The 143791-nt window shown below is 45.8% G+C and overlaps 5 protein-coding genes and 1 long non-coding RNA gene across 7 annotated transcripts; 3 read left to right on the top strand and 3 right to left on the bottom strand.

Moving 5' to 3' along the window:
* Positions 1 to 12740: 12740 nt before the first annotated feature.
* On the bottom strand, positions 12741 to 25216 carry LOC119393656 (leucine-rich repeat-containing protein 58). Its single transcript, XM_037660765.2, has 2 exons — positions 24696 to 25216; positions 12741 to 14761 (listed from the first exon to the last, which is right to left on the bottom strand). The coding sequence occupies exons 1-2, from the start codon at positions 25169 to 25171 to the stop codon at positions 14149 to 14151; spliced, it is 1089 nt and encodes a 362-aa protein (XP_037516693.1). The 5' UTR covers positions 25172 to 25216; the 3' UTR covers positions 12741 to 14148.
* Positions 25217 to 28370: 3154 nt separating this feature from the next.
* On the bottom strand, positions 28371 to 50925 carry LOC119393655 (protein TAPT1 homolog). Its single transcript, XM_037660764.2, has 9 exons — positions 50720 to 50925; positions 48568 to 48959; positions 47787 to 47925; positions 46218 to 46315; positions 42130 to 42280; positions 41946 to 42055; positions 31631 to 31690; positions 30879 to 31009; positions 28371 to 28616 (listed from the first exon to the last, which is right to left on the bottom strand). Exons 1-9 carry the CDS (start codon positions 50880 to 50882, stop codon positions 28484 to 28486), a joined length of 1377 nt encoding a protein of 458 aa, XP_037516692.1. The 5' UTR covers positions 50883 to 50925; the 3' UTR covers positions 28371 to 28483.
* Positions 50926 to 51394: 469 nt separating this feature from the next.
* LOC119393654 (deoxyuridine 5'-triphosphate nucleotidohydrolase) lies at positions 51395 to 66871 on the top strand. The gene is made up of 6 exons (XM_037660762.2): positions 51395 to 51676; positions 52627 to 52763; positions 54977 to 55051; positions 58748 to 58818; positions 65517 to 65608; positions 66669 to 66871. Exons 1-5 carry the CDS (start codon positions 51402 to 51404, stop codon positions 65574 to 65576), a joined length of 618 nt encoding a protein of 205 aa, XP_037516690.1. The 5' UTR covers positions 51395 to 51401; the 3' UTR covers positions 65577 to 65608; positions 66669 to 66871.
* Positions 66872 to 73718: 6847 nt separating this feature from the next.
* On the bottom strand, positions 73719 to 99718 carry LOC119393653 (glycogen synthase kinase-3 beta). Of its 2 annotated transcripts, XM_037660760.2 has the most exons (6): positions 99326 to 99718; positions 99090 to 99143; positions 98624 to 99009; positions 98426 to 98556; positions 89272 to 89759; positions 73719 to 73984 (listed from the first exon to the last, which is right to left on the bottom strand). In XM_037660760.2, the coding sequence occupies exons 1-6, from the start codon at positions 99411 to 99413 to the stop codon at positions 73845 to 73847; spliced, it is 1287 nt and encodes a 428-aa protein (XP_037516688.1). In that variant the 5' UTR covers positions 99414 to 99718; the 3' UTR covers positions 73719 to 73844. The 2 variants fall into 2 exon arrangements, with proteins under 2 accessions (XP_037516688.1, XP_037516689.1); XM_037660761.2 differs by lacking the exon at positions 99090 to 99143 and having other exon boundaries at positions 99326 to 99717.
* Positions 99719 to 112415: 12697 nt separating this feature from the next.
* Positions 112416 to 117456, top strand: LOC119393649 (uncharacterized). The gene is made up of 3 exons (XR_007416204.1): positions 112416 to 112565; positions 115960 to 116006; positions 117116 to 117456. It is a non-coding gene; the product is annotated as an uncharacterized LOC119393649 (long non-coding RNA).
* Positions 117457 to 136527: 19071 nt separating this feature from the next.
* LOC119392844 (uncharacterized) lies at positions 136528 to 140966 on the top strand. Its single transcript, XM_037659786.2, has 3 exons — positions 136528 to 136854; positions 138554 to 138685; positions 139924 to 140966. Exons 1-3 carry the CDS (start codon positions 136711 to 136713, stop codon positions 140428 to 140430), a joined length of 783 nt encoding a protein of 260 aa, XP_037515714.1. The 5' UTR covers positions 136528 to 136710; the 3' UTR covers positions 140431 to 140966.
* Positions 140967 to 143791: the final 2825 nt, after the last annotated feature.

Below are 143791 nucleotides of genomic sequence, written 5' to 3'. Positions count from 1 at the left end.
CCATGCAAACGCTTTCCGGTGCGCGTCTGCAATATGCTAGAAACGCCGACTGTTGTCATTGATGTGACAGCATCGCTGCGGAATTCATCAGTCACGCCATCGGCGCACTTAGGCTGTACTGGCCGGTCTCTTGTACCAGCAGCTTGGATCTTACTCAGGGCAAGGTGACCATATGCGCACTCGGCCAATGACTGCGATGAACTTTGCGTACTGAGCTCCGGTGGGTCTGAGAGCACATTAATATCGATTGCTGGCATGGGCTCGTCCAGCTTGGGAACGGTTAGCGTGTTGGAAAACGGAGGAGCCGGCTTGTCCACGTGCCAAGGTGAAGATAAGCCTGGCGCTCGCGTGATCGACTTCTGTGGCTTGGAGGCAGGCTTGGTCACGAGAAAGGAAGGTCGTGAGGTGGGTCGCGACAATGAGTTTGAGTTCTCGACAACCAAGTGCAGCTGGCGGCCTGTGTCGGTGTCTGGCGCGGAGCGTTCCGCGAAGCTTCCTGTGAAGGAGCTGCAGGACACAGCTGTACCATCGGGCCGGGATTCAGGAGCGGAGATGTTGGTGCAGGGCACATCTACACCATCGTGATGGAGCTCTTGATCTCGGTCACCGAGGAAGGGCAGGTTAGTAGGGGCCCGAGATGCACCATCGAGGTTGTGCGTCTCACAGCTGCCATGAGTGGTATACAGTGAGTCGGTAGGGGAGGGGCTACAGGTATGTGAAAGCGGGCGAAATACGTAAGTCAACCTGGCGCACCATTCAGTCCAGGATTGTTGTTTGACGCCTTCGTAGCCATGCCATGCCTTGGCAGCATCGCGAAGGCGGTCGATGGCCACCAGCCATTTCCGATGATCCGGCCAGGCATGGCGGGCGGCGAGGTCGTTTACTGCTTTGATCCACAGAACGGCATTATCCTGGAATCCTCGGAACTCCGGTAGTTCCGATGCAACCGCTGATGGTAATGTGGACTTCAACGATCTGGAGGCTCTGGCGGCGAAACGGTCTAGTTTCTGGGCAAGCAAGGATGTCGCCCGCATGACGTCCGTGGGAAGGTTGAGCGAGGATCCCGAGGAGCCAGGGGAGATGGCCATGGAGAATACGGGACCTCCGGTACTCACGGCGGCGGTTGAGAACCCACAGTTTGAAGGCGCCAAGCTGTGAAGCTGTTCGGACAAGCGCGTGGCTGCGCGGATGATCCTCGTAGCATCGTCGGGTGAGCCGCCTGGATAACCATTGGCTGCGGCCGCGGAATATGTTTTTGTCGCAGCAATCAGCGTGGCGATGTCCTCAATCAGGGAAGTGTGGTAAACACGATGAATGCAATCACCGGTACAATACCGTCGTGTCGCCGAGGAGGCCTGGACGCCTTCCCCGGACGGTGCTTGTAGCGCCGGCGTAAGCGGGTGTCGAGGAGGCTTGGACGCCGTCCCCGCCGTACTGTGCTTCCTGCGGCGGCAGGCTTGCGGTTTCCATGCCCTAGAAAGCGTCGACGGCGTTCCTTGTTAAGGCAGGTAGCGCAAAGAGACACGGACACAAGCGAAGAATAAGTGCACAGGACAAGCGTTATCCGTTCTCGTAAGCATCATTTCTTGTACACAGGGCTCTTTTTTATGTTCAAATGCTATTTTCTCGAATCCCGCCACTCTTTCGTCACTCATCGCAATCTACATTTGCCGAGCAAGAACGACATCGTGGTACGCGAAGGCGGCGTTATGTTGGCGCTTGTCCTGTGCACTTATTCTTCGCTTGTGTCCGTGTCTCTTTGCGCTACCTGCCTTAACATGAGTTCCCACAAACTAGCCCAGTTATCCGTTCTCGTAAGCATCATTTCTTGTACACAGGGCTCTTTTTTATGTTCAAATGCTATTTTCTCGAATCCCGCCACTCTTTCGTCACTCATCGCAATCTACATTTGCCGAGCAAGAACGACATCGTGGTACGCGAAGGCGGCGTTATGTTGGCGCTTGTCCTGTGCACTTATTCTTCGCTTGTGTCCGTGTCTCTTTGCGCTACCTGCCTTAACATGCGTTCCCACAAACTAGCCCAGTTATCCGTTCTCGTAGGCGTTCCTTGACTGGCGGATCCGCAAAGCGGAAAACAGACGAGCAGAGGAAGCTTCTGCCTTAAGGCTCCGTGTTCGACGGCTGCGCCATTGTAATGCAGAGAAACAAGAGACATAGACACAACGCCTGTTCAATAGGCCGGCTGTTCTATTCTGCCTCGTCTTTCTCTTCCTCGTGCTGGTCAAGCACGAGGGCCCAAGCTACGATTCCGCTCATGCTCCTCACAATATATATATATATATATATATATATATATATATATATATATATATATATATATATATATATATATATATATAATGTGGTTCGCTCCAGTGTGTTCGGTGCAAATTTTCTGCAGTTCTGAACTTATTGTTGTATATCGATTGTATATATATATATATATATATATATATATATATATATATAAATATATAGTGGCACGAGCGTATCAACCTAGAAATGCTCAGTAATTCAACCAGAAACTGTAATAAATATATGTCCCCCCCCTTATTTTTTTATCGAGAAGGAGCAGCGTCCCATAGGGAGTAACAGTTCGTCCCTTCGCAGTTACCACCCAAAGAGAGGAATAGTTGTCGCAGATCAGTTACTCCCTTAAGGGAGTAACCTTTACACCACATTTTGTATCCTCGACACTACCGAGTACAGTTCGTGCCCTGTCAGTTACTAATCACACGAGAGAGAAATTCGCGGTGGAGACGGGCGGATTGCGGTTCACGTGACAGCGACGTCACGGATTTCATGAGCATTTTGACGTTGCGAGTTTTCTTGAGCCCGTTTAAACCGACGTCGCCGGTTTTCTTGAAATAACGACTTAACGAGAAAAAAAAACGTGGCTTGCACGTGACGTCACCATTGCTGCGGTCCCACTGCGGCGGCCATATTTGTGAACCGCCGCACAGTACGTACCAATGTTTTTAGATGTACGTACCAGCCGTACGACCACAGTGTTCAGTACGACGGAGCTGACGAAACGGAGCCACATTGCACGGTCACTACTTTTTCGCGAGCCGTTTATTGTTTATCATGCCTCCGGTTGGCACAAGGCAACCCTTAAATGCGGCCTACTATTTAGTACTGATAGGTCAAGCGAGTTCTCGCTATGTGAGGAAAAGGTGCGGTTGTGCGACGGAGTGGATCCCTATACGCTTCGACCCGGAACGGACACGACTTCGAACATCTCCGCCTTCCCAGAAGTGTCGCACGGCGACACCGTGCACTATTTGGTTTTCAGCACTAACCTTGTTACTCTGGGCGAAATAATTAAAGGCGCACAAGTCAATGGGATCGCACAACTACTTTACCAGCGGCTGAGTAAAGAGCCTGTCTGCAAAGGAGCTTCGCGACCGTCAATTTGATCGTGCTTGCAGAGGTAAGTTGAATGGTTCATCAAATTGACCCATTCGCCAGCCCCGAGTTATCAAATAGCGATTTGTCATAAACAATAGCGTTTTGTCACGGCATGCGTACATTGAGAGCGAGCCGCATTCGGTTTCATCAACACGCATCGGCCTCCGCTTGCCGCTTTTCGTGACGCCGTTTTCCGCGTGCTCATGTCACGCAGCGCCTGCATGATTGAAGCTGTAGGTAGAGACAGCGCCCAGTCTGGCTTCGTCTCGTCGAACAACGCGGACGGCTTTCCTACCAAGAGCGTCCGCGTTAATAAGTGTCTTCATATCTCCTCTCTTTTTCGCTTTCCTACTACGAAGTGCACTACACACACAAGAACATTGTGGTTTTCTTCGTCGAAATTTGCGCGCCTTATGTGCGCCAGCCAGGTCCTCCGACGGTTGGCGCTGAGCATTTTCGTACGCTCGCCCTGGCCTTCAGTGACTTTTGGTATTCGAAAGAACCTCATACTTGTGGGCTGCTTCTTTATTTCGCAGCTTTGCTACGATTATATCAGCCTACAACTGCGCATATAACCATAGTGGAGGGAGAAACTCGCCGGTGCGGCGAGGCAGCACTGAACAAGGTCTAACCGCGGTTCACAAATATGGCCGACTCGCTCCGAGCAGTGACGTCAAGTGACAACGAACTTTCTAGGTGTTTGATGGAGCGTCGCTTGCTCTCGCACATTACATAGTTCTCATGCAGAAGGCTCCGGCTGATTATACGTAGTTTTAGAGATATCTGTGAAGCATCAAGAGTCGACATCTCTACCGTTCTCGAGAAAAAAAAAAAAAACTATTATAGCCAACCAACATGGAAAGACGCTTCATTTCAATTCCTATTGCTCGTCTACATGACCAAAGCCTCACAGATTACAACCAAAGTTGACTGATCCGAAAGGCTGTGCACCATTTCTTCAGCAGAGGAAAAAAAAAAAAGCCGCCGTCAATGACCTTGTGAAGAATGGCACTTTCTTCCAGTCCGGGCTTGCGACAATAAAAGCACGTGAAATACTGAGCGTCGTTATTTTTTACGCGCATTCAGCGAAAGGCAGCAGCGCACGTCTCAATAGCCTTGTGCAAGCCACCAAAGTATCCTGGTCTCCCTCTCTGTTCGCCTCGTCCGTGTGAGCGGGGGACTTTTGAGTCAGCTGACGTCACTAAACTTCGCCTTTGTGCCCCGCAGATTTCTCCCTCGTGCGAGTACGAATCGTTCATCCATTGGGGAGTAATGGTTATGGCAATGCAATTACCCCCGAAAACAGGGGCGTAGCCAAGGGGGGGGGGGGGGTTGAACCCCCCCCCCCCCGAAATTTTTCAATTTTGCTTGCTTGCGTATATAGGCACGCACACATACAAACACACGCACGAACATACATAAAGTATGGTTGAACCCCCCCCCCCCCCGCCGAAAAAAATTTCTGGCTACGCCCCTGCCCGAAAAGGATGAACCCCACTAACCTATTTCGTCCTTTGAGGCTTGGAGTTAGGGGCCTAACCAGAAATTTATTACAGCCGGGGGGGGGGGGGGGGTTCAGCACCCCTTTATGCATGTTTGTGCGTGTGTATGTGTGCGTGCACATATATATACACATGCACAACTGACAAATTTCGGGGGGGGGGGGGAGGGGGTTTGAAGGTTTCTCCTCCCTGGCTACGCGTATGCGACGGGGTAAAATAGAATGAGCTCGCGCCAGGAGCGTAGGCAGAACATTTTTTCCGGGAGTGGGGGGAGGGGGCACGGGACCGGTGTGCCACACCCTGTCTCGCGTAGATAGGGTGAATTGGAGATCATTAGGAGACGCCTTCTTCCTGCAGAGGACATAGAACAGGCTGAGGATGATGATCAGGGGCGTAGGCAGAAATTTTTTTTCCGGGAGTGGGGGATTTAACCATACCTTATGTATGTTCTTGCGTGCGTTTGTATGTGTGCATGTATGCACGCAAAGAAAAGTGAAAATTTTCGGAAGAGGGGGGGTTCAACCCCCACCCCTCCCCTGGCTACGCCCCTGATGATGATAACGTGCGCAGCGTGCCTTCATACTTGTGACTTCATTAAATGGCACTGTTGTTTTCATACTTGAAAGTGTAGCAATTGTGGACACAGACGGAAGCGCTTTCAGTTGCTACGAAGCTCGAACGGAACGTTGTTTTGCACACTTCAGTTAGCAGATTGAGCGGCAGCTGCCAAGACAAGCGCAGTCGACATATATAATTAACTGTTTTGATTTCATTTCTTTGATTCCGCAGAGGTTTTCCGGATTGGGTGTGATGGTATACTTTAATTATACTGACCATCGCGCGATAGCCGCTGCGGAGTGCCTATGTCACTGTCACAGACACGGGCCCCTACAGCTGCGGGGAATTCAAGCACAGCGCCTGTATGGTCGGCTCATTTCATGCCTAGCGCACACTCTTAAAAAAATGTTAGTAAAAAGGTTGTAACTGCAAGCAAATAGGTAGTAACTGCATAGGTTACTAACTGTCTTGGACCGTTACTTATAACCTTTTGCTATCTGTTTACTACCTACTTTAGTAAACAGTTACTACCTGCAACCGTTGCTAAATTTTTCTACCTGTTTACTACCTACGTTAGTAACTGCAAGCAAATAGGTAGTAACTGCAGCCGTTACTAACTTTCATGGACCGTTACTGCCTTTTTCCTACCTGGTACTGTGTTAAGTACTTAATCTAAAATTGTAGTTAATACCTACTGTACGGTACGAAGAACTTTAACTACTGTGTTAATTTATAACTGGAATCGTCTCGATACATCATTTTTAATCGAAAATGGTGAAGAAAATGTCCATGGATCAAGAAAAAAATACAAGTTCTCTTTTTAAAATTACGCAACCGCGATTTCTAAGCATCGTCCTGCTATTATGAAAACGGAGGAGCAAAAGCTAATGAACTGTAAGCAAGTGCTATACGCATTTCAGTACACAATATCAATTCCAACAAACTAGCATGACAGGCGGATGTGAAAGAACCGCAGGTGGTCAAAATTAATCGGGAGTCTATACGGCGCGTCTCATAATCATATTGTGGTTGTGGCACGTAAAATACCAGAAATGATAATTATTAGCTTTTTACTGTCTATGCACTAGCACAGGAATTCATTGAAATGCACTGAGGGTATGTTAGTGGACTTAGTACATTGTCTCGGCCGCTGTCCATAATGCTTCTTTGCGGCAGTTTTATAGCAAATAGGCAGGACATATTGTTTCTTTTAATACGGTTGATTAAAAGTCTTGTGCTACGTCCCCAAGCACACATAATCCGGTAGTAGGGTATGGTACTTTAGTGTCACATTTTTTGGTAATTCATCGTGAAACACAGGTGCTCACCGGTGCCAATCGTGCATCTCGAATGTAAGGGCTATAAATACCCCGGGAGTCGCTTAGTAAGCACTGTCGCGTGGTTAATGCGCACGTGTATTCTTCTAGCTCATGACACTCCACGGAAGATCACCTGAAGTTGTATTGTAGTGCGGCATTATGAATGTCATCACTGTTAATAATGTGGCAAAGTGAACACGTTAGTATCGGTTACTACCTTTTTTACAACCTTTATTTTACTACCTATGGTTAGTAACGGCTAGGGTAGTAACAGTTACTAATTGCTGTTAGTAATGGCAAACATAGTAACAGTTACCACCCTTGCCGTTACTAACTGCACTTACTAACAGGGTAGTAACATAAGTGACAAATGCATAACGTTAAGCGCAATACTGAATCGACGAGGACGGGACAGGGAGTGACACACACACAAGCGCTAACTTTCAACAATGCTTTATTGTGAGCCGGATCACTGCATAAATACATGAAAATTGCGGACATCAGGCATGCGCAAATGTGAAGGATCTAGAAATGACAATTCTTTTCTGGACAATGATAATGAAGGTGCGCTGACACAATCTTGGCCTAACTCGTGTATGGTGGCTGATTCAACTATCAACCGCGTGGTCTCATCTTTGTGCGTGCGTACGACAGAGCACTCATGAAAAGCAGGCGAACACCCACACGTGCTGCAATGCGCGGTTAACAAACCATCGCCACCCTTCTTTACATTGTTTTTGTGTTCTCTAAGCCTGTCGTTAAGGCAGCGCCCTGTCTGCCCCACGTAGAATTTCCCACACGAAAGGGGGAGCTTGTACACGACCCCTTCTTTGCATTCCACGTGGCGAACTCTGTGATTTTTTACGCAGCCGCGCGCTTTGTGAGCAGTTGGGTTGCTGAGCCTGCACAGCTTTCCCAGCTTGTTTGGAGCTGTAAAAGCGACGCCAATGTTTGCTCGAGCGCCCACTTTTTTTAAGTTGTGGGAAATCTTGTGAAGGTATGGCATGACAGCGAACTTCTTGCGGGAATTCTCACCTGCGGCGGCGTTCTGTTGGCGACTTGAAGGCTTTTTGAGCAGGGATTCTGCCACTGACACCAGAAGGTGGTCAGGGTAGCCTGCTTGTGCGAGGCGAGCCTTTTGGCGATCAAGACTGGTTGTCATTAAATGGCGGCATGATTTGTCTATAGCGTTGTCAAGGCAGTGCCTGACGACGCTCCTCTTGACTAATTTCGAGTGGGATGACGAAAACGGCAGCAAAGGTTTGTTTCCCCTTGGATCATACAACCAGCACGTGTGTGTGTCGTGAAAATACAATCGAACATCTAAAAACTTAAGGGAACCGTTCTCTCCCGGGACTTCGTGAGTAAGCTGCAATGGCTCTAGGCAGTCACGGACAAGTGTGAGTAGGTTAGAAACTTCCGATTCAAATGAACCTTTGTCACAATTCATTAAAAACAGGTAGTCGTCAACGTATCTAAAACATTTAAAAACACTAGTCCCAGTGAGATGCGTCTGCAGGGTTCTGTTGAGGCTACCTAAAAACAAGTCGCTTAATATGGGCGCGATACAGGACCCTATACAGATGCCTTGCTTCTGGATAAAAGGCTTTCCGTCCCAAAGGATGTAAGTGGAATCCAGGTAAGTAGCTAAAAGGTCTAAGAAGTTTCTAGACGAAATGCCAGAAGCGTCCTTAAAATCTATCCAGCCGAAATGAACTAGAGCCCTCTTGATACATTCGAGCAAGGCAGTGCGGGGCAACGAGTAGTAGAGATCTTTGATATCAATAGATATGGCACACAGCCCTTCGTTAGTCCGGGGGGCAATAGCGTCCAAGACGTCTTGCGACTTTTTTATGAGGAACGGGTCATTTACTTCTAGTAACTTCAGCTTTTCTTGAAGGAACATTGCTAAGGCCTTCTGCCACGTGCCTATCTCGGAGACTATTACTCGTAGGGGTGTTTCTGGCTTATGTGTCTTTGCGCTAAAAAATATCTCGAGATGGTCCTTCTTGCATTTACCGAACTTTGTCAGCACACTATCTAATCTAAGCTTTTCACACAAGTCTTTTGCCCTTTTCTTGACAGCGGAAAGGCGTACATCCTCGCGGCAAACAAGTACGTCAGATATGGCTTTATTAGCCTTGGAAAGGTACAGGTCGTGGGACATTAACGCGAATCCTCCCTCCTTATCCGCGGTTAAAAGGCATAACGAATTGTCCTTGAGAAAGGAAATGACGCGTTGTACAGGAATTTTTGAAGATGTCTGCTTACATCGGGTTAACACGTCGACTCCTTCCGAGATGCATCGCGGTTCCTCTGATTCGGTTGCCTGGCGGGCGACCCGACGCACATGCGACAACAGTTCAGGTGCGGAGAGCTTCGGTTCCACGGCGAACTTTGGTCCCAAAGAGAGAACGTGCCGGACGGTGGGAGGGATGACCAAAGGCTCTTGCAAGTGGATGGCACCAGTGGCTCTCGGCGACTTGAGGGGAACTTGTGCGCGCAGGACACACAACAGGCGGATCCAAGTAGCCTCGGTGATTTCACCGGCAATGCGGAGAGACTTTCGAAGTTGCTGCTTCGCCGCTTCTTCGTCCAAGTTGTCGAAGAATATCGAACTAAGCAGTTGTCGATAAATTCGTACTTGCCGGTAGCATTCAGATTTCAAAATCTTCGTGATTCTTTTACCGTGCCCTGTCGAAGGACGGAAACCACAGAAGAGTAGCTTGACGTCTTCTGGAAGCAAACCCTTGCGGATGCAAAAGGAATAGGAACGGGCCCTACACGTTGCAGCGGCGATGAGTGAAATGATGGTTTGAGGATCCGGAGACACATGTAAAAAGGGGCCATTTGTACTAGAAATGAACTTAGCAAGGGTGGATCTTTGGCCTTGTTGGTGCGACATATGCATAACGTTAAGCGCAATACCGAATCGACGAGGACGGGACAGGGAGTGACACACACACAAGCGCTAACTTTCAACAATGCTTTATTGTGAGCCGGATCACTGCATAAATACATGAAAATTGCGGACATCAGGCATGCGCAAATGTGAAGGATCTAGAAATGACAATTCTTTTCTGGACAATGATAATGAAGGTGCGCTGACACAATCTTGGCCTAACTCGTGTATGGTGGCTGATTCAACTATCAACCGCGTGGTCTCATCTTTGTGCGTGCGTACGACAGAGCACTCATGAAAAGCAGGCGAACACCTGTGCAGGCTCAGCAACCCAACTGCTCACAAAGCGCGCGGCTGCGTAAAAAATCACAGAGTTCGCCACGTGGAATGCAAAGAAGGGGTCGTGTACAAGCTCCCCCTTTCGTGTGGGAAATTCTACGTGGGGCAGACAGGGCGCTGCCTTAACGACAGGCTTAGAGAACACAAAAACAATGTAAAGAAGGGTGGCGATGGTTTGTTAACCGCGCATTGCAGCACGTGTGGGTGTTCGCCTGCTTTTCATGAGTGCTCTGTCGTACGCACGCACAAAGATGAGACCACGCGGTTGATAGTTGAATCAGCCACCATACACGAGTTAGGCCAAGATTGTGTCAGCGCACCTTCATTATCATTGTCCAGAAAAGAATTGTCATTTCTAGATCCTTCACATTTGCGCATGCCTGATGTCCGCAATTTTCATGTATTTATGCAGTGATCCGGCTCACAATAAAGCATTGTTGAAAGTTAGCGCTTGTGTGTGTGTCACTCCCTGTCCCGTCCTCGTCGATTCAGTATTGCGCTTAACGTTATGCATATGTCGCACCAACAAGGCCAAAGATCCACCCTTGATAAGTGACAAGCCGTTACAACCCCAAAGTTAGCAAGTACTACTACCTTTTTTTTAAGTGTTCGTTTTCATATACTAATCGGTGCTCACGTATAAGGTGTATGTACGTAAGTATCATTCGCCGGCCGAAGTGTCGAAAAAAACTACACGCCGAATAACGCGATCCGTCGCACGAAGGCCCTCGTTGCAGGTATGCCACAAACGAGCATTTCCCGGCTTCCGATGCTCACGCGTGTGAGTAACATTCCCGAAGAATCTAGTAAGGGCCGTATCCGTGCACCTCGCCGCTGAGTCTACCGTCACACGCTTATGTAGGGGCTTCAGAATGTATATTTGACAAAAGGCAGTTTTAGAATATAGGGCGCCCTTGTATAGGGTACGCAGAGATAGCTTTCGTTGGGTATACGATACGCTATTTTCGTAACTTAAGGGGGATAACCGAAAGGATAGCGTATGACGCACGCGCAGTGGCAACAAACGCTAACGCAATTTCTAAAACTCTCTAAAGACTGCGCCTCGTGAGTGTTGAATGGTAACAGCAGTTGCCTTTCAGAGAGCAGAATAGCGTGCTCTGAGCTGACTTTCGGTGTGAGTGTACAGAAGGAAGCACCGCGTGATGCTCTGGATGCGAAGACCACTCTCGTCCTGGTAAATATGGCGTCACCGGAGAAGAAGCTCCACTTTCCCAGCGCGAAAACAACCCCTGTCATCGCACGAGAGGCGTTTCCGAGAGGCACTTTCTAAAGCAGGCGACGCATCGGAATACAAGAGCCACGGCCTCGAAGTGTCCATGAGGAAATTCCTGGCGGGCGCCTACTCAGCCGACATGCTCGTCCAGTGCCTGGGCGATGGCTCTCCTCGGGCCGTCGAGCGCGCGCTGCGCGCAGCTGCGCGCGCTCCGCGTCCGCTCGCCGCTGCCGCGTGGTGGCGCTGGGCAAGTAGACTGCGGGAAGCTGGCGCTGAACGGCCGCGCGTATCACGAAGCTCACGAATTCGTGTATGCATCCGAGTTTAATTGCATTTGTGCTTCTTGCAGGCTTTCACAGGTACAGGGGGATGGAAAGAAACGCGAACATAGCGGCGCGCTGTTTTCATCACGCTCTAACCGTGGTGGCAATAAAAAGATGCTAGATCGTCTTTTATTGTGCCATGGATGACGTCGTGTTCTCATCAATTATCGAGGCTATAACCACTTCAAAATAGATGCGAAACAGCAAAGAATGCAGATGCCGCATGTTCGCGTGTCTTTCCATCCCCGCTGTACGTATTCCGCAGGCAGACAGTCGGACCGTGCTGCCGGTTCGATACTTGCACTATTCTATTTCAGACTATTGCAACCGCCCCAATGCCTTAGTGTGTCATACTGTTGTGTTCCATTCTGCAAATGGAACTGAAAGAAATCACGATTGTCTTTTTTTTATTTCCCTTTATTGATAAAGAAAAAAAAAATCTCACAGGGTTCCTTATGGATTCATCTAAGACGACTGAAAGGCGACAGCCACCTTCTTTTTCTTCCAGTCAATATATTGAACATTCCCTGCCTCCCTCAGAGATATTTCTGAGCCTAACGTGGTTTTCTTACAGCCTCAAGGATCGGAGGCAGTGCAAGCTTTCTGCACATCAGCAGAGGCATGCACTGCATGATTGGCCCATTTTGACCGAGTGGAGCTCAAACACCCTTCCCTTACTGAAACCGGGCATGTAGCGGAGAATAATAATAAGAAGAAGAACCTTAGAGTAAGCTGCATTACAACAAAATTTTTCGACAATGTTAGTGGAGGTGAAACACCCTCCCCTACATGGCCGGTTTCAGGCTTGGCATCACTAGAGCCTCATCAAAGAAATCACTCTTAAAACAACGTGGCGAATTACCTTGGAGAGGCCCTTCTTCCATCTCTCATTGCCCATTAGCAGCGATTTTGCTGTGGGAAACACCGGCACACAGTGCATGCTTTGCCACTTCCCAGGTTTCAGGTTAGTGGAGCTGAAACACCCTTCCGTATATGCTTCGCCCCTCCCTAGTTCTTTTTTTTTTCTTCTGGACCATTTAAGCTCTCAATTACATTCAGCAGGCTTGGGCAGGCCCATACTGGCTTCAATTGCGAGAGAGGTGCGTTTTGTTACGACCAGTTACAAAGCGCAGTAGAAACCAGACATGATACATTTTAGTTACAGTCCAATTTAATTTTTTTGTGCAAAATTCTTTCTCCTTAGCTTTAGATGAAGTGTTTACAGTCCACAACAGACTAACTGGGTAGAACACTGTGACTAGCAATATTTGTGAAGTAAACCTTCTGCGATTGCCTCTACACAAAAAGGGAAGTCATCACATTCTAAGCAATTCATACAAGGGCACTCACCTGTCAGTCTGCAGTATTTTTATAACTAAGAATACATCCGACAGAATAAAATAATCAGGTGTACGTGATACCAGTAAGTCCATCATCACATTCAAATAAACATGTAATTTGTTCCATCATGAAAGGCTCTGGTGGAAGTATCAATAAATTGCAAGGGCAATGCAGATATGCTGTAGACAATGTTCGAATTGCGAAAGTTTCCAAATATGTACAAATGTCATCTGCTGATTGTTATCTTAAAAACGCCTCCTCAGTTGTGACACAATTCAAATGTAGCGACATCTTTATATAAACTTTACTCGGCTGAAATTAGGCACATTAAACTATTAAGACACATCTTGATCATTTCCGGAAAATGCATATTTTGGTGCAAGTACAGATGTCATGCATAGTATTAACTAATGTAGGCCTATAAGTGTGCCAAAACTTTCAAGCGGCCCTTATTTGGAAGCTGGAGCTCAAAGTATGCAAAATGGTAACAGTACTTAGTGAAATTAGAACCTTCCGGCAGAACTGTGCACCACATTTGTGCCCATTACCTCTTGGGTTTAAATTTCAAAGAAACCTTTTTCGACTGTGCACTGAAGTAAACAAACAGAGAGCAGTGAACGTAATGAAATTGGGCCCATAATCTATAGTGATGGGCATGTGTAGTAACGTAGCCTCCCATTTTTGGCAGAAAAAAAAATTGACAGAAATTAATACCCATGGTCACTGTAGCTCGAGAACTGAGTGACTTACATAGCTTGATCAAGCATTTTGTTTTATTTTGCTGCTACCTATCTCAAGCTATACACAGTTTTGCCAACAAGGTCACTGAAAAACCTGCAGCACAAGTTTTTTTTCTGCCATTCTATGAAGAGTCGCCTGCGTCTGTAAACTGTGTAAGGAGTTTTAAAACACCACCTCTTTGTGAACAAGCAGGCGTATTCTTAAAAACTTCAAATAAAATCGGGAGTCTTATTGTGACACATAACCATTCTCTCCAGGGCGTCTAAAATCTCACGGCAATAAGGTAAGGGACAAAGGCGTGCCTGCCTCAAGATGCCACTGGTTCTTTCTGTAGCGTGCGTTTATGTCTGTACATTATCACGTCTGCAGCATAGCGATGGCATGCAAGCTCCGTATGTGCAGAAGTCCATGACACTACGCAGTCCCTTTAATATTAAACTGCGCCCACACTGCACCCAACATCCTCGAGGGCCACAACCTCAGCCAAGCAGCACACGTCGCAAGCGATCGGGGTCCTCTTCTAGCTGTTCTTGGACTGACGATGACGAGGCAGAAGAGTCGGCCTGCAGTTGTGAGCTGCAATGCGCCGAGCACAAGTATTGCAGCAGCGGCAGTCGGTACTTGCCGCAGAAGTCCACGAACTGGATCCGCTCCACATGACTGTCGAAATAGACGCCGCCGCAGCGTGGATTGACGCAGTGCTGCGCCGAGGCTAGGTACTCGCGCACGCTGGCTGGCAGGTAGACGCGCGCCTCGTACGACTTGTGCAGGCCTGCGCGGATCACACAACGGGCAGCAAGCTCGCGCAGGCTGGGGGCCCGGTACGTGAGGTCATGCACGAAGCGGCCCACCAGCGGGTTGCCGCGCAAGCTCAGCTCGACGAGCTGGCCCAGCTGCACCAGCCCAGGAGGCAGTGTGCGCAGCCGGTTGTCGTGCAGCGCCAGTGAGCACAGGCTGCGCAGGTCGGCCAGCGAGGCCGGCACGCTGGCTAGACGGTTGCCATTGAGACCCAGGCTATGGAGCCGCCACAGTCGGCCCAGCGATGCTGGAAGTTCTTCGAGTTGGTTGCCGCCCAGGTAGAGAGCCTCCAGGCTGCGCGTGCAAAGAGCAGACATGCATGTGCAGACCTTTAGTCAAAAGCCCTCACAACATCGACCTGCAGATAAACTGCAGCATGTGAGCACATAAAAATCGGGGTAAGACAAAGGCATGGACAGGAAAAGTTAGTGAGGGGGGAGTAGTCATATCACTCAATTTTGAAAGCATCACTATTACCTGCATGGAAAACATCTGCAAGACTAAAGCGCTGGCAGACACTGCCGACAGAAGGGGAACAAACAGGGTGCATCCACTCCCTGCCCTTTGCCAGTACGCGCACATTTTCGGCGTCAAATCATAAGTAAAAATTTGTAACACACACAGATAATATTCCATGATGATGCACCACAGTGCAACTATCAAGATGAGGATAATAGGAGGAGGACGAACAAGGCGCAATCGTCTCTGTAGTTGTGCTGTAGTTCATCATGCATCAAGTTACCCAAGTTTTCACATTACTAAGGAGCATTTCATATGGAGCTTTGGCTGTCGCAGTAAAGTCTTTCACGTGAATCGTGCATTTCTGTTTGACCGGCTAGGAGCAAATGCCAAGGAATATTATTCAGCAACCTTGCCTTCGAAAGGCCAGACAGAACCAGCTTCCTGGCGAAATCTTGATTTACTTCGATATTTCTCAAGAGTGATGTCACCCTCACCCATGAAAGTAATCTGTCTACCGGTGCCATAGTATAACAGGGAGGGTGTGTCATGCCATGTAAATGCAAAGTTACTGTACATGGTTTCCAAAAGCCATGTACAGTAAATCAATGTAAACACCTTCACGATAACTGGCGTAACTGCTTCTACATACTCGCAAAAGGAGGTTCTCTTCCAGAGATGCCACCACCAAAGAAACATGCTGAGTGTTTCAGGTCACATTAGGCACAATTGTATACTCTCAAACAATACCAAACAAACACCTGCAATGTGCCATTATTTTTCCATTTTCGATAAACGCGTCATAATATTCACACTAGAAAATATTCCATTCATTGCCTGTATGACATAGCGATATTCCAATTTTCAACTGCGTTACAAAAAAGGGGGAGAAAGCAGCAGCATTTAACTTCGTAAATAATACATCTAGAGGTCAAGTGTTCATATAACCATACATACAGTGTCAACAATTTCCAAAAGTATGTTCAAAATGTAAACTTTAAATTCTAAAAGTTTGATCAGCTAATTGTGATCACGAAGCTATTTACGTACCATGAAAACTCAAAACAAAACGCAGTTCCATGCTTACGACCGAGTGACGACACTCAATGTGGAGACTATAAACGCTGTCATTTATCGCAGTGGGTAACTGATAAGCTGTTAACACACACAGGCAGACAAAATGCAGTGTGCCAAGACTTCATTATCATATCACTGCCTCCGACCATGGCGTGCATGCTTGCAACAGGAAGGAGGCAGACTGAAGCCTTTTCGACGCAGTAGCCTTGGATATAGAGACTTGACTCTGGATGGGACTATACTTATATTGCAAAGCATAATCACGCTCACTGGGCTTAAGAAATGAGTAAACATTGTAATTTACTTCATTGCCAATGAAATTACTCTGCATTGACCCTAAGGTAGAAAAAGAAGAGAGAAAATGAAAACAAACAAAAAAATTCACCAATGATTACGATATTGCCTAATGCAAATTCTGAGCGCAGTTTCGTGTTGGGGCAACACCAACTGCGTTTTAAGTTTCGGCTTTCCACAGTCTTAGCAATGTAACATTCATTACATATTGCCACAGAAACTACCAGCGCTCAAGTGCTATGCACACCACTGAGCGTTGCAGGCGTCGTGAAGCAAGCAAAATGCCGACAGCCCTGTTACGACAAGCGAAGCCAGCCTCAGTGCACATGCCAGCCCCGCATGTGCACAAGCTCCGACCTTTCTAGAGCCCACTCTAAACTCTCTTGTGGCAACTAATACAAGTAAAGACGCAAGGTATCCACTACGCCATAACTAATAATTTTTGTGAAGTAGGGAAGCATCCACTACTCCATTATTCATCTTTCTGTGGATAAGTGAGGTACCTGCTACACATCTGTAAGGTATTATGTGCACTTTGTTGATGCGGCATGTGGCTGATGAAGAATTATGGCTGAGCACTTTGCAGTGGGTGGGAAGCTTTAAACAACACACTAGTCATGCAATTAGCATGGTGTGATGCCTGGTTGTTATTTTACTCTTCTGCCATGCTATATTACATAGGTTAATGCAATTCCTTGGCCGACATGACGCCTGTTAGGGTCTTTTTGCAAACAGGTAGGGTACACTCTGTGGTACACTACTCTACTGCCACGCAGAGAGCCTGAGCTCAAACCCCGTTCGATCCGGGATATTTTTTTTCTTATTTTATTTTTTCATGTCTCTCGGTTATGCTGACGGTGACGCCACGCCACGCAGGAACGGGCACCAAAGAGCTGTGCTCCAAAACACTCCGTGCATTCTACACTGGTCATATTACACACAACATGACATACAGGGAGTCAGTTAAGATTGTAAACTGGGCTGTTAATTATTATTGCTTTCAGATTTAACAGACAAAACCATAAGCCAACACTCAATAATGCTTAACAAGACAATGGTCGATGGCTAGTCCTTATAAAGTCGTACTACGTCATGCCAGCCATTTATGGATATACCAAGCACATCGACTGGTTAGGTATAAGCTAGAATATTGTATATTGTCTGTGTTTACTAGACATAAGCAAATATGCCATTGCCCAATGTGGAACATCTGAAACATCATACTTGTCATGCTGAGGCAGTGGTTCAGCTCCCACCAGCAGCAAGTATGTATGTTCATCCACTACCACCTAGCTTATTTTTTGTTGAAGCACTTGAAGTTCATAACAAATCGAACACCGATTTTTAAATGTCTGCTGGCTTCTTATAAGTTATGCCAAAAAGTGCACTCACAGCCCAGCCCATTCAACACCAAATAAACATTCTCGCATGTCATCGGCCATGAAATAGTACAGCACAAGGGAACAGAGAACGAAAATGCATTCGTGAAAACCAGAATATGCAGTCTTTGCGGTAGATTTGCTTTTTAAACATCCTGAATGTCTGATTGCTAATCTGATGACATTCACTGGCAATTGGATACACTGACAACAGTATTCCTAGAAATGTTTTGTACTGCAAAACACAAAGGTAATGAAAGCGATGCTATTTACGAACATGCTGCTCATCTCAGATTTTCTTCTCACATGACACCAAATAGTGAGCCTGCACCCCATAGCGTCTTCTGTACACTGTAAGCATTTTGAAAGCACGTGCCCAATACCATCGATGCACCTGCTACGCTATCTGGCTCTTTATTTTCTGTGCTGAAGCTCAACAGACCTGCGTAACGGGTCTCCAAACAAGCGGCAAGCACCCACTTTAAAGCAGCCAGCGTGAGCCTTTGGTAATCTTTCTAGTGGAAGTGGAGGGCTAAAGTGTTCCGAACCAAAGTCAGACTATAAAGCAAGCCTGGCAAGGGCCCAACTGAAAGTCAGCAGGGCTCTACCCCAGCCCGTGCACATCTCTGGTGCGTCGTATTCGTTGAAGTAGGTCGCAACACTTGTTAAACATTGGTACATTGTTCGTGCCGATGCTTTGTAGCCTCACGCAGCCTCACGTTGATTACTGTTTAATTTGCAGAAAATACAGGGGCTATTCAAAAGGTAAGGGCCGTTTGCTAATATTGAAGTATTAACACATTAGAATGAAGATTTAATTGTGCAGTGCCATCAGTTAACTATTTGCGAAGGTACTGCAGTTACTGTTCTGACTCAGTAGTCTGCTTGTTGGGGAACGGAAACGACAATGTGTGCGAAAATTGTTGCTCGCGCCTGTTGTGAAGTGCGAGCTGTAATTCAATTTTTGCTTGCAAAAGGATCATCAGCTTCTCAAATTTATGTGGAATTGTGCCTAGTTTATGAACATGAAGTGATGAGTCAAGGAAAAGTAATAAAATCGTGTAAAGACCTCACAAATAGCCGCATAAATGTGCCCGACTAAAAGCGGAGTGGAAAGGCCAGAATTCAGACCAATGAAACTGTTCAAAGTGGACCGGGCACTGCGATTAGATCGGCGACTGACAGTTGTCTGTCAGGTGAATTTCCTCTTGTCAGCCGCACTACAATTTGCACGATTGCAACTGAAAAGCGCAGATATCACAGTGTGTGCAAGGTGGGTACTAAAAATGCTTGCCGACCAACTCAAACAGCAATGAATTCCCAGGCGGAGAACTTCTATGCAGAGGGACTAAAGAAACTGGCGCAGCGGTATGAAAAGTGCTTAGAATTTAACCGTGATTATGTAGAAAAGTGAAGTAGTCTTGTGCTAAACTAAACCAGCCAATAAAAGCTTTTACTAATGAATATTTATTTTGTGGGGACCAAACAGTCCTTACTTTTTGAACAACCCTCGTATTATACTTATTTATTCCTGTCACCCTTTAAGAACCGAGATGCACAAAAATGGTAATGCCACAAATGATACATATCAGGGGTGTAGCCAGAAATTTTTAAGGGGGGGAAGGGATGGGTGGGGGTCCGAAAGCCTCTATCACCTTTATGTACATTTGTGTGCCCTATATATACACATACAAAATATAAATGTTTCGCGGGGGGAGGGGGGGGGGGTGCAATCAAACCCCCCAAACCACCCCCCTGGCTATGCGGCTGATACATTTGTTCAATCTGCGCACACTGGATGAAGAAACACCAAAGCTTTCTATCCAATGCTCTTGTGCACGTGCGAGGGCGCACGCAAGACTGAACAAGTCCAAACAGAGGGCAGCGTTATCAGGTCTTCCGCTCTTGTCATAATGTCAACAGAACGTGAGAAATGCGCTGGATACGGGAGACTATGTGCAACCATGGCAGGGCTGTGAGTGATGATTGCCTCACGCTGTGGCCGAGTTTCCATGACCCTGACTCTCGACAAAGACGCATGTCACATCACGTGCGCAGCGGTGGCCATATATGCAGGTTAAAAAAAGGCACGACGTAGCGGCCAAGTCAGTCCTTGTAGAGGGGAGGCTGATCTCTCCTTTTATCAAAATGCACGTGGAGTGAAAGCTGCGGTCAGCAGGTGTGATTCCCTACCAGCCAGGTTCGGTCCAGGAAGGTCGCAGGTTCGGTCCCTGCCCGCGGCAAGCTATCTTTTCGTCCACTTTTCTTTCTTCACAATTACCTTACATTTATTACTAAAAACATCCCCTATACTTTCCTTGGCATTATTGTCTGTTAGTTCTCATTAATATTGTGTATAACAAAGAAAACGAGCCCTTGAAATTAACACTTCTTTCCTCCTACCAGCCAGGGACACACAGCCAGGATTAGCAGGGGCCAAGCCAGAACTTCATTATTATTTATTTGGAGGGGGAGAGGGGTAGTCCGACCACCATAGGTGTGTACCAACTTTCCCAACCCTGGCTATGTCTCTACTACCGGTTTCATTTCTGGCACGCGGCCAAGAACAGTCTACAAAGTGCTAAATTTTAATCCGTAAATTTGTTTTGTCAATATGATCAGTGTTTCTTTAATCATAACAGGATCATTTTTTCCCCTCCAGAAATAGACTATGGCTGATAGCATCAACATTCTCAATCAGCCAGATTGCTCCAGGATGTTGACATTGCTCAATTTCATGAGATGTCAAAACTGTGCCAACTGGCTAATTAACAAATTACCAATCAACATTCAGATTGTTTTACAGCGTATTCTCACGAATTGGAGCTTGCAAGGTACATTCGCTAGCTATGATTGAGCTCCAAGGGTGACACCAATGCACTGGTGCTCAATCTAGTTATGCTTGTTTTGCACTACCTATGGAGGCATTTAGTTTTTTAGAAGTTTAATGGAGCAACAGTACATCATGTTGCAAGTCAACTGCCACTTGTTCTAAGTGGCATGAAGCAACAGGGTTGAAAGATGGGCTAGTAGGCGCTCGATCATCACACCGTATAGGTGAAGCCGTGAACTTTTGACGAGGACAAATGGGACAAGAAGCGAGTGTCATGCCTTTCTTGTCCCCTTTGGCCTCATCAAAAGTGCACTACTTCAACTATATGGGTCAAGGCAATTGCAAACACACTTCAAAAAGACAATTTAAGTATTTAAGTGCATGTTTGAAGTGAGGCCTTAAGAGCCCACAGGCTTCAATCTCCAAATGTGCCTTAGCAAAAGCTTTTTATATTGCAAGTTCCCAATTTAACTGGTTAAACAGCAAACTACATGGGGTTCAGGAGTCTGCACTAAATTAAACCACGTTTTCATTCACTTCCATAGTGAATCTGCAATTTCTAGACGCTAAGGCAAGCATGATATTCTCAGAATTCACAGAAACAAAAATGCAGCAAATGATGGCCAAACAGCACAAACGACCGGACCTCTGAATAAACAAACAAGACAAAGCCCTTTATACTGTTCGTTCTTTCATTTGCTCGGACATTTATGTCATCTAGCCATGATGTACATAAACCAAATCCTTGTGCAGCAAATGATGTTGTGATGTGCACATTTAGGTGGTAGTTTATCAATATATAAGCGTCACGAAGAGGCACAGCCTACCGTTTCATCTTTATGCAGATGCTTCTTCCGAACGTTTGTAATTACGATGCTGCTGCAGTAAGGGCAGTAGTAAGTAGGCATCGATAATTAGACGTGAGTGAGAAAATGAAGTGATTAATTGTAATCATTTACCTTTAGTTCATTATGATGCCAGATGTACAACAGTGTTAAGAAGATAAAGGTATAAGCAACAATCAAAAGATAACTTTGTGTCACTGTTAAAATGTTGAAGTAGTTAAGAGCTCTTATGAAGCAGATCATGTGCTGTTGTATTTTGCCATACTGAAGTAGCACAGTCTCTCTAACGTTTTAAATTCGGCAACACAGCTTGATACATTGAGCCATGCATGGGTTGTACTCGCATTGAACTGAGCAGTACTGCTAATAATATGAACAGATTATTTGCTAAGCAATAATCATTAGAAATAAATGCGCTTTAAAGCATTTACAGTGGCAAATATTGGCTTTCACATAAGTGAATGTGGGTTCATGCATTGCGACAAAATTAAAGAAAAGCAGATATGCAAGACTTGCTTATACCTGTGCCACACGGGCACAAAAAATGACATTCAGTAGCTAAGGCAATAAGTTCTCGAATGACATTTTTTTAGGCGGAGCTGCCACACATTGAAATTTCATGGCATTTGACCAATTGGTGTTGATAACAGCGACTTTTGAAATGAACAATTTTAGGGTAATAATGAAATATAAACACGCATTTTAACAACTCTATTCTGCATTCGGGATAGTGAAATGTAGAAGTAAGCATGCTAAGGTGCTACTAGCTTGAGTTCCTGTATTTTACAACACTGCAACTGATCACAGAGACTTCGGTCATTGCATATTGAATCCAAAGCCCGGAATCCCACATGGCGCCTGTCCTGTCGAAGCCTTGCAATTCTGAAGTGAATTTCACTAGAGAGTGACTTAAAAATAACATGCGATTTGTTAAAAGTGATGTATAAAATATTTTTTGACCTGGTAGATGCTATTCCAAATATTTTACAGCAAAAGCTGTTATGAGATCATTTCAACGGCCGTTTTTGGCGCCGTAGTTGTCCGCCGCCGCCGGTGTCCGTAACCACTATCGCTCGAAATAAGAAAAAAAAAAAAAAACGAAATAAGAAAAAATTTCCTGGATGGAACGGGGTTCGAACCTGGGCCCTCTGCGTGGGAGCCCAGTGTTCTACTTCTGAGTCATGCCGGTGCTTGAAACTGCCTTGCAAAAAGACGCTATACAGGCTTCATCTCCGGAAGGAACCACATTAACATATGTAATGTAGCGTGGAAGAAGAGCAAAATAACAACCAAGTGCCACACAACGCAAATTCTGTAACCAGGCGTCACACAATGCGAATTGCGCAACGAGTGGCCTGTTGGATGCTTCCAACCCATTACAAGAGCTCTGCAATAATTCTTCATCGTCATCAGGCACAACACCAACATAGTGCGTATAATGCATTACATGTTCTTAGCGATTACTATGGCTCTCCGTTGAATGACGAAAAATGGCATAGTGGCTGCTTCCCTACTTCACAGAAATTATGATGATTTATAGCGTAGTGGGTTCCTCGCAAGTGCACTTGCATTGGTTGCCAAGGAAGCCCATAATCCATTTCCTCAGGGTCTCAATAAAGTTCTTCCCCCCTCTCTCTGTCTCTCTTTCTCACGTCAACCTATGTTATATTGCATGGTGGGAAAGTGAAATAGCGATCGGGCGTCACACAATGTGAATTACGTAGCTGGTCAGTCGTTCAAAGCTTCCAACCCATTACAAAGGGCTGAGCCACAATTCTTCATCGTCATCAGTCATCACATAAACAAAGTGCACATAATGCCTTACAGATGTGTAGCTGGAACCTCGCTTCTGTGCAGAATGACGAATAATGGCGTTGTAGGTGCTTCTAAACTTCACAAATATTGTGATTTATGGCGTAGTGGGTACCTTGCTAGTGTACTTGTATTAGTCTCCCCAAGAGAGTTTTCAACGGGCGCTAGAAATGCCGCTCTTCCAGCTTTCACTGTGACTGTGCTGTGCTTTCCGCGCAGGCCTGGCGTTTTTTATGTGTACTGCAGTGTGTAAAGCTTTGGTGTCGAGAGTATGCGTTGCTCTGTCGAATGGGTTCTGGCGAATGCATTAGGTGACGAATGCCATTTGATATGCCTGTGCAGCACAGTGCAAATGGCATTAAATCCTGAGGCATAGAAAGTCAATGCCAAAAGTGAATATCATCGTAGGTATTACAAAAGCTACGAGGATATTACAAGATTCAGTCCTTTCAAGCACCAAGTTAAACGTGCTTGCATAACGTTTGTGTCTAGCATGCAGCAATGTCAACAGAGGTAAACTTACAATGAAAAAGTTTCCTTAACCTGATGTGCAGAAAAAAAAAAAAGGCTTGCTATTACATTTTGTTTAGGCATTTTAAGAAAATACGATAGCCCCTGTGGTTCTTAGGAACAGTGCAAAAACAACGAATGACCAGGCCCAGCTACTGCAAGCCCATTTAACGAATGGATTTTGAACATTAAGTCTATCAAACACTTGTTTTATGTGAAAAGTATAACAGTGCATGCATTATTTGATGCAGCATGCATTTACAAGACAATCCATTTGCTCATATCCAATGCTGGATCACTTGTTTAACATTCCACAGGGGAACCTGACGAAATGCACAAATTGTTCTATCAAAGGCAGAAAAATATACAAATAAATAATCCTTTTGCGGCATGTCTGCAGGCCAGCTTTGTAAACAAATGTTACCACACCTTCTTCGAATTAGAGCTGAGCTGACGAAATGTTAAGTGAGAAAGGTAGCACGTGCAAACAAAATGCTGCGTTAGGCCGCTGTTTGTGGAGACCTTCACATGAAACCATGAATTGCATAGTACACGCATGGTCACCCCGTAGAAGCCTTGTCAGTTTATGGAGTCTCAAAATGTGCGTCATATCTCGCTGGAGTCACGCTGCACACTGGCTTTTCAGAGCTGATAGAACGAGACAGTCGATCAAAGCTACTGCGCACGGAGCCTGCCAAGGCAAACACGTGCAGCTGCTGTCATATCGCAAAAAAAAAAAAAAAAAATCGGCTTCCGAGTCGAGAGGGCGCCATGCGCCATCGCCACTTACTCATCACCACTTGCGTCATCGCACTGTTAGTATTACAATGACAGCTACCTCCCGGCCGCGGCGGCTGCATTTTCGATGGAGGCGAAAATGTTTGAGGCTCGAAATTTCCGGAGCCCTCCACTACGGCGTCTCTCATAATCATGTCGTGGTTTTGGGACGTTAAACCCCAGATATTATTATTACTATTATTAATGACAGCTACCGCATGACGCTGCGAAACGGCAGTTACCTGAGCATGTTTCCGACGCAGTCCGGTAGCTCGGTCAGCAAGTTGCCTCCCATGTAGAGGTGGCGAAGTTCGGTAAGCTGCGTCAGCTGATCGGGCAGTGTGGTGAACTGGTTGCCCGACAAGTTGAGCACCTGTAGTGGCGACGGCAAGTGCTTGGGCAGCTCATTCAGTCGATTGCCTCGCGCCAACAACACGCGCAGGGAAGGGCACGGTAGCTGTTCGCCCAAACTGGTCAATCCGTTGTTGCTCACGTCTAGCGTGTGCAACCGCAGTCCCAGGGGCGCCAGGGCGGCCGATGGCAGCCGGTCCAGCCTGTTGCGTTCAAGCCGCAGTGACCGGGGGGGCGCCTGGCCATCACCCTCTTGAGATGAAGCTGCCTCTAGGAGCCGTGATTCCAGGCTTTCCGCGTTCAGTTCCTGTCCAGAAAAGTCCACCACAGGTGTTGGCAATTCGTCGCCGCCCCAGTCGACGTCCATTTCTTCGTGCGGCTGACGATGTTCTGTGAAGCCAGCGCGGAAAGCGCTGTCGAAGTCAGCGCAGTCAGCGTGGGGATAAGGCTAAGGCGCGGAAGCAGATTGGCGGAGAGCGGAGTGACGTTTGCTGACCTCAAGATTGCGTCACTTGTGTCCTCCCGTCACATTCCGTTTGAGCGCGCGTTTTAAAGTGGAATCTCGTGTCCATATTAAACACGTGCGCATTGCAGCTCATCACTGACATTTTATTTAATCTTTCCAGGATCCTTTCAGTATATCGAGGATTGTTTACTTCTGCTCGGAAAGCATAAGCAACCAAAAGGTTGCACACAAGGGGAAACGCATTATTGGATATCAACACCAAACGATGTCGATAACCCTTCTCCATTGGCGTAGCTGGGGATTGAGGGGGTGGGGAACCCCCCTCCCCTAAATTCTTCAATTATGCATATATATATATATATATATATATATATATATATATATATATATATATATATATATATATACCCACACACACACACAGACGCACGCACGAACATGAAGTATGGCACCCTCGAAAAAATTTCTAACAGTCAGAGTTTTTTTTTTTTTTTTGCCTCTCACCAATATATTTTCTCGTTACTCTGCAAGGCATTTTATTCAAACTGACTCAATGAAAGCACGTTTCCAAATTTATACTCCACGGGCATACTCGTCGCGAGCTGAAGTTTTACTAAATAAATCTGTTCGTCATGTAGCTTCCTGAGGAAGCCAGAGTTGCGCATCACTTTTCCACGCGCCGCTCGATCCACTGCGCAGTCACACTTAAAGCCCCTCCATGCGTTTTCCGGCAGTAGACGCGATGGAGGGGCTTTAGTCACACTAAACTGCAAGTTGCTGCAGAGAAGCCACCCTGTAAAATGGTAAAATGCCGAGCAAGCGCCCCCTCTACGGTGGAGGATAATCCGACCAGATTTGGAGGGGGGGGGGGGGGCGCTTGCTCGGTCCCGGACCGAAATTCAAGATGACGGCGGGAGAGCTGCTAAAAAAAAAAAAAAAAAAATGCCCATCCGTGTTTCTAATGAAATGCTTTATTTACTTCCTGTTTTTCTTCCCCCATCGTCGCTGTCAAACCATTGAAGCAGCGACCGGTTTGACCAATATACGACCGGCCACATGACAACGGAATTTCACAAACAACATGAGACACGCATTTAGTGTACTCATTCTGGTGGTTCTTTTTACACAAACGATGCTCGTATTGAAAAAAAAAGTGGCCGCAGGGGAGGAGGGGGGGGGGGGGCGCTTGCTCCGTCACTGGCGCCTATTTCAGATCTCCTGAAAGTGGGAGGGGGGGCGCTTGCTCGGGTGGGGGCGCTTTCTCGGCATTTTACGTAGGGACCCTAATTTTACGGTATGCATTTCGTGCAACTGAACACGTGTTTGCTGCATCCCACGCATACAAGTTCATGTCATCATTCATGTAATGCATGAAAGTGATGAATCTTAAATTGCAATACAAATTCACGTCATGTGGTGTCACTGATATTTGTTATTACATATTTCAGGTAATTAGTGTGAGAGATAGAAAACATGTTCATTTGAGCAAAAGGATCTTGTAGGAGTCGTTCTCTTGTCATGGGAATCCATGAGCAGGCTGTGGCCACCCTCTCTATCAATGCAATTAGATCCGAGTGGCGGGAGATGGACATTCGTAATTGCATACGATTTCCGCTGCTCCATAGTAGGATTTTTCTTTCTCTCTATGACAATGTTCAAGCATATTCCTGGCTTTTCACAGGTGTGGTGTTGTTTAGCATTCTCTGTTGGGAGCAGGAGGTGTAGCCTCGTTGGGTGTGGAAACATGGTGTGGTGCAACAGTCCAAAAGCTGTTTTTTGCATCTCTGTGAACTGTGCATCACCTTCATGTCCTGCATGCATGTCATACATATCTCACCACATTATCCATGTCATGTTGAGGTCATGAAATGTCAATGAATGAAACTTCATGTCAATGAGACCGCTGTGCAAATGAAAGCCGGCTTTAACGCACTATACTCAATTACGAGACAGTAGACCTTTGAGGAACTCTGGCTCTCTTTCAAAGCCACGCACTGCAGGGGCGCAGCCAGGGGGGGGGGGGTTCGACCCCCCCCTGAAAAATTTCAATTTTGCTTGCGTATATATACACGCACACATACAAACGCATGCACGAACATACACAACGCATAGTTGGAACCCCCCCCCCCCACGAAAAAAATTTCTGGCTACAACTCTGACGCACTGTAACTCGAAGACAGACGAGTGCACGGCTTGCACAACCATTCCTTCTGGTGTGAAGTGCATTATGTTGAAAGTGCACAAATCAAGACGCATGGATATAACACTTAATTTATAACAACAAAATTTCAACTTAGAGGCAATTATCAGCAGCCTGATATTCGTGTTAAATTTATATGGATTCCGCCATTCCAGTGCACAGATAATTTTGTGAATCCACGAATAATGCTACTTATCTCTAGCAGTTGTCACTACTTTGCTTTGCAAGTCTTTCTATGAAACATACCCCATGAACAGAACTATACTCGCCGACAACTTTTCTTGGCATTGAAGCGAAGGCTACAGAGCCACAATGCACGTATCCTACCGCTAATGAATGTAGTCCCACAATTGCGTCCGTATTTTCTGTGTGAGATATATAAAATACTCCTTCATTTTCTACATGTAGCTTTTTGTGACGGAACGCAGCGCACACAAGCGAGATATCTGCATTTCTTTTACTTTACACGTTGTCACTTCGCGTTTTTGTGTGCGTGAAAAAGTTGCACCTTTTACCCGTACCTTAGACGCTAAGCAGCGTTTGCGTCGAAGTGCAACGCTAGCCATCACACTCCACGGAGTTATGAGATGCGCGCCAAACCGGGCTACTTCGCGTAGCAGTACATGTGCAGACGCTCCGCCCCCGTAGCTTTCCCTTCAGTGCCAAGAAAAGTTGTCGGCGAGTATATGCAATACCATTTCAATAAAAACAATCTGGTTGAGACATAGAAGAGCAGTAAATGACAAAAACCACAAACACGGGTGCTTATATGGTTTTCATTATATTTTGTCTACGTCTCAGCAAGGGTGCCGCCATTAAAATATTAATGAGCAAAGCAACTGCTAGATCATGAATACCTCCTAAACAGTATTAATAAATTTTTCACATGAACCTCTTACGTTCAGAAGGTGTAACAATACTCTCTTTAATGGGTACTCATCGACCAACTTGAAATTGCCTCGGCACTGCATGATGACATAAAAATGCCGCGCTCAATGTGTGATGATGGATGTTTATTCTGAAGACTGGGGCCTTCGTGGCTGTTTCACCGGGGAGTCTTCTTGCAAAGTCTGCCTGTGCTTCTTGACAATGCAGCAGGCGAGGCCTAGGATCACCAGGTTCAGCAGCACCTTCATGCTGCACAGACTGCAATACCATTCATCATTTGCAAGTGGCGATGTGACATAATATGTGAGAGTCATAAAGGAAAATTCTGAGCGCTCAACTGTTCACTCGGTTGTTGTGTTATTAAGTACTGCTGAGCTGCTGACAACAATTACTGCAAGTTATTTAATGGTACACTAACGTGAAACAATGAATCGATTTCGATTGATAAATTGTATTCTGAGAACTTGGCAGGTGATGAACCAAAAACTCTGCGGATGATGTCACGGATTTCAAAGTGCATTTTTCGTATTTTGGCAACATTGGTTCAATGAAAATTCCTTAAACTTTGTATGTTAAGTCTATGGCCCCCTTAGAAGACAACATACTTCATTTTTACTGATTAAGAGCAACGCAGGATGTGGTAGTAAAAAGCGTCAAAATCTATGATGTCACGATGACTGGTGCGTGAAGTTCAAGGTGGTACCGTCACCCGCCTTTTCTTTTTGCGCGTTTCCTCCTTTACCAAGCATCTTCTCATGGTAAGTATGGAGATTTTGGAATTGTGAAAGAGCAATTTACTAATATTAGAAAAAACATTTCTCTCTTTAGTGTCCGCTTTAATTAAGCTAATCAAGACATTTACATGTGGCCTGAAGACTACCATGTTGCCAGCTCATGACTGGGTGACCTCGTTTTCTGTTACCTTTCACTTTGGCTAGCATTAATCCATGAGCTACACTACTCCTAACAGTGCCTCTGTGAAAAAAGCACACGCGAAATAATAATGTTTGTTTAATGACCTTTTGCATCGAAATAACATTCGCGACTATTCTCACTTATGCCTGAAAGATCATTTCTTTGGCAGCCCGTGGGATTCTCAAAACTATGCCAGCACCACAGAAAAAAAAAAAAAAAAAAAGAATCGTATCTTTCTTTCTCTCATGTTTCCGTAGAGTACATGACTCACAACCATACATCACTACAGGAAAAAAAAGAGTGTGTTACCCAGACACATGTTAGTTTTGAGGCTAGCACATTTGCCTTCTAAAATTTTACTGCCACTTAAATGGATTCCACGCCACTCTAAACATCAAATATCTTGGTGTGACCGGGCCTCAGGGCAGGGTAATAAAACGATGCTTGATAAAAGTTCACAGACATAATAGTCATCCCTGAGAAACAGGGCTGTAGATATTGCTCATAGATCTGGAGAATCAATTACAAAATGGCACTATACCTGGCGACAACTTTCTCTGGCAGCACAGCCAAAGCTACGTGGGCGGAGCTTTGGCTGCACATGTGTTACTACGCCAAGTAGTCCGTTTGCAGGTGGTTGTTTACAGGCACATGAAATCGACATCAGAAAGCCAGAAAACTAGAAACAGCAAAAAACCAAAATCCTTTGCAGGATAAGCTTTCTTACTTACAATGCAAAAAGTCTTGAAGATAATGCCTATTTCATTTCTTTTTATTTTTTCTTGTATGCTACGTAGTCTACAAAAGTTAGCGTTCTCGGAGTACATGCAGCAGCGTAGTAAAAAAGCGTGTCCTTTGGTTCCATAGCCTTGGCTGTGTTGCCACAGAAGGTTGTCGCCAGGTATACAGTCAGTTACAACCTAACAAAAAATACAAGTACTGCCCACAGAACTGCAGTGCATTTGCCATTCCCCTATGTAAGAGGGTCATGCTAGCTGGTTTCAGTTCGAACCGTAAGTATTTTATTGCTGCTAATGTAAATACTACTCAAAATGGGAATGAAAAGTTTAACCCGCCGCAATGGTCTCGTGGTTATGGTGCTAGATTGCTGATCCGAAAATCGCAGGATCAAAACCCGGCCGCTGCGGCCGCATTTTCGGTGGAGGCAAAAATGCTCGAGGCCCGTGTACTTCGATTTAGGTGCACATTAATTAAAGAACCCCAAGTGGTTGAAATTTCTGGCATCCCTCATAATCATATAGTGGTTTTGGGATGTTAAACCGCAACAAATAAAATGAATGAAAAGTTTGTCGTTCCAGCATATTACGCTTGGTTGAGCAGTGATGTCAGGATTTCTATGAAATTTACCAGGGCGCTAAACTTTTCAACCTAAAACTAGTGACACAAATGTGTGTTTTTTCGGGGAAATCAACTATATGACAGATGCATAAAATGCTTGAGGTTACGAAAACGAGTGAACACAAGTGGTTCGAGCATCTATGCAAATTCTCTCATGCAAGGACAGTGATGGCTGTGGGTGGAGTTTACTTGTTTTTAGGTTGCAATCCACTGTGTAGAATAGAACGTGTTGAAGGTGTCACTAACCACAGATATGCGAGAATGGCTAGTCTCAATGAGCTAGGGGGACACGCCATCACTCGCAACACCAGGGCTGCCAAAGGCAAAGGTGTGAAGCCGAGCCGGCGCGACACCAGATCCCCGTGGTCCGAGGGTGCCTGCAAGGAGCGTCTTGTTAAGACCTTGTGCTGCAGCTACATACAGGGTCTGTCCGTAAAATAATGTAGCTAGGTCTCGTAAAAAGCATTTATTGATCCTATCGATACATATTATTCAAATTCATAAAGGTCGATACACGTCGATACACCGAGTATACAACGTGATTCTCGCGCTGAAAGTCAGCTGTCGTGAGTCATGACCTCTCTCAGAGACTCGGTGACAGCCCGTTGGATGGCTGGAACATCGTTGAAATGGTGACCTTTCACTCTTCTCCTGAGCTTTGGGAACAGGAGGAAACTTACCGGGCTTGCATCAGGGCTGATGCAGTCCTGGTACAGCCCCGATATGAGCCCGGCAAACTTCTTCCCGTTCCCAAAGCTCAAGAGAAGCCTGAAAGGTCACCGTTCCAACAGGCTGTCACAGTGTGTTTGAGAGATTTAACGACAGCCGACTTTCAAGGAGCCTTTGCAGTGTGAGGATTGTGTTGCACTCGATGTATCGACACCCAAGGAAACTATATTGAAGAATTTAGATAATAAGCACCGACTGGATCAATAGACACTTTTCAGAAGACCCAGTCTCATTACTTCACAGCTCCCTGTACTTCAATACTGACTCACCGTGTGTAGTTTGCTACTGGCCAGGTCATAAGCCAGGCTGGCCAGATACTCTTGGTAGACCTGCATGCATCAGTAGCTGAATGTAACCACTCGCAATACATTTTAAGTAATGAAAGAAACCGTGGCTTGCATCATAAAGCAGACACTTTATTAAATAATAGTTTTCGGTTGTACAAGGTGAAAACCAAAGGAGGCCTTCACTGAACAACTTTTGCCAGCACACTCCATAGCATGCCACGTCGTTACTTTTTCGTTACTGTATAAAATAAGTCACAAAACAAATGATGGAATTTGATAAAAACACACGAAGGCATGTGGGTAGTAAAAATTGCACGTGGTAAAACCCTAGACTGAGGAAACCTAAAAGGGGGGCCAACAAAACCAATTGTTGTGTACGCCTTATTTTGTCGCATCAATAAACATCCTAGGATACTGTAACTGGAAAACGTGGTTGATGCACTGGAATGACAGCAGTATCCTAGGACGCTTATTAACGATACCCAGAAATGCATGAGAAGAGGAACAGGGAGTGCGTCACGAGTGGAGACAACGTCCATTGTATGTTCAAGGTGTATCAAACCCTGTTCGGAGAGCTCTGCGTCCGCTGGGCATACAAACCGTTTTTAAGCCCCGTTATACATTGGGACATACGTTAGCGAAACCCCAACCACACACTTGCAGACGATCAGAACGGGGTTATATACATGTACTACAATGCGGGGATTGCGACACTACTTACATTGGTGAAACAGGTAGGAAAAACGGGATGTTGCTAAAGCAACCCATGTAACGCGTTCTAAGACGGGGCTTCTTGAACACTGCTGGGCAACAGTGCACAGCTTTGACCTCAACAATGGCACGCGCTGGCTTGTGAACGAAGGCGGGAGGAAGAAATCTCATGGAATTGTGGTTCATTCGACACAACGCATCGGCTTGCAACAATCTGAAGATGCCACCTGCATAGTAGGCAAAACGTCTATGTCATTTTATTAATAATTGTTGTGTCAAGTCAGAGCAAACCTTTCACATTCAGATCCAAAGAGGCTTTAACAAATTACTTTGCTAGTTCACGGTATTGCTGGCTCTCAGCCGTTTCGTGCGTTGCTGCTTTCTAGCCGACTGTCAAACACGATTAGCTCGGAATCACGGACGAAGGAGACTATGCATCCTAACGCTCGACAGGTACACCAAGAACAGAGCTAGAAGCTCAAGTGACAAAAAGGATATATATATATATATATATATGCCGAAAAAAAAAAAAGGACGTGAACTTAGCAAGCTGTTCAATTGCAGCATCATTGATTTACTATATGTAGCTCACAAGTAAACTTGAACTTGCGTTAAAGACCAACCTCCGACCTCAGTCTTCGGCAGTAAAGATAAGCCAACTAGCGACCTCCTCTCCTAAACTGCGAGGAGAGCCCTATTGTGGAAAGTTGAATGGTGGAGAGGATATGGTAAAGAAGGAAGTTCTAAAAAGTGGAAAGCGTTTAACGTCGGCCTTTAATGAGTGCTGCTGTTGGATAATTTTTTTATAAAAACAGAAGTAACTGTAATGGTATTTCCCGTTACAGTTACTGTGTAAAAAAGTAACACTGTTACTGTTACAAGTTCCTCTAACTTAAAAGTAACTAGTTACCGGTAACGCATTACTAGTAACTAGTTACTGCTCAAGACTGGTTACTTGTTCTGCCCATGTTAATTTTCAGAAAACATGTATGCTAAAAAGAAAGATATGTTGATTTGTCTAAATTGCCCTCATGCTTTACCGAATGTCACTCTTGCTGCAAGAGAACGCTTGATTAGCAAGAAAAGGCGGACTTTTCATAACAGGAGCGGCAAACTGGGTGAAACTGGTAGTTGTCCACAGTCTAAGCTAATGCCCAAATTGACACAGGATGAAAGAAAGACACAAAACGACAGACTGGGCATTGACTTTCGGGTGTAACAATTTTTATTAAAAAAATATATATATTGTAATGAATGAGACAGAGAAATAGACACGACGCCTGTTCACTAGGCCGGCTGTTCCATTCTCCAGCTTCATCGTTGTTCTTTTCGCACCAGCCAATCTCGCGCCCGTGCCCGAGCGCTGCTCTGTCTTCCTTACACTCAGCCATGCTGCAAAATTACATGGGGAGCTGCCGAAATGTTCTCGGGCGGACGACACTAGCTGTGCCGCGTTGGTGATTGCAGGCCCACAGGCCCTAGACCCTGAAGCGCCGTTGTTAGCGAAGACGTCTCTGACGGGTTGTACTGGCTGTGCCTGGGTGGTCTCTCTTGTGCACGTCACGATGTGTCTTGCTGAAGTGTCGAGGACTCAGGTGGCCAACATTGGCTGCCTTGCTGCGGCCGCAGGTCTCGGCCACGATGCGACTCAACGCACTCAGCACAAAGCTGACAGCAGTGAATATTCGGTGCAGGGCGAAGATGCCTCCGACGATCATGCCGTCGCAGTTCTCAACGTGCTGCTGGAAGTCTTTTGCACCGTAAGGTGGGCGGCCATGAAATTTCAAGTTGAGGGAAGATGAGCTCAGCAACCACAATGAGCTGATTGGCAGGCTTTGGCTGCAAGGTCGGGTTTATGTCAGCCCGAATGTCAAGTGTTGCAGAGCTGCCCAGGTCATGGAAGCTTAGGTCATCCTTCGAACCAGGGGTAGATGTGGGTTCAAGTGGCCAGACTTTGACGACAACTTTGACAGGCGTCTCGGCTTCACTTAGAGACACGTCACTTCGGAAGTGGCGGACATCCGACAGCTCTGGAGGTGGTTTGGGTGGGGCATCAGGTGCCATGGCTGGTGGTTCCAGCGCAGGCTTCTTCAGGGCAGATGATAGTACAGCAACAGGCTCTGGAATTGTCAGCAGCTCCGGTGGGTCTGTGAATACAGTGATGGATGCCATGGGCTCTTCCGGTCCTTCATGAAAGGTGTACGTGCCAGGTACAAGAAGAGCTGGTAACTGCGTGTTCGCACGCGCTGCTGGTCTTGAAGGGTGCGTCACCGGCCATTGTTGCTTGAAGGTGGTCGTGGCCTCTGTTGATGGTACTGCCAATTGTAACATCATGGAATAGGAGCTCTGTGGCGGGGAACCCTGCTTTCGGCCGGTGTTGGTGTCTCCCGCGTGGCCTTCTGTGATGCTCTCTATGCAGGGGCTGCAGGGCACAAGTGTACCATCGAAATGGTTTGCATCGCAGCTCCCATCCACGGTAGAGAGCGGGTTGGAGATGAGAGGGTCGAAGGCATTCAAAAGAGGACAAGAAAGACTAGTCAGTTTGGCACGCTATTCAGGCCAGGTTTGATGCCAGATGCCTCCATTTGCGTGCCATGCCTTGGCGGCATCATGAAGGCGGTCAATGGCCACCCACTATTTCTGCTGGTCCAACCAGGCCTTGTGAGCTCCGAGGACTTTGATAGTCGCCACCTAATTTTCGGCAGCGTCCTGAAAGTTGCGGAACACCGGTAGTTTGCAGGCAGCCGGCGATGGTGGGACAGCAGGCGAAAATTGTGTGTGTACCTACGCCAAGCATCCCAGTTGCTTCGAGAGCTGTGTGAGGGCACACTGGAGCTCTCGGCAGTTCTCGGGCAAGCTGGCCTCGAGATTTTGTGAGCTGGCCACAGCCAACACGGCATCAATGGCGCACAATGCTGGCAAGGCGGCAGTAGACAGCTCGGAACTCGACGCTGTCAAGGCGTTAGCCGTGACACGAAGTTGCGTGATGCTATGCAGCAGCTCCACAGTGCTGTCGGGTGATCCGGATGAAGAGGCTGGGCCGGCATCTGCGGAGGATACAGTGGCTCCGGTACTCACGGTGGCACAATCCATGGCCAAGGACGCATGGACAGCGTCCGTTGGAGGCTGATGTGATGACAGAGTCCAAACTGTGCTTGGTGCTGTGACAGGTAGGCGGGTTTCATGTCGGAGGAAGCGTGGACTGCTTCCCTTGAATGGTGGGTCCGGAATGCCGAAGACGCACGAACACAAGCAGTGTCTGCCTTAAAGGGGACCTCCAGCACTGACCTCCACTAGGAGGAGCTGGATGGCACATCCATCACGCGGGCGTGAAGCCACCGGAAGGTGCCGTTTTTGTCCCGGAAGCCACTGCCATCACCAGTCCATTGCTGCCGGCGCGAGAGCTTTTCTCTTCTTTCTAAAAGAAACGCCTGCCTGTAGCGCAGTAAACTGTACGAATCGACCGGAAAAGTAGCCAGGGAAGACATCTCACGCGTAAGTACCTCAAAGTTGCATTACTTTTTACGCGTTTTGTATGTTGCAGCACTCCGCCGTATTCGGATGGTGTCGGCATGGCGTCTGTCATCTTTTGTGTAGCATTCGTCGGCGTCTAAAGTGAGGCGTAAGCGCAGAGTTTGAAAAAAAAAAAAGAAAAACGATCATAACAACAGCTGCCACCCGAGAATATTTGAATTGCGTGACTAAGACGAACAGAAGACGGCAGCTTCCGGCACAAACAGGGGACCTCCCGGTGGCTTCACAAGCGCCCGCCTCGCAGAGCAAGGATGCGCCGTCCAGCCTTTTTAATGCGGGGGTCATTGACCTCCAGCACTCTTCAAAGCCACATTTTTTAACTCATGGGTTACGTAGACTAGAGCACTGCACGGGCCGGAATTCTTGGCCCGGGCCCGGCCCGTGCCCGGAGGTCGTTAAAGTTTACCCGCCCGAACCCGGCCTGGTGACTCAAAGCCAGACCCGGGCTCGGACCGAACCCGAGAAAAAATTTCACCTACCCGGCCCGGCCCGGCCCGACCGCAGATCGGGCCCGACAGGGGGCCGAGCCAATAATCTAGGTGGTGTTACTCGAACATGGAATCGACAGCGAGGCGTTTTAAGTATGAAATATCTACGCTTTGTTGGCGCATGCTTCGCTAACAATTACAGTAGAACCCCGCTGATACGTTTTCGAAGGGACCGTAGGAAATAAACGTAAGAGACGGGAAACGTAAGAGCCGAAAAACAGGAAAAACGGCAAAATATTTAGTGGTACAGAATTTTATTTCAATTCTTACGAGCAGTACGAAAATTGGCGCGCTCAGCCGCGATCTAGTCGATGGATAGAAACGCGGAGCTTAGGATGGCCTCATCCACAGAAATGTAATCAACGTATGTGATTTTTTAAACACCAACAGCAGTAGGCATGAAAGAACTAAGCACACGCAATCGCGATCGGCGCGGCGAGTCCGACTGCGAACCGCACGCACGACCACGCGAGCTCCAACCAGCTCGAACTCCTCCCGTTCTCCGACAAATAACGATGATGATGAGTCTACGCCAACGCGATGGCAGAAGTGAATGCCAATCTCGAAGGTCTTGCTTTCGCAAGCAATTACGTCATACACTCCATGTTTGTGCAATACAAATCTCAGAGGCTATGCTTTTGTCAATAGTAAATGCCAATCTCGAAGTCCTTGCTTTCGCGAGCAGTTACGTCATAGACGCCATCTTTGCAATTTGAATCTCGAAGGCCATGCTTTTGTTTGCATCAATTGAAAGATTCTGTTGCTTGCGCCTCTCATGCGGCTAATATTACGGTCAAACGAGGCCAAACTGCGTGAAAATGCACCATGGCCGCTCTCTTTGGTAGTCACTCGGTCGGCTCCGAGCGCACTTCGCGACGTATCATACGGGAACGGTCCGACAGTTACGACGTAACAGCGGGGTTCCCAATACATTGTATCCTATGGGAGCTATGCCGGGACCGGCGGAAAACGACGTAACAGCCGGGAAAACGCAGCAGTGAGGAACGTAACAGCGGGGTTCTACTGTATACCTTAACCTACGGTAATTTCTTGTAAAAAGGTGCTCACCGTGGAAACAGTTGAGCGGAGATATTGGGTACGATGAACGTTCGTTCGGCAGAGGTATAATGTACCTATTTTTTTTCTGCACATACAATGGGGATCACCAAGAGCGTTTTGTACCAGATATTGTAGCAAGGAAAGTGATTTGCAGCATGCTTTCAGTTTCGATAGGGAGCGCAATAAAAACAGAGGAGACAGGGAACAGTACGCTCTCTTCTCTTTGTTTTTATTGCACACTCTATTGAAATTTAAAGCATGCCCTAACGACAAAGCCGATCGTGCACCCTTCTGGATATGTAGCACCTGTCTTCAACATAGTAGCACCTTGCCACAGAAAGAGAAATAGAGCAAAAAAAGCCAAATTTATTACCTTTGTTTCAAGTACACTAACCTAGATAAAAATTATAACGATCCGTGTGCGCCACGTGTAGTTCATATACGTATAAGCAGCCGAAAGGAAGAAAAAACAATTTGTCATATCATCGTTATGATATATCGCATCGCTGCTAATACATACAGTCTATAAGGTTTTGTGGCATAGTTTATAGTTTATTTCTTCACATGTTCTTGTGCAAAATATCCAATTATCAGGGGATTCTGCCTTTTAGCATGTCATGCACTGTTGCACCACATATCCTGGCGCGCTAAAATTTGTTGCACTGCTTTCGCTAGCCGCAGGGGCGCACATCTGCCTTACGAATACTGAAGGCGTGGGCAGTCGTTGTTCTTAGCTTCCACCATTGGAGCTAGTTTAGAATGTCATTGTGGACCTCTGCAGAATGAACACAGCTGTCCAGCTCATCCCTTCATTTCTCTCGTTCCCGAATGTCGTGCCACTCTTCAATAGCATCTATAAAACTCCTCTTTGAGGGCTTCTACTTGCAGTTTTCAGCAGTTCATGTTATGCATGGTTTGCACCGTGCTCTTTTCTTTTCTATATTACAATGGTGTATGCCTTCCTAACGATGCTGTACCGATAGAAGGTGGCCATTGGAACACGCGGGTAGGATTGGTAGGAGGTGGATGAAGTGATTTCGTTCCAGTTTGATAAGGCGTGAATAAGCTTCACGACGATTACTCATTGAATTCATATGGTTCGAGCTAAGGGGACATCATCCGGCACGGAATTCGTAATCGTTTTTTTTTTTCAAGCCAGATACTTCGTCACGTCACCTATGCTGTTCCTGCATATTCCAGAGCTGTTGCGGCAGCATCATGTAGCTCTCGCACTATATATTGCAGGGGTCTCAAACACGCGGCCTGCGCACCTCTCGCTAGTGGCCCGCGGCCCCCACATGAGTGTTTCCTCTATTTGTTTTTAATTTTATTTATACGTACCTTCTTGAGCTACACAGGCATGACAGGTCTAAAACAATTTTTTTTTTTCGTGAGGCACCCCCTGCGGTCACCATGCGTTGATACATAACCGTGAAACAACTCTCTATGTCAGAATCGGCGTACAGGTTTTAGTGATTTTGAAGATAGCTATCGATATGCTGTAGGAATCCTGCCGCCAAATCCCCTTCAGAAATAACCCATACATGAGCTGTGGGAAAGGTCCTTCCTCAAATGACAACCTTAGCTGACATTTTATACAACCTATGCCCCCGCGCGCCTACCTTCGGCACATTGTCCTGGCCGTCGTGGGAGTAAATTTTCGTCAATGCGGCCCAACGGAGGTGACTTTGAGACCCCTGATATAGTGGAGCAAGACGAAAGCTAAGACATTACCAATGTGGGCACACAAAGCAGGCTGTGCATGTCATATCGCGTCACATGACCACTGGGAGCTGTGGCAGAGCGATGGAAAAAGAATGTGTCTTTATAGGGATTCTATTGTAACGAGATCTCGCGCAGTACTTTCGCTTTAGTGGAGGGCTGGAACTTTCAAGAACGTTTCCCCGCTTTGGAACTCTGTGATCGCGCTTGTGATGATAAGTTAAAGGCATAAATTTATTATATTACATTTATTACTGCGATTAAAAAATAACATTTGAAATATAAAATCACAACAAATGCAAATGAAGCACAGACTAGCGAGATGTTATAAGCACCTTATCTATCAAATTTTAGCTCGCCCGTTTCAGCTAATTCAAGTAGCCCCATGTGCAAGAAGCAAACGAAGTTCAGTACTTGTACTTCATAAACTTCCCCAAATACCCTGCACCACATATATAAAACGTTTTTTCGGGACATAATTTGGAACATGTATGTAGGCACTACGTATGTGGATGAAGCTTGAAAGGACACTAAAGAGAAAAACGCTTTTTCTATTATCAGTAAATTACTCTTTTAAAATTCCAAAATAACCACGCTCGCCGCGACAAGACTCTTCGTAAGCGTGAAAACGCGCAAGAGGGAAATGTGAGTAGCGAAGCCACCTGAAATTTCGCGCAGCAAACACCGTGACGTCAGAGATTTTGATGGCGTCTACTGGGGCCTACGTAGTTCCTAATCGGTAAAAAATGTAGTACATTGACATCTGAGGAAGTCATAGACTTAACAGGCCAAGTTTCAGAAAATATCATTGAGCTAATGTCCTTAAAATACAACAAAAATTAAGTTTGAAATCAATGACGTCGGGGCAACATTAAAAAATAGAACTTTGACCTTGATTTTCTCCTGAATAAACTTATGATGGTGAAATTAACGACATTCGAGTTCTCAGAGTATACTTTATCAGTCTAAACTGATTCATTGTTTCCATTTAGTGCCCCTTTAAGAACTGAGCAAGGTCCAAGCCCGGCCCGACCCGAGCCCGCCACCTCAAACCCGGGCCCGGCCCTAAGCCCGGAGCTTCAGACCCGAGCCCGACCCGGGTCCGCCGTGAAAACTACTTTACCCGGCCCGGCCCGGCCCACGGGCCGGGCTCGGGTTTTCGGGTAGGCCCGAGCCCGTGCAGTGCTCTAGCGTAGACTGAAGTACGGACATATTAGTGCAGCAAGAACGGCAGCAATAGCGGCACGCAGTCCGAAGTTATTCGATCTAGGAAATTCATAATACAAGAAAAAAAAAAGATACCTACCCTCAATTCGATTTTCGCTGGGTCACATGACCGCATTTCACTCGCCCTGTAACGTTTCAGAGAGCCCCAATGAAATGAGCTGAAAGCTCCTACGTAGGGGAAGCTTGCACACCATTGTTGCTTGTCCTTCCCAACGTATTGTTGACATCGTTGCCATAGTAACAAATGTGGTGCCTGACGCCTGACTTGTCAGAACATGAGTGGGCACTACTGCTTCGAAGCGAGGCTGGCGAGGCTTTGTCTGCTGTTCCTTACAATGACATTCCATGTCATTCCCTACTCTCATTCTGAGAAGGGAATTTGTGGAGCGGCAAGGGCGGTGAAACACAGTCGCACCACGCGGGTTGTTCGGTGAGCAGCCTGATAAATTACAATGTCATTCAACGAGGAGGATTATTTGCACCGCTTCAACAGCAATCAAGAGCCTACCGCATGTGCAGAAAGAGGCAGCTCACAAATGTACAGATGCAAAAAGAGGGAAGAGGGAGAAGCGTTTTGTATGGACATCCGACCGGCGCAGGCAAAAAGGACCAGAGGCGAAATGGCAGCCAGCGCCACAGAAAAGAAAAACGAAACCCAACAGTAATCTCAACTTTGATGCCACGCCACGATCACCTCCAACATTACATTTATCCAATCATAGGCTGGCGCGAATCGTCATTTCTGCCCGCAATAGTTTTGGTGCGCGCCACTATGCGCTGATGCAGTCAGCAGCGATGTAGGCATGTAGCGACTTTATTGCGTGATTAAAATACTAAATCATTTGATGTCAGTGCTCAGACCTATGCTAAAATTATCCCCAGCCATCAGTCTACGCAACCCGCAAGTAAAAAATGGGGGGTTGAATAGTGTTGGAGGGCCCCTTTAGGGCTTCGTTTCCGACAACTGTGCCATTGTAATGAACGAGACAGAGAAATAGACACAACGGCTGTTAACTAGGCTGGCTGTTCTATTCTCCAGCTTCGTTGTCATCCTCTTCACGCCAGTCGATCTAGCGCCTGTGCCCAGGTGCCGCTCTGTCTTCCTTACAGTATTATACTCCAAGCACGCGTAGGTCATCATAAATTTAAGGCAACAAGTTAAAAAACATAATTAAAAAAAAGATAGCGATGGTTCGCACTTCGATTGACACAAAAGCCATACAAGCAGCAGCTGCCAAGTTGTCACAAGATCTAAAATAGCTACTGCTTATAAGAAAAGGTACAAGAACAAAAAAGAACAGGTTACATTGCCCCAAAGCTCCTACACAAGTTCGCTATGCTGACATCATGCGTTTTGACAGCATTTCCTTGAAGTGATTATCAGTGTAAGGCGCCAAAGGATGAATTTAGCAAGCTTAGAGAACTTTTACTGGACTACAATGGCTCAGATACGAATACTTTGGAATTTGTGATCTTACACAGGGTTGGGGATTTTAGGCCTAACGAACCTCCTAATGCAAAGTTAATGAAGAAACAGCGTAAACTTAAGTACTCACCTGCCAGGATATCGCATTGAAGCGCGTGACAAAGGCATGCTTGACCCAATCGACCAGAACTTCAGCAGCCAGCACTTTCACGCAGTCTCCCAGCAGGTTCAGGAGCTGCTCTGCGGGGACACACGTCTCGCGTTTCAGAATGACCGACCGGCTAGCCCACAATTTTTACCCAGCCACTACTCACCCTGTCGCCAGCTGTACTCCCGCATTGTCTGCACAATCACCATCAACAGGAGCACCACGTAGTGGAACCGCTCGCGGACATCACTGCAAGCCATCTGGAACAGGTTGTTCTTGGCGAACTTCTTGAATACCATGCCTTTGAGCTCCACAAACTGCAATCGGAACACACGATTGTTCTCGCATCATCACCTGCCCAAGGCATGCAAGTGGCCATTTTTGAGTGCAGTCAAAACTCTACATAACAAATGTTAGTGTCACAAATCATTGTCTTAAGTGATGTGAAACTAATTTATGTTGTTGATTAATTAGTGCTCCATTGCTACACCAAAATATAAGCTCTAAAACACTATCAGTCATTGTAAACAAGACACTTCTTCCCTCAGGATTTTGAATGCTTATTCCAGTATTAAAGGGACACTAAAGGAACGTATTAAGCCGACATGTGCTCCTAAAATGCCATTCCAGAAACCTTGCAGCACTTGGTTCGTACCAAGAAAACACTTGCATTTCAAATGCATTTCAAAGGTCTGCAGACTACCAGTTCAAACCATGTTGCACACCCCCAAGTAGGTATATGTCACATTCCATATGCTATACTCGACGACAACTTATCTTGACATTGGAGTGAAGGCTACGGAGGCGGGGCTTCCGCACATTCGTGTTGCTCCGCAAGTAGTACGGCAGCTTGCGGCTGATTTCGGTTTTGCTCGCTCGCATCGTTAACGCGTTTAGAAAACATATTCACGAAAAATGTGAATGGGAGAGACATTTCGATTGTTCAGAGTACAGTTTAGTGTCATATTACGAGTACATTTTTCTTGGAGAACTAAACGGTGCGTTTGCGGCCGCACACTGACCCACTACGTCACGGACGCCATGTTTACTTTGGAGAACGGGCATGCTGAAAAGGTGGTGCTGTCTAAGAAATGGAAAGAAAAGGAAGGCATTCTTGCGAGGTGAACAATAACTGTATTTTACCTACGACTTCCCGCAACTGTTTCAGTCTCATAATAAATAAAGCAACATTTATTTCAGCAAGAAAAACGAGAAAATTATCAGTAAACGTAAGTACTATTTCTTGGCGCGGTAGCAGGCATGCACTTCGGTTCTGTAGCTTCCACAGTGCTGTCAAGGAAAGTTGTCGCCGAGTATACCACTGCGCTTTGCAGAGCAACAGTTTCTTGCCTAAAATGCAAACGCGCAGCCAGAAAGCGAGTCCACAACACACCACGGGCACCACACTTTCTCTTATCTGCAGTTAGTGTGAGTTGTGCAATGGAGTAGAGCTAGCGAAGCGCTACACGTTCACGAAAGTACTGAAACAAGAGCGTGCAGGGGGCAGAGGTCTTTCTTTACCACTTGTGCCATTGTCAAAAGACTGGCGTCTCTAACATGGTGGCCACGACATGTTTCCGGCTTCCGCTATTGAATCTGGCACTTGCATTCCCAAAAGCATAGCCTTTGAGATTGGTGGCTGTTAATAAGAGGAAATATGAACACTTGCAGGCGAGCTTGTGCGACGTCTAGGCTAACATCAAAAAGTCATTTTCTCCAAGAACCACATAGAAGTCAAGAGATAGCATTTTATTCCATCTAACCATGCAATGTAGTGATCTTATTATGAGTGGTTGCTAACAAGTGACAGAACTACACTGAGCAGGTGCTATGTCATCAGTCAGTTACTATATAACGACCTGCTAGAGTTGCAAGTCATGTCCTACATTTACATTAATATCTCGATTAAAGGGACACTAAAGAGAAACAATGAATTGGTTTAGATTGATAAATTGTGCTCTGAGAACTCCAACGTCTTTAATTTCGCCATCATAGGTTTATTAATAGAAAAGAAAATTAAGTGCAAAATTTCATTTTTAAATATCGCGATGAAATCTCCCCGCGTGACGTCATGGATTTCAAAGTGTATTTGTCATATTTTGGTGCCACTGGCTCAACAAAATTACCCCAAACTTGGTATGTTAAATCTATGGCCCCCTAAGATGACAATGTACTTCATTTTTACTGACTAGGAGCTACATAGTCCCTAGTAGACGCCGTCAAAACGTGTGACGTCACGGCGAATGGTGCGGAAACTTCAAGGTGGCATCGCCACCCACATTTTGTTCTTGCGCGTTTTCTCGCTTACTAAGCGTCTTCCCGCAGCAAGCGTGGTGTTTTTGGTATCGTGAAAGAGTACCTTACTAATATGAGAAAAATCGCTTTGCTCTTAAGTGTCCCTTTAATAAGGTGCTGTTGGCAATAATATTGAAGTTTTAGACATTCCCAAGTGTTAATCTATCAGTGTGACCTAAACTGATACTTGCCTTTTAGAGTTGTTTTAAGAATGGCAATTAGAGCACTTGTGCGTGTGTTCTTTATGTGTGCATGAACATGTCTTTTGTGCAACTGTTCATCAATATTACGACTCACTACCTAGCCTATCAGTATATATTAAGCAATTGGCAGAACCAACTTGGAATGATGCATCCTATATTAGCAAACACAATTAGGCCAGTGTCTTGTCGTAGTTGGCCCAAAATAGTAAGCTGGCACGTTGATACTACGTGACCACAACCAGGGGCGTAGCCAAGGGGGGGTTGGGGGGGTTCAACCCCCCCCCCTGAAAATTTTCAGTTTTGCTTGCGTATATAGGCACGCACACATACAAACACACGCACGAACATACATAAAGTATGGTTGAACCCCCCCCCCCCCCCCCGAAAAAAATTTCTGGCTACGCCCCTGACCACAACAATTGAAGTTACATTTTATGACAGAAAACACTTTGCTGGAATAGAGGTGACATCATGCTTGCATTTACTTCGCAGAAACCAAACTGCATTTTAACAGCAAAGCTGTTCGTGGTTGAGGTTTTCCCGGGACCATCAGCGTAATGTGGCTCGCAGCTCCTAGCGGCTATGTGCCAGAGATATTGGGCAAGCCCCACTACTCACCTCCAGTACAATAAAAAATTTGGGGGACGCTTAAACTTCGTCTTTAAGAGTAGAACGCGATAGGGATATCCTGCCCCTAGTGCGCACTTCGAACACTACGAGTGTTTAACAGAATGCGCGCACTAAGGTGCGTGCCTTATGTAATGGGTAGCATGCTTTAAACTAGGGGCAATTATGCGCGAGAAACTTTTTCGAAGTTGCGTTGCACCCACTACGTGGTCTTAAGGGAATACGCGCAGTAATGTGTGTGCCTTCTGTAATGGGTGGCTGTCTGTAAACCACAAAGTCGTTATGACAATGACATGGTGTGACGTCCGATGGCAATGTACGCTTGTACCACGCAATATTACTGCGATATTGCATCTCGTACTGTGACACCTGTATACAGGACGCGTATTTTTGGGAAGCATGAATGTTGCTTTCAGTGCAGCTCCAAGCAGAGTCGTGGCTGTGTGGTAGAACACCTGCTTGCCACGCAGACGGCCTGGGTTCGATTCTCACTCGGACCCAACATTTTTATTATTTATTTTATTTCCAGCTTTTTCGATTTTGCGATCACGGACAAGATGATGATTTTTCGCTCACAACCAACGGTGCTGACGCCGACGGCGGAATTTCTGCGATACGAGCTCTTTAACGCTATCGCGTTAAAATGAAGACGCCGTCTATAATTAGCCTGAACGTCCCGCGGACCGCACACAATGCAATAAGAGCTAAACCGGCATTCGTTTGCCGGCAGGAATCAAACGTATCTGGTCCAGAAGCCTAGTGGTCTTTCTCGAATGTTCGGCGATGGACAAAGTTATGTGCTCTCAGAAAGAAGCTGCCTGTCGGGAGCATCACCGGGAATTGATGAGTGAACGGCAATGACTTCGTTCTGATCCAGAGCTTCAAGTGAGAGAACCTGAGGTTAGACATGAACTGCTTGCATCGGACCCTGAGTTTAAAACAAGCCAAGACGAAGAGACGGAGAACGCTTCGTTATTTCATGAGCCTTAACGACGTTAATTCGCTGGGCAAATCTTTTTTCTGTTCATGTCAGTGTTTAAGGTCGCAATGAAGGTTACATATAAATGCATGCACTTTCACTTCAAATACAACTCAGCTAAGAGGAGGTCTGGTGGCGGTTGCAACGTACATTGTTTGACATCATGATGGTCAGTAGGGCCTTGTTTTGCGAATTAATTGCGACACTCAGAGTTGTTGCCTGAAGCATCACCAGCACACAGTGAAGCACTGTGGAAGTCCAGTCAAGGAATTGCAACTTTTGATCAAAGAACAGAATGTTTACAAAATAAAGATATTCTATTGGACAAAATGCTTGTCAATACACCTCCATGTTTCTTTAAAATGTTGGTCATCAACTCGGTTCTGAGTGAGGCTCCTCATCAAATTATTTATACAGGGTGTTTCAGCTAACAGACACCTAATATTAAAAAAAAGAAGAAAAAGCTACACGTGTTGAATTGGCCCAGTAATGTACTGAGCCCTATGCAGCACATTTCCAATCTGGTAAGCAAGGTAATTAACAAAGATTGCTCAATTAGCTTTTAATTAGTAACTCTAGCAAAAAAGCTTTAATGCAAAAGTTGCAGCACTTGTTCTGAAACGTCTGAACATTTCATCCATGCTAAAATAGCTGCCAATATGATAAGCTGGGTAATTAACAAAGATCACTTAATTAACCTTCAAAATAGTAGCTCTAATGAACAATATTCAATAGAAAAGTTGCAACGTTTGTTCAGCAACGAGGATTATTTCATTTATGCTGAGATAGCTGCCCTGTTTAATTTTTTTTTTTCAGCTTTTCTTTAGAGTGCACGAAACTAAACAGTATACTTCGTGCAAGTTAGCTTAAACACCCTGTATATATGTTGTACATAACATTTTCGACAAAATCGCTCCACTTAATCACTTGTTCCGTTTAGAATTTCTATGGCTGTTATTATAAAGCTCAATAATGCTCTTTTGTCCCTTTTTTGCCACATGTTACATATATTACAATAAAACACAAGTACGCCATCATGAACACTTATGCTCCTGAAAAGGTCACTTTCAGCAAGTGTATTTGCTCAATGAGTTGCACTAGTCAATTCATCTCTGTGCAAACTTCTGCCAACACTGTCATTCTAACTGTGAAAGAACACATATCCGAATGCATTCAATGCCACAATCACAGGATTTGTGCTTTAGCAAGGTCTTACCCTAGCTAGGCTGTCTGTGCTGTGAGCACCCATTTAATTAAGTGTGGCTGCACCTAAAATCTAAAAACGAGCACATGTTTGTTTTCTGCTCATATTGGAATGGGGCATTCAGCTGCGTTACAAATAAGCAGCCAAATACCACAGCCACTAAAACAGGAGCTTAAATTCAGAGGTTTTATGTGCCAGAACTATGATGTGATTATGAGACACGGTACGGTGGGTGTCTCTGAATTAATTTTGACCACTTGGGCTTCTTAAACGTGCACCTAAGTTTAAGAACCCGTATTCTTGCATTTCGCTCCCATTGAAATGTGGCTGCCATAGCAGGGAATTGAAACTACATCCTCTAGCTTAGCAGCGCAACACCTTAGCCTACTAAGCTACCACTGTAGGTGGACATAACCACTAACTTAAACAATTACTTTGTTATTATGTAGTATATGTCAATGAGTGTGTCTGAAACAAACTCTGTACCAAAAATGAGTTTACGCCTGAAAGGATACAAACATAGGCCAGGGCCACGGCCAATTGTGCCAACAGCACCAAGCGGCGGCGTGCCCGTGGCTGCTCTGGTTCTGCTGCCGTCCACAGCAGGGCGTCCAGAATGTCCTGACCAAAGGATGAGAACAGCTTGTCTGCCACCTGCAAACAAGGGTTGCAATCACGCTAAAATGAAACACGGTGCTTGAGATCCCAAAGCAACTCAATGAGCTGGGAGAGATATCTAGCAGGAAGGACCTGAGCAACTTTGACTACCCAGGGTGCCTAAAAAATAAAGAAAGGCTACGCTGAGTAAATACAGCATTATCCATGCTTGAGTCTTGAAGCACCACAGCTGCAGTCATTGCCATTGGCGCGAAATCCCGTCACAGAGCAAGATTAACTGATAACACAATGCCACTTATGACGATGCAACATGGCACAAGAGTCCCCTATGAAAATATAAAAGGAAGACAGCTGCAAGCATTGCTCTTGGCTGTACTTCAAAGCAAGGAGTGTGTTTCCACAGTGTACTACTTGAATGGGTTAGTTGCAAGTGTGTAAAATCAGTTGCCGAAGCTTATACTTCAAGTCCTGAAATTCTGCCATCATCAAGGGTTCCAGTGTGCAGCCAGAGAGGGGCCAGTGAAGGGGAGGGGCGCAGCTGCCCCGTGAAATTTTAGCCTGTGATATACTGTGGAGGCAGGGGTGCAGAGGCCACCGCCTTTGAGTCACAGGAATGGCATGGCTTAAAGTTCACTGTTCTAGGTTCCCAAGGCTGAGCAATGTAACTTCAACACGTGCCTCGAGCATGTTGAAGAAGATGTACAGCTTGATGACGGACTGGCTCTTGACGATGTGGTACAGCATGGACATGTCCACCTGGGACACCAGCAGCCATGTGCCCAGAAGTACAAGACCCTTGAGCAGGTCACATGACTCGGCTGGCTGCAGTCGTCGCCGGCCCACCAGCCGCGCTCCGAACAGGCCCACGGCCAGCGTGAAGCGCACGGGCAGTAGCGTCAGCACTGACAAGAAAGCATCTGCACACTGTAGAAACCCATAGCCCACAAAGATCTCCAGTGCTCGAGGGATTCGGAAGAAGGCGTAGAACTTCTCTCGGCGCTTCTCGTAACGCTGCTCTTCCAGCTGGTAGCCCCGTCGGACCTCCCCATGAAGGTATGACCACAGTGACCCTGCAGGGAGTTCCTGTACTGTCAGACGAACGTGGCTTTACCACATGTGCCCGGAAGAAAGATTAGCACGAGCAGAAAAAGTAAAGGTTGAGTTCTGGTCTCTTATGTGCCATAAACACTATATGGGTTTTGGCACATAAAACCCAGGAAATGCCAAAGTCCTTGTGTCATCGCCTCTGCTCTTTACTTAAGTGCCATGAATTTTCTACAGTTAAAAATGACCATGATTATGTGATATGCTTCTATCGATATCATAACAGCTAATTATGTCAGTGTTTGCTACTGAGAATGTAAAATAACTTGTAAATTCTGGGGTTCTAACGTTCCAAAATGACATTTTGAATATGGGGCATGCTGTAGTAGGCCTCCTCAATTTGTTTTTGACACGCTTAGATTCTCTAGTGCTGCAGGCCCCTCGCATATGAACAGTTCTGCAAGAGTTGGGGGTGCCCTCAATTTTCCAAGCAGGCTCCTTATAGAATATTCAACTGGCCGTGTTGGAGCGATTTCGAGCGCTCCAAAGAGCCACTGCACATTTGGCTGGTCGACATCGGGCGCTCCGTCTACGTTCGGCCAGTCGCTTGCGAGTGCCTGGCTCTAAATTCGCCAATGGTCTGACACTGCCATGGCCCTTTCCAGAACTGAATGTGAAACAGATAAAGCACACTTTATAGTGATGCAGCAATGCTGTTAATAATATCTGAACTTGAGAAAGTACTTAACCTCATACTGTATAAGTGACTATAGTTGTGAATGAGTAGCAGCCCATTCTATGATGCACACATGACAACTAACACAAACTACATATTACTGCAAAACATACACTCATTTACTTTAGCAACCATTATTCAGACCTCAAATTTCATTTACCATTCCGATTACAAGCTTCTATCACCCTGCTTCTGGTGAAAAATGTCCTTGCTGAGGTCCTTGAAAAACGAGCTAAGTAGGTTATTTTAACAAACTTTGCGAAACTGCTGTGTAGTGTCTCGAGAAATCTCATCACTCGGACACATGTAAGGTTTCGTCCCAAAGTGGGCATGTGAGGGGGCACTATGTAGAACGAGTCACTGCAAACAACAATAATTTGAAGTCTGTATATAAGGAGATCGCAAAACCCAAAGCTCATATTCCCTCCTACTCTGGCATAACCGTTTATGCGTCGATAATTACACGTTTTTGGAGTTCCTTCGATGCACACATATGTGCATGGCTTGATAGCAGAGATTACCATGGGTTAAATAAGAAACGGTTTCGGTCCAAAGCTTTTATGCTGTGGTTCGTGGAAGAAACCGCATGCACGCACATGCTATGCTTGTAAGCAGCTTGTAGTGTACAGCATTCTTACGTTAGTTCAAACCGTTCTTAGCGTTGTTTAGTTTCGTTTTGGATAGTGTAGTTCCAAGAATGGCACGACACCACAGTAAAAACGGCGAGCGAGCAGACAGCTCATTCCGTTGCACGGGTCAGCTGATCATAAATGTGTGAAAGTGCAACTAATCCGTTGTCATGGCAAATTTTCCGGTAGAGTTTGAATGAATACGGTAAAATGAGGCTCTGCAACAGCTAGCAAAATCGCTAATGTGCACGCTAGTATTCTGGAAGAGCCGTAAGGATAATCCGAATATAGCACTCATACTTCCTACATTTACTCTCTAAGCAATGCTTGCATGCTCAGTTTTTCCTTGTACAAACGACCATCCATTCAATAGCTGCCGCCCACTTGCAAACCTTGCATGCATTGGAGAAGATAAACTCACGCTTATTTGTTTTGCGTGGTACATTTTTGCTCGGCCTTGTTTCAGGACCGGGCTTCACATCTTCTAGCTGAATGTCAGCGGTGACATCGGCGTCTCCACCACTTTGGTGCGGCTGCTGTGGTGCATTGATATCTTCGCTGAATGCGTGCGCCACATCCACCATAGTGACATTTTTCTCTCGCTCCTCGTAATAGTTTGGAAAAGAAACAAGTGAGCGAAACGTCATCTACCATATGAAAGTGCGGTCGAAAAGAGCGAACGCCACTTGGGGACAGAGCGAGCGTCAGCTCAGCATGTGTGCAAGTGGTTTGCGCAGTTTGCGCTTGATCTTGAGACTTGAGTGTATTTTTGTGCACATCGTTCGCCAGTCATCGTGCTCCCGGTATGCTCCCGGTGCACGAATGAAAGCAAAGAAATGTATGGCTGCATGGTTTAAACCCACGATAATATTGCAAGCTCGTTTTTTTTTTCTATGGTCATTCACACTTGCACTGCCGCTGTGTCGGCTCTACCGCCTGAATACAAGAAGCGTTGATTTGCTGTGGAAGGGAACTATAATGGCGCGTTTAATAAAAAATTCTGACAAAATGGTGCTCGAATGCTTTTTACCAGTTACAGCCATTACAGCTGTCGAAGCACCATCGGCATCAGACCCGTAATTTGGCGGGAAAAGCTTCACAGTATGCAATTTACCCGCGCCTTTGCTCAGTGCAGGTGGTGCAGGCGAATCCAGATACGTTGCTGCGGTGTTGAACACATTTTCCCGGCCTACTGTGAGAGCCTCAAGCTTGGGCGCCACCAAACCGGTGCTTTGTTAAAGCGGTCGATTCAGTGCGGAAGCAACGCATATTTCGCGATGCCTGAGAAATGCCCGACGCTGAAGTTCGTCAAGCTTACAGAGCATGCTCGTGCGCCGACGAGAGGCTCGACCGCTGCTGCCGGCTTCGATTTGTACAGGTGACTGACTCAGGGCTTCACCAACTCCTCCCATAGCTACCTTCCGGGTCTTTAACAACACAATTAACTGTGTTTGTATAGCGGTGTGTGTTGCGGCAGAATGCCAAACCTGCTTGGTTGGCAGCAGCTTCACGCTGCGATTTAGCGCAGCTCTTGTTCTACGCTGGAATACTGATAACCGCTATCAGCCCTTGCACGTCCGCTAATGTCTCTCGATGGCACTTGATGGTAACATGCAAACAAAGGGTTCCTTTTTATCGGATCCATTTCTGATTTTCTCGATTCTTCCTTCCTAGATCGCCGATTATTGTGCCCAATCCGTTTTCTTAACAAGCAATGATCGTTCGATCATAGATTGTAAACCTCTGCGTGAGAAACGCATAAACCGAAAGCGAATTTCAACCAACGATTTTCACAATATGCTGGCTTCAACAACTTCAAATATGCCCCTGCAGACAGACGCAAATAACAGAACTTGTTGCCTGGCTCGTTGGTGCAGGTTACGGAAGAAATGAAGCGCCAATTTGACGAACACAAGATGTGTTTGTCCGTGTCACTTGTGTGTTGACTCGCTCAATCGTAGCATGATGACTGGCAGGGGCGTAGCCAGAAATTTTTTTCCGGGGGGGGGGGGGGGGGGTTCAACCATACATTATGTATGTTCGTGCGTGCGTTTGTATGTGTGCGTTTGAAAAATTTCGGGGGGGGGGGGGTTGAACCCCCCCCCCCTTGGCTACGCCCCTGATGACTGGAGTAACTTGTAGTCTTGTCTGAAACAAATCGGGCCCACACCTCATATTTCGAACCATGTTCTAACGGTGTACACGAATACCCATTCCTTTTCACTCTCTGATGACACGATAGAAACATTTTTTGGAGGCTGCAGGGAGTCACCCTTAATTCGTGTAAGTGTCCCAAGTACTCACTAGTGCTTTGGATCGATTTTGCAGTGCATACGATTACCAGGTACCTGCCGGTGGCCGCTGCGTTTGCCTTACTGACCTACAAGTTGCGGTTCCAGAAGGTTGCTATGGGCGTGTCGCACCACGCTCGGGCCTGGCTTCCAAGCATGGAATTGATGTGGGCGGTCAGTTGGTTCCCTCTTTTCTGTTTACTCGTCGACAGTGCTCTCTTGTTTATGGTCATGTCTGATCTAAGCATAACTAACAGTATATCGCAAAAGATGTGTAAGCTGGTTGCGTTACTTTTTTGGCAATGACTGTGCTGAAAGAAAAAGGAGGGGTGCATGTCAGCCCTACAATGCCCCCGCCCGCCACTCAACCCTTTGTTTCTGCCTTCGGTGCCTGTCGGAAAAACAAATAGCCCAGTTGTGCAAACTGCATGATTTATTTTCAGTGAAACAGACTTCAGTGTATATATTTTACTGCAGTTGCAAGGTGGTACACAGCAGGAACTGCTGGCAACAGTATTCCTTAGTGTATGAGCTTCCATGTGTTCGCAAAATAATAAAAGTTACAAGACTAAATTTGATGTTTTGTGATCTAGAGTACACCACCACAGTGCGCCATGAAACAAAGTTCCCATTTTGACACCTAAAATTCGTCAAGTTTCCGTATTTTGGCCGGTCATTGATTATTAAGGAACTAATTACGTTACATTTCAACTGTAAATGAAATTAAGTTTGGCGAATTTCATTGACTTCGCTTGGAAGACTGACCCCTCACACTCTGCAGTTGCTGTTTACTGGAGTGTAGCATCTTTTATGTGCAAGTACAGTAGAACACCGTTTATACGTTCCTCACGTGTATGTTTTTATGTGGATAATGTTTCTGGCATCCAGTCCCAGCAAATGATCTACAGACACCTATGTATTATAATCCCCTTTTCACATGTCGCTCACATGACGTTCCTGCCTGATACGTTATGAACTGTCGTTGCACTGGATGTGCTGAGGAGGTTTGGCTATGTGGACTGCCACAAGGCCATCCCAGTGCTCAAAAAAGGGTCTGGTTCTGGCAGATGCATGAAAGAAATGCTAGACTTTTATCAAGGACTTCTTTAAGCAGAGGTGGAAGTGCTGCGCCATTCTGTGCTAATCTGGCCTGCTGTGCACAAACAGCAATTTCCGCAGATTGACCATTGGAAGTGCAAAGCACCAAATCTCGTCGAGTCTTATCGCGACAATAACTGTATTTTACCTACAACTTCCTGCAACTCATAATACATAAAGCAGCATTTATTTCTGCAAGGCAAATGACAAAATCATTGGTAAACTTAAGTACTATTTTTGGGCACGGTAGAAGGCCTGCGCTTCGGTTCTGTGGCTTCCACATGGCTCTCAACGAAAGTTGTCGCCGAGTATACAAGCCTGTTACCGCCTGCGATTCTTCTTGCAGTGGTGTTCTGTCTTATACACTGCCATAGCATTCTGTGTCAACATTAAAAAAATTCCCTGAAATGTAGTCAGGTTTAGCTATGCAGTGCAGTGCTTATCTCTATTTTCCTCTCAGTTCTCAATGACAGGAGTATAAGCTTTTTAAATTCATTTTTATAGTGTCATTAGGTTTAGAATGAAGGTAACTTTTATTATCTAGTCTTCAGTTGTTCATGTCAGCTACATTCTTTTATTAACATGAACATTCTTCATTTGTCAGGTCTAGTCAATCGTAGCAATCCAAAGCATTGCTTATCCCTTGTTTTCTCCAAGCTATTACTCTTTCAGCTGTCATGTTTTAGTGATAGAATCATACATACATGTATATTATTAATTTGTGGTAAGTTTGGTCGGCTCATCAGTATTGGATGTTTAGTAAAAACTACTGGAATTTGTGTTAACCAGAAATGAAAGATTTCAATTAACGATCATGTTTGACCCTAGAAGTCTGCTCCGAAACTAACTTGCATCGCTCCAAAACACACATTTTCATGCTCTGAAGGTGCTCCAAAACAGCATTATTCCTGCTCCCTGAGCTGCTCCAAAAGGCTGAAGCCTACGTCCACCCCTGTTTAAACCATAAACTGATGAATAAATTCTTCTGAGGTATAGCTGTGTGCAATGCATCCGTTTTATTATTTAGCAGTGCTCTTTCCCGATTTTAATTGCATGTTTGTGCTGTATGTTTCCTGGCTACTGCACTGTATTTTGCGATCCTGTAAAATATGCATTAGTGGGGTTCTAATGCATTTTATTTACTGCAGGACCATTGTGCACATTCTAGCATAATCCCCATTGCATGTTAAGATTCCAAGGAAGTCCTAATGTTGCAATGGTCAGGAAGCATACCTGATATTGTAGAACATGTGTTAATTGATTGGATGTATTTGTTGGCTTTGGCGCAGCTGGCGTAGTGGATGCAGACTACCGGGGCAATCTTGGCGTGCTGCTTTTCAACTTTGGCAGTACCGACTTCACAGGTAAGCAAACAGGCTGTTGATAGCCGTATTAATGGGAGACTACCGTGGAACACTAATCGAATGGTTCAAGGCTGATAAATTATCCTTTGAGAACTCTGTTGTCCTTAATTTTGCCATCATAGGTCTTTTAATAGAAGAGGAAATGAAGTCAGAAGGCCAAAATTATGTTCTCTAATTTCACACCAAAACTCAAGCGCCGGAGCTTCAGTGCAATGTCTGAACTTCAGTCGTTCTTTCCTTCTTTTTTACCTCATATTTCGGCCACTTTGGCTGTATAAAAATTTCCCGAAAATTTCCACGTTATGTCTCTGGCTCCTAAAGAACACGGTGTCATTAATTCTTAACAATAAAGGATTATGTAGGCCTGGGCAGATGTGGTCTAAATCTGTGACATTGCAGCGATTACGTGAAGGAATTTCAATGCAGCGATGTCACCTGTGTTTTCTCTTGGGGCATCTTTTGAGATGGTGCAATCCTCTTGGCAATGAAAATCATTGCTGAGCCCATTTAGCTTTTTTGTCAAAGCACTTGTGCTTGAAAGTAGCTTTAACACATGTGTCAATGCCTAAGCCTTGCAACTGGCTGTAGGAAGGTCACTATGTATTAAGTAATGTGTGTTCATTGTTAAAGGGGCCCTGCAACACCTTTCTTAGTTATATTGGAATAGTCTCATTATTGACGTATGACTCTTCACGAGTCATATGCCGCAAAAATTTTTCGAATCCGTCAAGTCTAAGTGGTGTTACCAAATTATAGAGATCACGTTCCGCAGCTTTCTCCCTCAACTCAACGCCGCGAGCGCGCGGAAAGCTAGGCAGCGAGTCGAGGGAGGCAGCGCAGGGGAGCGAGGCTCCGCCCAAGAGCGCCGGCGGAGTTTTTTTTCTTCATTTTTTTCTCTCTGACATCTGGGCGCAACCACGTGGTCTGTGCCGCCACTTCCGGTCGGCTTGCGTCGTTCTCGTCGAGCGGAGCCGATCGCACTGTGTATCGCGCGTGCTTGAAAACTGCGCGTCGGTTTGGTAATGTTGGGTGTGCACCTCGAACGCCGTAGCGTTTTCTTCGCTCTGCCAACCGTGGAAGCAAACCTTCGCGCTCGTTTGGAACGAATGACAGCTGAGATCGGTTTCGGCCCATACTCCGATACACCGCCTCGTAAGACGGCACTGGCAGACGACCCCGAAGCGCCGCCATTACCGGACGCCAGCATTGTTATCGGAGACACGCTGCGCCCGTGCCTCGGTCGGTCGTGAGAACGTGCCGACGATGCAGTTCTCAGCTGACGAGGCAACACTCGAACGGCTGCCACTCTCAACGGCAACCGGCGATGGTCAAAAGCAGAGAAATATTCACGTTTTCGGCACTGCGCATGGCGAAGAAAACGGAACCACGCAACTATGAGCAGACGAGCTGTCGGTGAGACCGGAAGTGCTAATATTAATGTTTGTTCGGTGTTTTTAACGCGATAACAGAATTTAAACATACATATTATCTACTTATTGAACTCAAAATGTAATAATGAGGGTGTTATCGTGATTATAACATCAGCCAATGGTGGAACTGCCGACAATCGTGTCATATTTTGTGGACTAATACAGTCAAATCTCGTTACAACGAACACCACATTAACGAACATTTCAAATTAACGAACTTTTAAGAAATCCCATGCCGACTGCTTATAGTTTCAATGTAAAAATATTTCACTACTACGAACTTCAGAATAACGAACATTTCAGAATAACGATCGTTATTTAATTCCCGTGTAATCTTAACAACACCTCAGTACTACGAACTTATATCCCGAAATGCGAGGATTCTTAGATTTCAGTGTATCGGTCATGGCAGTCGGAGCTGTAAGGTAGCAGACGACGCAGCGCGAAGAGCGGACGCCCTCCTGCTAAAACCTGAGATGGCACGGGAGGAGAAAGACGCGGGCGGGGAACTTTTTTTTTTTTTCCCTTCGTTGCGGAGGCGACAACGCATCAGGTTTTGTAAAGACCCAACCGCACGCATAGCACGCGACTTTCGAGCGAAGGCGACTGCGACAAACGGGCTCCGTCGCGCTGCTCGATTGAAAACGATTGCGCGCACGCAGGCAAATTACAAAAAAGAATTACAGAGTAGACGAATGACATGCCAAATTTATTACTGTCTTGTTTGAGATAAAGATGCCATAAAAGCGTTTCGGGACTTCCTTTTTTCGCAATCTTATGTTTAACCGCGGCAGTAGTATCTGCTGTGATCCCATGGGGCGCCCGGAAGCGTACGCTGCCTACGCTACGTCGCACTTTTTTGTAAACAGCGTTATGTCGGGGTTAGTCCACGAGGCGCATCTTGACAACGTTTCCTCTTGCTGTCATAGAACGTTTAAGAAAAGCCGCAGCGCCTCACATCGTTGCTTCGCAGGGAGAAGGGCTACCTCACACGACGACGATGTTGACATTGCAGCAAGCTACCACCAATGCAGCAAGCTACCACCGAAACATCAAAACGAACCGTCGATCATAAATAACGACAAAATACGGCCGCTGCCTCGCTCTCCGCGTGAGATGGGGCTGTAAATAAGGTAGTCTATAACTTGCATTCCTTGAAGTACGCGCCGATTGGAAGCATCACGAGCAAATTGCAACCGAAGCAAGGGTCAGAGATGCTGCCATGTTGTTGGATATCGCTCACTTCCGGGCGACAAGCGATGTTTTCTGGCTTTCCAGAAACCTGGGATGCTATCGCGGAACGATTCGATTTCAGATTCCAATGCCTTTCGTGCTTTTCGCGCTTGGCTAGTGGTCAGAACGACGGTCCGTCCGCGTTATCAGCGCGATCAGCCAGCCGTGTGGAATCGGAAATAGCATCGTTTCGCGATTGCACCCCTGCGACAAGCGACGGCGATGGATGGCCCTCCGCGACAGCAAATCCTGTCGGCCGTAGCTCGAAACTCGCGTGCATGCAGTTGGGCCTTAAAGGATTGCAGCGATGACATGGACGACGATGTCACGGTAGCACCCGAAGATCGCGACGAGTCCGTGTCGGCCACAGATGCGTTGGACTACTTGAGGAAACTCCGCATATTCATAGAAAAAAGCGGAACAGCGACCGAAGCGGCGGATAAAAATGCGGACGGTCTAGAATCGTTCGTGACGCAGAGTTTGTGCTGCACCCGTCAAAAAAACGATCACGGACTATTTCAAATAAACGTGCCTTGTCTGACGTTCACGTGTGCATTGTTGTGAGAAACGAGTTCAAGGACGTACCGTTGCAAAGGTAGGACGTTTGCGTTACTGAAATTCTATTGTTATGGTAAATTTTTGGGCTTTCACTATAACGACCTTTCAGAATAACGGACATTTTTCCGCGGTCCCCTGAAGTTCGTTATACCGAGATTTCACTGTACATCATTTGTCGAGAGAAGAGGGAGCGATTTTCAGCTGACTTTGAGAATTTATTGTAAATTCCAGGCCGTGCGCATCGCTGTAATATTTGGCTCGCATGTCTCGGGAGCCTTGACTACCGATCGGCAGCGCTTTTTGAGCATGCTTGAAAAGTGTTGCAGGGCCCCTTTAAGGCAAAGTTGGTGTAACGTCTTACTTGCAACCATGAGCAGACATTTTGAATTGTTGCTTTCTCTCGCAATTATGCCAGATGGCCACTGGACAATGAAAGATGTTTTGGTTTGGCATGGTTTTCTCTCTCTTTTTGTAGTGTCCCGAGGGGATCGCATTGCGCAATTCATTTGCGAGCGCATCACATACCCTGAGCTTGTCGAGTGCAAGGTGAGTTGACTTTCTGTATCCTTAGCTGTGAAAAGGGCGGGGGAGGGGAGTGGGGGGTATTCTCACATCTCCAGCAGTGGCCAGCACAGTGACCAATCCTACGTATAGAAATGCAAGAAGTTGTGTAGAAAAGTATTATTAATGTGTATGTTTCCTGAATTCTCAGTGGAACCTCTTATGATATACGTCACCAGATGTGCACCCTTGCGAGTAGGAGCAACAGGTTTTTTCTTGGTGGTATAAGTAAGTTTTTGTCATGGTGTTGTGTAGCATAGGGTAATTTTGCCAGTAGCATGCTACATGCGCTTTCTTGCAACCCTATCTGCAGGGGTGGAAATGCTGCGCCATCCTGCTCCAAAACGTATTAGTATTGCGCATAAACTGCTCCCAAGGAGTGCTGCCGAGTGTGAGGCAATAATGAGACGTTCAGTGCCAGTCGCATTGTACAGGTAGCAGGAGAGATGCATTCATTCAGCTGTTATCGATGACGTGTTACATAAAGCAAAGATAAACTGAGCGGTTACCGAAATAAGCCGGCGACTGCATGCACCTGGCGCAACCGTGGCAATGTGAGAAACACTGGGTGCAAGTGCTTATGTGCACGACTGAATCTGGCTGCTCTCCGATGCGAAAGGAAGGAGGCGCGCAAGTGTGGATTGCCATTTCTATGCTTCTGTGTATCAAGTGTGCTTGTTAAAGCGTATACGTGACGAGCCAGAATTACTGTCTTTAGTCGATGGCTGCAGATGTTTCGTTGGAGAATGAAACAGAAATATGGAATGTCATGGATTGATAAGACGAATGAGGTAACACGAAAACAGGACCACTGGTAAAAATTGTGCCCGGCGTCATCTTGTACTCTCGTGCCTAAAGTACCGTACTTTCGCGTGGTAACCGGCACCACTAATTGACAAAACTTAGCAGTGAAATTGGGGTGTGGGTAGCGCCAGAATATTGCCCCGAAATGCAGCTTCACTGCACCGCGTGCTGCGCCGTGATACATGCATTATCAGCTGTCATTGAAATGGTTCCGGCTCGTCAAAAGAAGAAATAAGTTCTACTCTTCAGTTGAACCACTTTGTTCTCTCTTATCACTAGTGCACTTGCGGATGTGCACTGTTGAAGAGGGTGAGATAACAAGTGCCGCCCAGGCTCAAGTGAGAGGGGAGCTTTTGGCTTTTGACAACCTGTACATATCTGCAAGTAAATCAGCTCGGTAGGTGTGGATTGCCCTTCACAAAATGTTTTTCTTTTGTTGCTGCGTTCCCCATTCCGTCAGCTTGGCTCGGAGTTCTGTATGTGGTGTGATGCATGGCCCCATGCATGCTTAGCACGTGTGCACTTAAGTGATCTTGGGCACGACGTTCGACACCTTCCAAGTTATGCATGTGTATTCAGCCTAATGCAGGTTTTCAATCAACTACTTAAAATTTCTTCTTCGCTTGCAGACCACAATTTTTATTGTCACTCTCTCTTTTAGAGCAGTGCACCAAATTTCTCTCAGTTGTTTCTCAAGTCGGTTATAGTGCTTCAATAGCGTGATTTGTTTTTCATTTGTCTGAAGTCTAGTCAGGTGTAGCCATTCAAAACCTTCTTTTCTGCTTCTGGGCAACCTTTCAGTTGAAAGTCGGCACTTGTGTTGTCTAATTCTGGTCTCCTGTGTCTGTGTCTGCACACTCACCCTCTTTTGTGATGAATACTTACCAACTCGCTCAACTACTTAAATCATGGCTTATCTCTAGTTTTATTTTAGTTCTGTCAGCTGTGATGTTTCAGTAATGCTGTTTTTTTTTTAAGTAGGTGTGATCAGTTTAGCATTGAACTTTAAGTAAAAGTAAAAATTTTTGCTTATTTTCAGTCTTCTCAGTGTTGTTGCTCATGTTAATTATCATGTTTTGTAAACGCTAACATATATTTTTCATTTTTTTCTGAAGTCTAGTCACATTTAGCTATTCAAAGCATCGCTTATCTCTAGTTTTCTGTTGTATTGCTCTGTCAGCTGTGATGTTTTAATGATGGGAACATATATATTTTTTTAAATTTGTCAAAAGTTTGGTCAGTTCAGTAAAAGTTGAGTAAAACCACATGAACTTTTTTTTTTACCAAAAATTTAAACAATTGCAATTAGCAATGATGTTTGACTGACGAAATCTGTTTTTTATTGCTGCAATGCTGCTCCAATAGGCTCAAGCCCACTTCCACCTCTGTTTCTGGCACGTTCGGTGTAAACCATTTCTGGCTGGTTGGTTTATGGGGTTTCATGTCCTCAAGCAGCTAAGGCTATAACAGATGCTGTAGTGGAGGGCTCTGGATGGTTTCGGCCACCGGGTGTTCTTTAATGTGCACTGAAATTGCACACCTACAAGGGCCTCTAGCATTTCACCTCCATTTCAAATGCAGCCGGTGTTGAAATCGCAGCTTTCGGATCAGCTGCCAAGCACTGTAACTGCAGCGGGTGGTGTGAGGTTCCTTTTATGGACACGTAAACTGCTACACCGTTCCCCGTCCATCTCCCACCAGTTCAGTTTTATTGCTAAGGATCCTATTGCTTCTGCTCTTGGTTGAGCGGATGATAATTCAGTAGCGAACCGGTGCTCTTGCTTCGCACCGCACTGATCTTTTCCACTTGCCATCACCACGCTGAAAGATTTACTGCGGCATCTTGCCATGCTGCATGATACTGCTGAGAATGAACTTCAGCTATACTGTTGGTAGTTGTTTGCTGTCCACGGCATGAAGCTACTTCCAGAGGTTGTGCAGAGCTTGTCAAATTGTCTTTCTTGTTGCCTGGCCACCACAAAGGAACACCAACTATGTATATTTAGCAGAGTTGTTATACGCTAGTTTCCAGGGGATCGCTGTGCATGTAAACAAAACAAACCCCACCGCCACCTAGGGAGAAGTGGTATTTTGAAGCATTCAAATGGAAAAACTCGCATCTCCTATGGAGTGGCGTAAGAAACTAGCACATTAGAAAACAATGAATAAGTGAATAAAACAAAAGAAATTAGCGCAACTTGTGCTAAGTTGTGCAAGGCTGGGTCACCGCAGAGCTGGTGGCCACCTAGCTGGTCCTGGCTTAGCTAGGCTTTTGTCCTCTCACCAGTCTCATTCCCAGCCCTTGCTGTGCTATACTTATGCTATGCTATACTTGCTCTCTTTTTTCTTTCTCTATTTCTTTCTTCCCTTTCTCTATTTCTTGCTTGCTTTCTATCTCCTCTCTCTTTCTTTCTTTGATCCTCTTTTTGTCTTTCTTCCCTTTCTCTCTATTTCCCTCTTTCTATGCCATGCTTTCCTCTCCTCCCTCCTCACCTCAATTACCCTTTCCACACCCTTTATACTGTGCAAGGTTAGTATAGGGAGGGTATGCACGTTCGAGTCTCACTTAACCAAGAATTTCTCTTTTCTTTCTCTGCCTCTCACCCATCAGAGTTATTGCATCCGATGCCAAACAAATTAGTGCACGTATTCTGGTAGCGAAGCAGAAGAGGACGAAGAGAGTGCATGCCAGTTCATGATGATGATAATTTTCTATCTGACACACTGCAAACGTCAAACATAACCGCTGTGCTGTAATAAATTTTCTTGGAGGGGCTCAGTTTGAACCTAGGCCCCCATGCTATGAAAGCAAGGGTCTTACGCACTGGGCTAGTCACACATGCTTGCATAAAGTAAATATACTTAAATGATTTGAATGGGTTGTACCGGCAGTGCAAGACAAATGTAAACAGAGAACACTTTCTATGAAGGCTTCTTTCTCTTTCGTGGTGGTGGAATAAAAGCCCTCTGCAGTATAACATATAAATCCAACATGGTTAATTTTTAAGCAACACAAAAATTGCTCCTTTGCAAAAATTTGATACCAAACGTGTTTTGCCATGCGCCTTTTAGGAGGCTGCTCAAACTGCTTAAAGGCCAACTCCGGCGATTTTTTGGCCATGTCAAAGTAATGGTGCTTTTATGTTCCTGAGACGCTCCTGTTACGGGCCCGATAGCAGAAATACTCGGCAAATTGGAGAATAATTTTAAATGAGCAAAAAAGCGCAACACCGAAACCGAAACCCAACCAAGTGTACTGTCTACGTATGACGTAGACATTGTTAAGAACGAACTGGAAGTCGTGCAAGGCATGCCGGTCACGCCGGCGCGGAGTATGAAAACTGTGACAGTCGGGACGACCAGCGAAGCGCCAGCCAAACCAACGCTGTCTGTCGCCTTGTGCACAGCAGACGCTCGCTGTAGCAGCCGAAGCGCCGAAGTTAGCGGTGTCCTCGGCTGCGTCACTTCCGCCGCCTTCCCAATACTGACTTCACAGGCGCAACGTTGCCAATAATTGTGGGAAGCCAGGAGGGTGTTTGCAGACAATCTTTAAAATTCATTTGCAAACAATCTGCGCATGTCTCAAGCCTGTAATTTGGCATAAATGACGGAAACGTGCAAAGGAACGTACCCAGCGAATTTCATTGAGATCCATCGACCTCGAAAAATCGCTGGAGTTGGCCTTTAAGGGGCCATGACACTCGGTTTTTGCTCATAATTTGTGTTATGTGGGTTAAATCTTGAGTTTTCACAAACAAGCTGGTGAAATTACAGCGCATTTGGTCGTGCACTTACACTCAAACCTCGATATAACGAATTATCAGTTATAACGAAGTAAGTTAATAGATACAGTCTTGTCATAGATACAGTGTTCAAAATAAACGTTTGTAATGAATTTTCTGATATAATAAAGTTATCTTCGTGGCAGATGTGATTTTGTTGTAATGAGGTTTGAATGTAATTGAAATGTATGTTTTTTAAACACGCAAGCGGCCCGAGAGTCGGGCAACACTTGTGCGCTTGCGAACTGTGCCGTAACAAGCTGCTTGCTTTGCAAGCGTCTGTATTCCAGCCAACAGTTATGTTTCGCACTCAGCTGCGCGTACAATGGAGCTGTTCCAGCATTATTCAGCTTGACATTGAAATTGAACGATTTGCAGTGGCTGAAACTTTGGTAGAAGACGACGGCTCCGCTTCGTGCAGCACATGAAATCACACACATCATGGCAAAATGGCGGTAGCCAGCAGTGGGCGGGGTTTATAGCAACTTCTAGGGCTCAATTAGCAGTGAAATTTTCTTTTACAGTCCATTTTTCATATACGTACAGGCACAATAGACCCTCTACTTCTATTTTGCACTGAAAACTGCAATTTCTTGGGCGACTGCATCATGGCCCGTGTCAAGAAAAATGCTAGGGCTGCCCAAAAACAGCTCTCTTAGGAATGCTGCAACCTACCATAAAACTATACGTGCGCATCTGTTAGACACTTCCCAAAGGAAATTTTGTGCCTGTCAGCTCTGCTGGTGAAATGACACAAAGTTTTACAGCGAAAGCTGTTATGAGATCATTTCACCGGCCGTTTTTGGTGCCGTAGTTGTCCGCCGCCGCCGCCGGTGTCCGTAACCAGTATCGCTCGAAATAAGAAAAAAAGCTAAATAAGAAAAAAATTCCAGGATGGAACGAGGTTCGAAGCTGGGCCCTCTGCGTGGGAGCCCAGTATTCAACCTCTGAGCCATGCCGGTGCTTGAAACTGCTTTGCAAAAAGGTCCTATACAGGCTTCATGTCGGGAAGGAACCACATTAGCATATGCAATATAGCGTGGTAAAAGAGTAGAATAAGCACCAAGCGTCGCACAACGCGAATTCTGTAACCAGGCGTCACACAATGCGAATTGCGCAGCGAGTAGGTTGTTGAATGCTTCCAACCCATTACAAAGAGCTCTGCCATAATTCTTCATCGTCATCATGCACAGCATCAACAAAGTGCGCATAATGCCTTACATGCGTTTAGCAGGTACCACGGCTGTCTGTAGAATGACGAAAAATGGCACAGTGCCTACTGCTCTACTTCTAAAAAATTACAATGACTTGTACGTAGTGGGTTACTCGCAAGTGCACTTCTGTTGGTTGCCAAGGAAGCCCATAAGGCTCCCATGATCCATTTCCTCAGGGTCTCAATAAAGCCAATTCTCTCTCTCTCTACGTTTCTCCGGTTAAAGTGTGTTATAAAGCGTGGTGGGACAGTTAAATAACGACCGGGCGTCACACAATATGCATTACGTAACTAGTGGGTCGTTTAAAGCTTCCAACCCATTACAAAGGGCGCAACCATAATTATTCATCGTCATCAACCACCGCATCAACAAACTGCACATAATAGCTTACATATGGTACCTCGCTTCTCCGCAGAACAACGAATAATGTCGTGCTGGCTGCTTCCCAACTTCCCAAAAATTACGCTTTGTGGCGTAGTGGGTACGTTGCTAATGTACCTGTCAGGGACGTAGCCGGGGGGTGGGTTGGGGGGTTCAAACCCCCCCCCCCCGAAATTTTTCAGTTTTGCTTGCGTATATATACACGCGCACATACAAACGCACGCATGAACATACATAAAGTATGGTTGAACCCCCCCCCCCGAAAAAATTTCTGGCTACGGCCCTGGTACCTGTATTAGTAGCCACAGGAGAGTTTATAACGGGCTCTAGAAATGCCGCTCTTCCAGCTTTCGCTGTGACTGTGCTGCGCTTTCCGCGCAGGCCTGGCGTTTTTTTTTCTTTTTGTTTCATATGTTTTTTATTTTCTTTTTTTCTATCTTGCTGCATTCAAATGCAACGCCATATCAAAATTGTTGCACATTATTTTGCTTATTTCTTCCAGAGCCTGGACGAGACTGAGCGAGGAGAAGGTGGCTTTGGCTCAACGGGCCTGCGAGGCTGATTTTTCGAAAATCATTGAGGCACCAAAGAATGGTAGTACCTCTTTGGAGCATACAAGCAGAAACAAGGTTTTGAGGGAAAGCCATACGTTGCATTTGCAGGCGGCAAGCTTGTTGCAACGTGAGCAATTGTAGTTGAGCTACACTACCCCTTCCACACACTTTCTCATGAACCAAGGAGCACTTTATTATAAACTGGTGCATGGGTAGCGATAGTCGTTCGATTTCTAAAGAAATAGAAAGATACCATGGTGTGTGCCAACATGTTGCCTAACACTGGATCTTTCATTGTGCACGGCCTAGTAGTGCCATCTTTCGAAGAGCACGCGAACCATCAGCCTCAGAGGAGTTCAAGGTACGGAGAAAAAAAGGTGTTCATCAATTGATGTTCTTCTCTACAGAGAGAAAAACTAGTAGAGCTAATTTAGGAAGCAGTAGTCTTGGGCATTGGTTATTGAATAAAGTGTTAAACTGTGGCATCACCACTATCAAAAACTTTATTTCTCAGTTGCTGAGAAAAGGGCAAGAATAAAGAATTATTTGTGGCAAATTTCCCTGCCAGGTGTTGTCGTAGTGTGCCAAGAATATGACGGTGCGAGGCAGAAGCATGCATAGTTACAAATGTGCATTACATATTGTTTTAAGAGCAGATTGCCAACATTCAATATAAGTTTGGTACATTTTGAAGGATTTAATTAATGTTCTGGTGCATGTTTCATTTTTGTTAGTTTTATATGATACTTTCTGTCTGATTACATCTTTTTTTTTTTTTTCTCCCAACTTTAGCTCAGTATAGGCATATTTTTTTGATGACTTAAAGTGGTCCAGAAATATGCCAGTTGACATCCTATAAAATGGTTAGAATTAAATAAAAGCTCTACACAATGTACTTTTTTTTTTTGCAGACTTTTGCTTGGAACGTATATAGAAGGTTTAACATTTGCTGTCCATAGCCATCTATAATCCCAATTTGTTTAATGCACTTACATATGAAATACATTGCGATGTATAGAGACTTGATGGCTGTGTTCATACTGTACCTTTTTAAGAGATCACACATCATATTTATTGAACCAACGCTTATTTCTCTGCAGATTTGGCTGTGCACTGCTGCGGCTGTTTCAAGGAATCTCCTCGACTAAGTGTTCCCGAATGGTATTTGTGACCATTCGATTCAGCATTTGATGATGCCTCTAGAAATCAAGCAGTATTTCTTGTTGCATTTGGAAAGCTAGGAAGAATACCACGCCGTCCAGTGCTGTGTGATAAAATAAATGAATGTTGTACAAATTGTGTTGAGCTTGGCCATTGCGAGAAAGTGATTCTCACTGGCGTGGGGCCTTTTCAATTTAAAGGGGCCCTGCAACACTTTTCCAAGTAGCCATAGAATGGCTTCATTAAAGGAGCCTATTTCCTCACGAATCGACCACCGCAAAAGTTTTTAGAATCCGTCCAGTACAAGCGGAGTAACAAAGATTTTTGCACACTGTAATTGCTCTCTCTCTTCTCTCATCCTGACGGAAGCGCTGGAAGCTAAGCAGGAAGGGGTGGCACGGGGGAAGGTACATCACGTGCGCCTCGTGACCTTGAGCACTTTTTCTTTTTTTTTTTCTGAACGCGCGACATACTTTCAGTGCGATCGCACGTGCGGGCAAGTGATGGCCTACCGCGGCGGCCGCACTAACTACTGAGTGCACCATGTTCAAATCAGCCAGTGGCAATGACGCCGCAAGCATCATTTTTGTCAAGAGAGGAAGTGCTTTTTAGCTGACTGAGAATTTATTGTAAATCCCAGGCTGTACTGCACTATAAGGTTTGGCTTGTGTGTTCTCGGGAGCCTCGACTACCAATCTGCAGTGTTTTCTGACCATGCTGAAAAAGTGTTGCAGGGCCCCTTTAAGGTTTATATATGGACAGATCTTGAAGTGCACCGGCACGCAGATGAAAGGACTAGAAAAGCAAACAGGACAACACTTCAACTGGAAAAGTTTCATTGAAGACGATACGTATGGGTGGGTGTGTCTTCTTTTTTGTCCATGTTGTTTTGTAGCTCAGTCGTTCTGAAGTATGGAGTCTTGAAAGCTATACTGCTTTCAAAGAGATCCAAGACATACCATCGACATTACGACTTCCATCAATGGTGCACGAGACCAATGGAAAACCCACCCTTACTTTTCGGTGGCTATTGCAATACACAGCTCGATGTTTATTGCCCATTCTGCTCAGACAAGGTGTTTGCACAGACCCGCTTAGCAAGAATGCCAACGCATATACGCAGTGTTCTGCCACAAAGCCAATTGGCCAGATGAAGATGGTGCTTCCACTTGGGTCTCATTTTTGCAGCTCAATGCTGTGTGCATCGTGCCTCAGGAAATCCCATGATAGACTGTTGTTAAAGAGAACTTCAAGAAAACAGAAAATGCATTCCCAATTAAAAGGGGTTCCAATTACCGAGAAGGACGTGCAGAGATGCAGCATTATAGAACATATGCCCTCTCACCATTGCTTGGTACTTAAATGTAAAGCAAGTGCAACTGCTAGTTTGTCCTGTGGTACGAGGCACAGCCGACGGCTATTCAATGGAGTAGGCCGCTTGTTTGCTTTCCAGGATGTGCTGGTGATGTATTAAAACTGCCCGTACTGCTCAGATTGGTGTCCGTATAACATGCAGTTCATGGAAGTCTTCTACACAGCCCAGGAGAGGTGGCTTTATGAATAAAAGACGAGTGTAGCAGTAATGCATTTTAGACTGGCCCTCATACTTTGGGAAAAATACTCTCGAGCTCACTTATGTGGTTCCATTTAGACAGCGGTGAGAACTTTCTCAAATGAAAGATTTCTTTGCATTAGCCAAATACACCGCCACCGAACTAAAGACCGTTCTACTGAAGTGCATCTCTGTTAACAGAGATTCTACAGTACTCCATCTCTTGTCAGCCAAGCCATGTCCTCATGTCAACATCATGATCCTGAACACATTTCAAGCATCCATATGATTGCTGTAAAATGACTGGCCATGCGATATGCAACATTATACCGGCTGTCCCAGCCAACTTTGACCAAGATTTAAAATAAAAACTATGCGCTCTAGGAAAGTTCTACCCGTTGTTTTTAGGGGTAGTCGTGTGTACACACAACCTGAAAATTTTCATGACTGAGTGCTAATTAACTAATTAGCCGTAATTAGCCAACTGTTTTGTTCTTGCTCAAATCAGTAAAATATTAACCTTATGTTGTATGTCGCCTCAAATATCGCAAGAATCACACATTTATTTTTTGCTGTAATCTGCCTGGTTGCTTTTTCCTCAAGGAAAAACAAAAGCGCGCGAAACATCAAATATGGAATAGACACGCACTTGCGCGCCGCTACTCCAGCACTTCCAAGCGTTCTTTGGCTGATACACAGCCGCGTTCGTTCATCACCGCATTGTACACGGCTTCACGCTAGATGATAGACGCTTCAGCAGTGTTTTGATGCACGTCTATCAAATAGCGTGAAGCCCTGTACAATGAGCGAACATAGCCGTGTATCAGTATCAATCAAAGAATGCTAATTGATTAATTAATTAGCGCTTAGTCAAGAAAAAAATACAGGTTGTATGTACACACGTCTACTACTAATATACAACAGGTAGAACTTCCCTAGAGCGCATGGTTTCTAGGGGCGAAGCTCCTTAAGACCTAGCCTTGTCCGCCGTCCTTCACGGTACACGAACCAGAAACTGAAAAAAGAAAAGAATATCTGCGAAAAAAAATAAATACATGAGAGGGCGCATCGAAAAATAAAAATGCATGAGAGGGTGCTCTGAAAACCGAACAAAAATCAAAACTGAATAAAAATAAAATAAGACATATGTCAAAAAAAAAAAAAAAATACACGAGAGCGCGCTGCAGTGCACGGCCTCTCAGAACGGAGAGCACGCTGCAATAAAACTATCTAACGGAGCCGTCGTCATGACAGTATACGTGGTTTCGAATCTCTCCCGAGGCAACGTAGAAAAGTACATCGATCTAGCAATGAGCGATTATGAAACAAAGTACACGAATGCCTTCGTGCTAGTCGGTGACTTTAACGTTGACATCACCGACGACTGGCTTGAGCAGTATATGACGTCTCGATACGCTCTGCAATCCATTTCGTATGACTAAACAGCCAGCAACCATCAGGGGGCCGTGCATGGACCTTATCTTTGCCAACTTCAGGTTAGATCCGATCGAAGAACCATTGGCTCTAGATTTCACGGTTCATAAAGCGGTGTAAAGGAAAATGGGATCCAGAACTGAACACGACATACGAATTATGACCAATAAAATGTGTATACTCTACATCCATATTGTCACTCATTTACATGATGATGAGTGGGCAATGTCACGGGAGATTTACGGTTACCAAACAATCCGAGCTTCGCCCCACTCTTGATTATTCGCCTCGTGGATATGCGTGGATTTAAAAAAAAGATCTTGGTCCAAGTTAGCTGGGAGAGCCAGTACATGAATTCAGCATATCAAAAAAACAGAGTGCAAGTTTTCTTGAATATGTATGTGTAAAGAAAGAATGGTCCCACACGAGTCCATAGCTCAGTCACTTTAGTGAGAAAGTTGGCAAAGAACCTTAAGCAGCAGGGGGAGGTTCAATCTCCTGTGCATTGACGCCTGTTGACCAAGCAATAGAACGGGTAAGCATTCAGGTACGTAAACTCTTGGAAGTGGTGGCCGCTGTGAACCCCATCATATTTGTGATCTTAATCTACAAGCAAGACGTACACAAAATAAAGGAGCTACCTCACAAGGCATCTTGTGTCACAAGTTCCAACGTCGACTACAGTGCCGACTTTCAGCAAAAGCATTTTTCTTTTTGCATGTGTAGAGATATATTTTGGACCAGAAAATGCCCCTGGGCTCCACACTGAATAGGTAACAGGGATGGCTCGTCTTGAAAGACTGGCAGCAGCCCTTTTCAAGACCGCGTCCTACAGGGGCCCATGTTCCAGATTTTTCTTTTACAACTCTGGAACTACTAGAATGGGTTGTCAGACAATTTATACTGACCAGAGTTTTAGAGCAGTGACGAACAGCAGCATGTACTTCATAACCAATTCAATTAAGGAACTCTGCTTAATGACTACTCTGCATGTTAAGATGAGTAATGGGCGACTATGCAAAGGGAGAAAGTGCGAACTGGCTTTGTTCAACATATGCCTTGGCAGGATTATCCATATAGCCGGGTCTGCCTGCTATGTGTCACACGAAAGCATTTGGATGTTAGAATGTTTAGATGTGTTCACGTAATTGGCAAGGGGAACCGCATATCAATGCCGAATTGAAGTCTGCCAGTTCTGAAAGCAAAACCTTTTGCCAGAAACATTGTACCTTGCACTAGTTGCAAAGAAATACTTCAGATACTCAGTATTTGTTGTAACTGGTACTAGACAGGCTTAAAACTACAAGCTCTTAGTGATTTAAACATAAGCAGGATGTAAATAATACCCATGCACTCGTATTTAGGTGCATGCTAGGAGGGGAGTTCGATTCGGAGCTTTTTATTAAATCTACTCCAGCGGTCATAATGTTGGTTTGGGATGTTAAACACAATGAACCTGTAACCTCACCTCTTCAACTAATTTTAGACCAACTTGCCACCGAAAAAAATGCAAGATATATTTGTCTGTGCATCAAGTTGCTTGTAACAAGAGAAACTGCAAAACAACTGCATGTACAGTAGCATGTGCATTTTAAATTGTGGAGCGAAAGGGCTGCACTTCGAGAGCTAGTGCAGAAAAACGAAGTCAAAACAAGGCAACTTGCAAAGTTGTACAGCGAGAAAATTCACCCAGGCAACCTCCGCAGGCTTTTACTGTGCATAAAGATGATCCAAATGTGTACAAAAAGTTTTAATACTGGGGAGACTCCAGACTATTATCAGCACTACAGCAAGTGCAAAAAAAAAAAAAGTTTCGCTTTTATGTAAAATTCCTTTCACAGTACAAGTGCTAGATAGTGAGACAGTGATTGAGCCTTTCCTTGGCAACCAGCTGGGCAAAGCCTGAGTTACAAATGCTTTAGCCTTTTACGGACAAGTGTAGCCTACAAGCAAAAAGACTGCATAATTCTGAAGAACATGAGCACAGAACAGGCTCTTTGTGGGTGTTCTTAGCTTGCATCAATGTAGAAACATTGATTTGCAGCAAATGTGCATGATCAATCAAATGCCATAATGCATTGTAGAAATGTAGGAAGCACATAGGCCTGTTTGTGTGAGCTTGCTAAATGTACACTCTTGCATTTCATTTAAGTGTAGACACTGCCAATGTAGTCGGTAGACTAAGACAAATGCTAGAAAAGACCGGTACCAGCGTCTTTGGAAGCAGCCATGGTAGTAGGTCTACAAATAGTGGAACAGTGTCAGGCAAAGCTTTATGTGAAACAATTGATGCCACATCTCTTACGTCCAGAGTTCTGGAACATCACCTGCCGTGGGCCCGGCGAAACTTTTAAATTGTTTCGACAAACTTGAAAGGACATTTATTTTCACTTTCTTAGACCTCAAGTGCCACGCTTGGATTGTTTTTAAATGCCACTGAGCCGCCTAATACCATGCGTGCAAGTCATGCGATCAGCAGCAGCAGCATCGTTACAGAGTCCCTACGCTCCATGCGCATCTGCCGCTGCCGATACAAAGACAAAATGCGTCCGCTGCCAGGAGCAAACATTCAAAGAATGAATGTTTTTAATAAATACACACATTTAAATAAACCTGAACAAAAAAAAAACAAACATTTACAACAGGGTGCTAAGTTCAAGCGACAACTTCTTCAAAGTCAGCTTGGCAAAGTCATTACACGAGTCCATAATTAATGACTCGCGAATTGCACATACTTGCTTTGCCAGTAAGGCATTATGTAGTAAAGGTTGAAAAATTGGCAAAGTTTTTCTTTTAAGATATTCCTAGTGTGACCGCCTGCCGAGCGTAATACAATGTACGTCGTTCATCACCTGAAACATGAACGTACTCTTCAGGCAGGCACATTAAAGGACTTCAGTTAAAAAAATGGGTGCTTTGCTTGAATAGAAAAAGACGCAGGCAAGAGTGTCTAAATACACAAAAACACACAGCAGGCAGTCACTTAACAAAAATGGGACAGTGCACAGGGTTCCCACTTAGCCAACAATTTTTTCCTTTCGTAGTAATGGGCAAGCAGTAATGCAATACATGGAATATCGAGCGAATGAATCAAAATCTTTGCACTTTTGTTACACTGAATTTTGTTGCAACCCTGCCACAAATGCAGAGCAAAAGGCTGCATCACGTGGGAGTCTCGGCAAAGTGGCATGTGCAAATCCCATCAGCGAAATCCCTGATAACCACTAACACAGACTTCTTGGCAAGTTCCTAGATCCAGTTCACACGTACACACACATACACACCCTTACGGTGACTACAGCCTCTGCCAGATGGCCGCACACAAGAACTAGATTAGAAGCCAAGGAGTTTGAACAGCTCAGCAAACACCTCTGCACGTGCGAGTTGGGAACAACTGAGAGAAGCGTGAATGTGGAATGATCTCTGATCCCTAGATTAAGTGAAACATGTTTCCTTGACCAGATCACTGCAAGCTGCGGTGACGTGCTTGCAAGTTGGAAACCGGGCAGGCTGCCACTCGTCCGCGCTAATCCACAGTGTGCAAAGTGCCAGAGTTATCACACGTGCTATAAAGTTTTACACTCTCGCCCGACACGGCTGGACTGCCACATACGTAGTTTCACAAACACAGTACAACAGTGGCAACGGCGCACAAATGCAGAAAAATAAAACAAAAAATAATAAAAGCAGCAGCTCCAAGCCATATGTGCCCACTGAATCTCTTAATGGTTGTTCATCAGAGTCGTTCCTGGGGTCAGAGGAGCCACCACACCTTCTGCAACATCTGTCAGCACTTGAGAACCTGCAGTGCAGTTCACCGGACCAGCCATGGTGCATTCAGTCGTGGTCATTCAATTTCTGTGGAAGTAAAGTGACCTCTTCCAATGACATACCCCCCTCCCGCACTTCACGTAACAGCCGCAGCCATGCCACCCGAAACGAAAGCTGCCCATTCCAACCTCTGTGTAGGAGAGCCAGTTGTTAAGGGTCAAGGGACAGAGGAGGCAGATGGGAAACGTTTATTTCTGGCGCTACACGTCTAAAACTCTAATGCCACACAATAAATAGCGGGTGTGGGGGGCCCTCCTCCCGCAGGGTATGTACACGCCTATGTACACACACACTTTATTTACACGGGGCCACTGTTGGAGGTGGATGCTTCGGCAGGCTCGGACGATGACCCTGCCGCCCCTGCTGTGGGAGCAGCCTCACCACCTCGCAGGTACGCTGGGATCAGCGTGGCATTCAGCTGGGGCTCCAGAGAGAGCTCTGCGCAGAGGGGTCAGAGAGGCACACCTTTATTGCCACAACAGTGCACATACGTGGCTCTGAAGTCAAATCGTCTGAAACTGCCACACACCTCCACTAGTTGGAGCAATGTGTACACAACACAATCTAGCTCGGTGTTCTCCATTCAATATGTCTGCAAAACTATCACCATGCAGCCATTTTTATCTCGGCCACATCAAGCCAAGTGAGCACGTCGTATACCAGCCATGTGAGCATAACATACGACATCAGAACCCCATATTGAAACACTGAATTTCATTTTCTATTCTTCTCACGCAACATACGGAGAAGCTGATGTTAGCAACAACAGCATGTCAATGCTTGAAGCTCAGTCCCAACTAATAATGAAAGGCAAGTGAATACAAAATGAAATAGAATAATATTAGCAGAAAACCAAAAAGAGTAAATGGGCTTATATACTATATAGTTTAGGGATGGTGCTGTAACTCAGTACATAAAGTGATGTACCATTTTGTAATTTGTAATTCGAAAGTGCTTTCACTTTTATGCAAATTGCAAAACAATTGTGCAGGTGAATGACCCATATGTGCTGCATTCTGGATTGGAAAATCATTATTGAAGCAAAGCACAAGGTAACCGGTGCCAAATACAATGTGTATAGATTATACATATAAGTACAAACACTTGTGATAAAAGACAGCATGCTAGGCTGATTTATTGGACACATGATAAATTGACCTCTGGTATGGCACCCATTACCAAGTTATAAACTAATGCATAAAGGTTACGTGAAGTTTCATAATGAAAGTTGCCTCTCTAAATTTATTATGTTACTGATCCATTTGCAGTCACCAACCGATAAATCGGACACCAATAATTTGGACATGCTCGGCAATTCGGACAGTCGCGTGGCACCGCCGATCATCCCATAGAGGTAATGTGTAAAGACGACCGATATTTCGGACAGCTGCCAGATCTGCATTCGATAATCCGGACCCTGTCCGAGACTGTCGCACACGCCGAATCGCCAGCCATTAGACAGTTATAGTTTAGCGTTAGCGTGATAGCGAAGGTTAAGGAAATAGCATTACCGTGCCGCAAACGTTGGTTGTGGAAAGCGTGTTTTAGTTTAGCGGGATAGTGTTTGCGTGCCCAAGCTGGGACGATGGCGCCACCTAGCGAAGGGTCAATGCGTAAAAAAAAGTGAAAAGAACAAAACCGAGAATGCTCGCCTGTATCCCTACACACAGCAATATTACTGCTTCTTTTAGTGACAATAACAGTAAATAAATATGAACTATGCACCAAAAGCGAAAATTTTCATGTTACAGACTTGTTTACACAGATATTCGAGTAAGGCCTAGGGATGTTCAAAATGGGAAGCGATCTCAAAAACTACGCGAAGTTATTTGTAATACTCTGTCATCAAAGCTACCTGAAGGCAAGCGAAGCCATTTTGCACAGTCTTTTGCTACGGAAGAAGTGGATCCGTCCACATCAATGCTAAATTCAGTTCGAAGCGGGCGTCCAAAATCGCCGCCATGTTTTACGTGCACTACGTTAACCACATAAACATGGTAACGCCAAATCTGAAAAATAGCATGCGTACTGTAAACGCTACGGGTTGTTTAGCGTACTGTGCATGCGCATTTCGCTAAGCCCACTATTCCGCTAAACCCGCTAAACTATAACTGTCTCTTCTCTCCTCCGGCACCCATACCATACAAAGTATGGCCTCAGAGATCGAAACGAAAGCTAACTGGGGATCTACGAGGCTTTATTTCAATCGCTACTTTATGCCTCAGATATTTGCAATTGAAAATGACGATCTTGGAGGCACTGGACAACTGTAGGAAATCGTATCGACACCGCGGACAACCTACATTCCGGTTCCTGTGTCCCCGCGTTGCACTGCTATGCTGCTATCGCCGCCATTCTGTCAAATGTGTCTGCGGTAAAGCGTTTTGCTAAGGCAGTTACTACGGTGACGGGGCCCATTAGCACAGTACTATCGTTAAGAGTGAGGGGGCCCGTCATCGTAAAGCAGTGACTACGGTGATGAGGGGGCCTGTCAGCGTAGTGATAACGTAAAAGTGAGGGGACCCGTCAGTGCAGTAAAATCGTAAAAATGAGGGGGCCTGTCACCGTAGTGTAATACAGTGACGGGCCTTGTCTGGAGCCCTCGCTGTTCTTTTGTCATCGTACAGCGATTACATCACACTGGTGAAGATACAGGCAGACTTGGTTGCATGCAAGCGAAAGTGCGTGCAGCTACGCATTGACAACTTTTTTCGGCCAACGGGACACTGAAGTGTCAAGTATTTTTTTTTGACGCATTCGTTTTTTCGGACATCTGATAATTTGGAGTTATTTACGTTCCCCGTGGAGTCATCGACTGTACTTTCCTTGGTGAAGCTCCTTCTGAAAGATCACGCAGACGTAGGGAAAAGATCTTCCTAAACTCTGCACTAAAGGAACTTTCGCTTGCACACTAATGAAGAAAGACTGCCGGTTAAGTGTAGTTCAAATTTGTACCAACTGTTGGCATGGTGGCAACTGAAACAGGGAAGCATAGTGCAAATGTGTTTTCCGTGTACCCAACTTCTGCATAAACACTAATTTAATGACATTTTACGGTAGAGCAGCTATAAGATAGTTTCTTGCAGACTGCTGCGTGCGTAGATAAAAAAACAACCGCAGCTGGAGTCTCGCCATTGGCTGCTGCCCATTCTTATACGGTGGTTTACTAGTGGTGGAATAAAAGCCTTCTGCAGGACAACATGTCAAACTAATACCAACGACTGCACACATAAGGAAAATTCTGGTTTTGCAAAAATATGATGCCAAACATGCATTTCGCCATGCATTCTTTAACGGGCCATTCAATATGCTGACAAAAACCAGAAAGATGCAACGCCGATGCCACCCGAAAACAGCGTTGTAGGGAAGGCTGCAGTTTGCAAAAAGCTCTAGGTTTACGCATCACATAGAAAACTCCCAAAGGAAATATTGCACCTGCCAGCTCCGCTGGTCACCCACCTTCATCGAGTGGAATGGTCTGGAATATTTGTGTGCTTGGCAGGGGTATTGTATTTCATGCAAAGGGCCCCCTGTAGCCACACAAGGTCACAATGTAACACTGGTTGTTTACTAAACTGCATATTGACTGCATGTATGACTGGCAGTGAAGTAAGACTAAACTAGTTTACTTAATCAGGTCTTTATGGCTCTCTCAATGCCATTATTAGCCAAGTGCACTGTATAAACTAAGCCTGTAAGTTAGTCATGCCTATATGCACACTGGCATGCTAATATCTGCACGCTATCCAATGCACTGCTAATAGAGTGCACATGCATACTCAAGTATATTTTCAGCAGGTTGCAATAGTCACAGCGGTAACAGCTCCCAACACCTCTTGCACTTAAGATAACAGAACTGAGAGGCAGGTTAGTTGGCCGCTATTTAAAGATGTGCACGACCGATGCCATACTGCACTGTGTCTACAGCTAAGAGAATAGTGGCTGAACAATCAGGCACAACTGCACAGCAAAATTACCCTGAATATCTGCTTGGGATGAATAACACAAGCTGAAGTTAAATATTATGAAATGCTACAAATTTACAATCTAATGCAGTGTTACCATGACTTACTGTTAACTTCATGGGCTGTTATAGTACTTTAAATGTCAATTTAAATACAGTGGCATTATCATTTCCATGTCTCACTTTGTAAGGAGTCTTTTTATTTAAAAAGAACTAAGCACGTGCAGCACACTTGCACAACCAGCACAATGACATACAAAGGCAATGCAATGACACCATGGGAAGCATGGAAGCATCTCCAACAATAACGATGATAAGCCTATGCCAACACGACTCTCTGGGCAACACAAACAGGTCTTGAAGGCCTTCCTTTGGCCAAGTGTTCGTGCCAAAACCAATCTCAGAACCAAATACAGGCACACCCAACTACATCGAGCTATTCTCGAGCACAACAACGCTTTAATGTCATTGCGCAGAAAAATCTACAGCTACATCAAACAAAAATAGTCGGAACACTTGATATATCGAACACTGGGCAGTGCAAAACACCTTAACTTGGCTTTCCCTCACAAATTTTTGGCTTTTCCTCATGGAAGGGGACCTTCCCACATGCATTTGGGAGAGCTGGCAGTGTGATTAGGAGAGCGCTGCATGGAGCGAGTAGAAACTACCACTTGCCAACCATGTGCTTTCCCACACGATTCCACCGCCGGCCCGTCGTGCAGGGTCACTGTTCGCTTCTCCGCTTGGTTTGTTAACGCAACGGATGCCATAAAAGAGAACCTGCTGTTCTCTGCAAAGCTGACGATACAGTAGATACAGTCGGACGTAGGGAAAAGAAGTCTTACGTATTGAATGTGTACAGAATTCCAAGAAGCACACCGAGTACAATATTGAAAAACAAGCCCGACTAGACGCTTCCGCCGCCAGACGAGTACACATACAGCTACGTATGAAGATTCTGAGATGCAATTTTCATCAATGCTGCAATTCCTTGCATATAACCAGTCCCTGCGCATAACTTTGCATCCACAACCTGCATATTGCCATGAAGGCATCTTCCTTACTTTACAGTGAGCAGTGCTGGGAAGCCTCCTCGCGCACTGAAATTTGCACCGAAAATACAATAATTTCATTTAAACGTTGTATATCGAATTATCCAATATATCAAACTAATTCCTGTTTTTTTTTGTTCGATATGTGTGGGTTCGAATGTAGTTCATTATACCATCTTTGGATAGCAAATACAGTATAACCTCATTACAACGGATCTGTTTACAACAGACATTCGGATATTACATACCAATTAGCGGCGTTATGCCAACCTCCATATTTGTTCCATTGATTGAGCTTCGTTTACAACGGATTCTGGTACAACGGACACTCGGATATAATTGACTAAAATGTCAGGCCAGCAAGGTGATCAGGACTCCTTTAGAGCGGACTTTTCTACCACAGACATACCAAATTTAATAACTTCCAACTTCAAACATCACTTAGCATATTTCGGGATGGGAACAGCGCGCCCCGGATGTTGACATACCGATTTAAGAATGAAGGCCGCTGATCTCCGGTCTGTCAATGATCAGCTATGCCTAGCTGTAGCGACAAAAAAGCAGCACGCAGTGTGCTTGGTGTTGCGTTTTGGGACGGTGACGTGCGAGATTTCTAGCTGCTGCCACCGCTTCTCCGAGCGGTCGCTACGTGGCGAGTTTCGCCAGAGGGTGTGCGTGGGGGGAGGGGGGGGGGGGTCCGCTGCCGATGCGTGAAATGCTCATCCGTGGTTCTGAGGAGGCAGCGGGCGATGTGATTCTTTGCTTGCAACGAAAGAGATTGTGGCTTCTTCACTTTTGCATGTCCGCTAGTGCGATGTTCTTGCCCGCAAAGTCCAGATTCGTCTCGTACATCGGCACCGTGAGCGGAGTTGGGCCTAGCCACGACATCGAGTAGGAAGCTCGGTTGCGATTTGCGTGGCCGCAGTGCCCGATGTTTCAAAGTACGTCATGCTCGATTGCGAGTACAATGAGTTGTCCCATTGTGGTCTTTGTCATAAGCTCCGAAGTGCTGATAAGCGGAACCCTTAACAGCGGGTCCAACGAGTCAAAGCTATTACAGTCGCACGTCGGCGATGTTCGCGACGAATGTGGCGCGCTATCGTAATCTGATGATTGAGCTTCCGTTTGCAGCTGCCAAACTAAAGCGTAATTATATTCTAAATTATCATCGACCCGTGAACACAGAACGATTGCAAACACGTCACTAAGCGCAATTTTCGACAGCCATGAGCTCGCGACGCACAAGCAGCAGACGACGCTCCCCAAGCGAGCATCACGGCAGAAGCAGCCAATCGGAGGCCTCAAATTAAACTTCATAAATGTGCTTTTTGTACGCTTGTTACAGAATGGAGGAGCTAGCTGAAACTGAGAACTTGCTGAGCTGTCGGCAGAAGCAGCCAATCGGAGGCCTCGAATTAAACTTCATAAATGTGCTTTTTGTACGCTTGTTACAGAATGGAGGAGCTAGCTGAAACTGAGAACTTGCTGAGCTGTAACTCTGAAAAACACAGTTTTTTTTTCTTTTTCTTTTTGCTATTTCCGCAATTTTCGCGAAGTCGGCAGGCGCAAAATACTTTTTAGAGCATTTCTACACAGTTTTCAGTGAAGATATTTTGAAATCGGATAGAAAAAGGGATACAGAAACTGGAAATGCGATTTTCCAGAAATTGCATTTTTTTGGTCCCCTGTTAAGAATAAGACCACGTTTGTGACTTGTATAATTCTCTCCGGTTATAACAGGTCCATTCAGTGTTTATGCAAGTCTGTTGTAACAGTACTTGGATTTTACATACTCCCTTTACAACAGACCAATATCCTCTTCACTATGAAGGTCTGTTGTAATGAGGTTATACAGTAGACTCCCGTTAAGACGAACTCGAAGGGACCGCGGTCATCTGTTCGTCTTATCAGGAGTTCGGCTTATCAGAAGTGCCCCCAAAAAGAGACATGCTAACATGCCAAGTGCATACAAATATGTTACTTGAAAAGACTGAATCGAGTAGACTTACAATGGGGGTGAAACGACAAGAAAAAGCATTTATTTGGCTCATCTAGATAAAAACTACAAGCAGAGTATTTAAACGAATCGTACGAGCACCTGATTTCGCGGGTCCAAAAATAAAATTTCATGAAGATACAGCTACCGCATTTTAATGATAAAACTGTAGCACGCTATGTTGACGATTAAAAAAGAGAGAGAGAGAAGCACAATTTTCCTTCAAATAATGTAAATTTATTGTCCTGGCAGTTCCTTTTCTTCTGTGAGCCTGTTTTGCTGGCTCTAAGATCACGCCTCGGTGGCGTGCTGTTGCCTTGACAAAGTCATGATACGCTGAGTTGCTTAAGAAAGCCTGCAAGGTTTTTCTTTGAGGTCCGGATATTTTTCCGTTTTCGGCCCGTAGTAACTTTTCCTGATCGACATGCAGCTGAAGATATCCCATTGCGCTACTCGCGCACAACGAAAAAAACACGACGCAGCTATATTCAGTGTGCAAAATAGCCTTCCTTAGTCCTGCACTTCCATAGTCAAAACTGCACGAACTGACCACAAAATGTGCTGGGCCGCCATTGTATGATGGCGATGACAATGCACCTGACCCCTCTGACAGGAGTGCGCCACAAACGTGGTGTAAACTCGATTGTAATGCACAGACAATTTTTGTTGCCGGTGCTTTTTCTTTATTTTTTTTCCCCTTCACTCCCCTTGCGTTTGCCCCTCTGACCGCGAGGGGCCCCAAGCTCCTGTGTTCTGTTCTCCTTTGTACTGCAGCCAGGAAACCGAAGAACGGGGAGGGCGGATACAAAAGGACCCAATGGCTTGGGGGTCCCAGTTGTAAATCCCCCTACTCTTTTTATTGCTTTCTTTGCTGATAAAGCCTGCACCTGGCTTTATTCGCCGACATGACGGTGCGCCTTTTTTTTTTTTTTTTTGCTTTTTCTCGGTCGCCTGAATGCTCCAAGACTGCAGTGTTCGTTTCGCAGAATCGCCAGCGTTGTCTATCACCGCGAAAGTTCGTCTTAACAGAAGAGTACAGTTGGGCGGTTCGTTCGTCTTAAGCGAATTTTTTTCGCATTGAGTCTATGGGAAACCAAACAAACGGGTCTCTGTTGTTCGGCATAAGCGAGAATTCGTCTTAACCGAGTTCGTCTTAACGGGAGTTCACTGTACTGTATAACCACAGCAGGCTGCGCTTTTGCTTGCAAAAGTCGTAAATAACCACTTCACAGCTGCAATGACTGTGATGTCACCCATTGTCCTGCAGTGTGCTTCAGGAACTTTCACTCTAATACAGTAAAAGCTCGTTAATTCGGAAAATAAGTTAATTCGAACATGTAATCTGGTCCCTGTAAATATACGCTCGTTATTTCGGACAGATTTGACTGCAAATCAGATCATTCGGCGACTTTCGGGCCGCAGGCAAGGCTTGAAAACGAAAAAAGAACAATTCGGAGCAAAAGTGAAGCTCAAATACAGCATCGCCATGGACATCAATTATCGATTGGCTTGACTTGAGACTAGTTGAATGCCTTTTCTTCGCGTGTGGGTTTGGCGGTGCCGTTTTGTTGCTTTGTTGCCGTTGGTGTGCTGCATCGTTGAACGCCGTTTTATCGAGGAACGATTCAGTACAACTCCTTTACCTTGATTGTTGCTGGTGCTTTTGTGCTGAGTTCAGGGTTGCCACTGGTGGCTACATTGCGCCAAATTGGCGAATTTGAGAGGCCAGTGGTGACCTAAAATTATAAATGGCGACATGGCGAATTTTTGGTGATTTTCAATTTAGGTCTCCGCTGAGTTATACATTCTAAGCTCAGTGTCTTCCCAACGAATGAGCGGCAACATTCTCTGTATTTTTGTCGGTTTTAGACCCACGAGTAGAATGTGCACATTACGCGTCATTCAGTATGTCCGTCCTGTAACTCGTGTGTATCTCCTCAATTCATCTAAATGCAGGAGGTACTGCAGCGTCCCCTAGCGACATTCTAGCAACATGTAAGTTAGCGGACTGCCTTGCATACCTCGAGGCGGCATTGTTTGACTATAAGTTTATGGCTTTAGGTGATTTAAGCTTCTCTTACAAAGTTTCGCTCCTGAAGGGGCTAGACAACGGGTTGGCCGCGTCTTCCGACCATTTGTTTCGCCAAAGCTCCAACTGTTCTGAATAGCTTGGCGACTTATTCACTGTTTCAGTACCCCCAATTCAGCTCGTAAAGACTGTTTTGGAATAGCGAAGAGAGGCGGATACGCGGCTATTTGTGCAATAAAAAAACTATTTATTGAGGCATTTTCCACTGTTCTCGGTGAGCGTGTGCAATGAAAACGATCGCTATATAACATTTTACATTATCTACCTGTTAATTAATAGCGCATCGGATTGACGCGTGTAGATATAAGTGACTATAAGAAAGGGTCGGTGGCGTCCGGTATCATATTAGTTCACACTGAAAAGGTGTAAGACTCGCTGATGAAAGGTTCCTGTAAGAATTCTGTAGTGTTACCATCAATAAACCCTTTAATCCTCTTAATTCATATAAGGGTACGTAAAGCTGTCTACAAACAACGCTTTCACGGTTTTCGCCCAAGGTTTACCGCACTTTTACCTTCAAAGCGGGCAGACAGCAGACAGGGATGGAAGGATATCATGAGCGTTTCATTCATTCACCCTTGCGCCACCATGCAGATCTTGCGGCTAGTCGGAGAAGCGGCACCATGCACTCCCACGGTGAAGCGGGCGATACGACTGGCATTGAGAAACGTCAATATAATTTCATGGTCTTGGATGGTACTGTATTCTACGGGGCTATACGAGAGTGGGAATTTTTATTACTAGGTATGCTGCACATATCTAGAACGGCGACTTTTTTGGCGAAATTTGTAAAAAAAATGGCTACTTTTGGCGACTTTTTGCTCGTCGTTTGGTGATATTTAGTCGAAAGTCAGCGGCAACCCTGGCTGAGTTCTCGTGTGACTGCACTCTCCGCCGATGGCAACGCTGGCGAAGCGGCGTTGATGATGGGTGAAATTTTTGGATGGAATTTTGAAAAGCCTGGATGACGGGGGAAAAAATCTGCAACTTGGATCCAAAAGTTGGATCGACAGTTCTGTACGAAGCACTGCAATGTGTTAATTGTGCTGGACAACTGCAGTGCACATAACAGCGTTACCGGACTGAACAACGTTGAAGTTGCTTTTTTGCCGCTGAATACGACATCAGCACTTCAACCCATGGACCACGGCATAATCCAATTCATGAAAACCAAGTACCATAGGTGCATGTTGGAACGGATGCTCCTGTGCCATGAAGTCTGCAAACAATTGCACGAGTCTCCCGAGCGCAGTTAGCATTCTTGCGTGTGGCAGAACACGCACACGTCACTGCCGACTGTTTTAGGCACAGTGACTTTGTTGTACCCGCATCCAGCGATGCTGCAGTGGCCGAAGTGTGGCCGGACGACGGTGCTGATGACAGGCAGGATTTTGGAAGTGTTATGCCTGATGCAGTGACACTCGACGACTATATAGGCATTGATGATGGCGTTGCCACTGCCGGCTCTCTGACTGATGAGCAAATCGTCAAGGAAGTGATGCATGGCGACGAATCCAAGAACGAAGAGCCTGAAGAGGAGCAGCCAAACCATGAGCCACACAGGGCCCCTCGTTATAGTGCCTAGAATATACTGGCTAGTGTGCTGAGCGCGCGCTTTGGCGTGGCCGCCGCGCTGATGCCTTCCCATAGTCACCGCATGGCGGCGCTGCGACTCGCTAAGGTCCACCGCGCGTCGGCGGCTCCTGCGCTTGCAGCTGCGTAGCACGGCGCTTTCTGCCGCGAATACAGTGTTCTTCGTTCCTTTTAACATAGTCGTCAAAACACTCGAGCGGAAGAAGGAAATCTTATTGCCAAATTATTGCCCGCCAGAGAATCCTCAACTGGTTGGGCACTAGAAAACGACGAAGCGTTTCACACGTACCTCACGTCGTCTGCTAGTTTTCGCGACTCTGCTTCACCACCAAAGCGAAGTAGAAAAGTCGCAATTAATATACTATGACACACCAAACTTGCCAGTCGAAAACAATCAGCTAAGGTTGACGCGTTAGACGCATCTTGTCGTAAGGATCGTGTCGTAAGGATGGCTCACGGCAATTTCAATCGCGATCAAGTCCGACTCGGATTTTTCGATGCTACTCGTGAACATTCGCTGGCGATTTTACTCGCAGCAGGGTGCTTCGAAGGGCCAGTTGGTACATATTATTCCGCTGAAAACAGCGCGAAGATGGGATGAAGGCTAAGGAAGCACTTGTGTTCCTAAGCCTTCATCCCGTGTTCGCGCTCTTTTCAACGCTGCGATTCTACTCGAAGTCGATCCAGTCAACTGCAATTCGCGCCTCTCAGTCGCGGTCATATTTTATTATATTAGCGGCGCATCACACTCGGTATGATGCACCCTCATGGACTTGCAGAGTGTATCATGCGTTGTCAGATCGGTGGCTACGATAATTCTCGCTAGCAGATATTTGATCCGGAGCAGGTCGACAGTAATCGCAAATTCCCGTGTAACGCTGGTATTACACAAATAAAAATATTACACACGCTGGTTTTACACAAATATTTCTTGCAGACATTATGACACCAGCTTTTGCACTTCGTTCGCTTCCACAAACAGGATGCATTGTGCTCATCCAGTGCTGCAGGTGTCAGCATATATGCCCCATACTTCCGGATCGGTTGTTTCGATGTTTCTGCAGTTCAGCTGTGCCTACTGCATTGTTGTACTACGTGAGTAAGTCTGTAGAGCATCGTTTATACGCAAATGTAGGGTGGGGTGGGGTCACTTTCACTGTTCTGCGTTTTCCAGCATGGCATCCGTATTTTCTAGACCACATGCGGTGAACACAAGCCAGTCTGAATAGGATTCACTACCCATGCATTTTATTTGAACGGCACTGCTCACTTCACAAAAACATTACGAATGTGTCTGGAGCTTGAATTTCATTTTAACAGAAGGAAAGGTAAGTTCAAAGAAACAGAACAGGGGTCATTAGTCAAGGTCGACATCTTAATTAGATAATTTCATTAATGTAGCATTGTGATTGTCTGAAATATTGCCTGAAAAAATCAAGTGCAAGGCACCTTTGTGAATATGGGCTCTTGCTTTTAACCGCAATGAACTAACAGTTCAAGGTGGGTTTTTGGTAAAAAAATTCAATTTTGGGATTTCAAAATTAGCTGATACAGCATTTATTTACCTTTCAGAAAATCACATTTCGGCACTAGCCGTTGCAAAAGAATTTTTGGTTCTTTTTTTTTTGACACATTGACAGGTAATGCGCGCGTACCCCTGCGTTATTTCTGCGTTTTTTTTTTTCAAAAGAACATTTTTGTAATTTCTGTACCTTTTTTCTCGAGAACTAGTGGGCTTAGAAAACAAAATTTTCCACGTGTTAACTAATGGCATTTACATAACTGGCACTAGAACCAGTAGCCTACGCGCATTCGTATTTTTTAGTATTAAAAATAAGTCATAAGTGGCAATTTTCATAAATTAACAATCGTAAAAAAACATAACAAATCTAGTTTTTGTTGTACGCTCACAACTTTACTTCCACTTCTGTAAAACCTTTATACAAAATTGCAATGCTCTGTAGATGGCAGATCTTATTTAAAAAGTACATCAGTAGAAAAACAAACAGAAATAAAAAAATATTAAACAATTTCAAACTATCTTTGAGCTTTAATGTAACCTGCATCTACCTTAATATACCTCGCAAATTTTAGTCATAGCTTTCATACCACTGCTGTACAGTCAAACTTCGAAGCTCACTTTTAAAGTTTGACCCCACCTATTTAATAACTGGGAATATAATCTGAGCTTCACAATGAGAAATCCCTCTTGTCCACAACTTAACCATCAACTTATGAAACACAAGTATTATATTATGTTCAAAACACACACATAAATGTGAAAAAACGCTCAACAGAAGAGGCACAATACAAATAGTCATAATACCAGTTCTTAAATGAGCAAAACGCAGTGGAAAATGTTTAACGGGCAGGAAAATACTCACACAACTGCTTAATACAAAAATATTAGTGAAAAACCTCATCTGTACATTAGCAGAAAATGCGATAGCCACTCCGACGCAGCGGCTGACGAAGCATGTTTTCTGCCTGCCCTGATGCTTCACCCGCTGCATCAATACTCTTTTCAGTTCTCATTACACAAAGAACAGGGCAAACACGATAAAAAAAGACAAATTCGGACACGAGGCACGGAGCAGTTATAAAGCTGCGGAGGAACTAAGACGAAGACACGCCGGCCAAACCGGCGCGCGGGCTACACCTTTGCGACAAGCGTCGCCGCCTGCCGGCGAAAGTTGGAAGGCATCACCGGCTCTGCCACCTCCTCCCATAGAAAACTTCCTCCGCTCAGCACACTAGCCAGTATATTCTAGGCACTATACCCTCGTACTGTGAAGGAAGCCGCGGAGGCCCTCGCTGCCCTTGAAGAATTTTGTTTTGACACTGCAGACAGCACGTGAGCTGCTGAGCACCTTGAAGGGCTCAGAAAAATTGTGTCAGCGCGAATTTTTGCTCGAAAACAGACAAGCATCCGCGATTACTCTGTAAAGTAAAGGTATGTTGAAAAAACTCTTGTATTTATTGTTTATTTTGACTGTTCGATAATTCGGACATTCGGTTAATTTGGACATTTTTTAACGATCCCTAGAAATCGGAATGAATGAGCTTTTTCTGTATGATCTTCAGAAGTGAGGAGCATAACACAATCTTAAATAACTGTCACTACTTATTGCAAGCAAGTTTTCTGTAAAAAAAATTTATACAAAAAAAAAGAAAACACTGTTCTAGTAGCATTCAAAACACTGAGAGAACCCTTGAAACTGTGGTGATCACTGACAAAGCAATTTCCCAGTTAAAGGGGTATTGACATGATAATATTCATTTTTTTTTTTTTTGCGCCAAATGAAGTGCCATGTCCTCAAGAGCCAAAAAAAATGTATTGGTAAGCGTAGGTGCACACTGAAAAAGTAATTACAGTATGTTTTTAAAAGCTAGTTTCGGTTCCTATTGTACCCTGACGTCACAACATGGTACGAGCTTCGCATCACGTGCTCGCACAAGATATCGTGACGTTTACGTGGCCGCTCTGCTTCATGGCTCCATTGGCGACACACAAGCGGCCATTTTGAATGTTTTGGTACTTCACGTTAGAGCACTGCACGGGCCCGGGCCGGCCCGAAAGCCCGGGCCCGGACCGGCCCGCGGGCCGGGTAAGGGATTGTTGGATCGGGCCCGGGCCGGGTTCGGGCCCGTGATCTTCGGGCCCGGGTCGGGCTCGGGCCTGAGCCAGGCCCGTATTAGGCCCGGGTCTCGTACGTATCTGTATAATCACGCTCCGGACACCCGACACGTCACGTCGACGGGGATCGCTAAAGAGGCCACCGGCTGGTTCACTTCGGCGCTCTAATAGACAGTTGTTTTGGAAGCCCTTAGTCCGGTCTCGCTTTAAGGCGTAACATTTTCAAAGATCGAAGGCGGTCACACGAAGACGACGAGACAGCCATCTTCAGTGAACAGTGAGGACGGTGGCTCGCTCTCTAACGGGTGTGCCTCGCTTTGACAGATCTATGGCACTGCGGTGGCGGTGACTCAGGCAAGAAGGGTGGGACAAAGAACGTTCTTGTTTTGAACACGAAAACGTTGCGTACATTGGGTGCACTTGCCTGCCGAGGAGTCAACACGACAGCTTTAATTTATGTAACGCTGCCCAGCCTGGTGTATTCCTACCAGAAGCAGCTAGAGCACGTTTTTTTTTCATTGCATTGTGCAGTAGATGAAGTTTGCAGACTTGCTTCTTTTACTCAACAGCCCTAGCTCGTATGCAATTGATGTAAAACTTAAACTAAAAATGTCTGCCATGTGTTTCTTTTTTTTCAGTTTATGGAGGTACATTTTGTAGTCGTTCTTTGAAATGCAAAAATAAGATTGCGTGGTTAGCACTGCGTGCGTACATGAAACAGCCATCTATGACTCCAATTATATTTTATATTGCCCGCAATTATTTCGCGAGAGTGTTACGGGCGTAATTAACCGAAAGTACACACAGTACCAGTGAAAGTCGTGACACTGAAAGAAGTTCCCAAAACAATCTCTAGAAAATATCTTGTGTGTGGCAGGTATCTTCACAATAACCGAAGGTTAGACAGTGCCTCATTTATGCTCAAGGCATAACTAGCTGAAACGGGTCGGGTCGGGTCGGGCCGGGCCGGGCCCAAACCTTTCGGGCCGGGGCCGGGTATGGGCCACATTTAAGAACACCGGGCCGTGCTCGGACGGGCCGGAGCATGGCGTTTTCGGGCCGGGCCGGGCCCGGGCCGGAAAAATCGGCCCGTGCAGTGCTCTACTTCACGTGATCACAACTAGCCATACTGCTGCATGAAGTCATCAGAATTGACACTGTAGCCTTACATCACGATAGCGCCGATGTCAGAAGGTGCGCCATGCTAAAACACACTCTAATGTCAAAATAAAATATATTAGCATTTACTAAGCTTCACACTTGCTCACAGCTGTCTCTGTATGCAGGAGGTTTGTATTACAGAATAAACTCCACATCGAAAATTGGTGCCAGTAACCCTTTAAAGGCTTGAACACACGTCAAAACAGCCCCCGAGCAAAAGCCAGACCCACCATGGGGTGTGAAGTCAAAGAGGGGAGGCAGCTCACGCCCATTGGGCAGCCTGGTGCCCGGTTCCCGTAGCTCGTTGAAGAAGCTGTGCGCGCAGGCCTGCAGGGGGCCGATGCGTGCACTGGGTGTGTACTCAAGCAGCCGGGAGACCAGCTCAATGGCATCGCCGGGTGTCCGTGCCCGGAACACCTTGTGCCACGGGTGTGCCTTGATCTGGGGAAACTTGAACTCCGTGTAGTTGCGGTTCATCTCGCGGATCTGCTCCTTGGAGGGTGTGCCCAACACCTTGATGATCTCCACCAGCTGGTCGACACCGCTGTCCCCGGGAAAGATGGGCTGGCCTAGCAGCAGCTCGGCCAGCACACAACCCGCCGACCACACGTCAATCATGGTCGTGTAGTCTGTCGCACCAAAGATCAGTTCTGGGGCCCGGTAGTAGCGCGAGCAGATGTACGACACGTTGGGCTCACCCTTGATTAGCAGCTTGGCGCTACAATGGTGAGAAGGAGAATGAGAGTCGTTATTACGACAGTGCCAATCAACTGTGTGAAAGTGGCCTTTATTGAAGAACAAAACTGGCCAGTTTCGCTGCTTTTAGCAGCAAGGCTGTTTAAAAGCTTGGCAAAAATCCTTGATCGTGCACACAAAACTATCATCATCACGAACCACCTCTACTTCATATGTCACCTTGTGTCGCTTAGCAACGCGTTGGAGCCTTGTATAGTATAGTATAGCAAGATGGGTGGAAAAGGGAAGTGAGATGAGGGGGGGGGGGGGGCAGAGTGAACCATCGCATAGTCATATCTAGAACAGTATAGCAAGAAGTGGGAAAGGGAATTGAGAGTGAGGAGGAGGGAAATGCCACCAGCTGCGCTGTTACCTCAGTCTCCGCTACACTAGTGCATAGCCACTCCAGTTTTTATTTGCCTCTGACCTCTGTTCATAGGAATCTATCTAAATATGAAGTTGCGACTTTGACATGGTGACAAGTTACACAAAATCCCCAAGGGAACGCAGTGAGTATCTTGGGCATGTTTGTGTTGGGTATTAGCACTACTAGACCAAATAGCGGCTTCAAGGCTCGCTTGTGAAGACCATGTTGATAACCCACCATACACTGTCCTTCTATCAAGCAGGTTACAATGCAGTGGTCATGCCAATCAGGCAGCACTACTACACTCAGTGACAAATAACTTTACAACTTTTTCTTCTCTGCCAAGCATCTGAAGCATTCCTACATCATGTTGCTTTGGTCAACTGCTCATCAAAATTCCCTGAAAACATTCCCCCCCCCCCCCCCCCCCCCAAATCTTTTGTGCTAGTGCAATCTTGTGAGTCAGCCATAGGTCAAGGCAGTGAGCAGAGCCACAAATTCATTTAACAACATTTTGAACACCACGAGTTTAAGTTAAACATAGGTGTGAAAAAACTTAACACACAGCATTAAAGGGGCCCTCCAACACTATTCAACCCCCCATTTTTTACTTGCGGGTTGCGTAGACTGATGGCTGGGGATAATTTTAGCATAAGTTTAAGCACCGATATCAAATTATTTAGTATTTTAATCACGCGTTGAAGTCGCTTTATCGCTGCTGACCGCATCAGCGCGTAGTGGCGCTTGCCAGAACTATTGCGGGCGGAAATGACGAAGATGGGCGCTGGCCTATGATTGGATCAATGTAACGTTAGAAGTAATAACGGCGTTGCATCAAAGTTGAGATTACTATTGTGTTTCGTTTTTCTTTTCTGTGCTTTTTCAATGAACTCCAAATAGCCGCCGTCGCAACAAAAAATATCACTACAACCACAAAGTACGACAGAGGCGCCGGTTGCCATTTCGCCTCTGGTTGCTCTGGCTTTCTTTCTTTTTTTTTTTGCCTGCGCCGGTCGGATGTCCATATGAAACGCTTGCCCCTCTTCCTTCTTTTTGCGTCTGTACGTTTGCGAGCTGCCTCTTTCCGCATGTGCGGTAGGCTCATGATTGTTGTTGAAACGGTGCAAGTAATCCTCTTCGTTGAATTGTTGTCGCTGCACACTTGTAACTCGTCGGGCTGCTCACCGAACAACCCGCGTAGGGGCGACCGTGTTTAACCGCCCTGGCCGCTCCACAAATTCCCTTCTCAGAATGAGAAGAGGGAATGACATGGAATGTCGTTGTAAGGAACAGCAGACAAAGCCTCCCCAGCCTCGCTACGAAGCAGTTACGCCCGCTCAAGTTCTGACAAGTCAGGAGGAACCACGTTTGTTACTATGGCAACGACGTCAACAATACGTTGGAAAGGAGAAGCAACAATGGTGTGCGAGCTTCCCCTACGTATAAGAGCTTTCAGCCCATTTCATTGGAGCGCCATCCGACGTCACAGCAGAGAGTGAAATGCGGTCACGTGACCCTGCGAAAATCGAGTTGAGGGCAGGCATTTTTTTTTCTTGTATTTTGAGTTTTCTAAATTGAATAACTTCGTATTGCGTGCCGCTATCGCTGCCGTTCTTGCTGCACTAGTTCGTCCGTACTTCAGTCTACGCAATCCACGAGTAAAAAATGGGGGGTTGAAGAGTGTTAGAGGGCCCCTTTAAAGAAATGTTTTAATAGGAATATGAATTTGTAACAATAAACACCGGTGGTTCAGTAGATTCAAGAACAGGCTTATTATGAAGGATATCAATGTCTGAACTTCCACTTCTGAACTTTGAACTTAACATGATCATATAAGAAGCTATAAACTTGAATGTGGTTCAAACTTAAATGTTGAATGCGACATTCCAAAAAGCAATAATTTTGCCTTGAGTGTGAATTTCTGCTTCCTCAGAAAGTGATTAGAAGTGCAGATAAAAGCCTGGCACAGCTAATAATTGGCAAAGGACCTTAATTTGGTTTAACCAATACTTTATATTGATGCTGCAGCCTAGTGCTTTCAATACTCAACTGCCTATATGCATTTAGTACAATAAGCACATTTATGACACTTCAGACACATTCCGCAGGGTTCGTAGAAATTTCGGAAACCAAAATTGCATGGGTATTCAAGAACTTTCAAGGCCCTGTCAAAAGTTTTTCGAGTAAGTGGAAACCCATGTTTAAATTTTTTAGTATCGAGCTTCCAAAATGCTAAGGACACTTTATTGCACTTATCATATTAGAAATGTCCAGCTTTGACTACTTCAAGCTAACATAAAAAGCTCAGAACACACCAAAGCGTACAGCAATAATGCTGCAAAAGTCTCCTTGGGCCTGTCACTACAGCGAGACAAAATTCAATGTGAAGTTAGAGAGACAGAAAGAAAAAAAAAAACAGGTAAAACAAACAGGATGCCAAGTTGGAGCAACCATACCGGATTGTTTATGGTTCATTTGAGTTCAAATCATCAGCAGATCATAAGTCACTGCAACAGCAAGATTGTTCGCACTGCAAAATATCCACCAACTCCCGCAACAACAAAAAGTTGCCGCAAGTATACAAGACAAAATTTAGTTACATGTGCCGCAACTCCTGTGCTTTTATAGGACCTTCACTTCAGTTGCTACAGGCAACAATGACGGCCACATGTTCATATCCAGGCAACAACCAAATGTGGAAACCTGACATGACAAGTCACCTCAATAGAAGACCAGAATGACAAGTACCTCAATAAAAGACCAGATTGCCATAGCAGAAACAGCTGGTCACCAACAAGCCCACCATCGACAGACCAGTTACTGGAAAATGGCGCACACAAATAATATGCGTGTGACCAGCGCACCTTTGAGGACTGCATTTCTGTACGCTTGCCGGTGCTGGGTCTTTTGCATACTATGCCAAAATCTGTGAGTTATAAAGGCTTCGCTTAACCCTTTGTAGGTCTGCCTACATTTTTGACGCGATGATATAAAAACCGACTGTGGTATATTCATAAAAGCTACAAAGAAATAGTATAAAAAAAAGATGGCTGATCCCTCCGTCATAGGAATCGGAATAACACGAAAGTAAAGCGTGCCCTTACAGAAGTAACTGAATGTTTACTGTACATTGATATAAGAGAGTTTGTACAATGTATATTGATGTCTGGCGGCTATAGCACCGTTTAACATGGATGCACCCATTTTGATGATTGGTGGTACTTCTCCATCCCGACGACTAACGTCCATGTTAAATGATTAAACAAGCCCTTGTGGTAGCTGTAGTAGTTAACGGTGAAAGCATAATCAGAGAACGAGGTGTGATAGCCAGAAGAGCGCCGCATATTGAACGCAGAACTTAGTGGCCATCCCGCAGCATGTTAGGATGTGATTGAACACCACGGCCAGACTAGAAGGAAATGCACAGCGCGTCGTGCCGCCCCGGTAGCGATTTTTCTCGGGGCGAGCGCGTGAGCGGGGAACACAGTGTTACAGCCAGGTGAGGCAGGCGCGCGTCGCAGAGCTATCTTTGGTTTGGATTAGCGTGGATGCTGTGAGCGAGGCCGACATTTTTACGACGCTTGGGCTAAGATCACTACCTCGTGGTGTGTCTTAAGGCATTCAGAAAATTGAACTTCTATTGAAGAGGCGCTGAATGGGACGGACGTGTAACGCGTTGCAGGTGCTAATCGCGGAGGCCACAGTAATGACGAATTACTTTATCGCTCCCAGAGGGCAACACCACCCCACCGACCAGGAGAGTAGTAGACATAAACGGCGCGTTTGTAAAGCCTCTAGAGTCTGACCGTGGCGCAGTGGATAGCGTGCCCGGCATCTGTTGTTGCGGACCGAGCGGACGTGGGTTCGATGCCTGTTGACAGAACTTTTTTCTTTGCCATCTGATCGTGTAAATTTTTTCGACGTCATTTCCGTGATGGAAATACGTCACTGAAGTCTTGGTGAACCCCGGCATAAAACACTTTCGCGTTAAAATTTCATCAAAATCAAGCCAGTAGTTCACTGAAAAAAAGTGGGCCACACATGTCCCGCTGACTCATGAGAGTGTCTGAAAAAGTGGGAAAACATTGGCCCACTGTCTCGTGAAGCAGCATCTCGCAATTTCATCAACGGGTATTTGGGATGAAATGGCCGAAGCAAGTGGCACAGAGTATCACTTCTCAAGTTCTGCAGAGGAAAGTTGTGCAGACCTCATTCCAGCAGTAGAACACCACATGTACCTGCGCCTCTTGTGAGATTTCATAGCGCTGTGGTCTGTTCCTGTAAAGCTTACTTCGCCACACGCACCAACCATTTTGTTGTCCATTTGCCTGAGCTTGCTTTGGCTGTCGAAATTGTCAAGTACGGCTGTTGTCCCTGAATATGTACCTACTTTTCAAGAGGTATATGATATCAAGAAAAATGTTTCCATGCACCAACATAAGCAATTACGCTGACAGATGAGTGTGGTAATTTCGCAGGAGATTGTGTTTCGATGCGTTTATCGGTCAAGTTATTGCGCAAATGTACAAAAACATGTGATGACTGGAAGCTAAAATTGACGCTCTGAAAAACCAGAAAAAGAAGAAACTATTTTGATTGGTCGGTTCTTTATCTGAAGAAGGGGAAAATTCAGAAGCTATCATAAAAGCTGATCAAAACTCAACGCCATTGTAACACTACTTCCGCGCTTTGAAAGTGTGGTAAAAGAATTTTCCTCGAGAATACGAAGACTTAGGCAAGATATGAGTGACTTAGTGTTGCACTAATTGCAAAGGGTGATGTGGGAGAAAATTTTTTCTGCAGACGGAAAAGTGGGATCATGTATGTTGAGAGAAAGTAACAGAAGGCAGGCCAATGGGTGGGTAGTAAAAGGAATCGCTGGACGAGGTGCAAAGAAAGCAATGTAGTAAGGAAACCAACACCAAAGTGCCAGTCTTTCGCTCCGTTCATGATTGGGCGTTTCCCGTTATGCGCATGTTACACAAAGCAGAATGCATGTGCAATAACACCAGAAGGTTGTCCTTAAAATGGGCAGTTTTCCGAAATTATGTTAATCTACAAAAGAAGGCAGGCTGCAAGGATGATTTTAGACTGCAATGCTAAGGAAATTCAATGTTTTTTGAGGAAGTAGAGCAGTTCCAGGACTTTCACGGGGTTTGAAAACACACTTTCAGATTTTAAGGGCTTCAAGAACCTGTATGCACCCTGTTTTCTGGACGTTTCTACGGTTCTAGCCATATTATCATTAACTGGCCACTGAGCTGATGGCAGCATGTTCAAAAACCAAATGTTACACAAACAGTGTCACCAAGTGTGCGGTATGCTGTGCAGGTCGTAAATTTGAAAATGTTCTCCTTCCAAATCAGTGAACCCTAAGTAATTTTTGCACAAGATGCTTGTCTCAGTTTTTCATTACCGTAACCCTTCCCAATATAATGATTGGCACGAAAATAATTCTAACCTCACATACAAGTGCATTTCGACAAAACAAAAAATAACAGGCAATAAGTTCTGGAAGCGAGGGAGTAGGTCATGTTCACGACTTGTGAATACTCCTGCTTCCTTTTCTCTATTTTGCTTTAAGGTGCATTTCCAGTGGCAGGAGACAAAAGTTTGTTTTCAACTTATCAGATTCACACCTGCAAGAAGACATTGCACTGTTCCATAGCTCTTCCACCCAGTTATGCTTAATGCATTAAATGCACCTATACTATAAATAAACACACTGTACTCACTACGTGAATAATCATTTGTCAAACATCTTTAAAGAAACAGGGCCCGTTTCTCCCGTCGAGATTAAGGCATTTAAGTGCACTCGAAATGCTTCTTCCCCTCCCTTTTATTTCAGTAACGTCAAGGTAGATGACTTATGCTGAGACCACTATATTGAGTCCTTGTTACTCCATAAATGCAATGCATAGTTGTTTTCTACTAATAAAAGGCACCTCTAACTTCAGCTATAAATACAGCCATAAAAGAAACTTAGGACTCTGTTTTTATGGTTAAAACTAAGAATGCAGGAAAAATTGCACCAGTTCATTTCCTAAAATTATACTTTAACTGAGAAAAAGACAGTACTAAACAGAAGTACTGCGTCGCATAAAATTAAACAAACGAGTATTTTGAAAAATCTTTGACTTTCACGTTTATCCCATGGAAACCCAGTTTATTTTACAGAAACAACCGAATGCTGCTATGCTGGGCTGTTTAACAGGCTTTTACTAACCAATGCACCATTGTATGAATGATTCACCACATGCATTACCTTGACATCACTGAGCACAAATTTTAAGAAATTGTCGGCATGCACCTTTACATTAGCTTTTAAGAAACAAAACACTTGCTCTAAGATAGAGTGAACTGCTTGGCATTTTCCTTGGCAGCCATTCTGGGTTTATTGTGAGCAGCAAGTAAATTGTTGCACAGTAAAAAAGCGCTACGTAATGCAACGATGCAGAGAAAGAAGACGATAAGCGACAGTTGAAGCATCACATGTAAGGCCGTTCCACTGATACGGTGCGTGGCAGATAAGATAACAATAGCAGCAGTTTCGCAGTTGTGGACGTGACCATCGAGGCCTGTGGTGGTGGTTATAGCATGGGAAACATACGCGAAGAATGGGGAAGAGATGAGAACTGTTTCAATAAATCTCGGCAGGGGCAGCCCTAAATGAGATTGAAAGAGGGTGAGCTAAAAACCCAATATTTCCTGCTGCTCTCTTCCTGAAACGAACCTGTGCAAACTGACATTATGCAAAACAGTACAATTTTGAACCATAGAGTTAACTGCATGGTAACTTTCACCGTTCTATCACACAATAAAGATCCTACCAGGAAGGACTAGCACAACAGGGAGGTAGAACAGTACCATTAAATTCTAATTATACTGACAGAAAACCATGGCTAAGGAGTAAAAGATGTACATCTTTTTTTGGTTACATTCTTAATGAGGAGGAAGAGAAGGGAACTTAACCACATATCCATTCTTGGATATGAAGTCACGCATCTGCAAAACTGAAGCGGAGTGGCTCAGGTAGCCATATTCTTGCAGTTAGTTTCAAGAAATTCAGCACTAATTTGACGTAGCCTATTGTGCCACCATAGATGATGAAACGTGAAGTGCATTTCAAATACTGTGACATGAAAAACCCATGGTGCAGCTCAACATGCCGACTAACAACATGATGCTGCATCCTCTCTCTGGCTCGGTGCTTAGGCGTAGGAATGCCATTTGCACCATAACAAATGTGAGGGGATGGGTACTAAATAAGGAAGTGCTAAAAGAAAGAGTAACAAGAGACAAGACAGCAATAACACAAGCGCTTTCGCTGTCATTTTGGTTACTTTTTCCACACAAACCCGGTCTTTATAAACTGGTGGCAACACGTAGGAATTCGTTATAAGAACTGACTTCAAAAGCTCTTTGTCCTTGAGTTCTTAATGGACATTCATGCTCTACTGTTCTTTTTATAACAGAAATGCAAAAAAGAGACTCTTGCACTTTGGTGCTGTTCACATAGCAATCATGCAAGCACCCAGAACAAATAGACTTCATGGCTTCCACAAAAAGCAAGAACTTTGTAACTTGCAGCTGGAGCATCTTTTAAGTTCTTCATTTGTTCTGTGCTGCAGTAAGCTTTCTATACATTGAAAGAGGGGTTCAAACTGTTGTGGTGTTCGTGGGCACCAAAATCTACAATGTTGTAAGAGCCTATCCCACATTAGCATTCACGAAGTCCCCAAATTCCATACCACCGTACTGCATCCACAACACAAATTCACGTTGCACCACTAAACAGAAAAATACTGGCACCATGCTTGTATAAATTTTGCTAAAATGCCATAAAGACAACTGTTGACAAAGGCTTTGTATTGGATAGAGAAGCAACTATGAAAAGAGGTGCCGAGTGCTTCTGAAGCGTTGCATTTGATGGAAACTGTCTTTGTTTTCTTGCAGGCTTAAATCAATCAATGTACAGAAAGTGCCCTACCTACAGCACATCTATCAACACACCAATACTGATAGAACCTTCAAAAAGCTAATATTAAACACAATAAAACTGGTACACGTATACTGCGTCATTCATAAGCACGATGACAACATCTGTCTAGGTTCGTAATCATCAACAGTTGTGTGTCTTCATCATGTCTCCTGGTTGCCGCTACGCTGCTTCTGGTACTTATCGTGCGACTAAGGTGACAGGTTTCCGTTAGGTGATCTGTGCGTCTGTTACACGCGCAACTTCCTGCGCTGCCTGTTCCCACCACAATGTGGTGTCTCACCTGCCAAAGTCGCACAGCTTGAGGACTCCCGTCTCGGGATCTAGCAGCAGGTTCTGCGGTTTGATGTCCCGATGGCAAATGCCCAGAGAGTGGATGTACGCCAGGCTTCTAAACAGCTGGTACATGTAGAGCTGCGCAAGGGCACGAGCACAGGTTAGCGTCCCTGCAACCGTGAGCAGCATCGCAAATGGGTCTCACCTTGATGAAGGAGATCGGGATGGTCTGCTTGGACTTGCTGTAGTGGCGTGCCACCCGGTACACAGTCTCGGGGATGTACTCGAGCACCAGGTTCAGGTACACCTCGTCTTTCTTGTCGCCGCTCGAGTAGAAGAAGTACTTGAGCTTCACTATATTACAGTGGTCCAAGCGGCGCATGATCTGCAGCTCGCGATTCTTGAAGCGCTTGTCCTGCAGCACCTTCTTAATGGCCACCAGCTGGCCCGAGTCGAGCAGCCGCGCCTGGTACACCACCCCGAAGGAGCCATTGCCGATCACCTTGGTGTCGCAGTAAGACACCTCCTGCGGCCGGTCCGGCCCCTGGCCCGGGGTGGCCAGCACCGTGGTCACCTTGGCGCCGTCCTTGCCTGCGCGCCGAGGCACAGGCACTGGAGATTCGCACGACCCGGGGGCCGATGCTGCCGCGCCCGCGAACACCACCACTTACCGGGTACCAGGTCGAGCTCGTTTATGATATTGGTAGCCAGATCCAGATCCGAATCTAACGTGGCGCAATGCCCGATCCCAATGGGCATGCAAGAGAGAGACAGAGAGGACGACGCGCTGTGCCACGCTGCCCCCCGCCCTGCTTTTTTTTTTTTTTTTTTTCTACGATCGCGAGTCACCGGCCCCGCCGCGCTGCGCCATGTTACGAGGAACGTTAGGCCTACGAGTTGTACTTACTGGTTATTTTCACTCCAGCGAGAAAATTCGGCTGTTGAGGCTGCTTGTTCCCTTCAGCAAAGGAAGTCGTCCTCGGCCGTCCACTCATTATAACGCAAGCTTGGGAAGATCAAAAGTTCCTTGTGACTTCTACATCACGGTTCTTCGGCAGACGGCAGTGCTGTTTAGGCCTAGCATTCAGCTGTCGATACCGCACCGTCTGCCCTACACAGTCACTCGAGGCCGACCTCGTCCGGGCTCGGGCCTCCGGGTGACCATGTTTGCTGGTCTCGACTCGACTCCGTAGCACGGCGCCGGGTTTCTCTTCGGTAACCAGCGGTACTCCGGCGGTAACGTAACTCCGTACGCGCAGCGCTCAGGCATTGACCTAAACGTCACCCTCGGCTCGCGTTCGGGATTCGTCGGCTGTTCTCGGAGAAGTTTCGAAACGAGTCGGATAAATTCCGTGATGACGTCACGCGCACCTAGCAACCGCGGTTTCGTTTTAAGTTCGTCTGCTAGCTGGCGTGAGCGATTGTTCCATTAGAGACGATTCCAACATCAAAGTGGGAGCGCTTTGATGATATTTTTTCGTTGCCCCAATCCGCTGCACTGACATATCACTGCACATTCATGATTCGCATCATTATGAGTGGGTATATATTGCACTTTTGTGTGACGTGAAAAAATGCGCACTGCCGCTACTGAACAAGGAAAATATTCACGACACGAGCCGAAATAGACAAAGAGCTGGGAACTGTGAGCAAGGCGCTTGTTGTTTTTTAGTTGAAGGGCGACACATGATGTTTACAAATAAACGCTCACTCACATGTCCGTCATTCAGTATTTCTTATTTAACTCTTGTGGAGCGAGGCTGTTGCAACAGCCAGGACATTAGCCCACACCGCGTTGTCCACGTGCCGTGAAAGTTTAAATATAGCGTGTTGTTCTTTTGAAATTTGGGAGTCATTAGATATTAGGCGTCAGCGCGCATCAGGATGCATTGCGAGCCATCTAGAATAATTAAACTGGTTGTCGCAACTGCGGCACCTGATTGAATTTTCACTAATTTCGTTTTTAAAGCTTTATTTCGTTTAATTTTGCTACGACACCCAGTTTGTTTCGTCAACAAACAGCTGACCGTGCTTGTTTCAAAGATACTCGCACTTCGGTGTAGCATAAGTAAAACGTGCGTGACGATTTGAGCGCCCAGACCAACAAGGAAGAATTTAAATGAGAAAATGTGAGCTACGAAATGCCTGCTACCCTTGCGACATACCCAGAGAAGCACGGATACAGCGCGTCTAGCTGCCGTCATGAACTTACTCTCGCTGCCGATAGAGCGGTAGCTTTATTGGTAGTTTGGCGATGTCGTTGCCACAGGCGCTTTCTCGAGCCACAGCGTCACCGGATGCAAATGCAGCCGAGCACTACATGTACGTCGCAATTTTCGGAACAAATTATGGCTATTTGGACACGTATACATACAACGAACGCTTACGAAGACGAAGCAAACGATAAAATAATTGCCCCGGAAACTCGTGACTTCGCGAGCCCGGGGGAAAAAAAGTAAGCAAAAATGAATAGTGAGCGTAGGCGCTGCCCAGCTGGTTCTTACTGGAATTCTAAAATATTGATTATGAAATAGTGCGAGATGTTAATGGCGCGGTGGCAAGAAAGTTGTAGACATAGAGTTGGTCGTAGACTTCTTGACGACTTGCAGCGAACTTGCCGAGACACGTACACTGTTGAAGTTGCATGATAGAGCATTTCTTGAAGATTGCAAGGCTTATTCAATTTTCTAAGCCAGCGCAATCAGCTAAACCTTAGGCGTTCCGACAAGAAAGCTGTAAATATAAGCACTTCACGCAATTTTCTGGACAATTAAAAAGACGAAAATAGTTCTGTGCCTCCTGCAGTGCCTCGGAAAGCTGCTTGTTCGAATAATTAATAACTGCAGTGAAAAACAAAGTCATTGTGTCACACTCATTCCTATGCTTGACAGGGATAACCAATTACCCAAACACAGCGCGCGTTTTCCTATTTCTTCTTTTTTAAATGAACACGACGTTGTACGGACAAATTCGGTGCGTTCGTACATCTCAGAGGCCGTGTCATTGAGCGGCCAGGAGCGGCCTCCGAAAGTGTGTTGCTACTCGGAGGCCGTACTTACAGCCTAGAACAACGTTGCTAAATTGAAAGCTACCGCCAACCGCGAACGACGTAATGCAGGTTTATGAAGAATGTAGTTTTCCCAACTTAATGAGCGGTTATTCAGCGCTTTGGTAAGCTGTGCAAGTATGTTGGCGCGGACTTCTGTGTGCTAAGCGCATCGTCAGCGAAGTGTTTCAGCAAAGCATGGCAACAATGAGGCGGGTTGCGTGATCACTTTTAGTTACAGTGTTCTTAGTGCATGCTGCCCACATTATTATTTATCATACAGTTGTTGCGGGGACATGGCAAGTTTTAAATTAAGGTATATTTGACTAATGCATTGTGCATCGCACCTTCAACCGAAGGTGATTCCTTTCTAACATATGCTTTCTAACAAAAGCAGATCTCAAAGGCCACGCTTTTGTACACGCCGGGCAGCAAAAATGACGTCATGGTTCCGTACTGCTAAAATATAAAATTTTTTAAATTACGTCACAACAACTAAGCAAATAGTCTCCAGCACACATGTAAACACTCACAGTAAGAAACTATGTATCAAAAAAAAAAAAAAAGGCTTTCAAACTATCGCTTACAACACGTAGCCTCCAATATTGCATTGGTACCGAAGTAGTCTCGAACATAGAGTTTCCTACAATACTTACTAGAGGGAACTCTGGCGCTAGTGTCTATGGGAGCTGCAACGCATGACGCTTCAGCCAGCATGGGAATGATGGGTAGTACACAAATTTGTCTAAACTTCGTACTTTCGGCTCCGTTTAGCTCCGCGTTGGCTGCATCTGCTTTGTCGCAAAACGAATTTCAGCAAAAGTCAGCAGTTTCACTTCGCCACTTTAACTTCTTTAGGCTCAGCGATTCAAATCTGGTCACGAAGTTCACAACGATCCATTCTTTTATCCGAAAGAAAACCAAAACATAGCAATAAACAAAGCCACAAGTACGTTTGAAGCCGCAAGCACGAAGACTAGGCAAATTTGTGTACTACCCATCATTCCCATGGAAGCTGAACGATCGCAGCGCCAGAGTCCCCTCTAGTTAATTTTAGGAAACTCTATGGTCTCGAAGGCCGCAAGCTAGCAGTATTGGTTTTTGGTGTCTCCGGCAGGCGCCACTAGCATCGCATCAAACGTATGATCTCGTACGGATTATGGAGCAGTCGACGGCAGCATTTGTGGCGCAGTTCGCATTCCCGAGGAAAACCGCTTTGTTTTGATTGAACCTTCGTCGATAAGGTTACAACACAGGATTTAGCTGAAAAATGAAAAGGTTTAATGCAGAATATATAGCAGAGGGAGCCTATTTCATTGTCTGTTTGTTATTACAAATGGCTCTCTCGAGTGTAAATATGTTGCACGTAGATTTAAAGTTGTTGAATTGTTGAATACAATGAGTCTTATTCAATTTAGTTTACGTAATGAGTATGTGTTAAGTAATGTTGATAAGATCTAAGCGTTGCCAACAAGCCATGCGTGAGAAAATCCGACCTGTGAATTAAAAAAATATATGCCCTTGTTAGAAGCCACTCAGTATTATTATTCAAAGAAAAAAAAAAAATACACATTTTTTTTCGCTTTGGTTATCAAGTCGCAATGTAAATGTGGGTCAAAAGGGCATTCGCGTACGTAGAATAACGTCGCGATTGCAGTAATACTTCAGCGTGGTATGCGATAAAAGCTAGGGAACGTATCGCGTATATACATACACTTACAAAGATCGCGTGGCATTTTAATGACAGCTATATCGAATTATGAAATGCAGCAAATTCTAAAGATGAAAAGAAAAAAAAAACACCAAAAAAAGCTAGCTGAACAAGGAATCAGTGGCGAGTGTACAAAAGCTTGTGTGTTAATCTCCAGTAAGCATTCTACTTTACCAATTAACGTCTTAATCAATTTTTGCGCGTCTCTTGCACCACCCACGTCGACCGGATTCGATTGTTTCATGTGTGCTATACTTACGAGGCAGAATTAATTAATGAGACGTGCTTACACTTAAAAAAAAAAAAAACAGATTACCGTTGATTGCTGCTTCCTATCTTACATTCGCTATAGCAATAAAACTTGACAACGGCCGTGAGACTGCATGGCAAAGCAGGGCAGGAGACGATTAATTCACAACTGATATCCCTCATATATATGGAATATGGACCAAGTGAGAGCTATATATATATATATATATATATATATATATATGTGTGTGTGTGTGTGTGTGTGTGTGTGTGTGTGTGTGTGTGTGTGTGTGTGTGTGTGTGTGTGTGTGTGTGTGTGTGTGTGTGTGTGTGTGTGTGTGTGTGTGTGGCGCCGTTTGCTGTGCGCCGTTTTGCGCACAGCAAAGACCGGCAATCTCAAACAGAAATTGAGTGATGGGTAAATATCAAATGGTTCAAACTTAGCCGTAGCATGCGGAAGAGCGGACTGGACGAAGAAGAACGCTTCAACACACGTGCCCGAGATACAATATTACAATATAATCTATGATGTAAGGCGCCACATAGTCAGAAAAAGCATCAATGATGCTTCATTTGTAGCGTAAAAATGATTAATTATTAAGTTATTGTTAAATAGTCTTACTACGCCTTTTGACATTGAGATAAAAAAAAAAGCAATAGTAATCGCTTTGACAGCACATTTGTGACATTTATACCTGTAAGGTAATCCTGTAGGATACAATTAGCCTACTGATTTGCTGTGCAAGCTTTCCGAAAGCTTATATCTGCCTATATATTTAGTCATTCCTGACACAAAATATTCTGAGTTATATATGCTGCCTAACAACTTTAATCGACCAACGCCTCGCCTTGTATTCAGTCTACAAGCGTATTATACGACCCATACGTGAGATAAACTATAAAGTAATTAACTATTGCCGTTTTGACGTGCAGACATATGCGAAAAGTGCAAGCAGCGAAGAGAGAAAACCAGTCTAAATGCAGATGTATGCTTAATGGACGGCAAACCCTTGTTGCTAAGGCACTCTGGAGCAAGATCGCCACCGCCAAGTGTTCGATGGACGCTAGTGCATACCTGGATTGAGATATGGTCGAAATTAATTGGGACGCATCCACTTACAACGTGCCTCGCAATAGAGAATTTTGGCAAACCTTTGCGTTTGTCGCCACTGCGCAAGCGTCATACGCAATCCTCCTGGGTATACCCACGTTAAGTTACGAAAATAGCGTGTCGTATCCAACGAACGCTAAATCTACCAACCCTATTCCTAAACTGTCTTATGAGTTCGCGCTTTTCACACGTAGAACATCACCATCTAATTAACTCTGAACGTGCTGACGCGCGCTCGAGAGTTGCAAGTCATGCTCGTGGCCTGAACAGCGGCCATATATAGCTCGCTGCTACCTCGAATACGAGATGTTCCGTTGGCGTCTCTTATGTCGTTAAAACTAAAACGACGGCGACCGCGCTAACGCCATGGTTGACAAAGTACGCGAAATAACCTTCACTCAGAGCTCCAAAGCTGCACGCGTGTTTCTATTTTTAGACAGCAACCAGCGTGTTGATCACGGTGATAACGGCCTCATGGCGGTGTGCGAGCGATACGCGCGAATAAAAAAAAGATGTCCGGCCGTATCGATGCGTGCGGCAAGCAGCTCGGCTTCCCGGTCAAGGAGCCAACATCCGGGGCTCAAGACCGCCATATTGTACTTTCCGCGGACCTCGCCGCGCGTTGCGTTTGTTGAAGGAATTGAACTGTGCGTCGTGTACCACACGCCGCGTGCAGCTGCTGACGCAATGTCAAGAGGCTGTGTGACGAGGTCGTCCGCTCCAACATTAACCTGAAGGTCGCGGAATCGATTCCCGGCCACGGTGGCCGCATTTCGATGCAAGCAAGATGCTAGAGACCCGTGTAGTTAGATTAAGGTGCACGTTGAAAAATTCCAGGTGGTGGAAATTTCCGGAGCCCTCCACAACCCAACTATTATTATTACATTACACGCTACATAAACATCCAGAACAACAATATGCTCTCGTTCGCCAGGCCGCAAGCGGCGAAAGTTTAGAACGGGGCATTATAAATGCGCTTAAGAGAGTTGATTGCGGATGAAAACCACGATGTGATCTTGAAGCACGACGTACTGGGGTACTATGGTTTAATGCTGGCCACCTAAGGTTCTTTAGCAAGCACCTAAACCAAGGTACGTGGGTGTTCTTGCATTTGGCCCCTATACAGCCGCCTTTGGGGGGAGTCGAACCCGAGTCTACGAGCTTAGAAAAGTTCTTTATTTTTTCACTGACTGTCCCCTAGTAACTATTCACGTGAAAACACAATAAAACTTATTTGTTAGTCAGCGCCTTGTGTGTGTTTCCTCCTGCCTTCGATCATCTCGGTCTTGGCTACCAGCGCTGCTCTTCTCTTTGAGTGCGCTAGTACACTTAGATTTACGCTCAAGAAATTATCCGAGTGCAGGCACTTTCGGCGTAACTCATAGGCAGATTGTGGACACGTAAAATAGTTCATAATTAAATTAACTCGGAACGTGTGGCAACGCTCGTGGTCAGAGCGCCATCGCGAATCCATCGCACCTGCATTGCAGCAATACATTCGACAATATATTCTTTTTCTCGGATACCAGAAGCAGACTTTTTGCACGCAAGTACCGAAAATAAAGGCAACGGTCAGATTGCATTTTTAAAATCACGCGTTAATGTAGCGCTTTCGCGGATTTTTTTAGTTTTACATCGATAAAACGAAAGCGACAGCGCTAACTACGCAGTTTCTGTCAAAGAACCCGGGGGAAGCTTCTAGAGCATTCCATATGTTCGGATGAACCATGCTGACACGACTTTTTTTCTTGAGATTTTCTTTTCTAGATTGCCAGCCGCGCTGATCGCTGTGATAACGGCGTCGTGGCGCATTGCGACAGTGACGTAAAGACAAGATTGACCAATGCGCAGGCATGTCGACCGTTGCGCCAGCATCATGGGATCGCGATCTTCGTGGTCGGGGAGCGTATTTCCGTTGTCTTGGGTCACCATTTGGCTTTCTTCTTTCGACCGTGGTGGTTGCTTTGTCTGTCTGCTAATCTCTGCGTCGCACTGCTGTCGTACTCACACGCTGACAGGCTGCGCTTGACGACGTCGCGCTCGTGTTACCGTGCGTCTTCTACACGGACTCAGAAAGAACTGGCTTCAACCCCCAAACATTGAAAATGTGAGGAACGTTTCGAAAAACTTCGTGCCCGACAAGCCTTCTGACACCGCCGCGGACAGCGTGTTCCGTTTGCTACCAGACACTGCTCGCTGCTCGACATGTGCAAGAGTGACTGTCAACATGCCACGGACATTTCGACCCTCAAATTCCTCCCGCACGACAATTCTCGACCTTCAAGCGAGCTTCTGGAATACGTGCGACGCTCGGCGAATACTCCAAACCTCGGCAAGTGCACGACGTTACCATAGTACGCCTAAGACTAATGGCTCCCTCCGGGGAAGCCGGAGAAGTGAACTTGCAAGTTGCAAGTCATGCCTGCCGTGGACTCATTTGTCGTTGTGCGCGTTCACCAACCGTCGGCGTCGCCTGGACAAAGAACTTTACTTCATGGTGGACATTTCTCCGAGGACCAGTGGAACCACCCCCTTCACGGAGTGCTTGGTCATCGGTCAACAAGTAAGATAGGGAGTCTCCGAGCTCGCGGGGGTGGTACGCAGCTTAGTCTGTGAGTTGAGTTTCTCGAATTGGTACGCGCCAGGCGTCTTGGTTACGCTCGCAAAAAGTTACGTGAGGTTAGTTGCGTCATAAAATTAAGCCCGAATTTTTTTCTGGGCGTGCTGCGGCCACGTATGAGGTGTTCGCCGTGACGGAATTTGAGAGGACGGAGCGCGTCGCTCAGTGGCGTAGCCAGGGGGTGGCACACCGGGGCGCGTGCCCCCCCCCCCCCCCCCCCCCGCACCCCCAGAATTTTTTTTTTTTGCCATGGCGCAGAAGGTCACTCGACCTCATTTGCCTGTCCGGTCCGCACTTCATATCAGAGTTGCCCCCCCCACCCCCGAAAAAAAATTTCTACCTACGCCCCTGGTGTCGCTGGTGTGGCGATGCATATAGCTTCAGGCATAGCTCACAGTTAGGCAGGTAGCTGACACTAGGCAGGATAGCTTGATAGCCGTCCTCTTTCGATTTCGTCAGGGACATTTGCCTGTTCCGAATGACGTTGCGACCTCGACCACTATTTCGTGATTAGGTACTTCGTGAGCGATACGAGTTGAAGTGTGGTTTTCTGTTAAGCGAAATGTGGTTTCGAGGAAGCAAACTGCATGCGGAATTGCCTCGTTAGCTCGATAGCTTTGCTAGTGCTGCTGAACTTCTTCGGGCTGCAGGTCAGCGCTTCCTGCTGCAGCCAATGTGAGTGGCCGTCAGCCTTGTTGCACTTAATGTGCGTGTGCAGGCAGTCTGTCCATTACTGTGGTGCGCACCTCGCACACTTGGTTGAACGCGCCGCTCGCTTTGATCGAGTTCTTGGAACACGGCCCGCGCACGCTTGCGATCCTCGTCACGGTGAGTATATATACCAGTTATTCCTAGGTTCGTATTTCTAAAGTGTGTTTGCTGAACGTTTCAGATGCCTTTACCTGGGGCTGCCATACATCGACGTGTGACCACGGCAGTCATCCGAGCACCAGCACGTGAATCCATCGTTGCGGCGAGTATCATCCCAACTTTGCAAATGAGATGACAGGGGTATTCCAGACTGGCGAGGCTGCAATTAGTTTTGGTGTCTAATCAGAGCTCCCACTTTTGGTGGCCGGCTGTTGCAGCCATATCGGGTCTTATCCTTGACGGAATCGAAGAGGACGGGGTACGGGTGGGGGGCGCGCCGCATACAGCTTCAGCCTTCAGCCGAACACGATAGGCAGGATATGACAGGTGTCCTCTTTCGTCTTCGTCGGGGCATTGAACCCGTTCCGAATGTCTTTTGTGAAGCGACCACTATTTCGTGTCGAGTAGCCCGCGCGCGATAGTGCGCTCGAGCGAAATGTGATTTCGCGGAAGCAAACGGCATTCGGAATTGCCTCGCCAGCTTTTGATTAACCGTACTGTAGAGCGTGCTGTTCACCTTACAGCGCTGTTTCATTCCAGTTATTGCTGCTTTTCCTGGTCGCTGTGTTTCTCATGATCCCGCTAATCCACGGTGCTATGCTTACCATGCAGTTTCGAGGTTTACTTTCAGGCTTTTCTTAGAGTTCCGCCGACCTTCCAGGAGGAGTCCATGGAGCGCCGCACATCATTTTGGACATGGTGTGTAAGCGCGTATTTTTCATTTCCATTTTTTTAACAAGCGGCTTTTGCACCTATTCATATACACCAGGGCCGGCAGATGTCCCGTTCCTGAACGAGCTGTACTTCGAAAGCTGTCCAGCCCGAGTCCACGGTGGAGATGGCGTTGAACATTACCCGTCCTGTGGCCGTATTGGCAGCACTTCCACATTCAACCGCCGATACTCCTGTCAGCAGGAGGGACTTCAATAAGCGCCATATGGTAAATATCACGTACGGAAAACTTGCTGCATCTGTGTTTACATGTGCTTAACGATTCCGTCGTGGGTCTTTGCAGCTTTTCCGCGTCCATCTTCCACACCTACCCGTGACAAGGACATCGAGCTGGCTCCTGCAGACTGGTTCTATTGCCTACGTTGCTGAGGTCCCCTGGGAAATACGTCACATGACCGAACCTACTGCCACCTTTGCACTGCTTCGCTGATGGTGTCATCGAGGGAGACTGGACATTGCTGCTACTCGTGGAATTCTGTTGGTAGGTGTCACATTCACACAACTCTTGCTTCAGCTGTGTTACATGTGCTTAGCAATTTCGCCGCCTTTCGTTGCAGTCTCACCGTGGCTGTCTTCGATTGCTACCCGTGACAAGGAGACGGAGCTGGCTCCTGCAGATTGGTTCCAATGTATACGTTCCTGAGGTCTCCTGGGCAACACACGTCACATGACCGAACTTAATGCCACCTTCGCACTGCTTCGCTGATGGCGTCATCGAGGTAGGCTGCACATTGCTGGTACTCGTGGAATTCTGTTGGTAGGTGTCACGTACACAGAAATCTTACTGTGCCTATGTTTACATGTGCTTAACAATTCCGTCACTTGTCGTTACAGAATTCCCAGAGCCCATCGCTACCCGTGACAGACATATGTAGCTGGCTCCAGCAGACTGGTTCTAGTGTCTACGTTCCTGAGGTCCCCTGGGCAACACACGGCACATGACCGAACTTAAATGCCACCTTCGCCCTCCTTCGCTGACTGCGACATTCTGGGAGACGGGACATGCCCACTACCTTTGCAGACGGTAGGAAAAGACTTCATTATCCACCCCTGACACGCGAGGCTCACAACTTTGCCCTCCTCCTCGCCTTGGAGTCCGCACCCAGCAGCCGATGTCGATGAAATTCAAGTGCGAGGACTATCAGCTCCGTTTGTACATATTTATTGTATACACCTAGATTCCTTGACCTATGCTCTAATTGGCAAATATGGAACGTTGGTGTGAGTGTTGCGAGGTTGCTAGGCTAAAATTCTTCCAGGGGGGGGGGGGGTTAACCCCCCCCCCCGAAATTTTTCAGTTTTGCTTGCGTACATATACACGTGCACATACAAACGCACGCACGAACACACATAAAGTATGGTTGAACCCCCCCCCCCCCGAAAAAAATTTCTGGCTATGCCCCTGGTAAGAAATTTTTATTAAGATGACTCACACGAGATATTTTTAAAAAGAACTATCCGTGAAAGAGTTTGCGGGGGGACGCCCGGGCACCTCCCCCTCCCCTCCGTAACATCGCGCCTCTGATCAATACATATTGAGCTGGCGTATGAACGCTAGTGCGTTGACGTATGGATGAGTCGGCATGAGTATAAACGTGAGCCGACATAGGGCTGATAGTAAAGCTGAAGTTGAGTAGATAGAACCATAGTTCAGAAAAAAAAAAAAAAAAAAAAAAACGTGGAGCTCCCTCACTCTCTCAAATATATTTGGCGCTACGAACCCACTCGGACTCTCGCCAAAATATTGCTCATTTGTACTCACTCGGACTCAGGCTCACTCAAAATTTTCGCTACCGTACTCACTCGGACTCAAGCTCACTAGAATATTACTCACCCAGACTCGCTCAGATTCACGGCCCGATCTGAGTCTGAGTCGACTCATGAGTGAGTTTGCCGACCTATGCTCTACATGGCTGTGCTATGCTTCTCACTCTCCCCTTCTCATTTCCTTCCTCTTCACCTTCTCATTACTCACCTTCACTTCACTTTCCCACCCCCTTGCTACGCTACTGTGCTCATTTGTTCGCTTTGCCTGCCCTGGCATAACCAGGATGAGTTCCCAGTCTTCTCTTAACGTGACTGCTTCTCGCTCAACCAGTCAACTCGGGAGGACAACGGAGCTTTGCCGAGCTTAAACAGCTCCGGTGTGAAAAAGTAACGCGACCAGATACGGTAAAATTGTAGAGCGACTCGGTGAAAAAAGCCCAAATCCGCTTATTATAAGCGGTACTGAACAGGGAATATCGCCGGAGCCAACGTTTTTCAAGGGGACCTCGTTTATTTGCTGCTTTGACGAAGACAAATCCATTTGCAGAAACGCTGGCTACAGCGGCATTCCCTGTTAAGACTCCCCTTTCTTTTTTTCATCTGTGCGCAGGAATGATAGTGCAGCTGTGTTTTCGGATTCCTCGAATTGCACTAACCCGCATCTCGCCTGTCGTTTCAGGCTCCCAGCGCGTTCTGGTGTGTGGCGCGCTACAGAAGATTGGTACAGCACGCTCTTTGACATCGGCAACATCCGTGGCATTTCCTCAAGATCGACTGTGTCCCACCTGACCGTTCTACCGGGGACTCTGGACCAGTCAAGTCTTCGTACGTTTCTAAGACTGTTGGTGTCCTGCACTGCCTTGGCTGTGTGTGGGTGTCCTCCGCAAAGACTGCAGTCGCCGTCGCTCGACCAGATCCTGTGTTGCATTAACGTCAACAGTTCAGTGTAGCAACCCACCCTACGTTGAGAGCTGCGCTTCGCTCAGCCAACGGCTGGGGCATCTAGCAGTTACAACAATACGAACCAAAAGACCTGTCATAAGTACTGATTTCTCACTCATGAGCTGATCTGTGAATGTTTGGCGGTGAGGGTAAGGACATTTACATTGTGCGCTTTTGCAGCAACGCATAGATGGTGCCTTTTCATGCGCACTTTCATTTGCTCACATCGCCCAAGTCAGCAGTTAATCTCTGATAGTCTTGTTGGATCGTGAATAGATCAAACTTGTTTCAACGGGGTTCGATGCACATTGTGGTTTTCCCACTTGTCATTGTCACTGGTTACGACCATAACCCGTTGATAGTTCTGTGGCGAATCGTATCGACTTTTTTTCCCGGCCATACTGGTTGTGTATAGGGCGCCGAAGTCATCGTTCGCTATCGTTCATGGACATCCACTTTGGAAACAATTCAGGCATTTGGCCAACCTCCCTGTCTTCACGTCTACTTTTTCCTTCACCTGTTTGGGTTTAGATGGTTGATCACGGGGGTTTTTATTCATTGAATTGACTGTTCAAAATTCATGATTTCTTTCTATAGAAGCCCATTTGGCTTTGTCCCGAGGTTAAAAGTCGGAACTTTCATTTATTGAACTTATTTTCACAGTATTTATGGTGTCGCATCGGTAGAAGCCCTCCTGGCATTGTCCCGAGGTTACAACTCGAGTCTTTCATTTATTGAACTTATTTGCACAGTATTTATGGTGTCGCATTGGTGGGAGCCCTCCTGGCATTGCCCCGAGGTTACAACTCGAGTCTTTCATTTATTGAACTTATTTGCACAGTATTTATGGTGTCGCATCGGTAGAAGCCCTCATGGCTTTGTCCCGAGGTTATAACTCGGGCCTTGCATTTATTGCACTTATTTGCCCAGTAGGTGTCGCATCGGTAGAAGCGCGCTTGGCTTTGTCCCGAGGTTAGAACTCGGGCCTTTCATTTATTGCACTTGCACAGTATTTATGGTGTCACATCGGTAGAAGCCCTCCTGGCTTTGTCCCGAGGTTAGAACTCGGGCCTTTCATTTATTGCACTTATTTGCACAGGTGTCACATCGGTAGAAGCCCGCTTGGCATTTTCCTAAGGTTACAACTCGAGTCTTTCATTTATTGAACTTGCACAGTATTCGTCGTGTCGCATCGGTAGAAGCCCTCCTGGCTTTGTCCCGAGGTTAAAACTCGGGCCTTTCATTTATTGAACTTATTTGCACAGTATTTATGGTGTCGCATCGGTAGAAGCCCTCATGGCTTTGTCCCGAGGTTATAACTCGGGCCTTGCATTTATTGCACTTATTTGCCCAGTAGGTGTCGCATCGGTAGAAGCGCGCTTGGCTTTGTCCCGAGGTTAGAACTCGGGCCTTTCATTTATTGCACTTGCACAGTATTTATGGTGTCACATCGGTAGAAGCCCTCCTGGCTTTGTCCCGAGGTTAGAACTCGGGCCTTTCATTTATTGCACTTATTTGCACAGTAGGTGTCGCATCGGTAGAAGCCCGCTTGGCATTTTCCTAAGGTTACAACTCGAGTCTTTCATTTATTGAACTTGCACAGTATTCGTCGTGTCGCATCGGTAGAAGCCCTCCTGGCTTTGTCCCGAGGTTAAAACTCGGGCCTTTCATTTATTGCACTTATTTGCACAGTAGGTGTCGCATCGGTAGAAGCCCGCTTGGCTTTGCCCCGTGGTTAGAACACGGGTCTTTCACTTATTGAACTTACTTGCACAGTATTCATCGTGCCTCATCGGTAGAAGCCCGCTTGGCTTTGTCCCGAGGAGTAGAACTCGGGCCTTTCATTTATTGCACTTATTTGCACAGTACGTGTCGCATCGGTAGAAGCTCGCTTGGCATTTTCTCAAGGTTACAACTCGAGTCTTTCATTTAATGAACTTGTACAGTATTCGTCGTGTCGCATCGGTAGAAGCACGCTTGGCTTTGTCCCGAGGTTAGACCACGGGTCTTTCATTTATTGAACTTGCACATTATTCGTCGTGTCGCATCGGTAGAAGCCCTCCTGGCTTTGTCCCGAGGTTAGAGCTCGGGCCTTTCATTTATTGCACTTATTTGCACAGGTGTCACATCGGTAGAAGCCCGCTTGGCATTTTCCCAAGGTTACAACTCGAGTCTTTCATTTATTGAACTTGTGCAGTATTCGTCGTGTCGCATCGGTAGAAGCACGCTTGGCTTTGTCCCGAGGTTAGACCACGGGTCTTTCATTTATTGAACTTGCACGTTATTCGTCGTGTCACATCGGTAGAAGCCCTCCTGGCTTTGTCCCGAGGTTAGAGCTCGGGCCTTTCATTTATTGCACTTATTTGCACAGTAGGTGTCGCATCAGTAGAAGCCCGCTTGGCTTTGTCCCGAGGTTAGAGCTCGGGCATTTCATTTATTGCACTTATTTGCACAGTAGGTGTCGCATCGGTAGAAGCCCGCTTGGCTTTGCCCCGAGGAGTAGAACTCGGGCCTTTCATTTATTGCACTTATTTGCACAGTACGTGTCGCATCGGTAGAAGCTCGCTTGGCATTTTCTCATGGTTACAACTCGAGTCTTTCATTTAATGAACTTGTACAGTATTCGTCGTGTCGCATCGGTAGAAGCACGCTTGGCTTTGTCCCGAGGTTAGACCACGGGTCTTTCATTTATTGAACTTGCACATTATTCGTCGTGTCGCATCGGTAGAAGCCCTCCTGGCTTTGTCCCGAGGTTAGAGCTCGGGCCTTTCATTTATTGCACTTATTTGCACAGGTGTCACATCGGTAGAAGCCCGCTTGGCATTTTCCCAAGGTTACAACTCGAGTCTTTCATTTATTGAACTTGTGCAGTATTCGTCGTGTCGCATCGGTAGAAGCACGCTTGGCTTTGTCCCGAGGTTAGACCACGGGTCTTTCATTTATTGAACTTGCACGTTATTCGTCGTGTCACATCGGTAGAAGCCCTCCTGGCTTTGTCCCGAGGTTAGAGCTCGGGCCTTTCATTTATTGCACTTATTTGCACAGTAGGTGTCGCATCAGTAGAAGCCCGCTTGGCTTTGTCCCGAGGTTAGAGCTCGGGCATTTCATTTATTGCACTTATTTGCACAGTAGGTGTCGCATCGGTAGAAGCCCGCTTGGCTTTGCCCCGAGGAGTAGAACTCGGGCCTTTCATTTATTGCACTTATTTGCACAGTACGTGTCGCATCGGTAGAAGCTCGCTTGGCATTTTCTCAAGGTTACAACTCGAGTCTTTCATTTAATGAACTTGTACAGTATTCGTCGTGTCGCATCGGTAGAAGCACGCTTGGCTTTGTCCCGAGGTTAGACCACGGGTCTTTCATTTATTGAACTTGCACGTTATTCGTCGTGTCACATCGGTAGAAGCCCTCCTGGCTTTGTCCCGAGGTTAGAGCTCGGGCCTTTCATTTATTGCACTTATTTGCACAGTAGGTGTCGCATCAGTAGAAGCCCGCTTGGCTTTGTCCCGAGGTTAGAGCTCGGGCATTTCATTTATTGCACTTATTTGCACAGTAGGTGTCGCATCGGTAGAAGCCCGCTTGGCTTTGCCCCGAGGTTAGAACACGGGTCTTTCACTTATTGAACTTACTTGCACAGTATTCATCGTGCCTCATCGGTAGAAGCCCGCTTGGCTTTGTCCCGAGGAGAACTCGGGCCTTTCATTTATTGCACTTATTTGCACAGTAGGTGTCGCATCGATAGAAGCCCGCTTGGCTTTGCCCCGATTTTAGAACTCGGGCCTTTCATTTATTGGACTTACTTGCACAGTGTTTATGGTGTCGCATCGGTAGAAGCCCACTTGGTTGTGTCCCAAGGTTACAACTCGAGTTTTTCATTTAATGAACTTGTACAGTATTCATCGTGTCGCATTGCTAGAAGCCCGCTTGGCTTTGTCCCGAGGTTTGAACACGGGTCTTTCATTTATTGAACTTACTTGCACAATATTCGTCGTGTCGCATCGGTAGAAGCCCGCTTGGCTTTGTCCCGAGGTTAGAACTCGGGCCTTTCATTTATTGCACTTACTTGCACAGTATATATGGCGTCGCATCGGTAGAAGCCCGCTTGGCATTTTCTCAAGGTTACAACTCGAGTCTTTCATTTATTGAACTTGTACAGTATTCGTCGTGTCGCATCGGTAGATGCCCGCTTGGCTTTGTCCTGAGGTTAGAACAAGAGTCTTTCATTTATTGAACTTGCACAGTATTCGTCGTGCCACATCGGTAGAAGCCCTCCTGGCTTTGTCCCAAGGTTATAACTCGGGCCTTTCATTTATTGCACTTATTCGCACAGTAGATGTCGCATCGGTAGAAGCCCGTTTGGCTTTGTCCCGAGGTTAGAGCTCTGGCATTTCATTTATTGGACTTATTTGCACAGTAGGTGTCTCATTGGTAGAAGCGCGCTTGGCATTTTCTCAAGGTTACAACTCGAGTCTTTCATTTACTGAACTTGTACAGTATTCGTCGTGTCGCATCGGTAGAAGCCCGCTTGGCTTTGTCCCGAGGTTAGAACACGGGTCTTTCATTTATTGAACTTGCATAGTATTCGTCGTGTCGCATCGGTAGAAGGCCGCTTGGCTTTGTCCCGAGGTTAGAACTCGGGCCTTTCATTTATTGCACTTACTTGCACAGTATATATGGTGTCGCATCGGTAGAAGCCCGCTTGGCATTTTCCCAAGGTTACAATTCGAGTTTTTCATTTAATGAACTTGTACAGTATTCATCGTGTCGCATTGGTAGAAGCCCGCTTGGCTTTGTCCCGAGGATTGAACACGGGTCTTTCATTTATTGAACTTACTTGCACAATATTCGTCGTGTCGCATCGGTAGAAGCCCGCTTGGCTTTGTCCCGAGGTTAGAACTCGGATTTTTCATTTATTGCACTTACTTGCACAGTATATATTGTGTCGCATCGGTAGAAGCCCGCTTGGCATTTTCTCAAGGTTACAACTCGAGTCTTTCATTTATTGAACTTGTGCAGTATTCGCCGTGTCGCATCGGTAGATGCCCGCTTGGCTTTGTCCTGAGGTTAGAACAAGAGTCTTTGATTTATTGAACTTGCACAGTATTCGTCGTGCCACATCGGTAGAAGCCCTCCTGGCTTTGTCCCGAGGTTATAACTCGGGCCTTTCATTTATTGCACTTATTCGCACAGTAGGTGTCGCATCGGTAGAAGCCCGTTTGGCTTTGTCCCGAGGTTAGAGCTCGGGCATTTCATTTATTGCACTTATTTGCACAGTAGGTGTCGCATCGGTAGAAGCCCGCTTGGCATTTTCCTAAGAGTTTATCATTTAATGAACTTGTACAGTATTCATCGTGTCGCATCTGTAGAAGCCCGCTTGGCTTTGTCCCGAGGTTAGAACACGGGTCTTTCATTTATTGAACTTGCATAGTATTCGTCGTGTCGCATCGGTAGACGCCCGCTTGGCTTTGTCCCGAGGTTATAACTCGGGCCTTTCATTTATTGCACTTACTTGCACAGTATTTATGGTGTCGCATCGGTAGAAGCCCACTTGGCTTTGTCCCAAGGTTACAACTCAGGCCCTTAATTTATTGCACTTATTTCCACAGTATTTGTGGTGTATCGGTAGGAGCCCGCTTGGCTTTGTCGCGAGGTTTGATTTCGTGGTGGTTATTTCGACCATTGCACCTATAGTTTGTAAAACGTCATTGTTTTTAGCATTCGAAGCGCCTCTTTGGCTTTGGCTTCAGAGTGTACTGCAGTGCGGTTGTTTCGTCATTTCAACGAAATTGTTATAAAACATTTTCTTGTCACTAACAAGGGTTTCATACAAGTTCTCGGTCCTCTCACGTTTCTGACTGCGTCCGCCAAAATGCTTTAAGTGGCAGGTCATGATGGCTCTGCTTGTGAAGCTCCAACATTTTTGTGTTCGCCATCAAGGCGGTTTTGTTTCCGGAGTGATCGCCACTTTAATTACTCCTTTGGAATCTATTAGAGCACTTTTTTACGTGGGTCTGACCGGTGGTCTGATCTCGGAGTGATTGCTCAACACATTGAGCGGATTTGTTGCATAATGATGCTGGTATGGGAAAGATTGTAGTGCTAGTTTTGTGATGCCTGTTAACCTCAGGAATGTTTCTTTCATTTATACTCTCTTGCAGGGCGCGAGAGTTTCACACATGGCCTCTGTTTCTTTCACGGTGGTTTCTTAGCATGTCGCTCATCACAAATTCAGAACCTCAACACGCCATTGCAAAAGTGCACAATGTGAATAAGTGGGAAAGGGGTGGGTGTTTACCCTCACCAACAAACAGTCTGGACAATTCAAAGCTTCCATGTTTTTGAGACTCGCAATAATGCTGGTTCGTGGTGCTAGCCCACCGTGCTCGTAAATTATCCAGTATGACTCCTTTCGCTTCGATGAATAAAAGCATCCGCCTTGAAGTGCCGTGCTTCTCAATCTGTGTACTCCCTCTGCTGTTTTCACAGGTAGATACGCGCACTAAAATATCAAGGGTCGTTGGACCATGGAACCTTACAGAAATTGTTGCTATCATAGGCTTTGTCGAAGTGGGCCACATGGATCTTTGTCCTGTGTAACTCTTATGTTTGTACATCGGACATTTTCTCCACTGTGGCTGTTTGTTCATCGCCTCAAGGACGCAATGGTTAAGTTCAGCAATTTAACGACGTGTAATTATTCGCGTGATTTTAGGCCTCTTTACAGCTATATTACATCCTATCGTTGTAACCATTGGTCACTCCTAACACCACATTGTGCTCTTTGGCCACATCTGGCCCTTGCGCCAGTATATAACCCACGAATCATAACTACCGACGGTGTATAATTATCGCGGTTTGTATTAGCAGATATTGAATTTCCATGACCATTAGCTCAAGTGTGTCTGTGCACATTGCTTGAAAAGTCAATAAAAATGTTAACACTGTTCTTGGTGAATCGCTACGTGGCCATCACTTTTATGCGTGCTTCGACTTTCCAGCGTCTTGACTAATTTCAACCAAAAGTGCGAGCACGATGGTATTTTCCTTGTTCTAAACATGACCACGGAGGTATATATGTAAAAAAAAACGTTTTGCTCCGAGTTAAGACCATAAGTTCAGATCGATTTTAATATATAGAAGAGCAGATATGGTGATAGATTGTATGGAGTGAAATGTGCATGGCCAGATAGAAATAATTAGATACCTACAGATATCATTGGTATCAACAGACATAACATGGATACAAGCCTGCTTAATTCGGGAAACCAGTCTTCTGTAGAAAATACAAGGCTTTAATAACCAAGGAAGAAGAAATAGTAGAGAAAGATTAATTAAATATGAGCTGGAACACCGAATTCATTCTAAATGACAGGGCGTGCAAACAGACACAAGGAAGAAAAGGCAGACGCCGACTAACAACTGCAAAGGCGCACAACGGCGCAAAAGAAATGAAATTTTATCTGCGCATGCCCGTGCAATAGGCGAACCTATCAATCCGGCACGCGTGCGGGTCTACATGACAGATAACTGTTAAAACATTTGATTTCTTCTTATACAAGTTAATCGACGATCAACTCACGCATGCGCTATCACTGCTATCGATATGCCATGCCTCAGTCATTGAACGCGTTTCTTCATTCCTGTGCCGGTACAAAACTGCGCATTCATCGAACTTCGACCGTGCACTTACACTCTTGGCAATGTAAAGAAAGATTAGGAGGTGAGCCTCCGGTTAGCGATCTCTTGTGTTCCAATAATCTCTAACACAGCAGCCCGGCTGTCCTACGTGGAAGCGGCCGCAGCTAAAAGGAACCTTATACACCAGTACGGCAATCAGTGAATTTGTTGGTGTGTTTTACGACGCAAATGTCGGTCCGCGTCTTGTCTATTACTGGCTCATTCTTTCTCTGCACAGCGGCACAAATCTTACCTAGCCTGTGAGAAACGCAATGAATCTAAGGAATACTTATACGACACGTTTTTTTCCTATCGAATTTCTACAACCATGCTCGGACTTAACAAAACCGACTTCTTCAAAGGTTCAGCGGCAGTGGCCACTGCAACGCGAGGATAACGTATACATCTAAAAGATGTTGTAGATGTCGGCCGTCTAACCGAAGTCATGTTTATTCAACGATTACTTGTAATGTACTGATATCAGCGAGACGCATCGTATTGCCAGAGACAGTTTTTCGCTCGAGCCTTTATGAACACTCTTGCGCTTGCCGACTGCACTTAGTCGCTATGACCTTAAAAAGGTAATTTCGTATTGGCCACGAGCACGGCTATACATATCCACAGTGTAGTCACATGTGAGGCAACACGCGAAAACACAACCGGCATTTGTAAAATATAACCTTTGCCGTAAGTGTCAGTGAATGGTGATAAAAACGTATCTTTTGTTACCACGTCTATTGTGGACCGAATAAAGTTGTTTCACAAATTCACCTGCAGTACGAGTGACGCACACGCTGTCTAATCAATGTATCTTACTTTGCTAAGTGCGTACTGTCTCGCGCAATCTTTAAATATTAGAGCCTGACCTTGTGCTCGTCAACAGTGTCGGTGGGCGTTGGTTTCGAATGGATCCACGATTCACGAATTGTAATGACCGCTCGTGGAATTCATCTAGGAAACCGAACTGTATCTTTTTGTTTAATTTATGCCGTAGGGCATGCTGACGCAAAAAAAGAAATAATAATGATGACCCTCTCTGAACCGCTCAGGTGGTCTTACAGTGGCCTGCGGGAACACTAGACAGATGGAAATCGTAGAGAGGCCGTCGTAGTCAAACACAGAAGTAGTTCATGACTGATTTACGCAGTACTAATATGTTACACCTTGCCGCAATCAGTTGATCTGACAAGTGCTGGCACGGCGTAAGCGGAAAGCTAAAGCGTGAAGCCCGCGCGCTCGGTGCGGCGACTGCTGCGGCGTACACACTTTTCCCATGAGCGCTTGCGCGCCCGTTGGTGGCGCTCGTATGCTCGAAGCAGGTCTATTGTTAAAGCGTTCACCGCGCCCCTGCAGCTAATCACACACGTAGCAGTAACGTCCTTGAGATGTGCTTAGTTGGACCTAAGACACATACAGGGGCGTTCAAAAGTTCCCAGGCCACAATCCCATGCATTCCTATACCGCCGCGTAGCCTGTGAACTTCTGGCAACCCCTGTACATCTATGAGACGTGCTTTATTTTTATCCGTTTTGCTAAGAAATTCCCGTTGAAATTATCATTTAAATAAATGATGCCCATATGTAACTTCCGCATATTAGGAGCGCTATGTAGACGTAGCACGTAGAGCTATGATGTCAGATTTACATTGCGTAGGTGGTATAAGGCTACTGCAACAGACGTGCGTTACTGTCTGATATGTCAGCCTCATATCCGCAGTGTTTGCTACGCCGAATGTTACATACACAGCAGGCGCTGCGTGATAGATGAAACAAGCAAAAAGCCCACGCAGCAAGATCTGGTAGATCCTGCGCGCAACACTCCTAATTTCACGTTACGCATACTGAGTTCGCGAAATACTGAAAAGAAAACTGTATGGGAGATAATGCGAAGCAGGCGCGCGCGTTTGAGCGGCAGGCATGTTAGTTTTAGGTTATAATTCGAACACGTGAGAAAACGTAATACTGTCATAAGAAAACTGGGAGGACAGACGTTTGTGCAAGGACAAAAATATGCTCTGTGACGTCGTTGCAAGGTGCTTCTATAGACAGTCTGTTTCTCCAGTCAAAGTAGTATACCCGGGACGTTCTCTCGCGAAAAGCGTAAGTGCATGTGACGTCTATTAGGTATCAATCTTGGGCTTGAACATTAGGACCCAATTTGCACATCGCTGAGATTACTGTGGTTCACTGAGGCACATTGGGACTCCCGCATGAATGCTAGACGTTCGGTGTGTGCCGAATCCTCTCACAATACCGCGAATATGAGTCGTGCTACACTAAGAATTTCTAAAGATAGTGTAATATAGTTATAATCTAGTTAACCAGATCACCGTGTTTCATGAAATCCGATCGCATGCGGTAATAAAATCGAACTTGATCAACGCCAGAGCGAAATTGGGCATACCCAAAACGTCTATCCGGACCATGGGTCGGCAAAAAGAAAAGTGTAGCTCCCTCAGACTCAGAAAAAAGCAAGAACTGTTTACTCTTTTGCGTTAAGAGTTCACTGGGACTTAGACTCATCAAAATTTTCTTCGACTGGACTCACTCGGACTCGGACTCACTAAAAGTTTTCTCGATAGGACTCACTCGGACTCAGACTCACTAAAATATTACTCATCCGGACTCACTCAGACTCGCTGCGCGATCTGAGTCTGAGTGAGTTTCAGTGAGTTGACTCAAGAATGAGTTTGCCGACCTGTGGTTCGGACCCATTCATATACCTGTCTTTTCGTAAAGAAAAAAAAAATCAACTATAGGCTGCTTGCAATGACGTAAGAAAATTGCCATGTTCGAGCACCGTTACCGTGGTGACGCACTGCACTTCTAACCAGTTCGCCTATTTGCCGCAGCGCTGTGGGGCCGGAACTCAGCTATGACGTCTGTGACGTCACGTGCAAGTTATGCCGCTGCTAACACGTGCTATGCTTGTCACGTTTCTCGCTTGAGACTACCGATGGAGTCTCGTAGGCGAGGGATGTGCAGACAATCGCTACAGCACGCGCGGTTTAGCTCTGGCGAGAAAGCGCGCACAGCATACGCTTCGCGAGACAGCCACGTTTGCGGCTCTGGAGGTCACCTGATTCGTCTCCTTGCGGCGAAATGTTGACCGGCCGCGCCTGTGACATTGTTGTTGTTGTTGTTGTGCCCTCTGCCACATGGCTCACACCCACTCCGAGGGATTGGCCAAAAATGGGTCTTGTTATTATTATTTTTAATGTATTTTGAGTATTGAATGTTGATAACAATAAAAATAAATGAAGAAAGAAAGAAAAACGTACGCAACAAGGAAAGAGTGCAATAATTGTTTTTCAAACACTCAGATCAGACACTTTAATCGTTGTCCCGAATAATAATAATAATAATAATAATAATAATAATAATAATAATAATAATAATAATAATAATAATAATAATAATAATAAAATAACGTTTTTTATTTTGTTTTTTTAAGTCATAATTATTATGAGAATACTTATACAAGTGGGAATTTAAAGTCGTATTCGTTTTGTTTCGTGGAGGTATCTACACACGGCATCAAACAGGTTCCTGTGGATGAAGCCCAGAGTTGAAGCACCGAAGATAAGCACATTGCCAATTGCGAGGTTCAGCCCCAGGTTAGGGAATGGGGTAACAAGAAGTCTTTTTCTTAGTAATCTGTATCGGGCGGCGCCTTCGTCTTTGTCATCTTCTCGCAACTACGCTCCGGCTGGTGAGCATGTGTTTAGGGGTTCGGCACTGGTGCGGTAATTTGCATAGTTGTTTCCTCGGCGACAAATGGTGCGTACCCGCGCGCGAGACGAGAGCGGCTTGACCAGTGTTTGCTGCGGAGTCACGAAGCGATCCCGTTTCGCATATCCTCCTTGACGTTTGCCAGAGAAGAAACGACAACACCCCCCCCCCCCCACCAAAAAAAAAAAAAAATGTCAGGAGCCCTTGCCCTCCTGGGAAAGGGGGGCAAGCGAAGCTTGGCGCGTGCGTGCGTGACGTACTACTCTTCTCTCTTTCTTTCCTTCTTTCTCTCTCTCTCTCTCTTTCATTCCTTCTTCTTTATTTCCTTCTTTCTTTCCTTCTTTCTTTCCTTCGTTCTTCCGTTCTTTCTTTCTTCTTTCTTTCCTTCCTTGCTTCCTTCCATCTTTCTTTCTCTCTTTCTGTCTTCTTTCTTCTTTCTTTCCTTCTTTCGTTCTTTCTTTCTTTCTCACTTTCTTTCTTTCTTCTGTCTTTCTTCTTTTTTCTTTCTTTCTTTCTTTCATTCTTTCTCACTTTCTTTATTCTTTCTTTCCTTCCTTCTTTCATTCTCACTTTCTTTCTTCTTTCTTTCCTTCCTTCTTTCTTTCTTTTGTTCTTTCTTTCTCTCTTATTTTCTTCTTTCTGTCTTTCCTTCTTTCTTTCTCACTTTCCTTCTTTTCCCTTTCCTTCTTCTTTCTTTCTTTCTATTGCACTGCGCAATGCTCCCTCCTAACTGTTTCCTTCTTCAACGCCGGGAATTTCCATCCGCGTGCTCAGCGGCGCGACACTTCAGTTACTACAGGCAACAACTACGCGGTCATGCGTCCATATCCAGGCAACTGTGAAGTGTGGCAACGTGAAATGACAAGTCATCTCGATAAAAGATCAGATTGCCATATCGCATACGGCTGATCGCCGACAAGGCCACCATCGAGAGAGCCTCAACTATCGGAAAACAGCGCGCACAAATACACATGTGACCGGCGCACCTGCGAGGGCTGCATTTCCGTACGCTCTACGAATGGATTCGATTCCCGCGCCAGGTTTTTATTGCAATAGCAATTATATGGACAGTCTCGGCTGGTTTTTGCCGTCGCCGCCGTCATGCACCGTGTATGTATAAGTATGTAGGTATATATAAAAGACCATTTAGAAAAATAATTCAGAAAAATGCTTCTGAAGCGTGGAATCGAACCAGCGACTCCGTAGCGCGTGGCGCTAACCACTACGCCACAAAGCGCAGATCCTTCAGCTGTGTGATTAAACCGACGTACTGAGTTTTACTTTGGCCTATAATGCTGGCACCGCATAGAAGGGGGCAAGATGCACGCGTTTTGCGGTGATGTGCTAGAAATGCATCACTTGATGGCTGGATGAATAAACTTTATTTTGGTCCCTCGGAACGCGCCCTAGCACGTTGCGCGTCGCTCCCACGTCGGAACAAAAAGACCAAGTCTCTCTGCTGCGTAGCGGGCCCGTTGGACTGCCCATGGCTGTTCTTCGAGTCCGAGGCTGGTAATAGCAGCCTCCCATTTTGACGGCGGTTTTATTTGGCTTGGTCGTTTTTTTTTAACAGCGAAGCTCTTTAAGCTCGCCGTACGTAATTTGTCCGCCGGAAACAGAACTGATGTAGATGTAGATCCTAAATTTTGGCTCACACACACCAAGGGCCAAGAATTTCCTCATAATGAACCGGCGGCACGGGCTCTCCACATCCTCTTCTTCATCTTCGTCCTCTTCAGCTTCGCTCCCGGAACACGTCCGCCGATTTCTCCGGCGTGGCGTGTAATAACTCTGACAGGTGAGAGATTGAGTACAGAGAGAGATAAAGAAAGAAAGAGGAACAAAGAAAGGGAGAGGGTGAAAGAAAGAGATAGGAGTAAAGAAAGAAGGAAAGAAAGAAAGAAAGAAATATAAATAAAGAGAAAGAGATAAATTCTTGGCGAAAAAAGAAATTCTTCACGGGGCGGAATTCGAACCCGCGTACCCTTGATCCGAAGGCGAGCGTCCTAACCAGCCGGCTATCCAGGCACGCAAGCAGAGCATAGCATAGCCTTGTATAGTGTAGTGCATCAAGGGGCTGGGAAAGGGAAGTGAGCGTGAGGAGGAGAGATGTGATGGTGAGGAGGAGGAAAAGGAGGAGGGAAAGGAGGAGGGGAGAGAGTAAGAGATATCATAGAAAGAATTAGAGAGAAATATAGAAACAGAAATGCAGAAATAGAAAGAGAGAATCAAAGAAAAAGAGAGAAAGAAATAGAGCGAGAGATAGAGGCAGAAAAGGATAGATAGAAGGAGGAAGCAAGCCAGAAGTAGAGAGGGAGTGAGTGAGAAAGAGAGGTAGAAAGAGCAAGAACGAGAAAGAAATAGAGAGAAATAAATCAACAGAAATAAACAGAGAAAAAAGAAATAGAAAAACAGAGAGAAGAAGAAAGAAATAGAGGAAGAAAAAATATGCATGACTTAGCAAAACAGCAACAGCCAGGACTACACAGGTGCCCATCAGCATTGCGCCTCCAGTGCAAGCTACGCTGATTCTTTCTTTTTTTTAAAGGCGAAAGCCTTAAATGCCTTAGCAAGCGTGAAAAGTGATCACCGGCGGCGTCGGCGCCGACACGAGTGATGCTAAAAATCATCATCACGTGATGACCTCACGGGTTATAAAAATTTGTTACGTAATCATGACGTCACTATAACGTCACATAACGTGACGTCATCACGTGACATCATCGCTTGGTCAAACGTGGGCCGATCAAGGAGGCACTGCAAGACAACGTGAGGTGTGAACTGTACTGCACTCCGATCCCGGAGGCTGGGAAAATCGACGTTGGGTGCAGAAAGCTTTCGGGAGTGGGAGGGAGCATCAATACAGTCGACTGAGAAGAAAAAGAAGCAGATGGCTTTCAATAAAGAAAAAATCACAGCATGTCCACGGAGTGAATGATGATGAGTGGGCGAAGCTGCGGAGGTTCATCGGTAAACCGTGAGTCTTCCACCGACGTGAGATCGGGCGCGTTTATACTAAAGGTCCGATGAGTTATGACGACTTGCAGCTCAATTTAATTTTACATGTACGCTGTGAATTTTCATTGTTTAGAAAACCATTGCTTTAGAAAACATCTGGCGTCTTTCGTTAAGCAGCTGGCGTCTTTTCGTTTTGCTTTAGAAACATTTGGCGTTCTTTCGTTTTGCTTTTAGAAAACATCTGGCGTCTTTCGTTGGTTTATTTCATCAATCAACGTTGTTTGAACAAAATTTTTATTGTTTAATCACGCACAGGAGAAATCTCACCAGACACTACCTTGGAGGTAAACAATGGCTGCTAATGGCAATGAGAGACAGAAGAAGTCGGCTTTTAGCTAACACTTACACTTCTACTTCTACTAACGTTTCCTACTGGAACATGCCAATGGCTGCTAATGGGGAATGAGAGACAGAAGAATTCAGCTTTTAGTTAACGCGCACGCTGCGAATTTTTTATTATTCAATAACGCAAAGGAAAAATCTCCCACCGGCACCACCTTGGAGGTCAAGATCTGGTACTAGCGTTACGACTGGTTACGCACTACTACGACTACGAGGGACGAACGGGTGTCGCCTTAAGGAGCTTCGCCCCTAAAAAATCATATAATCAATTCTTGGCCAATCCCCCAGAGTGGGTATGAGCCACGGTAGAGGATACAACAACAGCAAAAACATCGTCATCTCAGGCAAATGCATAAGGGGCCGTGGGATCTTCCTTGTATCGTCTCCTTTCTATTCTCTTTCATTTCCCTTTCCCCAGCGCAGCGTAGTTAGCCGGTCTGAGAGCTGGCTAATCTCCTTGTCTTTCCGTCTGTGTCTTTCTTCTTCTCCTCCTCGTCTCTTTACACGTGCATTTTCGTCAAGAACTCAGAGGGAGAAGAAGAAGAAGAAGCTGGCGAAGGATGCGGTATTTTCGCGCCGCCACGGAAGACGCCCAGGCGCAGGACGCTACGAGGAGTACGAAAGCCTCGGCGAAAGGTTTCGTCATCCGGCGCACGACCGATGAACCCAAGACGCCGCTGCGGCCGTCTCTGTCGCCGCTTCAGTTGCCTCCGGCACTGTTCTCGCTGCCGCAAAGAGCTACTACTGCTGCGGCGAGCGAAGTGGTCGAGCGTAACGCGAAAGCGAAGGAAGCGCCCAAGAAGAAGCAAGGACAGCGCCGAAAGCCGAAGGAAGCGGCGCGTCGTGATGGCACCAGGAGTGGCGACCAGGTGACCGAGGTTCGTGCGTTGTTGCCGTAGGTATTGCATGGCTGTCAGTGTGCGGGCGCTAGGTCGTGTTCTCTGGTAATCCTTGTACAACGGAGTCAGGTAGCGAGAACTACTTGTTGGTACAGGTTCATAGCTGCCAGGGCTGCTGGAGAGCAGCGGACTGTAACAAGCATGAAAAACCAACAACATAGAAAGAGAAAAGATAGGGCCTGTTGTTTCCGTGCTCGGTCTACTGTCACGCTGCTTTGTAGTAGGCATGTTGTCTTGACGGTCCGTTGAGTATTGAGGAAGAGCTCCCAACACAGAAGCATGCCGCGCCTAGAGTTTCTGCATATGCTACCGAAAAAAAAAGAAAGGGGCAGAATTTCAGGGTAACATGGAAGCTTGAAGAGTTGAACACGCGGTGTCGCTGGAGACGACGTTTCGGCAAGCGGCTTGAAGAAGGCAAGCCCGCTTGTCGAAACATTGTGTATATGCTACCCAGGCTCACAGCCAGGAATTTTTTTCGGGGGGGGGGGGGGGGGGACTTGCTGAAAACCTTGACTATTTGAGAAAAATACCTATTTTCATTATTTATTTATGGTAAAAACACCTACTGCACCAAAATACCGGCGGGGGGGGGGGGGGGGTGCGGCCCCTAGCCTCTCCCCCACCCCCCCTGGCTACGGGCCTTATGCTACCTGTAGCATACAGTAACCACAGGTGCGCCTTGCTTGCGGTCCCTTCTGCTTAACAAAAAATTAAAAGCTACTTGCCGTAGAGTACGCAAAGAAAGAGAAAGGGGATAGGGGGGGGAGGAGGAAGCTTCAGCACATTCTGGCTCATTGGTCAAAACACGAGTGAGAACAGTTGATCGTGCAAAGGTATCATGCAAATGTATTTTGGCATCGCCACCAAAGAACGCTTTCTGTAAGGCCTGCTGACGACCGAAAGGTCGTACGCAGCTGCCGGTGAGTAGCCGCCCAACGAAAATAAATATAACCTTGTGCAACAAAAGTTCGATGACTGTTTTGTATAGATTAGTTAAAAATCTGTCTCCCAAAAGGAGACTGGCCCCCGAAACTTCTTGGCTTATGAATAGCTAGGAATGTGGCAAATAAGCGATATAGACGCAGTGTTCAACGCTTTCTGCAAAGATGTTTGCAGTTGCAGTTCAATTAGCTTCTCGAGTAAAACCACTTGGGAGCTGTCATAACACTCAGATGAATTTTCGATGTTTGCCCGTTCGTACACTGAGATGAGATATTCTTGGATGTCGCAGGCCGAGGCGGACAACAATCTCTACTTCGGAAGTGAAGATCTACTGCCCAAGTCACTCTCTGTTAAGAACGCCGATGACCCTATTGCTACGGCGAGGCTGACCAAGCGCCGACCTTCCATAGAGAAGCTCAAAAAAGAGGTGAGTGGCCGATTGAAAGCGCCTAGAGAAGGCGAGTAATTTAAGAGAAAATTAATAGGGCTATCTTGTTAGTCGTACCAACTGAACATACGAACGAACGTAGGCCTATGCAGTCCCCCAAAACATGCGGTACGACCTACCGTTAAATGACTTTTGCTATGCCTAAGCGCACAAAATAAAATTGCCAGACCTCTTTGGGTGTGCGACGGGTGTTTCGTCCTCCCATGGCTAACATCCTCCCGTTTAAGGGGTAAGATCGAATCGCAGGCGGGCACAAGTACAATTTTCTAAGCAAGTCTTGAAAGATGCTTCGTCTTTTTTTACCTTTGCATTTCACTAGGTATTCAATTTCAGCTTCCAGATGCATTAGCACGTGAGAGCTAGTGGGTTGGCGCTGTCGCCTTTAAATGTACTCTAGCGGGGCGTGGACAGTTGGCTAATGAAGGTAAACAACGGAGACAGAGCGCTGGCGCGCATGTGTGTATGTAAGAGCAGTGTCTTCTTAAAGGGGCCATGCAACACATTCCCAAGTAATCGTCTAATGGCTTCATTAAAAGAGCTATTGCCTCACGAATCGACTGCTGCAAAAATTTTTAGAATCCGTCAAGTGCGAGCGGAGTTGCGGGGATTTGCCGCACGCTTTAAGCGCTTTCTTCCTCCTTTCGTACCAGCGAGCGCGCTGAAAGCGACGCAGGGAGGGGAACGACAAGAAGGCTGACGTCCCTTCGTCAGCGCGCGTAATGTACTTGAGCACTTTCATTTTTTCTTGCAACGTGCGGCTTACTTTCAGTGTGATCGCGAACGATCGCGCGAGCAAGTTGCGGCATCCCGCGGCGGCCACGCTAGCTGTTCAGCTCGCGATGCGCAAATCAGCCAACGGCTGGGGGTATATGGCGCATTAATTTGGGCATATGGCATCATTTGCAGAGAGAAGAGGGAGTGATTTCTGACTTTGAGAATGAATTGTAAATTCCAGGCCACATGCTGCGCTATAATGTTTGCCTCGCGCGTTCTCAGAAGCCTCGACTACCGACCGGCAGCGTTTCCTGACCATGCTGAAAAAGTGTTGCAGAGCCCCTTTAATATAGACCATATGCAAAATAGAGTGGTCTGATGGAACTGCCTGTTGTAACAAAGCAAAAAATGCCATATGGGACAGCGCTTATACCGTGACTATGTCTTCTTATGTTATGCGAATCACTTTCGTAGCTCCGATGCTCGTACACTAGCGTTAGCTTTTCTTGCCGACGAACGCGAAGAAACCGACACATCTCCCAGTCTGCGATCACTCTCACGTTCGCAGTTCAGAAAGCAGAAGCCGGCCGCAATGTCGTCCATGAGCGGAAACGCGACGGTGGCTGCGTCCACGCCGGCTGGGCCGTCGTCCCATTCGTCCGGAGTGGCGTCGCCCACAGGGAGCCCAGTGGACAAGAGTTCTAGCAAAAGTACTGAGGCGGCGGGGAAGAGCGAAGACCAGTGTTCAACTAACGCGACTGCCGCGAAAGTCACACCCGGATGCACCGTCGTCGGTGTGCTGGAGAGGAAAGACGTCGCTGGCGGCGAGTACTGCGCCTACCTCATCACTTCGCTCGTCGTTCTGGCCCTTGCAGGACTGGTCCTGTTGCTCACCACGCTCCTGAAGGTTTACGTGGAGAAGACCGCGGTCTCGCCGTCTGTCAGGCACAATGCCAGCTCTCGGCGTACGAAGCCGGTCCTAGCGTTCGACGCGGTAGTGGTTGGACTGCGTCGATGGGTCGACCAAATCGCTATGGATTGAGCCACTGAGCTCTCCTGTAAGCGAGCACTTCGCTATGGCTAGCCTGCAAGCAGCCTCGATGGTGTATATGTAACGTTTTATTTATTTATTTATTTATTTATTTATTTATTTATTTATTTATTTATTTATTTATTTATTTATTTATTTATTTATTTATTTATTTGCGTTATGTCGTCTATGTTTCATGCAACTCGTTCGTTCTGACTGAAGATAAAAGTTTGTGTCGTTCTTTTCACGCGACAGAACAGAACGGAAATACCTTAATGAAATGTAATTCGTTCTTATGGGAGGAGCCTTAGTCACTGACCACAGCCGCCCGTTCAACCTGGTCAGGTCAGAGCTGGACAGTAGCGCCTCCTACTGCTCCAACGTGTGTGTTGGTGTCATTTTTGTGTCTGTCAGGTGGGGAGTTGCTTTGAGCAGCTGATGTTATATAGTGTAGGTCTTCCTCCGCACCAGGGGCAGGAACCTCGATAGCACGTCGGGAACATGGCGTGTATTTTTTTTAAGTGGGGATAAACCCCGGTTTGAACGCAAGAACGTGGTCACCGAAGCAAAAGGCTTTCGCCTGACGAGGGCCCGGCGCACACTAGCACTTGACACAACTTCAAAGCGCTAAAAAACAGGGACAAACGAAAAAGAGTGGACACGACGCGCTAACTTGAAACTGAAATTTATTACAAGAAAGATTGGAAAAAATCTTTCTTGTAATGAATTTCAGTTTCAAGTTAGCGCTCGTCGTGTCCACTCTTTTTCGTTTGTCCCTGTTTTTTAGCGCTTTGAAGTTGTGCCATGATGTCTTACAAACTCGCCCAAGCTTCCGTGCTTCTAGCACTTGAGTTGAAACAGCAGAAGTCGAGATCAAAACTATCGTGGCATAATTTTTCTTGCGGTATGCCACGAAAGCGGGACAAAACCAACAGGTTGGGTAACAGCAAACCGTCGTCTACGGTATCAGCTGTAGGTAGGAATAACAGATAAAATGGTATAATTCGCAGAAAGCAATCGACTCCGAGTAATTAATACCTTCTCGCGGAAGTGCAGCAGCAGGAATTGGACCGGCTAGGATCCTCAAGTGTTATCCCGACATGTTTAGTCGGGATAACAGTTATCAGTTTTAGAATGAGCCAACTCGGGTAGATTAGCGCTCGCTTTGTGTACTTTATACACGAGCGTTTTCCATGCTTTTCTGCGCTGATTCGAAGTACGCAAACTGAAAACAGTCGCTAGAAATGCACATAAATTCAGGCTAGTCCTCCGGAACAAACCTATTGCTTTAGAACAGGAAGACTAAGCTAACATAACAGAACCGTAACTATAGACTCGTTTCAGAGGCCGCAGTTCTACGGCACCAAGACAACATGGAAGTGTCTAGCTCAAGAGATCTGATAGAATTGGCTGAACTATGGCTGTTGATAAAGAATACGAAAGTAAATTATAACATCGGAAATATTGAACAAGCAGTGAAAAAATGGGCAGCGCGAAAGGGAGATAACTTACCTGAATGATTAAAAGTGTTCGAAAATAAGCAGTGTAACGTCCCCGGCAATTTCGATTATGTATTAAAGGCATCAGATGAGTTTTATTGGGGACTGTACAAGGGCGATCACGCAATCTCGACTGAAAAGTTGTGACGGTGGTTGTGACGGAGAGGATACTGAAGTAAATTTCGTGCGTGACTAAAGGTGATATTAGAAGGGCTTTTCAAGGTGCGCTCCGGCTGAAAACGATATGCAAATACGGATAACGGTCATTGTTCTCGCGCTAGAAAATGTCACGATAGCACATTTAATCAAAGACGGAAGAAATATTGGTCTTGGGAAGGTTTGGGGCCCTTTATATGTAATGCCTTCACACTTATAGTGTACAGTCTAAATCACGCATGTCTAGGGCGGCCAGTCGGTCGCTTCAAGAGAATAGACTTTTGGTCTAGTGGGTTTGTTACGTTCATTGCAGCCATAGCGCTGATAAGAGAGGGACCACGGAAAGAGGACATCCTATTTCTGTGATCGCTGTATTATCAGCGCTGTCCTATCAATAAACGGTTGCTTCAGCCGCTGTTTTTTTTTCTTTTTGCAAAAATATGCACAGACCGACGCCGCGATGATACCAAACATATAGACATACCGTATACAGTGTCCCTGTGCTATATAATTCAAGTATGCTAGGGCGCGTTCCGAGGGACCGAAATAAAGTTTATTCATCCATCCATGAGCGGAAGCTTGTATCCAGGGCTGGGCAAAGATACTTTGAAATTGTATCGCGATACGATACAAGATACTCGGGCAAGAAGTATTTGAGATACAGATACAAGATACTCGCGGAATAATTGTATCCGATACGATACTTCCCAATTGTATCTTAAGATACTTCGATACATTTGCAGATTTGCTGTTATAGATCCATATAATGAAGCAGCAAAGACCTATGTAGAAATGTGTTTACTTGAAAATTTCTTAACTGCGACCAGCTTTGTTTAATATTAACAAAATACCTGTTTGTATCACAAGATACAAACTTTCTTGCTCAAGGCCTATTAGTTTCATTTCTAAACGACTTATTGGGATTTGTTTGGCTGCTTAACATGACAGCTCTTTAACTGCTGCGCTGTTAGTTGTTTTTGCTTGACACTTCTGTAGTTTATTGGTGTCGCTGCTCTACTTGGCGACCAGCTGGCTGGTTACCATCTCCTTGCAAGTGCCTCCGCACGATGGCGCAAATACCTCTGTGCAGTCCTACCTTGTCTGCAAGCGTATTGTTTTCGTAATACCGCATCCACCGACAGGTGTATAGCAGCAACAACGTTGGTAGCGGTATTGTTTGTGACGCATCGTGTAAAGACGATGAACTACATAGTCGGCGCTCACAATTAATTGAGGACACAAAACTGCAGTGATTTTTCATATTTTACTTATCTGCTGGCGTAAAGCGTTCGTTAGCAACATATTCACTAACGTGCCATCTTTTACCATTTGTTCTCCGAGAGAACCTGAGCTGCCAGGAAACGTCTGAGACGTATTCTAGCGGCACAAAACGCCGAAGGTTTTCACTTCTATTCACACTATTGCCACTTCTAGCTCTGCATACCTGCGGATTTGTAACAATACCAATACTTTAAGGTGACCTAAAAAAAGGAGAACGAATATACTTAAGTCAAATAGCAAAGTGGTTCCGTATTAAACAATCAAAGCGAATAAGTATACAGGGCGTTTCACGTAAGTAGAACCCAATGTTAAAAAAAACAAGTGATTAACCGCCGCTGAATGAAATCAAAGGTATTTGGTTTGCTGTCATGTGGCACTCGTTATGGTATGTTTTGTACTAAGCTTAACAGGTTAATAGAAGCGCGATAATGCTTTGAAAGCCTTCTGTGCTGACGACGGACTCGGCCATCGTCAGAGACAGACTCTGAGCAGTGTCATTCATATTTTCGTTTCCTTTTTTTTGCCCCTCTCTTTTTGTTCCTTTTCTTGCTCTCCTTTTTTTTGTAGCATCTCTCTTCTATCATCTTTTATCTCCCTTACCCCTTCCCCCGGCACAGGGTAGCTAGCCGGTCTAAGAACTGGCTAACATCCCTGTCTTTCCACTTGTTTCTTCCTTCCTTCCTTAACTGGTTAATTAAATAAGGTCAATTATGCGACATTGCGACATTTTTAATATTCACTTTAGAGCCAACTGCGCTTCGACACATCCTAGAGCGAATTTAAAAACGACAAACCCAATATTTTTTTGGCGGCGTACATGCTGCGTGGTGAATATTTTTGGGCTTTTAGAGAAAGCCCGCGAAAATATGAAATAAAACCACTTTCGCAGACGGTTAAAAAATAAGAATAAAGCAGAGAACGTATTTTAGCAGCAGGTTACAAAAGACATATTACATAAACAGACGGGCGAAAAACTATGCAGAGGACTAGGTAATGTATGAGGTGCAAACGGAAGACAGCAAATAAAGCACTTGTGCTAATAATCAAATTATCATTAAAAGAACTCGAATAATTTGGCAGGAAGAACAAAGACACAGTACTTCAGAATATTTCCTGTTACGTAAATGCTGGTTCTATTACATCTAACGTCAGCACCGTTAGCGGGACGGTTGTTAGAATCTCCTTTGCAAGCAAGTCAATCTCGTCGTACTATGCAAGTCAAGTTTGCATCACAAGATCTTTCAAATCGCTGATGTGTGAAACGTGCGAGGCGCAAAGCAGCCCCATTTTTGCATTTTTGAGACATTGCAACGAAGGATCACGCAAGACAAACTTCGATAGTGACAGTATAACGGCATCAGAATTTGCGCAAAGGACGCCGCACACATCGGGAGTACGCAGCAGAGTGCAGGGTCTATGAACAAGTGTCATCACATCAACACAACTAAAAATAAAGAACACATCGAGAAAACAAAAGGTCGACAGTGCATAGACGTTCGCGCGCTTGGTTTTGTCCAAATGGCTCGCGAGCCATCACGTCACTCTGCTCCACCAATGGGGACGCGTATACCTAATCACCTGCCCTCGCTGGAGCACTCTGGCGGAAGGGAAAGATAAAAGAATGTCGCGGTTGTTTTGTTTTCTTCTGGTGGCATTATGAGCAGTAGTATCAGCTTAAGAAGCGGAGTTCAGCCAACGTTTATTGTTTCGCACGGTGCTGTTTCTATAGCAGTATCTTGTATCTTAAGATACACGATACATTGCTGAATGTATCGGAAATACAGATACAGATACTCGTTTTGCAAGACGTATAGCGATACAGATACAAGATACCCAAAGAGTATCTAAGATAGTATCGAAGATACATGTATCTTCGATACTGCCCAGCACTGCTTGTATCTAACGGGACGTAGCAGCTGCGGGAGATCGTAAGGGTGCCAACATTGCACTAATCTGCTAAGAAGGATGTCAATAAATTTGATATCTACAAGTTCACCATAGCTCGCTTTTAGCGCAGCGCAAAATATTCACCAAGGTAGTTTCTAATATAATCGGTCCAAAGAGCAGGCTGGCTTCAAGCTGGGTCATTCTAGAATAGATCGTCGTCAATAAGGTAATTGACACATCTGCAGAGGACAACCAACCTCACTCTATCGTTTTCATAGATTACGAAAATGCATAAGTGATTCAGCAGAGAACAGATACGAGCAGTTTTGGAGGTATTGCGTAATCGGGCTCTACAAATAAGCATTCGGAAATACCGTTTATAGATACACGCAACAGCTACCTTAATATTCCGCAATAAAATAATAAAAATACCCACCAAAAAGACGTTGGATCAATTATATGTGTTATTAGACTGGAGGCGATTATGAGTAGGTATGGATATCTACTCATATATTCAACAACCTATGGTCATATCTCACCAACCTATGGTGATAACACTGGTGACATTGTCTTGCTTAGAAAGTCGGTAATGAATTACAACGTAAGACTCAGGACTTACGCGTCTTTAGCCTACAAAAAGCCGCTTTAGCCTAGAAAAAGATGATAGTCTGGGGTGGAAAATTACTATAGCGAAGCCGGATTGAGAGAGAGAGAGAGAAGCTTTATTTTCTAGACCAGGCTGTTTACGCGCTAGGGTCGGCGGTCACCTCAGCCCAAGTAGGCGTGAGCTTGAGCTGATAGCGCCCTGTTCACCAGCCAAAGATTATGTTCGATAGCGCGGAAATTTCATATCATGAGCGGCCGTTCGCGAGCCTTTGCTGGGAACGGCTCATACATGGCACGTGACCAGTTGCCCAACTTGCCGCTTACTCGATGGGACAGCATCTGCAAAGTGGGGGAAAAGAAAGCTTCGATTTTCATTTCATTCTACAGTTAGCACGATATCAGCGTGTATGTAAATAAAACATCAGTTAAGCCGCACATCACCATAATCATTGTCATCATTGCTCTAATCGGACATTACAAACTGAAACATACTTGCTTAGAAACAAGTGCTTGCGATCTTCAGTGACCCATTTCGTTACTTTCATTGCTTGGCAACGTCAGATGAAGACGTTTCTATCACTTTCTCTCTTTCCCTCGTACACATTTTGTTCGAGCTCGCAGATCCACAGTAATACAGCTTCAGCACGGGTCGATAATAACTTTCGAGGAAGAAGACGAAGAATATTCCGCGCCGGCCGTTTTTTTCTACTTTAGTAATAGGGAGGTTAAAAAAAATTACCTAATTATCATCCGTGGCTACAATAATTTTTCTTGGCCAATCCCCCAGAGTGGGTATGTGCCAAAATTAGTAGGCTCCAACCAACCAGCCGGCCGTGACGTCCCGGTCTTCCCGAGAAAGCAGTGAAGAACAGTGGTCACGACGTCTGAACGACCCTTTGGCAGCGATTCTTCATCCGACGACACACGCACCAGCGCAAGAGGTCGCGAGGTCAACGATCAGGCAGCGCCTGCCTTTTGACACTGCCGCAGCTTCCTCGCGCTGCCGCCTGAGTAAATGGCGGAAGCACCCGGTGATAAGAAAGGACAAGACGCAAGCAAGAAGAGTAAAAAGAAGCGTCGTCGCAATTCTCGCAAGAATTCACGGAAGGAAGAGCCCCGGAAAGACACTCAAACCCAGAAAAGTACCAATGCGGGCGTGGTAAGTGTTTCCAATCTGTTTCGATTTAGGATTGAAAATGTAGGCCTCTCCCACAACGTGCATTCGATTGTCGTCATTCTTGAAAGTGTAGGCCCAAAGTCGACAGCAGAAGATAACAGGGGTTTATTAGGGTGCAGCACAACACAGCACAGCCACACAGACACACTGCCACACAGGTGAACTCGCATGTGGCGCATGCGGACGTCTGCTTGGTTACGAGGCCAATGGACAACTGCTACGCGTGACTCAGGCTCCAATTAGGCCCCGCTGAAACAGCATAGAAAGAGCGTTACACGAGGGGCCGGGGGGTAGCATTATAGTAATTCGACTATCAGGAACCGTTGATGTGGTTTACAACTTATGTTCTTAGGAAGAAAAGCTACAGCACAGAGGCGCATACTACACAATTTGAAGTACTGGGAAGGCAAAGAGCGTCGAATAATCTGTGAGAAGATAAGGTTCAAGCGAACTAGATTTCAAGCGTTATGAATGATCCCAAGTACGACAGTGCCTTCGAGACAATGCCCAAATTACGTCGAGTTCCAATGTTATGTAACGGCAGATGTACATGTAACCGTTGGAATAATTGTATAAGCCATTCCAAAACACACTAATGCGCCCACAGAAGTCACATGTACGGCATGAATTTTACTAGGAGCGGTCACTCGCACAGCTCGAACATAGAACAAAAGAATTTCCGTCGCTGCTATAAAGGAAGCATATCTGGTAAATACTAGGACAGACGATGCGTCCATTATATTAAAGTGTCTATTAGGAATGAGTACGTATTGAATGTATGATAACACACCGACAACCTCGGCGCTCTTGTCAGAAACATATACACACTAATCTGAGTTGTGCTTTGATTACCATACCTGACTTTACTGATGTTCTATACATTATCCCGCAGAAGTGATTTGCCAGACCAAGTTATTCTATTGAAGGAAGTAGTTTTGTCAACCGGTGCAGTCTGATATTAATTATGGTGCACAAAATGAGCGCATCCCTTTTCCGAGCGATAGGAACACAGAAGATGGTGCGTCAACCTCTATGCGCTGATCTGCCTCTCTTAGTTCACAGTGATATATTCCTGCTAGCAAAAGCAGGTGCCTTTCTTTAACGCTTGGCTGATGATGTTAAGGCATCATAACTTGAAAATTTCTTGCTTGCACACGCCTTTGAAACTGTACATTTTAGATCATCAAAGTCAAAATGGTTACATTCCCTACTGAAGCGCGTAAGTCGGGAAAACAACTGGAGCTCACTCAGACTCACTCAAGAAATATATTTTGATCTGAGGGCTCACTCGGACTCAGACTCACTAAAATTTTCTTCAACTGGACTCACTCGGACTCAGACTCACTAAAATTTTCTTCAACCGGACTCACTCGGGCTCAAACTCAACAAAATATTACTCACCAGGACTCGCTCAGGTTCAGACTCACGTCCTGATCTGAGTCTGAGCGAGTCGACTCGTGAGTGAGTTTGCCGACATAAGCTGGAGCGTTCCGTACAACACTCCAATAATTCCATAACCGCAAAATTGTTGCGGAAACATATATGACAACTCTATGGGAAACGTATGGACGCTTCATGGATTACGTAAGGAAACATATGGAATGAGTGGGATAGCATATGGAACGCTTCAGTAGGATTTGTTGTCGTTTAGCTAGGTTTCTCGAGGTCCTTGATCTTGCAGGTACCCAAAGGAAAGGAAAAAGCCAAAGTCGGACGAGCCGAATGTCTGCCCAATGCTGGAGTCATTGCGAACTCGGACGATTCGGCGAAGCTGACAAAATTTCGACCTTCGTTACTGGAGCTCAGAGAAGCGGTGAGAAGCTTACGCATGTGTATGCATACGTTTCCGTAGAAAAAGTTATAGTAACACTGAGTCGAACAGCGCGAGTGCATGCTTTTTGAAGACAATGTATTCTTCCTGAGCGTCTTCCGCCCACATTCTGTGCCGACGCACAATGTATATTTAAAACCAATATCAACTAGCGTATTCACTCGCCCACTATCAGTATTTACGCCATAGCGTTAAAGAGCTCGTTTCGCAGAAATTCCGGTGTCGGTGTCGTTGGTTGTGAGCGAAAAATCGGCCATACTGTGAGCGAAAATTCCAGATAGGTGCAAACTAAATAAATAATAAAAATATTCGGCTCGAGTAGGAGTCGAACACAGGCTTTCTGCGTGGCAAGCATGTGTTCTACCAGAGAGCTATGCCACTACTTTGAACTGCTTCCGAAAAAAAAAAAACCTATACGAATGTCGTGTAAAGCGAAGAGGCTCCATGCCGCATGCCTAATGTTGCTTGGTAGAAGCGCAGAATCGCGCCGGGTGCCAAGACATGTGAATTGCACAACGAGTGAGGGGTTTAAAGGCCCACCGATTACAAAGTGCTCAGGTTTATTAAATTATCATCAACAAAAGTATCAACAAGTGGGCAGCTGCGTAGGGTCGCGTGTTGCCTTACGGACGCGTAGTGTGTACTTCGCTGATTCACAAGAGGAAGAATTGTGGCATAATGGGCACTTCGCAACTGTACTTGCAGTAGGCATTCTAGGATAGTTTTAAACGGGCAATGTTACTTGAACAGACGTTCCTTTACTTGCGGCACGGTTGGGGTGTCCACCTAGAAGCGAAGCGAAGCTACCGACTGAGAAGGCGATACGTACGGGCCCCGATCATGCTATCGCTTTCTACTCTTGAGGCGAAGCTCAAGCGTCCTCCAACTTTTTGGCTATACCTGGCTGGCTAAATTATGACCAGTGTCGTCTAACGTTGACTGAGAATGACTGCATGATTGGTAACGTTTGGCTAGCATTGGCTGCCTATCGTCTACTTGTCGGCTAGGGTCGTTTAGTGAAGACTAGTGATGATCAGTGATGGCTGTTACACTGTTACAGTAGCAACAATTTGTCCACAATATCAACCCATTGACTGAGCGGTCTACCGGCTCTTAGATCTAACTATAGCGACAGAACTAGCTTCTGAAACGGTCACGGTCTATGGATTCTAACGGTTTATTCATCTCACCCGCCCCGCCCGCCCGCCTTAAATCTTCAGTTCAGGAAGACGGCGCCCAAACACCAAATAGACTCGGCGAGCAGAAAGGCATCGGATACTTCTACCATGGCCTCCGGACAATCGCAAACTACGTCGGTGGGCCCGTCTACGCCCGGGAAGCGTTCAGAAGCCACGTCACCCGGAAAGAGCCGCGACTTGAGCCAGGATTGGCGTTTACTGGTGACAATCGGCCACCATAACACGGGCGGCTTCCAGGTGCCCCAATCTGGCCTCGTCTCGGTCTCCAAAGAGAGCTCCGGCGCCCGCTCTATCCTAAGAACCTTGAGGAACGTCATGAGCGGCCAGTGGTTGGCGTACTGCGTCGTGGCTCTCGTCGTGCTGGCCCTCGTCGTGCTGGTCGTGATTCTGACCGCGATCCTGAGCCGGATGCACGCTAAGAAACGCGAGGTTTCTTCGTCCGTCACGGCGATCACCAGTCCGCCTCGGCATGTGAAAGGTGCTGTCGACGTGGACCTTCGCGAACGCACCACGTTAATGGTTCCTTGACTGGTAACGCGGGCTCACAACTTCTGGAATTAAGGACGCACACAGTATTCGTGCGCGCCTGGTCTCGTGCTTATTGATTTATGCTTTATTTCTTTGCTCGTATCGTCCTAAGTGTATTGCAATTTTGCTCAAATTATTTTCATCTTTCGACGCAATGAAATTATTTTGGGTTACACTGCGGGACTGTTGCTCGCCTTTCGATAGATATCGTATTCGTCAGAGATAAATCGTATGTGAGTTCGTAAAGCAAGATACGTGGAAATTGCTTTCGCAGCCTCTTGAAGGCGTTCGAAACGTTGTCATCTGTGTTACGAAAAATGGGTCGCGGACGTTGGAAGTCGTTATTGCTCGAACTCTCATGGTGCCCCTTCGTCCATGGTGTGCATATGTTGCACATCCGTCATTACGACGACTTGACGTCTCCATGCGTTGTCGGGTCATTGCCGAACTCACTGTTAAGAAGCAGTTAATAACAGTTAATGCGATTGCTTCCTGTTAAGATATGTTTATGATCATGCAAGATACTGCTGCCAACCTTCGTTCTTACGATAGTTTCATTTAAAGCAAACAGATTATCAAACAAAGGGTCGATCGTATCTGTGTGTAGCGCTTTTATTGCAAATATGGCGTCGACTTAATGCAAGGATGTACATCTATGTATTTGACTTGACATCCAAGCTATATATATAACTCACTCGCGTTTCATTTGGCATGGACAAATTTCGTCGCAACAACGCGCCGCCGCGCAGATTTGCAACCCTGTTTTCTATTGGACACCCTTGAAACGTACTTTCTTTCTTTTGCCAGATAACAGTTGACTCTAAGTGTTACCGCCGCAATGGGCAGCAGCATAATACCACTTGCCTTCTTTATCATGCGGCCATAGGCGTGCGCAGGGTTCCCCATTAGGGGGGGGGGGGCGAAGGTTCATCGCAGCGCCACCCCACCCTACTAAGTCCATGAATGGGGCAGATTTTGCCCCCCCCCCCCTCTTAGGTGACTAGAAGGGTCAATGTAGGGGCAGATTTCGCGCCCCCCTCTTGGGTGATTAGGGGGGGCGGCGCCCCCCGTGCCCCCCCTGTGCGCACGCCTATGCATGCGGCTCCTGCCAGCCAGTAGGACCGGGCTTACATTTATAAACCACGCAACGATCGCGGGAAGCGCTTTTCATCGAAGGACTCATTATATGAACCAAGAAGAAAAATGCGATTTGCCCGTCGTCGTTGCACAAAAACCCAGGCAATGTCTGTGTTGCGAGAGCGCAACAGCGAAACCCCGTATAGACACGCTGCGCGGCTGTTGCTAGGGTTACTTCACTAAGCTTGAAACCGTAGGGCGTAAGTTAGAATGGGTTGTTGGGCGAGTCTACGACCCTCCATCTCCATACCATTCGATCTCAACGTATCGTATGTCGATTTGTCAAAGCAGCTCGTACGCTACAGTGGTTAACAGTGGTTAAGCTGTCAATGATAATCACGGGCGTATTAACGGACGCTGCGAGGATAATTAGAGCGCTTCGCGAGCTTGACTCCTCTTTAGCAACAATGGACTCAAATATGTGCACTCTGCATGGAGAAGGCTCCGTTCGGAATGCACATGTCGTCGTCGTCGGCACAGTAATGACCGTATTATGTAACGGACACTCGCCGGTAATTGGACGTAGGGTCGCGTCCTCAATTTTCGTCTCGGAGTCACTGACGTATTGCCTTGGAGTCGCTAACTGTACGTTAGTCCTACGCGTATTCACTCAATATTCATGTGTGAGGAGCCAGCGCTAGTCAGGAGGTGCAGGGGCAGTTCCAGCATGGTTAGGGTGCGAAACTATGTAGAATAACGTGACCGAAATTTGAGGGAATTATCGTGATACGAATCGCTGTTAGAATCGTTAATTGTAACACGAGACACCGACACGGGTCTATAACTGGTGGGGCCGATGCGTATGTGGCGAGATCGTTCAGCGGGCAAACATGGTGAAACCTTTGGCGTTACCTTTCTATCGTCAGGCGATGTCTGATCGAATGTGTGGCCAGACGTGTGTCGGGTCGCGGTACAGATCTGCACGCACCACTTATAAGAATCGCGCATGTTATTCAGTTGCATGTCAACAAAAAGTTTATTGAAAACACCGACAAAAAAACGCCAGGCCTGCGCTGAAACCGCAGCAGAGTCACAGCGAGAGCTCGAAGAGCGGCGTTTCTAAAGCACCGTTGTAAGCTCTCTTGGGGCTACTAATACAAGTACACTAGCAAGGTACCCACTACGCCATAAATCACAATGTTTGTGTAAGCCATTATCCGTCATTCTGCGGAGAAACGAGGCACCAGCTACACGTCTGTAAGCATTATGTGCACTTTGTTGACGCGACGACTGATGACGATGAAGAATTATGGCTCAACCCTTTGTAATGGGTTGGAAGCTTTAAACGGCCCACCAGTTATGTAATTTGGATTAGGTGACGCCCGGTCGCTATGTCCCTCTCCCGCCATGCTGTATAACATACGTTGACGTGGGAGAGAGAGGTGGGGGGGGGGGGAGCGAAGAACTTTACTGAGACCCCGAGGAAATGGATCATGCGCTTATGGGCTTCCTTGGCAATAATACAAGTGCACTTGCGAGGAACCCACTATGCTATAAATCATTGTAATTTTTGAGAAGTAGGAAAGCAGGCATTATGCCATTTTTCGTCATTCTACGGAGAGCCGTGGTACCTGCTAAACGCATGTAAGGCATTATGCGCACTTTGTTGATGCTGTGCCTGATGACGTTGAAGAATTATGGCGGAGCCCTTTGTAATGTGTTGGAAGCATTCAACAGCCTTCTCGTTGCGCAATTCGCATTGTGTGACGCCTGATTACAGAATTCGCGTTGTGCGACGCTTGGTGTTTATTTTACTCTTCTACCACGCTATATTGCATATGCTAATGTGGTTCCTTCCCGACATGAAGCCTGTATAGGACCTTTTTGCAAAGCAGTTTCAAGCACCGGCGTGGCTCAGAGGTTGAATACTGGGCTCCCACGCAGAGGGCCCAGGTTCGAACCTCGTTCCATCTTGGAATTTTTTTCTTATTTAGTTTTTTTCCTTATTTCGAGCGATAGTGGTTACGGACACCGGCGGCGGCGGACAACTACGGCGCCAAAAACGGCCGGTGAAATGATCTCATAGCAGCTTTCGCTTGTAAAACATCGGAATGATTGCGAAGACGTTCGTAAGGGACATGCGATCATGTGCGGTCTGCCCACACATTTAAGGAGTCCGGAAAGTGTGCGCCGATCCTGGAAATAGAGTAATACTGAAGTGCCATTTGATGCCGCACGCTTGCGTGACTGTGTAATGTGGAGGTGTTATGTGAGTGCTCTGCAG

Source organism: Rhipicephalus sanguineus, chromosome 5 (assembly GCF_013339695.2).
Source record: "Rhipicephalus sanguineus isolate Rsan-2018 chromosome 5, BIME_Rsan_1.4, whole genome shotgun sequence".
Lineage (NCBI taxonomy): Eukaryota > Metazoa > Arthropoda > Arachnida > Ixodida > Ixodidae > Rhipicephalus > Rhipicephalus sanguineus.
This window is presented reverse-complemented; position numbering and strand designations above follow the sequence as displayed.

What these genes read in the sequence shown, in the direction of transcription:
- LOC119393654 (XM_037660762.2), top strand. Translation starts at nt 51,402, where the DNA reads ATGCAATTTACCCGCGCCTTTGCTCAGTGCAGGTGGTGCAGGCGAATC. An exon ending in TGGCAGTACCGACTTCACAG is followed by an intron (nt 55,052 to 58,747) that starts GTAAGCAAACAG and finishes CTCTTTTTGTAG; the next exon opens with TGTCCCGAGGGGATCGCATT. An exon ending in CTGAGCTTGTCGAGTGCAAG is followed by an intron (nt 58,819 to 65,516) that starts GTGAGTTGACTT and finishes TATTTCTTCCAG; the next exon opens with AGCCTGGACGAGACTGAGCG.
- LOC119393656 (XM_037660765.2), bottom strand. Translation starts at nt 25,171, where the DNA reads ATGGACGTCGACTGGGGCGGCGACGAATTGCCAACACCTGTGGTGGAC. An exon ending in TGCGTCGGAAACATGCTCAG is followed by an intron (nt 14,762 to 24,695) that starts GTAACTGCCGTT and finishes TTGCACGCGCAG; the next exon opens with CCTGGAGGCTCTCTACCTGG.
- LOC119392844 (XM_037659786.2), top strand. Translation starts at nt 136,711, where the DNA reads ATGGCGGAAGCACCCGGTGATAAGAAAGGACAAGACGCAAGCAAGAAG. An exon ending in AAAGTACCAATGCGGGCGTG is followed by an intron (nt 136,855 to 138,553) that starts GTAAGTGTTTCC and finishes TTGATCTTGCAG; the next exon opens with GTACCCAAAGGAAAGGAAAA. An exon ending in TACTGGAGCTCAGAGAAGCG is followed by an intron (nt 138,686 to 139,923) that starts GTGAGAAGCTTA and finishes TTAAATCTTCAG; the next exon opens with TTCAGGAAGACGGCGCCCAA.
- LOC119393653 (XM_037660760.2), bottom strand. Translation starts at nt 99,413, where the DNA reads ATGAGTGGACGGCCGAGGACGACTTCCTTTGCTGAAGGGAACAAGCAG. An exon ending in CGCTGGAGTGAAAATAACCA is followed by an intron (nt 99,144 to 99,325) that starts GTAAGTACAACT and finishes GCGCCACGTTAG; the next exon opens with ATTCGGATCTGGATCTGGCT. An exon ending in TCCCGATCTCCTTCATCAAG is followed by an intron (nt 98,557 to 98,623) that starts GTGAGACCCATT and finishes GCCCTTGCGCAG; the next exon opens with CTCTACATGTACCAGCTGTT.
- LOC119393655 (XM_037660764.2), bottom strand. Translation starts at nt 50,882, where the DNA reads ATGGTGGATGTGGCGCACGCATTCAGCGAAGATATCAATGCACCACAG. An exon ending in TCTTCTTCAACATGCTCGAG is followed by an intron (nt 47,926 to 48,567) that starts GCACGTGTTGAA and finishes CCTTGTTTGCAG; the next exon opens with GTGGCAGACAAGCTGTTCTC. An exon ending in GCCATTCTCGCATATCTGTG is followed by an intron (nt 28,617 to 30,878) that starts GTTAGTGACACC and finishes ATGGTATTGCAG; the next exon opens with TCTGTGCAGCATGAAGGTGC.